This window comes from Pseudophryne corroboree, chromosome 3 (genome assembly GCF_028390025.1).
Source record: "Pseudophryne corroboree isolate aPseCor3 chromosome 3, aPseCor3.hap2, whole genome shotgun sequence".
Classification (NCBI taxonomy): domain Eukaryota; kingdom Metazoa; phylum Chordata; class Amphibia; order Anura; family Myobatrachidae; genus Pseudophryne; species Pseudophryne corroboree.
This window is the reverse complement of record NC_086446.1, coordinates 523,168,025-523,312,203: the sequence shown is the minus strand read 5'-3', so window position 1 is coordinate 523,312,203 and position 144,179 is coordinate 523,168,025. Positions and strand designations below refer to the sequence as shown.

At 47.4% G+C, this 144,179-nt stretch overlaps 1 protein-coding gene across 2 annotated transcripts; it reads left to right on the top strand.

The window, feature by feature from the left end:
* Positions 1-43,431: 43,431 nt before the first annotated feature.
* On the top strand, positions 43,432-137,331 carry FAAP100 (FA core complex associated protein 100). Of its 2 annotated transcripts, XM_063961122.1 has the most exons (11): positions 43,432-43,680; positions 80,940-81,160; positions 81,352-81,508; positions 82,215-82,333; positions 94,015-94,910; positions 98,413-98,569; positions 99,890-100,620; positions 115,680-115,804; positions 115,993-116,109; positions 116,756-116,845; positions 137,031-137,331. In XM_063961122.1, the coding sequence occupies exons 3-11, from the start codon at positions 81,356-81,358 to the stop codon at positions 137,163-137,165; spliced, it is 2,523 nt and encodes an 840-aa protein (XP_063817192.1). In that variant the 5' UTR covers positions 43,432-43,680; positions 80,940-81,160; positions 81,352-81,355; the 3' UTR covers positions 137,166-137,331. The 2 variants fall into 2 exon arrangements, with proteins under 2 accessions (XP_063817192.1, XP_063817193.1); XM_063961123.1 differs by lacking the exon at positions 82,215-82,333 and having other exon boundaries at positions 94,157-94,910.
* Positions 137,332-144,179: the final 6,848 nt, after the last annotated feature.

Below are 144,179 nucleotides of genomic sequence, written 5' to 3'. Positions count from 1 at the left end.
CTAGTAGAAATCTGAGAAATCATAGATTTGATAGAGAATAACCACTCAGGCTCCATTGCTGGTATCTGTGCTAAAACAGTGCAATCCTGATTACATGGAATGGGATCATCCTGAGAGGACATATTCTCTGCATCATATGACATAGAATCCCTGGACATAGCTTAATGGAGACCACAGACACTCCACACACACACAGGGGAGGGCAGAGTTTCACCCCCAAGAATGGCAAGAGAGACACAGAGATTGGAGCCAACCCACACACAGCACTTTTTAGGTAGAGGGAGACCCCCAACCAGCGCTGACTGTGCACCTTAATAGGTTACACAGCCTGTATACAGCCCCACCCCCACCCCTCTTCTACAACCCCCTGGTACCGTGAGAGATAGCTGGGGTTGTTCTGGAGGGACTTCACTGACAGCGTTGTGCAGGCAGGAAAATTGCGCTGAACGCTGCTGGGTCCGCTCTGAGAAGCTCCGCCCCCAAAATGGCATTGTCTTCCCTCTCTTCCTAGGATTATACTGGCCTGAGGAATTATGCTGGCTGAGATTCCAGAACCCCGACAGGCTGTGTGACCAGTGTAGGGTGTAGGTGCTGGCTCCGGCCGCCCCTCACAGCGCCGCACTATGTACCACTGAGCCCCGGAGCGCAGTTAGTACTGCGCTCCATACCCTGTTGCCGCCATCTTTACACCGCCCCCCCCCCCCTTGCTAGGGGGGTCGGTGACTCACTCGCCACCAATCTTCTGGCTCTGTAAGGGGGTGGCGGCATGCTGCTGTGGTGAGCGATCCCCTGTGGCGGGGAACGATCGATCCCCTCAGGAGCTCAGTGTCCTGTCAGCTGAGATAGTGGCTCAGACCCCGCAGGGCGGACACTACTCCCCCCCCTTACTCCCACGAAGCAGGGAGGCTGTTGTCAGCAGCCTCCCTGTAAAATAATAAACTAAAAAAAAAATAAGATTTTACTCACCGGTAAATCTATTTCTCGTAGTCCGTAGTGGATGCTGGGGACTCCGTAAGGACCATGGGGAATAGACGGGCTCCGCAGGAGACTGGGCACTCTATAAGAAAGATTTGGTACTATCTGGTGTGCACTGGCTCCTCCCTCTATGCCCCTCCTCCAGACCTCAGTTAGGATACTGTGCCCGGAAGAGCTGACACAATAAGGAAGGATTTTGAATCCCGGGTAAGACTCACACCAGCCACACCAATCACACCGTATAACTCGTGATACTATACCCAGTTAACAGTATGAAATATAATTGAGCCTCTCAACAGATGGCTCAACAATAACCCTTTAGTTAGGCAATAACTATATACAAGTATTGCAGACAATCCGCACTTGGGATGGGCGCCCAGCATCCACTACGGACTACGAGAAATAGATTTACCGGTGAGTAAAATCTTATTTTCTCTGACGTCCTAGTGGATGCTGGGGACTCCGTAAGGACCATGGGGATTATACCAAAGCTCCCAAACGGGCGGGAGAGTGCGGATGACTCTGCAGCACCGAATGAGAGAACTCAAGGTCCTCCTCAGCCAGGGTATCAAATTTGTAGAATTTAGCAAACGTGTTTGCCCCTGACCAAGTTGCAGCTCGGCAAAGTTGTAAAGCCGAGACCCCTCGGGCAGCCGCCCAAGATGAGCCCACTTTCCTCGTGGAATGGGCTTTCACTGATTTAGGATGCGGCAATCCAGCCGCAGAATGCGCCAGCTGAATTGTGCTACAAATCCAGCGAGCAATTGTCTGCTTAGAAGCAGGAGCACCTATCTTGTTGGGTGCATACAGGACAAAAAGCGAGTCAGTCTTCCTGACTCCAGCCATCCTGGAAACATAAAGTTTCAAGGCCCTGACTACATCCAGTAACTTGGAATCCTCCAAGTCCCTAGTAGCCGCAGGCACCACAATAGGTTGGTTCAAGTGAAAAGCAGATACCACCTTAGGGAGAAACTGGGGACGAGTCCTCAATTCTGCCCTATCCATATGAAAAATCAGATAAGGGCTTTTACAAGACAAAGCCGCCAATTCTGACACACGCCTGGCCGAAGCCAAGGCCAATAACATGACCACTTTCCACGTGAGATATTTCAGATCCACAGTTTTAAGTGGTTCAAACCAATGTGATTTTAGGAAACTCAACACCACATTGAGATCCCAAGGTGCCACGGGAGGCACAAAAGGGGGCTGAATATGAAGCACTCCCTTTACAAAAGTCTGAACTTCAGGCAGTGAAGCCAGTTCTTTCTGGAAGAAAATCGACAGGGCCGAAATCTGGACCTTAATGGAACCCAATTTTAGGCCCATAGTCACTCCCGACTGTAGGAAGTGTAGAAAGCGACCCAGCTGAAATTCCTCTGTTGGGGCCTTCCTGGCCTCACACCACGCAACATATTTTCGCCAAATACGGTGATAATGGTTCGCGGTTACTTCTTTCCTGGCTTTTATCAGCGTAGGAATGACTTCCTCCGGAATGCCCTTTTCCTTTAGGATCCGGAATTCAACCGCCATGCCGTCAAACGCAGCCGCGGTAAGTCTTGGAACAGACAGGGCCCCTGCTGTAGCAGATCCTGTCTGAGCGGTAGAGGCCATGGGTCCTCTGATATCATTTCTTGAAGTTCCGGGTACCAAGCCCGTCTCGGCCAATCCGGAACCACGAGTATCGTTCTTACTCCTCGCCTTCTTATTATTCTCAGTACCTTTGGTATGAGAGGCAGAGGAGGGAACACATAAACCGACTGGTACACCCACGGTGTCACTAGAGCGTCCACAGCTATCGCCTGAGGGTCCCTTGACCTGGCGCAATATCTCTTTAGCTTTTTGTTGAGGCGGGACGCCATCATGTCCACCTGTGGCCTTTCCCAACGGTTTACCAACAGTAGGAAGACTTCTGGATGAAGTCCCCACTCTCCCGGGTGTAGGTCGTGTCTGCTGAGGAAGTCTGCTTCCCAGTTGTCCACTCCCGGAATGAACACTGCTGACAGTGCTAGTACGTGATTTTCCGCCCATCGGAGAATCCTTGTGGCTTCTGCCATTGCCATCCTGCTTCTTGTGCCGCCCTGTCGGTTCACATGGGCGACTGCCGTGATGTTGTCTGACTGGATCAGTACCGGCTGGTTTTGAAGCAGGGGTTTTGCCTGACTTAGGGCATTGTAAATGGCCCTCAGTTCCAGAATATTTATGTGTAGGGAAGTCTCCTGACTTGACCATAGTCCTTGGAAGTTTCTTCCCTGTGTGACTGCTCCCCAGCCTCGAAGGCTGGCATCCGTGGTCACCAGGACCCAGTCCTGTATGCCGAATCTGCGGCCCTCTAGAAGATGAGCACTCTGCAGCCACCACAGTAGAGACACCCTGGTCCTTGGAGACAGGGTTATCAGTTGATGCATCTGAAGATGCGATCCCGACCACTTGTCCAAGAGGTCCCACTGGAAGGTCCTCGCATGGAACCTGCCGAATGGAATTGCTTCGTATGAAGCCACCATTTTTCCCAGGACTCGTGTGCAGTGATGCACCGATACCCGTTTCGGTTTTAGGAGGTCTCTGACTAGAGATGACAGCTCCTTGGCTTTCTCCTGCGGGAGAAACACTTTTTTCTGTTCTGTGTCCAGAATCATCCCCAGGAACAGTAAGCGTGTGGAAGGAACCAGTTGTGACTTTGGAATGTTTAGAATCCATCCATGCTGTTGTAGCACTTCCCGAGATAGTGCTACTCCGACCAGTAACTGCTCCCTGGACCTCGCCTTTATAAGGAGATCGTCCAAGTACGGGATAATTAAAACTCCCTTTTTTCGAAGGAGTATCATCATTTCTGCCATTACTTTGGTAAACACCCTCGGTGCCGTGGACAGTCCAAACGGTAGTGTCTGGAATTGGTAATGGCAATCCTGTACCACAAATCTGAGGTACTCCTGGTGAGGAAGGTAAATAGGGACATGCAGGTAAGCATCCTTGATGTCCAGGGATACCATGTAATCCCCCTCGTCCAGGCTTGCAATAACCGCCCTGAGCGATTCCATCTTGAACTTGAATTTTGTTATGTAAGTGTTCAAGGATTTCAAATTTAAAATGGGTCTCACCGAACCGTCTGGTTTCGGTACCACAAACAGTGTGGAATAGTAGCCCCGGCCTTGTTGAAGTAGGGGTACCTTGACTATCACCTGCTGGGAATACAGCTTGTGAATGGCCTCTAGCACAGCCTCCCTGCCCGATGGAGTCGTCAGTAAGGCTGATTTGAGGAAACGGCGGGGGGGAGGCGCCTCAAATTCCAGCTTGTACCCCTGAGATACTACTTGAAGGATCCAGGGATCCACCCGTGAGCGAGCCCACTGATCGCTGAAATTCTTGAGGCGGCCCCCTACCGTACCTGGCTCCGCCTGTGGAGCCCCACCGTCATGCGGCGGATTTGGAAGAAGCGGGGGAGGACTTTTGGTCCTGGGAACCTGCTGTGTGTTGCAGCTTTTTCCCCCTTCCTCTGCCTCTAGACAGAAAGGACCCGCCTTTTCCCCGCCTGTTTTTCTGGGGTCGAAAGGACTGTACTTGGTAATACGGTGCTTTCTTAGGCTGTGAGGGGACATGGGGCAAAAATGCAGACTTCCCAGCTGTTGCTGTGGAAACAAGGTCTGAGAGACCGTCCCCGAATAACTCCTCACCCTTATAAGGCAAAACTTCCATGTGCCTTTTAGAATCTGCATCTCCTGTCCACTGCCGAGTCCATAAGCCTCTCCTAGCAGAAATGGACAATGCACTTATTCTAGATGCCAGCCGGCAGATCTCCCTCTGTGCATCTCTCATGTATAAGACTGAGTCTTTTATATGCTCTATGGTTAGCAATATAGTGTCTCTGTCTAGGGTGTCAATATTTTCCGACAGGGAATCTGACCAAGCAGCAGCAGCACTGCACATCCAGGCTGAAGCAATAGCTGGTCTCAGTATAACACCAGTGTGTGTGTATATAGATTTTAGGATAGCTTTCTATCAGCAGGTTCCTTTAGGGCGGCCGTATCCGGAGACGGTAGTGCCACCTTTTTAGACAAACGTGTGAGCGCTTTATCCACCCTAGGGGGAGTTTCCCAACGTGACCTATCCTCTGGCGAGAAAGGGAACGCCATTAGTAATTTTTTTGAAATCACCAATTTTTTATCGGGGAAAGCCCACGCTTCTTTACTCACATCATTTTTTGAGGTACCTGGGTTTATATCAGAAAGGTGTAATACCTCTTTCATTGCCTCAATCATGCCACAAATGGCCCTAGTGGACATTAAATTTGACTCATCGTCGTCGACACTTGCATCAGTATCCGTGTCGACATCTGTGTCTGCCATCTGAGGTAGTGGTCGTTTCAGGGCCCCTGACGGCCTTTGAATCGTCTGGGCAGGCACGAGCTGAGAAGCCGGCTGTCCCGCATTTGGCATGTCATCAAATTTTTTATGTAAGGAGTCGACACTTGCACGTAATTCCTTCCATAAGTCCATCCACTCAGGTGTCTGCCCCGCAGGGGGTGACAACACATTTATAGGCATCTGCTCCGCCTCCACATAAGTCTCCTCATCAAACATGTAGACACAGCCGTACCGACACACCGCACACACACAGGGAATGCTCTTAAAGGAGACAGGACCCCACAAAAGCCCTTTGGGGAGACAGAGAGAGAGTATGCCAGCACACACCAGAGCGCTATAATAATACAGGGACTAACTGAATTATGACCCTTTACAGCTGCTTATTGTATTAAACTGTGCCCAAATTTAGTGCCCCCCTCTCTTTTTTACCCTTTCTGTAGTGTAGACTGCAGGGGAGAGTCAGGGAGCTTCCTTCCAGTGGAACTGTGAGGGAATAATGGCGCCAGTGTGCTGAGGGAGATGGCTCCGCCCCTTTTTCGGCGGCCTTTTCTCCCGCTTTTTTCTGTATTCTGGCAGGGGTAATTACCACATATATAGCCTCTGGGGGGTCTCACTGTAAAATAAAAAACCTAATTTAAACTTTCTTTCTAGAAGCTCAGGAGAGCCCCTAGTGTGCAACCAGCTCGGGCCGGGCACAGAAATCTAACTGAGGTCTGGAGGAGGGGCATAGAGGGAGGAGCCAGTGCACACCAGATAGTACCAAATCTTTCTTATAGAGTGCCCAGTCTCCTGCGGAGCCCGTCTATTCCCCATGGTCCTTACGGAGTCCCCAGCATCCACTAGGACGTCAGAGAAAACACTTTTACTAAAGAAGCTCTGTAGAGCTCCCCTAGCTGTGACCGGCTCCTCTCTGTAGAGCTCCCCTAGCTGTGACCGGCTCCTCCGGGCACATTTTCTAAACTGAGTCTGGTAGGAGGGGCATAGTGGGAGGAGCCATCCCACACTCTCAAACTCTTTATAGTGCCAATGGCTCCTGGTGGACACGTCTATACCCCATGGTACTAATGTGGACCCCAGCATCCTCTAGGACATAAGAGAAACCACCTTTTTAGATTACCTAGATACAGAACCGTCTACTATAGGTGAGTTTTCCCACTTCTTTCTGTCTTCTTCAGGAAAAGGGATAGCAATGAGAACTCTTTTTGGGATCTGGAATATTTTCTCTGGGTTTTCCCAGGATTTATCAAACAAGGAGTTTAACTACTTAGAAGCAGGGAAGGTAAGCAAGGATTTCTTTCTGTAAAATAAGATTCCTCCTCCTGCTCAGGTACCTTCTCAGTAATATGTAAAATGTCCCTAATGGCTTCAGTCATTAGTTGCACCCCTTTAGCAAGGGATGCATCCCCCCCCCCCCCCCCCCCCCCCCCGCATATCCCCATCACCGTTCCCTGTATCAGAGTCGGTATCAGTGTCAGCTTGCATTATCTGGGCAAGTGTACGTTTTTACGGGTATGTAGGTGGGGTTTTAGACGAAGCAGTGGGGGTTGAGTATGTCAAACCCTCCACAGATTTTCTCGAAAACTGCGTTTCTTTCTCAGTATGTGACATCCTTGTTGAGATCTGGGATATCATTCCCCTTAAAGAATCCACTCATGGGGGTTCTGATTCAGAATGCTGGGAAAGTACATTGCAGTCCTGAGTACATGGAATAGACTCCTCAAGAGAAGATAAACACTCTGCGGCACAGGACACAAAGGGGGTCATTCTGACCGATCGTTCACTGCAGTTTCTCGCAGCGCAGTGTTCGGATCAGAACTGCGCATGTGCCGGCAGCTGTCGTAGCCTAGCGATAGCCTCTGAGGCAGAGGCGGTCACTGGGCGGGAGGGGGCTGGACGGTGGTGTTAAGCCGCCGTTTAGGGGGCGCGGTCCGGCCAACGCAAGCGCGGCCAGACCGTTGGGGGGGCGTTCCGCGGCGGCTGCGTGACTTTACACGCAGCCACTGCGGGCCGGGGACACTAAAGCTGCGCTGGTCGGGAGCTACTCTTGAAGTGCAAAGGCATCGCCGCTGTGCAATGCCTTTGCACACTTTCTCACACACACACAGGAAAATGTCAGACAGTTTCCCTCAGAGCCTTCAGAGAGTCAGAGTAAAAGGAGCCAGCCACACTGCGCCTCTGTAAGCTGATATTATGATAAAAGCCCGGCGCTAACTAGCTAACCTCAATAGGCTGATTAGTACTATTATCACATTCCCCCCCCCCCCCCCCCCCCCCTCTCCGTCTATTAACACCCAGGTACTGCTGAGGTATGCTGGAGTTATGTGGAGGGCAGCGCTCCCTATCAGTGTCTCTTCTATGTATCTGCAGGGAGAAACAGCACTGGTGAGTGCTGGATCCGCTCTGAGAGGAAGCCCCGCCCCCTGTAATGGCACGCGGCTTCCCGCACTTATTCTTTATACTGGCTTGAGGAATTTGGTGTTAACAGCGGAATTAGCCCCTGTTAACGATGTGGCCAGTGTAGGGTTAACGCGCTGGCTCAGGACGCCCCTCCAGTGTCTACATATGTAATGTTGCTGAGCCTTCCAGGAGCGCAGCCTGTCAAAGCTGCGCTCCAGCCCTTGTGCCACCATACCCGCCGGCGATCCGCTAACTGGTCCGCCAGCGCTGTACTCACCACTCTTCTATCTTCTGGCTCTGTTAGGGGGTGGCGGCCGTGCTACGGGAGTGAGCGGTCGCCTCGTGGGCTTGCGATCAGCATCCTCAGGAGCTCAGTGTCTTGTCAGCGGAGTAGAGAACCATTAACTTTAAGGATGTTGGTTCCTACTCCCCCTTAAATCCCATGAAGCAGGGAGGCTGTTGCCAGCAACCTTCCTGTAACCTAACTAACTCAGAAAAAAATAAAACTAAGAAAACTCCTCGGAGCTCCCCTAGCTGTGACCTGCTCCTCCGGGCACATTTTCTAAACTGAGTCTGGTAGGAGGGGCATAGAGGGAGGAGCCAGCCCACACTACTAAACTCTTAAAGTGCCCATGGATCCTAGTGGACCCGTCTATACCCCATGGTACTAAATGGAACCCCAGCATCCTCTAGGACGTAAGAGAAAATAAATTTTTCTCTTACGTCCTAGTGGATACTGGGGTCTTGTACTTTAGTACCATGGGGAGTCCCAAAGCTCCCAAACGGGTGGGAGAGTGCTGAGACTCCTGTAAAACTGCCTGACCAAACTGAAGGTCATCCTTGTGCAAGGTATCGAACCTATAGAATTTCACAAAAGTGTTCAAACCAGACCAAGAAGCAGCTTGGCACAACTGTAGGGCCGACACCCCCCAGGCAGCCGCCCAGGAGGACCCCACCAGCCTTGTAGAGTGGGCCTGAATAGACGTCGGCAAGGGCAGAGCCGCCGACTATAGGCCTGTTGAATGGTCAACCTGAGCCAACAAGCAATAGATTGCTTAGAAGCAGGCCGACCAATTTTGGAGGCATCATAAAGGACAAACAGCGAGTCAGATTTCCGATGATGGGCTATCCTTTTGACATAAAGAGCCCTGACCACATCCAAGGTCTCAGAGCCAACGGTAGCATCAGATAACACTGGAACCACAATAGGCTGCTTCACATGTAAAGCTGACGGGTCCTCAGTTCCGCCCTGTCTTCATGAAAAATCAAATAAGGGCTCTTACAGGATAAGGTCCCTATTTCCGAGACCTGCCTGGCAGACGCCAAAGCCAATAACACCACTGTCTTCCAGGTGAGAAATTTCAACTCCACCCTATGTAAGGGTTCAAACGAGTCCGATTGGAGAAAAGACAGAACCACATTGAGGTCCCACAGAGCCGTGGACGGTACAAAGGGTGGTTGTATATGAAGAACTCCCTTTAGGAAAGTCTGTACTTCTGGCAACAGGGCATGTTGTTTTTGGAAGAAAATGGAGAGCGCCGAAATCTGGACTTTGATGGAGCCTACATGTAGGCCCAAATTCACTCCCGCTTGCAGGAAAAGTAGAAAACGACCAATTCTAAATTCCACGGGAGAAACCTTTCTACTTTTACACCAGGAAACATTTTTTTTCCAGATACGATGATAATGCTTTGACATCACCATCTTCCTGGCCTGGACTGTGGTGGAAATAACCCTGGAGGGAAGACCCTTTCTTGCTAGAATCTCCCTCTCAACTTCAAAGCCGTCAAACGTAGCCGCTGTAAGTCTGGATAGACGAACGTGCCTTGCTGAAGAAGATTGTCATGGAGCGGCAGAGGCCAGGGATCCTCCAGAGACATGGTCAGGAGGTCCGAGCACCACGCCCGTCGAGGCCAATCCAGGGCAATTCAGAATTGCTTGAACACTTTCCCTTCTTAGTCTTTTGAGAACCCTTGGGATTAGCGGTAGAGGAGGGAACAGGTACACAAACTGGTACATCCATGGTGTCGTCAGCGCGTCCACTGCTACAGCCTGCGGATCCCTCATTCTGGAACAGAAACGGCATAGCTTCTTGTTGAGACAAGAAGCCATCAGATCTATCTGTGGACAGCCCCACCGGTAAATTATCCGTTGAAACACCTGGGGATGTAGGCCCCATTTCCCCGGATGGAGGTCGTGTCTGCTGAGGAAGTCCGCTTCCCAGTTGTCCACGCCTGGAATGAATATGGCGGAAATGGCTATTGCATTGGCCTCCGCCCAGAGGAGGATTCTTGACACCTCTCGCATCGCTGCTCTGCTTCTTGTTCCCCTTTGTCAGTTTATGTACCATGGTGTTGTCAGACTGAACCTGGATCGCCCGATCCATCAGGAGACGAGAAGCCTGCAGAAGGGCATTGTAAATTGCCCTGAGTTCCAGGATGTTTATCGGCAGAGCTGATTCCTGTCTCGACCATATCCCCTGGAACTGCACCCCTTGGGTCACAGCCCCCAACCCTTGAGGCTGGCATCCGTTGTCAGTAAAATCCACAAGTGGATATTGAAACTCCTGCCCTCTACCAGGTGAGGCACTTGTAGCCACCATAATAGAGAAATCCGGGCTTTCGGAGACAAGGTCACTTCCCGATGCATGTGAAGGTGAGAACCCAACCATTTGTCCAGTAGATCCAGTTGAAATGGTTGTGCATGGAATCTGTCGTATTGGATTGCCTTGTAAGCAGCCACCATCTTGCCCAGTAAGCGGATGTAAAGATGTATGGACACCTTGTGAGGACTGAGGACCGCGCAGACCATAGCCTGGATAGCCAAGGCCTTGTCCATCGGAAAAAAAACTTTTTGAGACACTGTATTTAGTATCATTCCCAGGAACTGAAGACGCTGGTCGGTTCCAGGTGAGATTTCTGGAAATTTAGGATCCACCCATGGTCCGTGAGTAGGCGAGTAGTCAGATCGATGCTGTGTAGCAGACGTTCCCTGAATACAGCCTTTATTAGGAGATCGTCCAAGTAGGGAACTATGTTTACTCAGATCATGCGCAGTTGCAGCATCATCTCCGCCATGACCTTGGTGAAGACCCTCGGAGCTGTGGATAATCCGAAGGGTAAGGCCTGAAACTGGAAATGGTCGTCCAATATGGCGAACCTGAGGTAAGCCTGATGAGGAGGCTACATGGGAATGTGTGAAGGTACGCATCCTTGACATCCAAAGACACCAGGAAGTCCCCCTCCTCCAGAGCAGACAACACCGCCCTCAGGGACTCCATCTTAAATTTGAACACCCGCAGATACGGGATGAGAGACTTCAAGTTCAAGATGGGGCGCACCGAACCGTCTGGTTTGGGAACAAAAATACTGGCTTAAAAACCCCTGTTGCATAATGGAGGAGGCACATGAACTACTACCCTCGTCTGCAAAAGCTTTTGAATAGCCTCTTGCAAGGTAACTTTTGCTGCGGGCAAAGCTGGTAAGCCCGACTTGAAAAACCTGTGAGGAGGTAGTGTTTGGAATTCCAGCCAGTATCCGTGGGGAAATGAGATCCTTCACCCAAGGATCCCGGCAGGACTCAGCCCACACGTGGGCGAAGTGTTGAAGGTGAGCACCTACCTGAAAGTCGCCTTGTCGCTGGAGCCAATTGTCACGCGGAGGGTTTAGCGGCAGGGGATCCAGTGGTCTGGTCCAGGGAGACAGCAGGTGCAGGTTTACGAGACTTACCATGAGATCCTCTGTAGGTGGTGGAGACCCCTCGGCCCCTGCCTCTGAACCTTGCCACACGAAAGGACTGTAAGAACGTCTAGCAGGTGGCGCAGCCGAAGGCAGATAGGTAGACTTACCCGCCATTGCTTGGGAGATCCACTTATTCAATTCGTCCCTGTAAAGGGGATCTTCCTTTCTTACAGCCAGTTCCAAGGATCAAAAGTCCTCCCCGGCCTCTACTAAATCCACAGCATGACGCTGGGGCTCCGCGGGTGGAGTCCGCTCCGGTGGGGGCACGTCTTCGTCTTTTCAGCCAGGTCTGGATTAATTCTCAGGTGGACCCCTGGGCAATAGACATTGTTTCCCGGGGGTACCAGCTGGAATTCGAAGAAGTGCCCCCTCGCCGGTTTTTCAAATCAGCCCTGCCGACTTCTTCCCCAGAGAGGGAGGTAGTTTTAGCAGCAATTCAAAAATTGTGTCTCCAACAAGTGGTGGTCAAGGTTCCCCTGCTACAGCAGGGGATGGGCTATTACTCAACCCTGTTTGTGGTCCCAAAACCGGACGGTTCGGTCAGACCCATTCTAAATTTAAAATCCTTAAACCTATACTTAGAGGTTCAAGTTCAAGATGGAGTCGCTCAGGGCGGTCATTGCAAGTATGGAAGAGGGAGATTATATGGTGTCTCTAGACATAAAGGATGCATACCTTCATGTCCCCATTTATCAACCTCATCAGGCGTTCCTGAGATTTGTGGTGGAGGATTGTCACTACCAATGTCAGACGTTGCCGTTTGGACTGTCCACGGCCCCGAGAATTTTTACCAAATTGATGGCGGAGATGATGGTGCTCCTGCGCAAGCAGGGAGTCACAATTATCCTGTACTTGGACGATCTCCTGATAAAAGCGAGATCGAGAGAACAGTTGCTGGTCAAAGTATCACTCTCCCTGAGGGTGTTACAACAACACGGTTGGATTCTAAACCTGCCAAAGTCACAGTTAGTTCCAACAACCAGATTGCCTTTCTTAGGCATGATTCTGGACACGGAACAAAAGAGGGTCTTTCTCCCGACGGAAAGGGCCCAGGAACTGCAGGACTTGGTCAGGGACCTATTGAAGCCAGACAGGGTGTCGGTACATCACTGCACGCGAGTGCTGTGAAAAATGGTGGCGTCTTACGAGGCCATTCCATTCGGCAGGTTCCATGCCAGAACATTTCAGTGGGACCTTCTGGACAAGTGGTCCGGGTCACATCTACAGATTCATCAGTTGATCCGCCTGTCCCCCAGGGCCAGGGTATCTCTCCTGTGGTGGCTGCAGAGTGCTCACCTTTTAGAGGGTCGCAGGTTCGGAATCCAGGACTGGGTTCTGGTGACCACGGACGCGAGCCTCCGAGGATGGGGAGCAGTCACACAGGGAAGAAACTTCCAGGGTCTGTGGTCAAGCCAGGAGGCTTGTCTACACATCAACATTCTGGAATTAAGGGCCATATACAACGGCCTTCGTCAGGCGCAGACCTTACTTCAAGGTCTACCGGTTCTGATTCAGTCAGACAACATCACAGCAGTGGCTCATGTAAACCGCCAAGGTGGCACAAGGAGCCGAGTGGCAATGGCAGAAGCCTCAAAGATTCTTCGATGGGCGGAGAGTCATGTAAGCGCTCTGACAGCAGTCTTCATTCCGGGAGTAGACAACTGGGAAGCAGACTTCCTCAGCAGACACGATCTACATCCAGGAGAGTGGGGACTTCATCAGGAAGTCTTCGCAGAGATTGCAAGTCAGTGGGGTCTGCCTCAAATAGACATGATGGCTTCACGCCTCAACAAGAAACTTCCGAGATATTGCGCCAGGTCAAGGGACCCTCAGGCGATTGCAGTGGACGCACTGGTGACACCGTGGGTGTTTCAGTCGGTCTATGTGTTCCCTCCTCTTCCTCTCAAAGATACTGAGAATCATAAGACGAAGAGGGGTTCAGGCGATTCTCATAGTTCCAGATTGTTTCGTCGTTTCATATGAGCCAACCTATTGTGGTGCCTGTGGCTACAAGGGACGTGGAGGATTCCGAGTCCCTGGATGTGGTCAGGGCATTGAAAATTTATGTGGCCAGAACGGCTCGAGTTAGGAAAACAGAGGCTCTGTTTATCCTGTATGCTGCCAACAAGGTTTACCGTTAGGTTTAAAATCTTATTTTCTCTTACGTCCTAGAGGATGCTGGGGACTCCGTAAGGGCCATGGGGATTATACCAAAGCTCCAGGCCGAGCGGGAGAGTGCGGATGACAGCACCGATTGAGCAAACATGAGGTCCTCATTAGCCAGGGTATCAAACTTGTAGAACTTTGCAAAAGTGTTTGAACCCGACCAAGTAGCTGCTTGGCAAAGCTGTAATGCCGAGATGCCTCGGGCAGCCGCCCAAGAAGAGCCCACCTTCCTAGTGGAATGGGCCTTTACCGAATTAGGTAACGGCAATCCAGTTGTAGAATGAGCCTGCTGAATCGTGTTACAGATCCAGCGAGCAATAGTCTGCTTAGAAGCAGGAGCGCCAACCTTGTTGGCTGCATACAGGACAAACAGTGCCTCTGTTTTCCTAACCCAAGCCGTCCTGGCTACATAAATTTTGAATGCCCTGACCACATCAAGGGACATGGAATCCTCCAAGTCACCCGTAGCCACCGGCACCACAATAGGATGGCTCATATGAAACGACGAAACAACCTTAGGTAGAAATTGAGGACAAGTTCTCAACTCTGCCCGATCCACATGGAAAATCAGATAGGGGCTCTTGTGAGACAAAGCCGCCAATTCGGACACCCGCCTCGCAGATGCCAAAGCCAACAACATGACCACTTTCCAAGTGAGAATCTTTAATTCAACCGTTTGAAGAGGTTCAAACCAGTGTGATTTAAGGAACTGTAACACCACGTTAAGGTCCCACGGTGCAACTGGGGGCACAAAAGGAGGTTGGAAGTACAGCACTCCCTTTACAAAAGTCTGGACTTCTGGGAGAGAAGCCAATGCCTTCTGAAAGAATATTGACAAGGCCGAAATCTGCACTTTAATGGAGCCTAACTTTAGGCCCATATCCACTTCTGTCTGCAGAAAATGGAGAAAACGGCCCAGGTGAAAATCTTCTGTAGGAGCATTCTTGGCTTCACACCAAGATACATATTTTCTCCAGATACGGTGATAATGCTTCGCCGTCACCCCCTTCCTAGCTTTGATTAGAGTAAGGATGACTTTCCCCGGAAAACCTTTCCTAGCTAGGATTTGGTGTTCAACCGCCATGCCGTCAAACGTAACCGCGGTAAGTCTTGGAACACACAGGGCCCCTGTTGCAACAGGTCCTCCCTGGGAGGAAGAGGCCACGGATCTTCTGTGAGCATTTCCTGAAGATCTGAATACCAAGCTCTCCGAGGCCAATCTGGAACAATGAGTATTGTCTGCACTCTTGTTCATCTTATGATTCTCAATATTTTTGAGATGAGTGGGAGTGGAGGGAACACATAGACCGACTGAAACACCCACGGTGTCCCTAGGGCGTCCACCACCACTGCCTGAGGGTCCCTCAACCTGGAACAATACGTCCGAAGCTTTTTGTTGAGGCGTGACGCCATCATGTCTATTTGAGGAAGTCCCCACCGACTTGTTATCTCTGCAAAAACTTCTTGATGAAGTCCCCACTCTCCTGGATGGAGATCGTGTCTGCTGAGGAAGTCTGCTTCCCAGTTGTCCACTCCCGGAATGAAGACTGCTGACAGAGCGCTTACGTGATTTTCCGCCCAGCGAAGAATCCTGGTGGCTTCTGCCATTGCCGCTCTGCTACTTGTCCCGCCTTGGCTGACTGAATCAGAACGGGTAGGTTGCGAAGTAGATTCTCCGCTTGTCGTAGGCCGTTGTATATGGCCCTTAATTCCAGCACGTTGATGTGTAGACAAGTCTCTTGGCTTGACCATATTCCCTGAAAATTTCTTCCTTGTGTGACTGCTCCCCATCCTCGGAGGCTCGCGTCCGTGGTCACTAGAACCCAGTCTTGAATGCCGAACCTGCGACCCTCTAGAAGGTGAGCACTCTGAAGCCACCGCAGGAGAGAAACCCTGGCCCTGGGGGACAGGCTTATTTTCTGATGTATTTGTAGATGGGACTCTGACCACTTGTCCAGAAGGTCCCACTGAAAAGTCCTCGCATGGAACCTGCCGAACGGGATGGCCTCGTAGGCCGCCACCATCTTTCTCAGTACTCGAGTGCATTGATGAACTGACACTCTTTTTGGTTTTAGCAGGTCCCTGACCATGTTCTGGAGTTCCTGGGCTTTTTCCGTTGGGAGAAAAACCCTCTTCTTTTCCGTGTCCAGAACCATGCCCAAAAATGACAGTCGAGTCGTCGGAATCAACTGACTTTGGTAGATTCAGAATCCAGCCGTATTGCTGTAGCACTCTCATGGAGAGCGACACGCTTTTCAGTAACTGATCTCTCGATCTCGCTTTTATCAGGAGATCGTCCAAGTATGGGATAATTGTGACTCCTTGCCTGCGCAGGAGCACCATCATTTCCGCCATTACCTTGGTGAAAATCCTCGGGGCCGTGGAAAGCCCAAACGGCAACGTCTGAAACTGGTAATGACAATCCTGTACAGCGAATCTCAGGTACGCCTGATGAGGGGGATAAATGGGGACATGAAGGTATGCATCCTTTATGTCCAGCGACACCATAAAATCCCCCCCCTTCCAGGCTGGAGATCACCGCCCGGAGAGATTCCATCTTGAATTTGAACCTTTTCAAATATAGGCTCAGGGATTTTAGATTCAGAATGGGTCTGACCGAGCCATCCGGCTTCGGGACCACAAACAGGGTTGAATAATACCCTTTCCCCTGCTGTATTAGGGGAACCTTGATAATCACTTGCTGTTGACACAGCTTTTGTATGGCAGCTGAAACTATTTCCCTCTCTGGGGGAGAAGCTGGCAAAGCCGATTTGAAAAATCGGCGAAGAGGCACTTCTTCGAACTCTAGTTTGTAGCCTTGGGATACAATGTCGACCGCCCAAGAATCCACATCCGACTGAACCCAGTCCTGGCTGAAGAGTCGAAGACGTGCCCCCACCGGTGCGGACTCCCTCAGCGGAGCCCCAGCGTCATGCGGTGGATTTTGTAGAGGCCGGGGAGGACTTTTGTTCCTGGAAACTAGCCGTAGCAGGCGTTCTTTTCCCTCTACCTCTGGCGAGGAAGGAAGAGCCCCGACCCTTTTGAACTTATGCGACCGAAAGGACTGCATCTGGTATTGAGGTGTTTTCTTTTGCTCAGGGGGAACGTAAGGCAAAAAAGAAGATTCACCCGCGGTAGCTGTGGAAACCAGGTCGGCGAGTCACTCTCCAAATAAAACCTCAACCTTGTAAGGTAAAGTCTCCATATGTCTCTTTGAATCGGCATCACCTGTCCATTGGCGGGTCCACAGGGACCTTCTAGCCGAAACTGCCATGGCATTGGCTCTTGAACCCAACAGCCCAATATCTCTCGCAGCCTCTCTCATATACAATGCTGCGTCCTTAATGTGACCCAAGGTCAACAAAATACTATCTTTATCTAGGGTGTCTATGTCAGATGACAAGTTATCTGCCCACGCTGCAATCGCGCTACCCACCCATGCCGACGCTACTGCCGGTCTGAGCAGGGCACCCGTATGTGTATAAATTGATTTTAAGGTAGTTTCCTGTCTGCGATCAGCAGGATCCTTGAGGGCTGCCGTATCTGGAGACGGTAGCGCCACCTTTTTGGACAAGCGTGTCAAAGCCTTGTCCACCGTGGGCGAGGATTCCCATCGTAACCTGTCCTGTGAGGGGAAAGGATACGCCATAATAATTCTCTTGGGAATCTGCAGTCTCTTGTCTGGAGTTCCCAAGCTTTTTCAAATAAAGCGTTCAACTCATGAGACGGGGGAAACGTTACCTCAGGTTTCTTTTCCTTAAACATGCAGACCCTCGTGTCAGGTACAGAAGGGTCCTCTGTTATATGCAAAACATCTTTTATTCCAATAATCATAAAATGAATACTCTTGGCCACCCTTGGGTGTAACCTTGCATCATCATAGTCGACACTGGAGTTGGAATCCGTGTCGGTATCAGTGTCTGCTATCTGGGAAAGGGGACGTTTATGAGCCCCCAGAAGGGCCTTGTGACACAGTCAAAGCCATGGATTGACTCCCTGCTTTTTCCCTGGACTCTGCTTTGTCCAATCTTTTATGTAATAAAGTCACATTTGCATTTAAAACATTCCACATATCCAACCAATCAGGAGTCGGCGGTGCCGAAGGAGACATCACAATCATCTGCTCTGCCTCCTCCCTAGACGAGCCTTCTGCTTCAGACATGCCGACACACACGTACTGACACCCCCACACACACTGGGATATACCTATACGGGGACAGCCCTCCAATAAGGCCCTTTGGAGAAACAGAGAGAGAGTATGCCAGCACACACCCAGCGACACTGGAAACAAAGTCCCAGTCTGTGCAGCACTATATATATATATATATATATATATATATATATACATATACACACACTTTTTTGCGCCAAATCAATGTGCCCCCACCCCTCGTTTTTGCCCTCTGTTACTTGGTTCAGCAGGGGAGAGTCCGGGAGCAGCTTCTCTGCAGCTTGCTGTGGAGAAAATGGCGCTGGTTAATGCTGGAGGATCAAGCCCCGCCCCCTCGACGGCGGGCTTCGGTCCCGCTCAATTTTTTTATACTGGCGGGGGTTTTATAATATACTGCCTCTGCAGTATCTGATACCTGTGCCAGTGTTATCTGAGGTAATTATTGCTGCCCAGGGCGCCCCCCCTGCGCCCTGCACCCTTGCTGTGCCTTGTGTGTGTGTGTGGGAGCAATGGCGCATAGCGTGACCACTGTGCGGTACCTCACTGAAGATCAGAAGTCTTCTGCCGCCTGTGAAGTCTTCTTTCTTCTTATACTCACCCGGCTTCTATCTTCCAGCTCTGTGAGGAGGACGGCGGCGCGGCTCCGGGACGAACAGCGAGGACGACACCTGTGTCCCGACCCTCTGGAGCTAATGGTGTCCAGTAGCCTAAGAAGCAGAGCCTATCAGTTAAGTAGGTCTGCTTCTCTCCCCTCAGTCCCACGATGCAGGGAGCCTGTTGCCAGCAGTGCTCCCTGAAAATAAAAAATCTAACAAAAGTCTTTTCAGAGAAACTCAGTAGAGCTCCCCTGCAGTGCATCCAGTCTCCTCTGGGCACAGAATCTAACTGAGGTCTGGAGGAGGGGCATAGAGGGAGGAGCCAGTTCACACCCATCTAAAGTCTTAGAGTGCCCATGTCTCCTGCGGAGCCCATCTATACCCCATGGTCCTTACGGAGTCCCCAGCATCCTCTAGGACGTAATAGAAATTGAGAATGGTAACAGTCGCCAGGAGCCCGGCCGCCGCCATACCATACTACACCCCTGCAAACTGCAGAAGCACCATAGACAGCGATTGCCGAGTGTACAGTACTCACACCGCACCATGCTTACACACACGGAGATTGTAAGTGCAGCATTGACAAACCACTCTTTCTGTGAAACGGGCAGAGACCAAAGAAAGAACTGATCTGTGGGAGGGTTGTGGGGGTGTGAGTGGCTTCGCAATCATTGCTCCCTCTAAGGGCCTAATGGGCACTACACACTTGTTGACCCGCCGCAGAGCTGCCCGACGGCCGATACGGCCGGCGGGCGACCCGGCAGCGGGGGGAGTGAAGTTTCTTCACTCCCCCCGTCACCCGGCTCCATAGCGGTGCATGCTAATAAGGACGAGATTGTCCATATTGGCCTGCATGCATAAGCAATGGGGCACCAACAATGAACGAGCGCAGGGCCGCGCATCGTTCATCATTGGTGCTTCCACACTGAACGATATCGTTCAGTGTTATCTGCCAGTGTGTAGGGCCCATAATTCAGATCTGATCGCAACAGCAAACTTGTTAGCTACTGGGCAAAACCATGTGCATTACAGGGGGGGGGGGGGCAGATATAACATGTGCGGAGAGAGTTAGATTTAGGTGGGTTATTTTGTTTCTGTGCAGAGTAAATACTGGCTGCTTTATTTTTACACTGCAATTCAGATTTTAGTTTGAACACCCCACACCCAAATCTAACTCTGTGCATGGGATCCGGTCTGAAGATCGACACTGTGTAGGTCAACAATGTTTAGGTTGACCACTATAGGTCGACAGGGTTGGAATGTTGACAGGGTTTCTAGGTCGACAGGTCAAAAGGTCGACTTGAGTTTTTCACATTTGTTTTTTTTAAACTTTTTCATACTAAACGATCCACGTGGTCTACGATTTGAACGGTAATCTTGCCCGAAGCATGGCGAGCGAAGCGAACCATGCGAGGGGACATAGTGCACTAATTGAGATTCCCGGTCACTCTACGAAGAAAACGACACAAAAAACAAAAACAAAAAACCATGTCAACCTTTTGACCTGTCGAACTAGAATCCCTGTCGACCTAGACACTGTCGATCTAATGATCCACACCCACAGTGCATATGGGGCCTAATTCAGACTAGAGATGAGCGGGTTCGGTTCCTCTGAATCCGAACCCGCCCGAACTTCAGGTTTTTTACACGGGTCCGAGCAGGCTCGGATCTTCCCGCCTTGCTCGGCTAACCCGAGCGCGCCCGAACGTCATCATCACGCTGTCGGATTCTCGCGAGGCTCGGATTCTATATAAGGAGCCGCGCGTCGCCGCCATTTTCACACGTGCATTGAGAGTCATAGGGAGAGGACGTGGCTGGCGTCCTCTCCGTTTAGAGAAGAGAGAGACACAGTATTTTGGGGAGCATTATTAGGAGGAGTACTACTATACTGTATACTACTATACTACTTGCTGAAGTGATATTTATAGATTAGATAATAGATAGTGTGACTGTAAGTGTATTATCTGACTTGTGGGGGAGACACTGACAGTGGGGAGCAGTTAGAGTCTGAGAGCAGGACTCAGGAGTACATATAACGTACAGTGCACACTTTTGCTGCCAGAGTCAGTGCCACACTGCCATTGTTGTGACCACACTGACCACCAGTATAATAATATATTTTGTGATTGTCTGCTTAGGCCTCGGAGTACTAGTTGCAAGTTGCAACGTGACCTGAAGTGACCACCAGTTTAATAATCAATCACCACCAGTTTAATAATAAGATTTTACTTACCGATAAATCTATTTCTCGTAGTCCGTAGTGGATGCTGGGACTCCGTAAGGACCATGGGGAATAGCGGCTCCGCAGGAGACAGGGCACAAAATAAAAGCTTAAGGATCAGGTGGTGTGCACTGGCTCCTCCCCCTATGACCCTCCTCCAAGCCTCAGTTAGGATACTGTGCCCGGACGAGCGTACATAATAAGGAAGGATATTGAATCCCGGGTAAGACTCATACCAGCCACACCAATCACACCGTACAACTTGTGATCTGAACCCAGTTAACAGTATGATAAACGCAAGGGAGCCTCTGAAAAGATGGCTCACAACAATAATAACCCGAATTTTTGTAACAATAACTATATACAAGTATTGCAGACAATCCGCACTAGGGATGGGCGCCCAGCATCCACTACGGACTACGAGAAATAGATTTATCGGTAAGTAAAATCTTATTTTCTCTGACGTCCTAGTGGATGCTGGGACTCCGTAAGGACCATGGGGATTATACCAAAGCTCCCAAACGGGCGGGAGAGTGCGGATGACTCTGCAGCACCGAATGAGAGAACTCCAGGTCCTCCTCAGCCAGGGTATCAAATTTGTAGAATTTAGCAAACGTGTTTGCCCCTGACCAAGTAGCTGCTCGGCAAAGTTGTAAAGCCGAGACCCCTCGGGCAGCCGCCCAAGATGAGCCCACTTTCCTTGTGGAATGGGCTTTTACTGATTTTGGCTGTGGCAATCCTGCCACAGAATGTGCAAGCTGAATTGTACTACAAATCCAACGAGCAATCGTCTGCTTAGAAGCAGGAGCACCCAGCTTGTTGGGTGCATACAGGATAAACAGCGAGTCAGATTTTCTGACTCCAGCCGTCCTGGAAACATATATTTTCAAGGCCCTGACAACGTCAAGCAACTTAGAGTCCTCTAAGTCCCTGGTAGCCGCAGGTACTACAATAGGTTGGTTCATGTGAAATGCAGAAACCACCTTAGGTAGAAATTGAGGACGAGTCCTCAATTCCGCCCTGTCAGAATGAAAAATTAAGTAAGGGCTTTTATATGATAAAGCCGCCAATTCTGACACACGCCTGGCTGAAGCCAAGGCTAACAGCATCGACACCTTCCATGTGAGATATTTTAAGTCCACAGTGGAAAGTGGTTCAAACCAATGCGACTTTAGAAAATTCAACACCACATTGAGATCCCAAGGTGCCACTGGAGGCACAAAAGGAGGCTGTATGTGCAGCACCCCTTTTACAAATGTCTGAACTTCAGGTACTGAAGCCAGTTCTTTCTGGAAGAAAATCGACAGGGCCGAAATTTGAACCTTAATGGACCCTAATTTTAGGCCCATAGACAGTCCTGTTTGCAGGAAATGAAGGAAACGACCCAGTTGAAATTCCTCTGTAGGGGCCCTCTTGGCCTCACACCACGCAACATATTTACGCCAAATGCGGTGATAATGTTTTGCGGTTACGTCCTTCCTGGCTTTGACCAGAGTAGGAATGACTTCTTCTGGAATGCCTTTTTCCCTCAGGATCCGGCGTTCAACCGCCATGCCGTCAAACGCAGCCGCGGTAAGTCTTGGAACAGACAAGGCCCCTGCAGTAGCAGGTCCTTTCTTAGAGGTAGAGGCCACGGTTCGTCCGTGAGCATCTCTTGAAGTTCCGGGTACCAAGTCCTTCTTGGCCAATCCGGGACCACGAGTATAGTTCTTACTCCTCTCCTTCTTATGATTCTCAGTACTTTTGGTATGAGAGGCAGAGGAGGGAACACATACACTGACTGGTACACCCACGGCGTTACCAGAGCGTCCACTGCTATTGCCTGAGGGTCCCTTGACCTGGCGCAATATCTGTCCAGTTTTTTGTTTAGACGTGACGCCATCATGTCCACCTTTGGTTTTTCCCAACGGTTTACAATCAGGTGGAAGACTTCTGGGTGAAGTCCCCACTCTCCCGGGTGAAGGTCGTGTCTGCTGAGGAAGTCTGCTTCCCAGTTGTCCACTCCCGGAATGAACACTGCTGACAGTGCTATCACATGATTTTCCGCCCAGCGAAAAATCCTTGCAGCTTCTGCCATTGCCCTCCTGCTTCTCGTGCCGCCCTGTCTGTTTACGTGGGCGACTGACGTGATGTTGTCCGATTGGATCAACACCGCCTGACCCTGAAGCAGAGGTTTTGCTTGACTTAGGGCATTGTAAATGGCCCTTAGTTCCAGAATGTTTATATGAAGAGATGTTTCCATGCTTGACCACAAGCCCTGGAAATTCCTTCCCTGTGTGACTGCTCCCCAGCCTCTCAGGCTGGCATCCGTGGTTACCAGGATCCAATCCTGAATGCCAAATCTGCGGCCCTCTAGTAGATGAGCACTCTGCAGCCACCACAGGAGAGACACCCTTGTCCTTGGCGACAGGGTTATCCGCTGATGCATCTGCAGATGCGATCCGGACCATTTGTCCAGTAGATCCCACTGAAATGTTCTTGCATGGAATCTTCCGAATGGAATCGCTTCGTAAGAAGCCACCATTTTTCCCAGGACCCTCGAGCACTGATGCACTGAGACCTGGCCTGGTTTTAGGAGGTTCCTGACTAGCTCGGATAACTCCCTGGCCTTCTCCTCCGGGAGAAACACCTTCTTCTGGACTGTGTCCAGAATCATTCCTAGGAACAGTAGACGTGTCGTTGGAATCAGCTGCGATTTTGGAATATTTAGAATCCACCCGTGCTGACGTAACACTACCTGAGATAGTGCTACTCCGACTTCTAACTGTTCCCTGGATCTTGCCCTTATCAGGAGATCGTCCAAGTAAGGGATAATTAAAATGCCTTTTCTTCGTAGAAGAATCATCATTTCGGCCATTACCTTGGTAAAGACCCGAGGTGCCGTGGACAATCCAAACGGCAGCGTCTGAAACTGATAATGACAGTTTTGTACTACAAACCTGAGGTACCCTTGGTGAGAAGGGTATATTGGGACGTGGAGATAAGCATCTTTGATGTCCAGAGACACCATATAGTCCCCTTCTTCCAGGTTCGCTATCACTGCTCTGAGTGACTCCATCTTGAATTTGAACCTTTTTATGTAAGTGTTCAAGGATTTCAGATTTAAAATTGGTCTCACCGAGCCGTCCGGCTTCGGTACCACAAACAGCGCGGAATAATACCCCTTTCCTTGTTGCAGGAGGGGTACCTTGATTATCACCTGCTGGGAATACAGCTTGTGAATGGCTTCCAAAACTGCCTCCCTGTCGGAGGGAGATTTTGGTAAAGCAGACTTCAGGAACCGACGAGGGGGAAACGCCTCGAATTCCAGTTTGTACCCCTGCGATACTACCTGTAGAATCCAGGGATCCACTTGCGAGTGAGCCCACTGCGCGTTGAAATTCTTGAGACGGGCCCCCACCATATCTGAGTCTGCTTGTAAAGCCCCAGCGTCATGCTGAAGACTTGGCAGAAGCAGGGGAGGGCTTCTGCTCCTGGGAAGCGGCTGCATGGTGCAGTCTTTTTCCTCTTCCTCTGCCCCGGGGCAGAAAAGAGTGGCCTTTTGCTCGCTTGTACTTATGGGAACGAAAGGACTGAGTTTGAAAAGACGGCGTCTTTTTCTGCTGATGTGGAGTGACCTGGGGTAAAAAGGTGGATTTTCCAGCCGTTGCCGTGGCCACCAGGTCCGATAGACCAGCCCCAAATAACTCCTCCCCTTTATACGGCAATACTTCCATGTGCCGTTTGGAATCCGCATCCCCTGACCACTGTCGCGTCCATAACGCTCTTCTGGCAGAGATGGACATAGCACTTACTCTTGATGCCAGGGTGCAAATATCCCTCTGTGCATCACGCATATATAGTAATGCATCCTTTAAATGTTCTATAGTTAACAAAATATTGTCCCTATCCAGGGTATCAATATTCTCAGTCAGGGAATCCGACCATGCGACTCCAGCACTGCACATCCAGGCTGAGGCGATTGCTGGTCGCAGTATAACACCAGTATGTGTGTATATACTTTTTAGGATATTTTCCAGCCTTCTATCAGCTGGTTCTTTGAGGGTGGCCGTATCAGGAGACGGTAACGCTACTTGTTTAGATAAACGTGTGAGCGCCTTATCTACCCTAGGGGGTGTTTCCCAACGCGCCCTAACCTCTGGCGGGAAAGGATATAATGCTAATAATTTTTTAGAAATTAGCTGTTTTTTATCGGGGGAAACCCACGCTTTTTCACACACCTCATTTATTTCCTCTGACTCAGGAAAAACTATTGGTAGTTTTTTCTCACCCCACATAATACCCTTCTTTGTGGTACTTGTAGTGTCAGAAAGGTTCAATGCCTCTTTCATTGCCGTGATCATGTAACGTGTGGCCCTACTGGACATTACGTTTGTCTCGTCACCGTCGACACTAGACTCAGTATCTGTGTCAGGGTCTGTGTCGACCCACTGAGGTAACGGGCGTTTTAGCGCCCCTGACGGTGTCTGAGACGCCTGGACAGGCACTAATTGATTTGCCGGCTGTCTCATGTCGTCAACAGTTTTTTGCAAATTGCTGACATTATCACTTAATTGTTTAAATACAATCATCCAGTCAGGTGTCGACTCCCTAGGGGGTGACATCACCAACACAGGCAACTGCTCCGCCTCCACATCATTTTCCTCCTCATACATGTCGACACACGCGTACCGACACACAGCACACACACCGGGAATGCTCTGATAGAGGACAGGACCCCACTTAGCCCTTTGGAGAGACAGAGGGAGAGTCTGCCAGCACACACCCAGCGCTATATATATATACAGGGATAACCTTATATAAGTGTTAGTCCCTTATAGCTGCTGTTATTATCGTTATTTGCTGCCAAAAATGCCCCCCCTTCTCTTTTTTACCCTGATTCTGAAGCAGGGGAGAGTCAGGGAGCCGTCCTTCCAGCGGAGCTGTGAGGGAAAATGGCGCTTGTGTGCTGAGGAGATAGGCTCCGCCCCTTCACGACGTCCTTATCTCCCGCTTTTTTGTGTAAAAATGGCAGGGGATTAAAATACATCCATATAGCCCAGGAGCTATATGTGATGTATTCTTTTTGCCACCTAAGGTATATACTGTTATATTGCGTCTCAGGGCGCTCCCCCCAGCGCCCTGCACCCTCAGTGACCGGAGTGTGAAGTGTGCTGAGAGCAATGGCGCACAGCTGCGGTGCTGTGCGCTACCTTAGACTGAAGACAGGATGTCTTCTGCCGCCGATTTCACCGGACCTCTTCGTCTCTTCTGGCTCTGTAAGGGGGACGGCGGCGCGGCTCCGGTGACCCATCCAGGCTGAACCTGTGATCGTCCCTCTGGAGCTAATGTCCAGTAGCCTAAGAAACCCGATCCACTCTGCACTCAGGTGAGTCCGTTTCTTCTCCCCTTAGTCCCACGATGCAGTGAGCCTGTTGCCAGCAGGACTCACTGAAAATAAAAAACCTAAACTAAACTTTTATTCTAAGCAGCTCAGGAGAGCCACCTAGATTGCACCCTTCTCGGCCGGGCACAAAAATCTAACTGGGGCTTGGAGGAGGGTCATAGGGGGAGGAGCCAGTGCACACCACCTGATCCTTAAGCTTTTATTTTGTGCCCTGTCTCCTGCGGAGCCGCTATTCCCCATGGTCCTTACGGAGTCCCAGCATCCACTAGGACGTCAGAGAATATATATATATATATATATATATAATTGTATATAATATATATATATATATATATAATATTGTATACCACCTACCCGTGGTTTTTTTTTTTTCATTCTTCTTTATACATACTACTATAGTAGCTTACTGTAGCAGTCTGCGGTGCTGTGCTGACCTGACAGTGTCCAGCAGGTCCGTCATCAGTCATTACATAATAAATATATATAGTACCTGTCCGGATGCAGTACTAGTGATATTATATTGATTTCATCTCATTATCAATAATTTATCATCCAGTCTAGACTCTATATTAGCAGCAGACACAGTACGTTAGTCCACGGCTGTAGCTACCTCTGTGTCGGCACTCGGCAGTCCATCCATAATTGTATACCACCTACCCGTGGTTTTTTTTTTTTCTTTCTTCTTTGTACATACTACTATAGAGTATAGTAGCTTACTGTAGCAGTCTGCGGTGCTGCTGAGCTGACAGTGTCCAGCAGGTCCGTCATCAGTCATCATTACCTAATAAATATATTATCTACCTGTCCGGCTGCAGTACTAGTGATATTATATATACATACATATATATATTGATTTCATCTCATTATCAATCATCCAGTCTATATTAGCAGCATACACAGTACGTTAGTCCACGGCTGTAGCTACCTCTGTGTCGGCACTCGGCAGTCCATCCATAATTGTATACCACCTACCCGTGGTTTTTTTTTTTTCTTTCTTCTTTGTACATACTACTATAGTATAGTAGCTTACTGTAGCAGTCTGCGGTGCTGCTGAGCTGACAGTGTCCAGCAGGTCCGTCATCAGTCATCATTACCTAATAAATATATTATCTACCTGTCCGGCTGCAGTACTAGTGATATTATATATACATACATATATATATTGATTTTATCTCATTATCAATCATCCAGTCTATATTAGCAGCAGACACAGTACGTTAGTCCACGGCTGTAGCTACCTCTGTGTCGGCACTCGGCAGTCCATCCATAATTGTATACCACCTACCCGTGGTTTTTTTTTTTCTTTCTTCTTTGTACATACTACTATAGAGTATAGTAGCTTACTGTAGCAGTCTGCGGTGCTGCTGAGCTGACAGTGTCCAGCAGGTCCGTCATCAGTCATCATTACCTAATAAATATATTATCTACCTGTCCGGCTGCAGTACTAGTGATATTATATATACATACATATATATATTGATTTCATCTCATTATCAATCATCCAGTCTATATTAGCAGCAGACACAGTACGTTAGTCCACGGCTGTAGCTACCTCTGTGTCGGCACTCGGCAGTCCATCCATAATTGTATACCACCTACCCGTGGTTTTTTTTTTCCTTTCTTCTTTGTACATACTACTATAGTATAGTAGCTTACTGTAGCAGTCTGCGGTGCTGCTGAGCTGACAGTGTCCAGCAGGTCCGTCATCAGTCATCATTACCTAATAAATATATTATCTACCTGTCCGGCTGCAGTACTAGTGATATTATATATACATACATATATATATTGATTTCATCTCATTATCAATCATCCAGTCTATATTAGCAGCAGACACAGTACGTTAGTCCACGGCTGTAGCTACCTCTGTGTCGGCACTCGGCAGTCCATCCATAATTGTATACCACCTACCCGTGGTTTTTTTTTTCTTTCTTCTTTGTACATACTACTATAGAGTATAGTAGCTTACTGTAGCAGTCTGCGGTGCTGCTGAGCTGACAGTGTCCAGCAGGTCCGTCATCAGTCATCATTACCTAATAAATATATTATCTACCTGTCCGGCTGCAGTACTAGTGATATTATATATACATACATATATATATTGATTTCATCTCATTATCAATCATCCAGTCTATATTAGCAGCATACACAGTACGTTAGTCCACGGCTGTAGCTACCTCTGTGTCGGCACTCGGCAGTCCATCCATAATTGTATACCACCTACCCGTGGTTTTTTTTTTCTTTGTACATACTACTATAGAGTATAGTAGCTTACTGTAGCAGTCTGCGGTGCTGCTGAGCTGACAGTGTCCAGCAGGTCCGTCATCAGTCATCATTACCTAATAAATATATTATCTACCTGTCCGGCTGCAGTACTGGTGATATTATATATACATACATATATATATTGATTTCATCTCATTATCAATCATCCAGTCTATATTAGCAGCAGACACAGTACGTTAGTCCACGGCTGTAGCTACCTCTGTGTCGGCACTCGGCAGTCCATCCATAATTGTATACCACCTACCCGTGGTTTTTTTTTTCTTTCTTCTTTGTACATACTACTATAGAGTATAGTAGCTTACTGTAGCAGTCTGCGGTGCTGCTGAGCTGACAGTGTCCAGCAGGTCCGTCATCAGTCATCATTACCTAATAAATATATTATCTACCTGTCCGGCTGCAGTACTAGTGATATTATATATACATACATATATATATTGATTTCATCTCATTATCAATCATCCAGTCTATATTAGCAGCATACACAGTACGTTAGTCCACGGCTGTAGCTACCTCTGTGTCGGCACTCGGCAGTCCATCCATAATTGTATACCACCTACCCGTGGGTTTTTTTTTTCTTTCTTCTTTGTACATACTACTATAGTATAGTAGCTTACTGTAGCAGTCTGCGGTGCTGCTGAGCTGACAGTGTCCAGCAGGTCCGTCACCAGTCATCATTACCTAATAAATATATTATCTACCTGTCCGGCTGCAGTACTAGTGATATTATATATACATACATATATATATTGATTTCATCTCATTATCAATCATCCAGTCTATATTAGCAGCAGACACAGTACGTTAGTCCACGGCTGTAGCTACCTCTGTGTCGGCACTCGGCAGTCCATCCATAATTGTATACCACCTACCCGTGGTTTTTTTTTTTCTTTCTTCTTTGTACATACTACTATAGAGTATAGTAGCTTACTGTAGCAGTCTGCGGTGCTACTGAGCTGACAGTGTCCAGCAGGTCCGTCATCAGTCATCATTACCTAATAAATATATTATCTACCTGTCCGGCTGCAGTACTAGTGATATTATATATACATACATATATATATTGATTTCATCTCATTATCAATCATCCAGTCTATATTAGCAGCAGACACAGTACGTTAGTCCACGGCTGTAGCTACCTCTGTGTCGGCACTCGGCAGTCCATCCATAATTGTATACCACCTACCCGTGGTTTTTTTTTTTCTTTCTTCTTTGTACATACTACTATAGAGTATAGTAGCTTACTGTAGCAGTCTGCGGTGCTGCTGAGCTGACAGTGTCCAGCAGGTCCGTCATCAGTCATCATTACCTAATAAATATATTATCTACCTGTCCGGCTGCAGTACTAGTGATATTATATATACATACATATATATATTGATTTCATCTCATTATCAATCATCCAGTCTATATTAGCAGCATACACAGTACGTTAGTCCACGGCTGTAGCTACCTCTGTGTCGGCACTCGGCAGTCCATCCATAATTGTATACCACCTTCCCGTGGTTTTTTTTTTCTTTCTTCTTTGTACATACTACTATAGTATAGTAGCTTACTGTAGCAGTCTGCGGTGCTGCTGAGCTGACAGTGTCCAGCAGGTCCGTCACCAGTCATCATTACCTAATAAATATATTATCTACCTGTCCGGCTGCAGTACTAGTGATATTATATATACATACATATATATATTGATTTCATCTCATTATCAATCATCCAGTCTATATTAGCAGCAGACACAGTACGTTAGTCCACGGCTGTAGCTACCTCTGTGTCGGCACTCGGCAGTCCATCCATTATTGTATACCACCTACCCGTGGTTTTTTTTTTCTTTGTTCTTTGTACATACTACTATAGAGTATAGTAGCTTACTGTAGCAGTCTGCGGTGCTGCTGAGCTGACAGTGTCCAGCAGGTCCGTCATCAGTCATCATTACCTAATAAATATATTATCTACCTGTCCGGCTGCAGTACTAGTGATATTATATATACATACATATATATATTGATTTCATCTCATTATCAATCATCCAGTCTATATTAGCAGCAGACACAGTACGGTAGTCCACGGCTGTAGCTACCTCTGTGTCGGCACTCGGCAGTCCATCCATAATTGTATACCACCTACCCGTGGTTTTTTTTTTTCTTTCTTCTTTGTACATACTACTATAGAGTATAGTAGCTTACTGTAGCAGTCTGCGGTGCTGCTGAGCTGACAGTGTCCAGCAGGTCCGTCATCAGTCATCATTACCTAATAAATATATTATCTACCTGTCCGGCTGCAGTACTAGTGATATTATATATACATACATATATATATTGATTTCATCTCATTATCAATCATCCAGTCTATATTAGCAGCAGACACAGTACGGTAGTCCACGGCTGTAGCTACCTCTGTGTCGGCACTCGGCAGTCCATCCATAAGTATACTAGTATCCATCCATCTCCATTGTTTACCTGAGGTGCCTTTTAGTTGTGCCTATTAAAATATGGAGAACAAAAATGTTGAGGTTCCAAAATTAGGGAAAGATCAAGATCCACTTCCACCTCGTGCTGAAGCTGCTGCCACTAGTCATGGCCGAGACGATGAAATGCCAGCAACGTCGTCTGCCAAGGCCGATGCCCAATGTCATAGTACAGAGCATGTCAAATCCAAAACACCAAATATCAGTAAAAAAAGGACTCCAAAACCTAAAATAAAATTGTCGGAGGAGAAGCGTAAACTTGCCAATATGCCATTTACCACACGGAGTGGCAAGGAACGGCTGAGGCCCTGGCCTATGTTCATGGCTAGTGGTTCAGCTTCACATGAGGATGGAAGCACTCAGCCTCTCGCTAGAAAACTGAAAAGACTCAAGCTGGCAAAAGCACCGCAAAGAACTGTGCGTTCTTCGAAATCCCAAATCCACAAGGAGAGTCCAATTGTGTCGGTTGCGATGCCTGACCTTCCCAACACTGGACATGAAGAGCATGCGCCTTCCACCATTTGCACGCCCCCTGCAAGTGCTGGAAGGAGCACCCGCAGTCCAGTTCCTGATAGTCAGATTGAAGATGTCAGTGTTGAAGTACACCAGGATGAGGAGGATATGGGTGTTGCTGGCGCTGGGGAGGAAATTGACAAGGAGGATTCTGATGGTGAGGTGGTTTGTTTAAGTCAGGCACCCGGGGAGACACCTGTTGACCGTGGGAGGAATATGGCCGTTGACATGCCTGGTGAAAATACCAAAAAAATTAGCTCTTCAGTGTGGAGGTATTTCAACAGAAAAGCGGACAACAGGTGTCAAGCCGTGTGTTGCCTTTGTCAAGCTGTAATAAGTAGGGGTAAGGACGTTAACCACCTCGGAACATCCTCCCTTATACGTCACCTGCAGCGCATTCATAATAAGTCAGTGACAAGTTCAAAAACTTTGGGTGACAGCGGAAGCAGTCCACTGACCAGTAAATCCCTTCCTCTTGTAACCAAGCTCACGCAAACCACCCCACCAACTCCCTCAGTGTCAATTTCCTCCTTCCCCAGGAATGCCAATAGTCCTGCAGGCCATGTCACTGGCAATTCTGACGATTCCTCTCCTGCCTGGGATTCCTCCGATGCATCCTTGCGTGTAACGCCTACTGCTGCTGGCGCTGCTGTTGTTGCTGCTGGGAGTCGATGGTCATCCCAGAGGGGAAGTCGGAAGACCACTTGTACTACTTCCAGTAAGCAATTGACTGTCCAACAGTCCTTTGCGAGGAAGATGAAATATCACAGCAGTCATCCTGCTGCAAAGCGGATAACTGAGGCCTTGACAACTATGTTGGTGTTAGACGTGCGTCCGGTATCCGCCGTTAGTTCACAGGGAACTACACAATTTCTTGAGGTAGTGTGCCCCCGTTACCAAATACCATCTAGGTTCCACTTCTCTAGGCAGGCGATACCGAAAATGTACACAGACCTCAGAAAAAGACTCACCAGTGTCCTAAAAAATGCAGCTGTACCCAATGTCCACTTAACCACGGACATGTGGACAAGTGGAGCAGGGCAGGGTCAGGACTATATGACTGTGACAGCCCACTGGGTAGATGTATGGACTCCCGCCGCAAGAACAGCAGCGGCGGCACCAGTAGCAGCATCTCGCAAACGCCAACTCTTTCCTAGGCAGGCTACGCTTTGTATCACCGCTTTCCAGAATACGCACACAGCTGAAAACCTCTTACGGCAACTGAGGAAGATCATCGCGGAATGGCTTACCCCAATTGGACTCTCCTGTGGATTTGTGGCATCGGACAACGCCAGCAATATTGTGTGTGCATTAAATATGGGCAAATTCCAGCACGTCCCATGTTTTGCACATACCTTGAATTTGGTGGTGCAGAATTTTTTTAAAAACGACAGGGGCGTGCAAGAGATGCTGTCGGTGGCCAGAAGAATTGCGGGACACTTTCGGCGTACAGGCACCACGTACAGAAGACTGGAGCACCACCAAAAACTACTGAACCTGCCCTGCCATCATCTGAAGCAAGAAGTGGTAACGAGGTGGAATTCAACCCTCTATATGCTTCAGAGGTTGGAGGAGCAGCAAAAGGCCATTCAAGCCTATACAATTGAGCACGATATAGGAGGTGGAATGCACCTGTCTCAAGCGCAGTGGAGAATGATTTCAACATTGTGCAAGGTTCTGATGCCCTTTGAACATGCCACACGTGAAGTCAGTTCAGACACTGCCAGCCTGAGTCAGGTCATTCCCCTCATCAGGCTTTTGCAGAAGAAGCTGGAGACATTGAAGGAGGAGCTAACACGGAGCGATTCCGCTAGGCATGTGGGACTTGTGGATGGAGCCCTTAATTCGCTTAACAAGGATTCACGGGTGGTCAATCTGTTGAAATCAGAGCACTACATTTTGGCCACCGTGCTCGATCCTAGATTTAAAGCCTACCTTGGATCTCTCTTTCCGGCAGACACAAGTCTGCTGGGGTTGAAAGACCTGCTGGTGAGAAAATTGTCAAGTCAAGCGGAACGCGACCTGTCAACATCTCCTCCTTCACATTCTCCCGCAACTGGGGGTGCGAGGAAAAGGCTCAGAATTCCGAGCCCACCCGCTGGCGGTGATGCAGGGCAGTCTGGAGCGACTGCTGATGCTGACATCTGGTCCGGACTGAAGGACCTGACAACGATTACGGACATGTCGTCTACTGTCACTGCATATGATTCTCTCACCATTGAAAGAATGGTGGAGGATTATATGAGTGACCGCATCCAAGTAGGCACGTCACACAGTCCGTACTTATACTGGCAGGAAAAAGAGGCAATTTGGAGGCCCTTGCACAAACTGGCTTTATTCTACCTAAGTTGCCCTCCCACAAGTGTGTAATCCGAAAGAGTGTTTAGTGCCGCCGCTCACCTTGTCAGCAATCGGCGTACGAGGTTACATCCAGAAAATGTGGAGAAGATGATGTTCATTAAAATGAATTATAATCAATTCCTCCGTGGAGACATTGACCAGCAGCAATTGCCTCCACAAAGTACACAGGGAGCTGAGATGGTGGATTCCAGTGGGGACGAATTGATAATCTGTGAGGAGGGGGATGTACACGGTGATATATCGGAGGATGATGATGAGGTGGACATCTTGCCTCTGTAGAGCCAGTTTGTGCAAGGAGAGATTAATTGCTTCTTTTTTGGTGGGGGTCCAAACCAACCCGTCATTTCAGTCACAGTCGTGTGGCAGACCCTGTCACTGAAATGATGGGTTGGTTAAAGTGTGCATGTCCTGTTTATACAACATAAGGGTGGGTGGGAGGGCCCAAGGACAATTCCATCTTGCACCTCTTTTTTCTTTAATTTTTCTTTGCGTCATGTGCTGTTTGTGGAATGTTTTTTGGAAGGGCCATCCTGCGTGACACTGCAGTGCCACTCCTAGATGGGCCCGGTGTTTGTGTCGGCCACTAGGGTCGCTTATCTTACTCACACAGCTACCTCATTGCGCCTCTTTTTTTCTTTGCGTCATGTGCTGTTTGGGGAGGGTTTTTTGGAAGGGCCATCCTGCGTGACACTGCAGTGCCACTCCTAGATGGGCCCGGTGTTTGTGTCGGCCACTAGGGTCGCTTATCTTACTCACACAGCTACCTCATTGCGCCTCTTTTTTTCTTTGCGTCATGTGCTGTTTGGGGAGGGTTTTTTGGAAGGGCCATCCTGCGTGACACTGCAGTGCCACTCCTAGATGGGCCCGGTGTTTGTGTCGGCCACTAGGGTCGCTTATCTTACTCACACAGCTACCTCATTGTGCCTCTTTTTTTCTTTGCGTCATGTGCTGTTTGGGGAGTGTTTTTTGGAAGGGCCATCCTGCGTGACACTGCAGTGCCACTCCTAGATGGGCCCGGTGTTTGTGTCGGCCACTAGGGTCGCTTATCTTACTCACACAGCTACCTCATTGCGCCTCTTTTTTTCTTTGCGTCATGTGCTGTTTGGGGAGGGTTTTTTGGAAGGGCCATCCTGCGTGACACTGCAGTGCCACTCCTAGATGGGCCCGGTGTTTGTGTCGGCCACTAGGGTCGCTTATCTTACTCACACAGCTACCTCATTGCGCCTCTTTTTTTCTTTGCGTCATGTGCTGTTTGGGGAGGGTTTTTTGGAAGGGCCATCCTGCGTGACACTGCAGTGCCACTCCTAGATGGGCCCGGTGTTTGTGTCGGCCACTAGGGTCGCTTATCTTACTCACACAGCTACCTCATTGCGCCTCTTTTTTTCTTTGCGTCATGTGCTGTTTGGGGAGGGTTTTTTGGAAGGGCCATCCTGCGTGACACTGCAGTGCCACTCCTAGATGGGCCCGGTGTTTGTGTCGGCCACTAGGGTCGCTTATCTTACTCACACAGCTACCTCATTGCGCCTCTTTTTTTCTTTGCGTCATGTGCTGTTTGGGGAGGGTTTTTTGGAAGGGCCATCCTGCGTGACACTGCAGTGCCACTCCTAGATGGGCACGGTGTTTGTGTCGGCCACTAGGGTCGCTTATCTTACTCACACAGCTACCTCATTGCGCCTCTTTTTTTCTTTGCGTCATGTGCTGTTTGGGGAGGGTTTTTTGGAAGGGCCATCCTGCGTGACACTGCAGTGCCACTCCTAGATAGGCACGGTGTTTGTGTCGGCCACTAGGGTCGCTTAGCTTAGTCATCCAGTGACCTAGGTGCAAATTTTAGGACTAAAAATAATATTGTGAGGTGTGAGGTATTCAGAATAGACTGAAAATGAGTGGAAATTATGGTTTTTGAGGTTAATAATACTTTGGGATCAAAATGACCCCCAAATTCTATGATTTAAGCTGTTTTTTAGTGTTTTTAAAAAAAAACACCCGAATCTAAAACACACCCGAATCCGACAAAAAAAATTCGGTGAGGTTTTGCCAAAACGCGGTCGAACCCAAAACACGGCCGCGGAACCGAACCCAAAACCAAAACACAAAACCCGAAAAATTTCAAGTGCACATCTCTAATTCAGACCTGATCGTAGCAGCAAATTTGTTAGCAGATAGGCAAAACCATGTGCACTGCAGGGGGGCAGATACAACATGTGCAGAGAGAGTTAGATTTGGGTGGGTTATATTGTTTCTGTGTAGGGTAAATACTGGCTGCTTAATTTGTACACTGCAATTTAGATTTCAGTTTTAACACACCCCACCCAAATCTAACTCCCTCTGCACGTTATATCTGCCCCCCCCCCCCCCCCCCTTCCTGCAGTGCATATGGTTTTGCCCATTGGCTAACAAATTTGCTGCTGCGATCAGATCTTAATTAAGGGGTTGATCGCAAATTTGCTAGCAGTTTGGCAGAACCATGGGGGTCATTCTGAGTTGATCGCTCGCTAGCTACTTTTTGCAGCCGTGCAAACGCATAGTAGCCGCCCACTGGGGAGTGTATTTTTGCAAGTGTGCGAACGCCTGTGCAGCCGAGCAGTACAAAAATAAGATTTTACTCACCGGTAAATCTATTTCACGTAGTCCGTAGTGGATGCTGGGACTCCGTAAGGACCATGGGGATTAGCGGCTCCGCAGGAGACTGGGCACAACTAAAGAAAGCTTTAGGACTACCTGGTGTGCACTGGCTCCTCCCACTAAGACCCTCCTCCAGACCTCAGTTAGGATACTGTGCCCGGAAGAGCTGACACAATAAGGAAGGATTTTGAATCCCGGGTAAGACTCATACCAGCCACACCAATCACACCGTATAACTTGTGATACTATACCCAGTTAACAGTATGAAATATAACTGAGCCTCTCAACAGATGGTTCAACAATAACCCTTTAGTTAGGCAATAACTATAAACAAGTATTGCAGACAATCCGCACTTGGGATGGGCGCCCAGCATCCACTACGGACTACGAGAAATAGATTTACCGGTGAGTAAAATCTTGTTTTCTCTGACGTCCTAAGTGGATGCTGGGACTCCGTAAGGACCATGGGGATTATACCAAAGCTCCCAAACGGGCGGGAGAGTGCGGATGACTCTGCAGCACCGAATGAGCAAACTCTAGGTCCTCCTCAGCCAGGGTATCAAACTTGTAGACTCTTACAAAAATGTTTTAACCCGACCAAGTAACAGCTCGGCAAAGTTGTAAAGCCGAGACCCCTCGGGCAGCCGCCCAGGAAGAGCCCACTTTCCTCGTGGAATGGGCTTTTACAGATTTAGGGTGCGGCAGTCCAGCCGCAGAATGTGCAAGTTGAATCGTGCTACAGATCCAGCGAGCAATCGTCTGCTTAGAAGCAGGAGCACCCAGCTTGTTGGGTGCATACAGGAGAAATAGCGAGTCAGTTTTCCTGACTCCAGCTGTCCTGGAAACATATACTTTTCAGGGCCCTGACTACGTCCAGTAACTTGGAATCCTCCAAGTCCCAAGTAGCCGCAGGCACCACAATAGGTTGGTTCACATGAAAAACTGATACCACCTTAGGAAGGAATTGGGAACGAGTCCTCAATTCCGCCTTATCCATATAAAATACAGATAAGGGCTTTTGTATGACAAAGCCGCCAATTCTGATACACGCCTGGCCGACGCCAAGGCCCACAGAATGACCACTTTCCAGTGAGGTATTATAGCTCCACGGATTTAAGTGGCTCCACCCAATGCGACTTCAGGAAATCCAACACCACGTTGAGATCCCAAGGTGCCACTGGAGGCACAAACGGGGGCTGACTATGCAGCACTCCCTTAACAAAAGTCTGAACTTCAGGCAGTGAAGCCAGTTCAATTTTGGAAGAAAATCGATAGAGCCGAAATCTGGACCTTAATGGAACTCAATTTTAGGCCCATAGTCACCTCTGACTGTAGGAAGCGCAGAAATCGACCTAGCTGAAATTTCTCCTTTGGGGCCTTCCTGGCCTCACAGTACGCAACATATTTCCGCCATATGCGGTTATAATGGTTTGCGTTCACTTCTTTTCTAGCTTTAAATAGCGTAGGGATAACTTCCTCCGGAATTCCCTTTTCCTTCAGGACCCGGCGTTCAACCGCCATGCCGTCAAACGCAGCTGCGGTACGTCTTGGAACAGACAGGCCCCCTGCTGCAGCAGGTCCTGTCTGAGCGGCAGAGGCCATGGGTCCTCTGAGATCATTTCTTGGAGTTCTGGTTACCAAGCTCTTCTTGGCCAACCCGGAACAATGAGTATAGTTCTTACTCCTCTCCTTCTTATTATTCTCATTACCCTGGGTAAGAGAGGCAGAGAAGGGAACACATACACCGACTGGTACACCCACGGTGTTACCAGAGCGTCCACAGCTATCGCCTGAGGGTCCTTGACCTGGCGCAATATCTTTGTAACTTTTAGTTGAGGCGGGACGCCATCATGTCCACCTGTGGCCTTTCCCAACGGTGTACAATCATTTGGAAGACTTCTGGATGAAGTCCCCACTCTCCCGGGTGGAGGTCGTGTCTTCTGAGAAAGTCTGCTTCTCAGTTGTCCACTCCGGGAATGAACACTGCTGACAGTGCTAACACATGATTTTCCGCCCATCGGAGAATCCTTATGGCTTCTGCCATCGCCATCCCGCTTCTTGTGCCGCCCTGTCGGTTTACATGAGCGACCGCCGTGATGTTGTCTGACTGGATCAGCACCGGCCGGTGTTGAAGCAGGGTCTAGCCTGACTTAGGGCTTTGTAAATGGCCCTTAGTTCCAGAATATTTAAGTGTAGGGAAGTCTCCTGACTTTTCCATAGCCTTGGAAGTTTCTTCCCTGTGTGACTGCCCCCCAGCCTCGAAGGCTGGCATCCATGGTCACCAGGACCCAGTCCTGTATGCCGAATCTGCGGCCCCCTAGAAGATGAGCACTCTGCAGCCACCACAACAGCGACACCCTGGCCCTTGGAGACAGGGTTATCCGCCGATGCATCTGAAGATGCGACCCGGACCACTTGTCCAACAGATCCCACTGGAAAATCCTTGCATGGGACCTGGCGAATGGAATTTCTTCGTAAGAAGCTACCATCTTTCCCAGGGCTCGCGTGCATTGATGCACCGACACCTGTATACGTATCAGGAGGTCTCTGTCTAGAGACGACAACTCCTTGGACTTCTCCTCCGGGAGAAACCCTTTTTATCCTGTTCTGTGTCCAGAACCATACCCAGGAACAGTAGACGCGTCGTAGGAACCAGCTGCGACTTTGGAATATTCAGAATCCAGCCGTGCTGTTGTAGCACTTCCCGAGATAGTGCTACTCCGACGAACAACTGCTCCCTGGACCTCGCCTTTATAAGGAGATCGTCCAAGTACGGGACAATTATTTCGGCCATTACCTTGGTAAATACCTCGGTGCCGGGGACAGACCAACGGCAACGTCTGGAATTGGTAATGACAATCCTGTACCACAATTTTGAGGTACTCCTGGTGAAGAGGGTAAATAGGGACATGCAGGTAAGCATCCTTGATGTCCAGTGATACCATGAAGTTCTCCAGGCTTGCAATAATCGCCCTGAGCGATTCCATTTTGAACTTGAACCTTCGTAAATAAGTGTTCAAGGCTTTCAATTTTAGAATGGGTCTCACCGAACCGTCTGGTTTCGGTACCACAACATTTTGGAATAGTAACCCCGGCCTTGTTGAAGGAGGGGTACCTTGATTTCACCTGCTGGAAGTACAGCTTGTGGATTGCCGCCAGTACTACCTTTCTCCGAGGGCAGCAGGCAAGGCTGATGTGAGGTAACGGCGAGGGGGAGTCGCCTCGAACTCCAGCCTGTATCCCTGTGATACTATTTGCAGAACCTAGGGATCCACCTGTGGGCAAGCCCACTGGTCCCTGAAGTTCCCGAGACGCGCCCCTACCGCACCTGTCTCCACCTGTGGAGCCCCAGCGTCATGCGGTGGACTCAGAGGAAGCGGGGGAAGATTTTTGAACCTGGGAACTGGCTGCTGGTGCAGCTTTTTCCTTCTTCCCTTGTCTCTGTGCAGAAAGGAAGCGCCTTTGACCCGCTTGCTTTTCTGAAGCCGAAAGGACTGTACCTGAAAATACGGTGCTTTCTTAGGCTGTGAGGAAACCTGAGGTAAAAAAATTTCTTCCCAGCTGTTGCTGTGGATACGAGGTCCCAGAGACCATCCCCAAACAATTCCTCACCCTTATAAGGCAGAATCTCCATGTGCCTTTTACAGGCAGCATCACCTGTCCACTGCCGGGTTTCTAATACCCTCCTGGCAGAATGGACATTGCATTAATTCTGGATGTCAGCCGGCAAATATCCCTCTGTGCATCCTTTATATATAAGACGACGTCTTTAATATGCTCTATGTTAGCAAAATATTATCCCTGTCTTAGAGTATTAATATTATCTGACAGGGTATCAGACCACGCTGCAGCGGCACTATTTATGCTGAGGCAATTGTAGGTCTCAGTATATAACCTGAGTGTGTATATACAGACTTCAGGATAGCCTCCTGCTTTTTATCAGCAGGCTCCTTCAAGGTGGCCGTATCCTAAGACGGCAGTGCCACCTTTTTTGACAAACGTGTGAGCGCCTTATCCACCCTAAGGGATATCTCCCAACGTGACCTATCCTCTGGCGGGAAAGGGTACGCCATCAGTAACTTTTTAGAAATTACCAGTTTCTTATCGGGGGAACCCACGCTTCTTTACACACTTCATTCATTCATCTGATGGGGGAACAAAACACTGGCTGCTTTTTTCTCCCCAAAAATAAAACCCCTTTTATGTGGTACTTGGGTTCATGTCAGAAATGCGTAACACATTTTTCATTGCCGAGATCATGTAACGGATGTTCCTAGTGGATTGTGTATATGTCTCAACCTCGTCGACACTGGAGTCAAACTCCGTGTCGACATCTGTGTCTGCCATCTGAGGTAACGGGCGTTTTTTGAGCCCCTGATGGCCTTTGAGACGCCTGGGCAGGTGCGGGCTGAGAAGCCGGCTGTCCCACAGCTGTTACATCATCCAGCCTTTTATGTAAGGAGTTGACATTGTCGGTTAATACCTTCCACCTATCCATCCACTCTGGTGTCGGCCCCACAGGGGGCGACATCCCATTTATCGGCCTCTGCTCCGCCTCCACGTAACCTTCCTCATCCAACATGTCGACACAGCCGTACCGACACACCACACACACACAGGGAATGCTCTGACTGAGGACAGGACCCCACAAAGTCCTTTGGGGAGACAGAGAGAGAGTATGCCAGCACACACCAGAGCGCTATATAATGCAGGGATTAACACTATAACTGAGTGATTTTTCCCCCAATAGCTGCTTGTATACATATATTGCGCCTAAATTTAGTGCCCCCCCCTCTCTTTTTAACCCTTTGAGCCTGAAAACTACAGGGGAGAGCCTGGGGAGCTGTCTTCCAGCTGCACTGTGAAGAAAAAATGGCGCAAGTGTGCTGAGGGAGAAGCCCCGCCCCTTTTTCGGCTGACTTTTCTCCCGCTTTTTTATGGATTCTGGCAGGGGTAATTTATCACATATATAGCCCTGGGACTATATATTGTGATGATTTGCCAGCCAAGGTGTCTTATATTGCCCTCAGGGTGCCTTCCCCCCAGCGCCCTGCACCCATCAGTGACCGGAGTGTGAGGTGTACATGAGGAGCAATGGTGCACAGCTGCAGTGCTGTGCGCTACCTTGGTGAAGACCGAAGTCTTCTGCCGCCGATTTTCCGGACTCTTCATGCTTCTGGCTCTGTAAGGGGGACGGCGGCGCGGCTCCGGGAACGAACACCAAGGTCGGGTCCTGCGGTCGATCCCTCTGGAGCTAATGGTGTCCAGTAGCCTAAGAAGCCCAAACTACCACCTGTTAGGTAGGTTCGCTTCTTCTCCCCTTAGTCCCTCGCTGCAGTGAGTCTGTTGCCAGCAGATCTCACTATAAAATAAAAAACCTAAATATACTTTCTTTCTAGGAGCTCAGGAGAGCCCCTAGTGTGCATCCAGCTCAGCCGGGCACAAGAATCTAACTGAGGTCTGGAGGAGGGTCTTAGTGGGAGGAGCCAGTGCACACCAGGTAGTCCTAAAGCTTTCTTTAGTTGTGCCCAGTCTCCTGCGGAGCCGCTAATCCCCATGGTCCTTACGGAGTCCCAGCATCCACTTAGGACGTCAGAGAAAACAGTTTGTGCAGTTTCTGAGTAGGTCTGAACTTACTCAGCCGCTGCGATCACTTCAGCCTGTCCCGTCCCGGAATTGACATTAGACACCCGCCCTGCTAACGCTTGGACACGCCTGCGTTTCCAACCACTCTCTGAAAACGGTCAGTTGACACCCATAAACGCCTTCTTCCTGTCAATCTCCTTGCGTTCGGCTGTGCGAATGGAATCTTCGCCACATCCAGTGCACAGAAGCGATGCTCTTTGTGCCCGTATGACACGCGTGCGCATTGCAGCGCATACGCAGTTTTGCCATTTTTTTTTATACCGATCGCTGCGCTGTGAAAATCTGACATTGACGGATTGAGCTGCATGTCAGCTCAATATTGATCGCTGAACGACATGCAGCGGTGCGGGAGCTCGCATCGTTCTTCATTCACCAATAATACCCCCATTATATCGTCCATACACACTGGACGATATAAGCCTAAAAATAAACCATAACTGTTATCGTTTATTTTTTAGACTTAAAATAGCCTAGTGTGTACCCCCCTTAAGAAAAGATGGGATCTCCAAATGAGCAAAATGGAACTGAAGCATTAGGGAAAACTCGTAACACAAGATTGCACTGAACATGGTGGAAGAACTAGTATAGATTAACATACCTAGGGGCAAAATACACTAGGATCTTGATTCTGATGTGGTTGAAGGGAGCATCACTGTGTCCTATTTGGCAGCAATGCTCAGATATGGTAATACAGCAGGAGCTGCCTAGTATAAGTAGATGCTTTCTGCATGCATTTGTGATCCAGCGCTGCGTCCGAGGACGCCCCATCGGAACACTTGCGACATAATCAACCAGCTGAGTGGCCCGAAGAGGTCACACAAGCCAGCCACTGCGGCTCTGTGCAAGTCGCCAGGAAATCTCTCAAAGGAGACCCTGTCCACAGTGCTCCCACAAAGCTAAGGCGACACACCTCTGGTTTGTAAACGGCTGCCGTAGCTGCCCACTCTCCACCTCAAAACAGCTGCGGATTTATCAATTGTCTGCAGCTGTAGTGCGGCTGAAGATGCAGGACCCATACTGTATGGGTCTTGCACGTGCGCAAAGTACCGAATATCTGTACTTTGCGCCTGAAGCAGCAAAAATCAGGCCCTAGCTGCATGCATAAGTGCGATTACTGTAGCTGAGAACAGAGTTAGAGGAAACTGTTTAGCTGGCTGCTGGCAGCTTATTCTGTTGACCCACAGCTGTTATATCTCCATAGACCCCATATTTTGAGGGATAACAATACCCGGGGGCGGGGGGAATTCACATGCACATGCAGCTATTAAAAACTTTGGAGGCTAGATAATAAGGTGGCATTAGAAAAATGAAGAGCTGGTATATATAGGTATTTCACATAAGTGGGAAGTCTGTTCAAGTTCCTCCCCACTCACCCCTTTTGGCCTGGACGGCAGTAAATCAACATATTTTGTTGATTGAGACTGCTTTCTTCTCCCGGGCATCTAAACAGTGCTGATAAGACGAGGTCAGGAAGTGGCTGTGTGCTGGGGGCGTGGCTACAGTAACATGACAGGCCTGTGGGCTAATAGAAACAGTATAGTGTTGGGAGGGTGGAACCTGTTCTGTGTACACTGTACACAGGAAGAGGAAGCATAATGGAACTGTGCGTTCCACTTTACTTTGCTGCACAGAGTGAGAGCACACTGCATTCCTGCACCCAGAGACCAGCCAGAGGGACTATCCTTACCTGCCAGTCAGCCACAGGGACCAGCGTGTTGAAGAGGGACCATCCTGCCAGTCAACCACAGGGACCAGCCTGTTGCAGAGGGGCCATACAACTGGTAAGAGATCTTATTGTTAAATTCCCTAGGCAGGGTATTACAGGTTTAGTCTCCCATATGTACAATACAATAAAGGGTGTCTGTAATACTGTAGGTGCCCTTATACAGTAGGTTTTAAAACATACCTTGTATTTCATAATGTTAAAAATGACATATCACGTCCTATACTAAAACTATAGAGACGAGCGTAAACGTACAGAAAGTATGTATAAAAATACTATACAAAAAAACCTGTCTGCTAATTTGTCCTCTATTTGGTTAGTTTCTCATAAATAACACCGTACACAAGCGGCGATGCTTTTGTACTTCAGGAGTAGCTCCCGGCCAGCGCAGCTTTTGCGTGCTGGCCGGGAGCTACTCGTGGCTGCCCGGGTCACAGCGGCTGTGTGTGACGTCACACAGCCGCTGCGGACCGCCCCCCCCCCCCCCCCCCCCCACGGTCCAGCCACACCTGCGTTGGACGGACCGCACCTACAAAACAGCCAAATGCCGCCGTGCCGCCTCCTCCCGGCCAGCGAACGCCTCTGCCTGTCAATCAGGCAGAGTCGATCGCTAGGCAACGACAGCCGTCGCCTGTCAGCCATGCGCCCGCGCACTGCAGCGCATGCGCACTTCTGACCTGATCGCTACGCTGTGATGAACGGCAGCGTGCGATCAGGTCAGAATTACCCCCATAGTGAAGTACTGTTTAATAATTTTCAAATTTCACATGACAAAAACAAAAAAACATATAAACTCCACACAGATCACATGTATTTCCAGTCCCACCCCCCATAGCAAGACGACCCACCAAATTGCTGTGTTGGGAAAGGCAGCCTCTAAGGTCCAATGCCGAATCCCACCCGGGAAGGACCCGTTTCCAATTCCCGGGTGGGATCCGGCATTGGAGATGTGTAAGGGGTGGGTGTAGTATGTTTTGCCGGCGGTCGGGTTACCGGCGCCCAGCATACAGGCGCCGGGATCCCGACCGCCGGCATGCCGACAGCTGGGCGAGCGCAAATTAGCCCCTTGCGGGCTCGCAACGCTTGCCACTCTGTGGGCACGGTGGCGCGCGTCCAGGGGAGTCGTGAACCCCCAAGAGGGAGAATAGTTGTCGGTATGCCGGGTGTCGGGATTCCGGCGCCAGTATACTGAACAGCCGGCACACTGAATACCACCCGAAAGGGGTAATAATATGTCACTTGTTACCATTTGTATCAATAAATGTTTGTAGTATCCCAAAGATCTCTGATTGATACAATTATTCTAAGTAATTATAGTTATTATCACATTTATACTATTTATCATCTTAATATAAGGTGCTTATATAGAGTCAGTCAATCATCAAGGTTTATAATACTGTATTTCATAACAATGTCAACATATCATAAACCTTGATTGACTGACTCTATTTCAGCACCTCATATTAAGATGAGAAATAGATGAGAATAATTACTCCAGACATTTGTTTTCATTTAATATATATTTTTTGCTATACCCTAATATTAGGGGATTACAACCTTTTATACTGTAGGTATCACAACTGTACATGACGTGTCATAAATTATGATGAACATAGCTTTGGATAGATGTAATATTGGGGAACTTTGATTTGATGTGTTGTAGAAGTGATTATTATACCAAACACCCACTAACAAATCCTTTGCCTGCTTGCCTGGCAATATATCCAAACCAGCTATTAGGGTGTCATTTATAATCAAGGGATCTCTCCCACTGGTATATAGACTGTTTGATACACATTATAGGACCAATATTATGTAGAAACTTGAAGACAGTGGTAACTACTACTTATTTGTGAGACTACAGCGGGGCCACCTTGTACAGTAGGTGGTTAATTGGGAAGCAGTCACTTTCCCGGCAAATAGGATCCCGGCGATCAGGATACAGACGCCGGAATCCCGACAGCCAAGGAAATGCCAGCAGACGGAATCCCGAATGGGGCCCCTAGTTCCTACTCGGGGGGGGGGGGGGGGGGGGGGGGGTTGTCCACACCACCCCCCAAGGGGGAATATAATAGTGTGGCGAGCAAAGCTCACCACCAGGCCTGGAACGTGGTGAGTGCAACGAGCCCGCAAGGGGACACGCTGCTGTCGTCACTGGGACTCTGGCGTCGGTTTCCTGATCGTCAGGATCCCATACTGAACCCGGTTAATATATAATTGTAAATACAATTCCAAGTTGATACCTCATAGAATGTGTACGTTGTTATTTATGAGAAACTAACCAAATAGAGGACAAATAAACACAGGTTTTTTGGTATAGTATTTTTATACACACTTTCTTTCTGTACTTTTACACGCATCTCTCTATAATTTTAATATTTCACTGACAAGGACGTGATATGTCATTTTTAATATTATTAAATAAAAGGTATGTTTTAAAACTTATAAGTACACCTATTACAGACAGCTTTTGTTCTTTTGTGTTGTACATTACCTAAACCAGTGTCTGAGGTAGCACCCCATTTTGATACACATATGTTGTTAACAATTATGAATATAGGGGTACATATATGGTTATACTGTAAGGACTAATTGAAGTCCACTCTATCCATAAGAATAGTCTGGAATTATACCTGTGCGATAGGACTCTCTCACATTTCTGAGTCTCCTATATCCAAAATGCTTTGGACCAGTAGTAGATATTTTGGATATCGGATTTTTATATATTTCGGAATACTTGCATACCGTAATGACAGATCTTTGGGATGGGACACAAGTCTAAACACTGAATGCATTTGTTTCATATGAACCTTATAAACATGGGGGGAAGGTGAGTATCCAAATAGCCCCAAAAATATTGCGCTGGCAAAAACAGCGGGTTTTAGTAATTTTTTAAAAATCTTTCACTGTTTTTTTTTCGCACCTATCCTATTGTGATGTGCAAAAACCTCCCGTTTTTATGTAAAAATACATAGGGTCCATGAAAAGCCACAGACCTATGTATTTTTGCATCCGCGATCGCTGGAAAAAAGCCCACTTTCCAGGGATTTGGCTTCACCTTCCTGAGGCAGGTGAAACCAAACCCCTGATAAGCGCTGGCATCAGGGCTCATTGGATAGCACCTGGTGATATAATTACTGCCAGTAAATTACTACAGGTAATTGGATACCCCCCCCCTCCCGATCCACAGACCCCCCCAAAGATTGAAGGTGATTTTATACAATAGTTTTAGTAATTTTGTGCATGAAACAAAGTTTGTGTACATGCATGAAATTCATTTGTTTCATATATACTTTATACACAGTCTGAAGATAATTTTATACAGTATTTTTTTATAATTTTGTGTGTTACACAAAGTTTGTGCACATTGAACAATCACAAATGTGCCACTATCTTAGTCTTGCTCAAAAAATTCCTTATTTCGGAATATTCTGTATTTCACAATTCTGGATATGGGAGACTTGCCCTGTAGTAGTATTAGAATCTGCTGTTCTATTCTTGGGATGTCAATAAGGGACAATGGCTGTTAAGTAGTACAGTGTCTGTTCACTACAGCAAGAGTCTAATGAATTGGTGTTCAGACACATTGGTCCATCTCTCTGTCCAGACACGTGTGTATTTTCAGACACGTTTGTTCGCCAAGACACGTGTGTATTTTCAGACACGTTTGTTCGCCAAGACACGTGTATATTTTCAGACACGTTTGTTCGCCAAGATATGTGTGTATTTTCAGACACGTTTGTTCGCCAAGACACGTCTGTATTTTCAGACACGTTTGTTCGCCAAGACACGTCTGTATTTTCAGACACGTTTGATCACGAAGACACGTCTGTATTTCCAGACACGTTTGTTCGCAAAGACACGTCTGTATTTTCAGACAAGTTTGTTCGCCAAGACACGTCTGTATTTTCAGACAATCCCGTCCACCTTGCCGTATGTCCATTGTAGTAATCCACTTGTCCATTTTTTATTTTTTTCTGTGCCATAAGATTACAAGCTAGGAAATGAAGCGCAGACAGCAAACTATGGATTTATTCACAGTAAAGAAGAGAAGAGTGGAAGATGAAGACTGCAGTAAAGTGGAAAAAAACTAATGAATACTAGGTAACAACTAGTAACATTATAGAATGGGAACCAATGAGAAACAAGAAAAAAAAGAGAGTGAACCTGTAACACAGAAACCTGGCTAAAAATAGACAAATGAAGTGAGCTGCATCATCAAAGGGCTTCCCATCTCAGTAGAGGGGAAGCGGTCTAAAGCCTCAGAGGGCCAAAGAACAATTGGAAGAACCCAGCATAACAATCACATAGCTCAGGTATTAGACCAGTCGTGACGAACAGCAGTAGCACGAGGCGGAGCAGCCGGCTTCTGAACGGTAATGTCCCAGTCCGACAACAGTTTAACTCCCGCATCCAGGGAGGATACAATGTAGGTAGAATCTTCGTAGGTAATGATCAATTTAACAGGGAATCCCCAGCGGTGATGAGGGCGAGAGTGATGGGTGCAAAGGCACGCCTCTTTGCAATGGTGGCAGCAGAGAAGTCTTGAAAAATTTGGAGACCCCCTAAGGTATCTGAATTTTTGGATTCTCTAGCGGCTCTCATAATACGTTCCTTAACGGGAAAGTAATGGACACGGAGGAGGGTATTTCTAGGGAGGTCAGAAGAAACGGTGCATGGTCTGGGAAGGCGGTGGATGCGGTCTATCAGGAGCTCTGCAGACTCCGCAGCGGGGAGGAGTTTTTTGAATAGAGCTGTGACATAGGGTTCTAGCTCAGAGTTGGTGACCGAGTCCGGTATGCCCCTGATCTTAATGTTATTTCTCTGACGTCCTAAGTGGATGCTGGGACTCCGTAAGGACCATGGGGATTAGCGGCTCCGCAGGAGACTGGGCACAACTAAAGAAAGCTTTAGGACTACCTGGTGTGCACTGGCTCCTCCCACTAAGACCCTCCTCCAGACCTCAGTTAGATTCTTGTGCCCGGCTGAGCTGGATGCACACTAGGGGCTCTCCTGAGCTCCTAGAAAGAAAGTATATTTAGGTTTTTTATTTTACAGTGAGATCTGCTGGCAACAGACTCACTGCAGCGAGGGACCTTAGGGGAGAAGAAGCGAACCTACCTAACTGGTGGTAGCTTGGGCTTCTTAGGCTACTGGACACCATTAGCTCCAGAGGGATCGACCGCATGGAACCGGCCATTGATGTTCGGTCCCGGAGCCGCGCCGCCGGCCCCCTTACAGAGCCAGAAGCAAGAAGTGTTCCGGAAAATCAGCGGCAGAAGACTTCAGTCTTCACCAAGGCAGCGCACAGCACTGCAGCTGTGCGCCATTGCTCCTCATGCACACCTCGCACTCCGGTCACTGATGGGTGCAGGGCGCTGGGGGGGGGGGGGCGCCCTGAGCAGCAATATAAACACCTTGCCTGGCAAAATCATCACAATATATAGCCCCAGGGGCTATATATGTGATAAATACCCCTGCCAGAATCCATAAAAAAGCGGGAGAAAAATCTGCGAAAAAGGGGCGGAGCTATCTCCCTCAGCACACTGGCGCCATTTTCTCTTCACAGTGCAGCTGGAAGACAGCTCCCCAGGCTCTCCCCTGTAGTTTTCAGGCTCAAAGGGTTAAAAAGAGAGGGGGGGCACTAAATTTAGGCGCAATATTGTTTATACAAGCAGCTATTGGGGAAAATTCACTCAGTTATAGTGTTAATCCCTGCATTATATAGCGCTCTGGTGTGTGCTGGCATACTCTCTCTCTGTCTCCCCAAAGGACTTTGTTGGGTCCTGTCCTCAGTCAGAGCATTCCCTGTGTGTGTGCGGTGTGTCGGTACGGCTGTGTCGACATGTTGGATGAGGAAGGTTACGTGGAGGCGGAGCAGAGGCCGATAAATGGGATGTCGCCCCCTGTGGGGCCGACACCAGAGTGGATGGATAGCTGGAAGGTATTAACCGACAATGTCAACTCCTTACATAAAAGGCTGGATGACGTAACAGCTGTGGGACAGACGGCTTCTCAGCCCGCGCCTGCCCAGGCGTCTCAAAGGCCATCAGGGGCTCAAAAAAACGCCCGTTACCTCAGATGGCAGACACAGATGTCGACACGGAGTCTGACTCCAGTGTCGACGAGGTTGAGACATATACACAATCCACTAGGAACATCCGTTACATGATCTCGGCAATGAAAAATGTGTTACGCATTTCTGACATGAACCCAAGTACCACATAAAAGGGGTTTTATTTTTGGGGAGAAAAAGCAGACAGTGTTTTGTTCCCCCATCAGATAAATGAATGAAGTGTGTAAAGAAGCGTGGGTTCCCCCGATAAGAAACTGGTAATTTCTAAAAAGTTACTGATGGCGTACCCTTTCCCGCCAGAGGATAGGTCACGTTGGGAGATATCCCTGAGGGTGGATAAGGCGCTCACACGTTTGTCAAAAAAGGTGGCACTGCCGTCTTAGGATACGGTCACCTTGAAGGAGCCTGCTGATAAAAAGCAGGAGGCTATCCTGAAGTCTGTATATACACACTCAGGTTATATACTGAGACCTGCAATTGCCTCAGCATAAATAGTGCTGCTGCAGCGTGGTCTGATACCCTGTCAGATAATATTAATACTCTAAGACAGGGATAATATTTTGCTAACATAGAGCATATTAAAGACGTCGTCTTATATATAAAGGATGCACAGAGGGATATTTGCCGGCTGGCATCCAGAATTAATGCAATGTCCATTCTGTCAGGAGGGTATTAGAAACCCGGCAGTGGACAGGTGATGCTGCCTGTAAAAGGCACATGGAGATTCTGCCTTATAAGGGTGAGGAATTGTTTGGGGATGGTCTCTGGGACCTCGTATCCACAACAACAGCTGGGAAGAAATTTTTTTTACCTCAGGTTTCCTCACAGCCTAAGAAAGCACCGCATTTTCAGGTACAGTCCTTTCGGCTTCAGAAAAGCAAGCGGGTCAAGGGCGCTTCCTTTCTGCACAGAGACAAGGGAAGAAGGAAAAAGCTGCACCAGCAGCCAGTTCCCAGGATCAAAAATATTCCCCCGCTTCCTCTGAGTCCACCGCATGACGCTGGGGCTCTACAGGTGGAGACAGGTGCGGTAGGGGCGCGTCTCGGGAACTTCAGGGACCAGTGGGCTTGCTCACAGGTGGATCCCTAGGTTCTGCAAATAGTATCACAGGGATACAGGCTGGAGTTCGAGGCGACTCCCCCTCGACGTTACCTCACATCAGCCTTGCCTGCTGCCCTCGGAGAAAGGTAGTACTGGCGGCAATTCACAAGCTGTACTTCCAGCAGGTGAAATCAAGGTACCCCTCCTTCAACAAGGCCGGGGTTACTATTCCAAAATGTTGTGGTACCGAAACCAGACGGTTCGGTGAGACCCATTCTAAAATTGAAAGCCTTGAACACTTATATACGAAGGTTCAAGTTCAAAATGGAATCGCTCAGGGCGATTATTGCAAGCCTGGAGAATTTCATGGTATCACTGGACATCAAGGATGCTTACCTGCATGTCCCTATTTACCCTCTTCACCAGGAGTACCTCAAAATTGTGGTACAGGATTGTCATTACCAATTCCAGACGTTGCCGTTGGTCTGTCCCCGGCAGCGAGGTATTTACCAAGGTAATGGCCGAAATAATTATCCCGTACTTGGACGATCTCCTTATAAAGGCGAGGTCCAGGGAGCAGTTGTTCGTCGGAGTAGCACTATCTCGGGAAGTGCTACAACAGCACGGCTGGATTCTGAATATTCCAAAGTCGCAGCTGGTTCCTACGACGCGTCTACTGTTCCTGGGTATGGTTCTGGACACAGAACAGGATAAAAAGGGTTTCTCCCGGAGGAGAAGTCCAAGGAGTTGTCGTCTCTAGACAGAGACCTCCTAATACGTATACAGGTGTCGGTGCATCAATGCACGCGAGCCCTGGGAAAGATGGTAGCTTCTTACGAAGAAATTCCATTCGCCAGGTCCCATGCAAGGATTTTCCAGTTGGATCTGTTGGACAAGTGGTCCGGGTCGCATCTTCAGATGCATCGGCGGATAACCCTGTCTCCAAGGGCCAGGGTGTCGCTGTTGTGGTGGCTGCAGAGTGCTCATCTTCTAGGGGGCCGCAGATTCGGCATGCAGGACTGGGTCCTGGTGACCACTGATGCCAGCCTTCAAGGCTGGGGGGCAGTCACACAGGGAAGAAACTTCCAAGGCTATGGAAAAGTCAGGAGACTTCCCTACACATAAATATTCTGGAACTAAGGGCCATTTACAATGCCCTAAGTCAGGCTAGACCCCTGCTTCAACACCGACCGGTGCTGATCCAGTCAGGCAACATCAGGGCGGTCGCTCATGTAAACCGACAGGGCGGCACAAGAAGCAGGATGGCGATGGCAGAAGCCACAAGGATTCTCCGATGGGCGGAAAATCATGTGTTAGCACTGTCAGCAGTGTTCATTCCCGGAGTGGACAACTGAGAAGCAGACTTTCTCAGAAGACACGACCTCCACCCGGGAGAGTGGGGACTTCATCCAGAAGTCTTCCAAATGATTGTACACCGTTGGGAAAGGCCACAGGTGGACATGATGGCGTCCCGCCTCAACTAACAGTTACAAAGATATTGCGCCAGGTCAAGAACCCTCAGGCGATAGCTGTGGACGCTCTGGTAACACCGTGGGTGTACCAGTCGGTGTATGTGTTCTCTTCTCTGCCTCTCTTACCCAGGGTAATGAGAATAATAAGAAGGAGAGGAGTAAGAACTATACTCATTGTTCCGGGTTGGCCAAGAAGAGCTTGGTAACCAGAACTCCAAGAAATGATCTCAGAGGACCCATGGCCTCTGCCGCTCAGACAGGACCTGCTGCAGCAGGGGGCCTGTCTGTTCCAAAACGTACCATGGCTGCGTTTGACGGCATGGCAGTTGAACGCCGGATCCTGAAGGAAATTCCGGAGGAAGTTATCCCTACGCTATTTAAAGCTAGGAAAGAAGTGAACGCAAACCATTATCACCGCATATGGCGGAAATATGTTGCGTGGTGTGAGGCCAGGAAGGCCCCAAAGGAGAAATTTCAGCTAGGTCGATTTCTGCACTTCCTACAGTCAGAGGTGACTATGGGCCTAAAATTGGGTTCCATTAAGGTCCAGATTTCGGCTCTATCGATTTTCTTCCAAAATTGAACTGGCTTCACTGCCTGAAGTTCAGACTTTTGTTAAGGGAGTGCTGCATAGTCAGCCCCCGTTTGTGCCTCCAGTGGCACCGTGGGATCTCAACGTGGTGTTGGATTTGCTGAAGTCGCATTGGGTTGAGCTACTTAAATCCGTGGAGCTATAATACCTCACGTGGAAAGTGGTCATTCTGTGGGCATTGGCGTCGGCCAGGCGTGTATCAGAATTGGCGGCTTTGTCATACAAAAGCCCTTATCTGTATTTTATATGGATAAGGCGGAATTGAGGACTCGTTCCCAATTCCTTCCTAAGGTGGTATCAGTTTTTCATGTGAACCAACCTATTGTGGTGCCTGCGGCTACTTGGGACTTGGAGGATTCCAAGTTACTGGAAGTAGTCAGGGCCCTGAAAAGTATATGTTTCCAGGACAGCTGGAGTCAGGAAAACTGACTCGCTATTTCTCCTGTATGCACCCAACAAGCTGGGTGCTCCTGCTTCTAAGCAGACGATTGCTCGCTGGATCTGTAGCACGATTCAACTTGCACATTCTGCGGCTGGACTGCCGCACCCTAAATCTGTAAAAGCCCATTCCACGAGGAAAGTGGGCTCTTCTTGGGCGGCTGCCCGAGGGGTCTCGGCTTTACAACTTTGCCGAGCTGTTACTTGGTCGGGTTAATACATTTTTGTAAGAGTCTACAAGTTTGATACCCTGGCTGAGGAGGACCTAGAGTTGCTCATTCGGTGCTGCAGAGTCATCCGCACTCTCCCGCCCGTTTGGGAGCTTTGGTATAATCCCCATGGTCCTTACGGAGTCCCAGCATCCACTTAGGACGTCAGAGAAAATAAGATTTTACTCACCGGTAAATCTATTTCTCGTAGTCCGTAGTGGATGCTGGGCGCCCATCCCAAGTGCGGATTGTCTGCAATACTTGTTTATAGTTATTGCCTAACTAAAGGGTTATTGTTGAGCCATCTGTTGAGAGGCTCAGTTATATTTCATACTGTTAACTGGGTATAGTATCACGAGTTATACGGTGTGATTGGTGTGGCTGGTATGAGTCTTACCCGGGATTCAAAATCCTTCCTTATTGTGTCAGCTCTTCCGGGCACAGTATCCTAACTGAGGTCTGGAGGAGGGTCTTAGTGGGAGGAGCCAGTGCACACCAGGTAATCCTAAAGCTTTCTTTAGTTGTGCCCAGTCTCCTGCGGAGCCGCTAATCCCCATGGTACTTACGGAGTCCCAGCATCCACTACGGACTACGAGAAATAGATTTACCGGTGAGTAAAATCTTATTTTCGTCGCGATCTATCCTCCATATCCACCAGCTTTGATTTAAACTGGTCCAGCTCCCGTTGCTGGAGATCATGGGAGGAGATTAGCTCGTTATGGGATGTGACAAGTTCTTCAACCTTGCGTTCCAGGTGGTCGGTTCTCTTCCCTATTGCTACCAGCTCGGTTTTCACCTCACGGACAGCAGAGGCCAAGTCTTTAGAGAGTTCCGACTTGAAAGCAGCTAAAATTTGGCAGAGTGATTTCACTGTCAAGGGTGCATCAGATTCGCAGTCAACTCCTGAAACTGTGAGATTAGAAAGCAGGAGATTCGACATCCCAGGGTCCGGTATGGTAGACAGAGAGAGGGAGCTTTGTAAATTGGAAATTTGGAGAGGTTCTGGGGTGGGGGGTTCTTTGGGGGAGAGGAGATTTTGGGAGGCACCTGATCCTTGTTCTTTTTTGGAGGCATTCCTCAGCGTCGGGGAAGTATCCAGATATTGAAAAGAGGCGTATCAACAGAGCTGGGACCGAACAGAAGATATATGTGAAACGGGAGCACTCAGTCACATTGCCAGGTAATACATGTTAATTAAGTAATCAGAAGTGGCAGTGGAGGGAGTGTGCCGCACTCACATTATGGAGTTTTCCCCTTCAGGAGCCCACAAGGTCGCAGGGCGGTTAGCTTGAAAATGTGGTCAGAGACGTAGGTGATTGAAATCAGTATACCAGACAACACCTCAATAGGGGTGAGAGTAACCACCTCTGGGATGGGGGGTGTAGAGCGAAGAAGACACGTCGTCTTTCGTGCTTACTCTGACACTGTGGCAATGAAATCGATATGAGCGGCCACTTTCCCGTACTTTTTCCGTATCTGAGAGGCGGCAGATAATATACAAACTCCGGCTTCCAGTAGAAAGAAGGGCCGTAAGAGCTGGAGGGAAATATATGGAGATCCTGCGGGAGGCAGAAGTGCAGGCTCCTGCAGAGCTGTGGTGGGCTGTGAAATTCAGCGGGCCTTCTTCCCACCAAGTGCAAGCAGGTAGAGGCAGAGAGTCCCCAATCCCCCGCGCCGGCTATAGGTCTCTGGCAGGTAGGAGCTATAACCGGAGGACGCAGCACCGGAGCTCTGGGAGGCCGCAGGTCTGATTCACAACTGTGCAGGGCCTCAGGGGGGTGGGTATGCAGGCACACTGGAGGAGTGAGGCAAGGCAATTGAGGGAGTTGGGGGACTCGGGCCGTGGATCAGGGTCTGGCACAGAGAAGATCTCCTATACTCACAGTCCAGGGTGTACCAAGATGGCCGTCGCCAGGAGCACAGGTAGGGGATTTCTCTAAGTAACTGCGGCCATAGCAAACAGAGGGCGCTTCCCCACTTCCAATGGTACCTGAGGGTCTTATGCAGGCAGGAGACTCCGTGTTGGTGAGTTCAGGCGGGAGGGGGAGCAGCCGCGGGTCCCGTTTCGGCCGCGATCCGGTCCTGGAGCTCGTTTCCGGGTAGACTCTAAACTCGAGGCCCCGGCATCACAGCAAGAAGTAGGCCTAAGGTGTAGAGCAGCTGAAAAAAACACCCGGCGGCAACCCCGAGCACAGGGCAACGTCCACAGCAGTGGGTAAAGCTGGGCTGGTGTCACGAACCGGTCTCTCACCTCTACGGGTTCTGGGGTCCGTCCGTTGCCAGTGCGGTTGCTCGCGGTTCTGTGCGCCCGTGTGGGGACGCGGCGTGATCAGTGGCACAGGTAATGCAGAGTCTGGGAACTGGGAGTGCGGGGACCAATTGGCCTAAGGCACTGCGGTGTGTCTGCTGTATAGGAGTTGGCCATGTTGGAGACCAAATGGGTAATACAGAGCACTTGTGAAAACACCTGTGGGCAGGTGTAAGCCAATCCCGTGCTTGTGCTGCCTTTAAGTAGGCTGGGATTATGTTACTCTGGGCCAGTGCTTTGTTGTATCAACGCTGTGCTCTAGCTCTGAGCTCTCTCCGTGCATTCCTGTGTGATTCCCGTGGTCCAGATATCGCCTCCGTTCCCAGAGGTCCGTCTGCAGCTTTCGCTGCTAAAGATCCACCGGCTCTCCGCTGTGTTGTCAGTAAATTGCACACCTACTGGAAACAGTTGGATTCCCAGAGTCTTGCATGAGGTTACCTTGTCTGCCTGCTTTCAACCATACAAAGTTTGGAGGATTCCACTACCCTCAGCTGTTCGTTTGTTCTACTCTGCATTTAACCCGTTCATCACCTTGTCATCTGCTACAGTTTTCACAGTGATCTCCGGAACTCGCAAGTAACCCAATTCAGTACTTTTATTTTCTATGTTACCATAACAAGGATAATTCTTCACAGCCTCTCAGTTAACCCTCAAAACTTCATTGCAAATCCTTACAGTTATTTCTTCATGTCTGCATTACCCAGTTAAACACATTCTGCAGTTCAGCATCAAAGCTTGTTTATATTTGGACAATTCAACATTTATTCATCAGCTTGTTTTATATACAGTTCCATGAATATTTCTTTTATTTGTCTTTGAGATTTATCCTGCATATTATTTCTGCCATTCCTGCAATACTTCAGTATAATATGATGATTAACAACTTGTCATTTAACTCTTTACTGAATTGTTATTTTTAATAAATATATGAAACTGAACTTTCTTCGTCCTCCCTTCTTTCTTCATACCCCAGCACCTACACCTGTGGTTGGTCCCGGGTTAACGGATTCACAAAAACACCCGGACCTGACAGTAAGCACTGGCCACATGGATTCGTCAAGTGACCAATTCGCAGGAGGCGGTACTACGTCAGATATCCTTTCCCGTCTGGAAAACCAGGAGTCTATACAGACACAAATAGTTCAGTTTATGCAAACTATGGCAGACCGTTTAGAGACTCTTCATACGGCTATTAAAACGTCTCAAGTCCAGATTCCAACTCCGGTTGTCCCAGTTAACACTACAGCTTCTCCTGTGACGCTGCCTACGTCCCGCTTGCAGTTACCCTCTCCGAGTAAGTTTGACGGAACTCCAAAACTTTGCAGAGGATTCCTGAATCAATGCGAGATCCAGTTCGAACTGTTGTACGCCAGTTTCCCATCAGCTCGTTTTAAGGTTGCATATATTATTGCCCTCCTCTCCGGTCAGGCTCTGGAGTGGGCATCACCATTATGGGAAAGAGGTGATCCTATCCTCTCTAATTACAAAGAGTTCGTATCATCCTTCCGGAGAATCTTTGACGAACCAGGCAGGACCACCTCAGCATCTTTGGAGATTCTCCGTCTACGTCAAGGTTTACGTCCTGTCAGTCAATATATTATTCAGTTTCGCACGTTGTCTTCAGAGTTAAACTGGAATGAGGAGGCCCTGATCGCTGCGTTTTGGAATGGACTTTCAGAGAGAATCAAGGATGATTTAACTATCCGAGATGTGCCAACTAAACTGGATGAATTGATTTCTCTCTGTAACAAACTTGACCTACGCTACAGGGAGCGATGTTTAGAGAAATCCAGGGCAGAGCGATCCAGTCCACGTTATCATCCTAGGCCTCGACAAGATTCTTCATCACAGTCTCCGGTAACGACAGAAGAACCTATGCAGATTGGGCGCTCTCGCCTCACAGAGGAGGAACGACTTTGTCGTCGACAGGGTAACCTCTGCATGTACTGTGGGTCCTCCGAACACTTAGTTAAATTTTGCAAACTCCGACCGGGAAACTCTCGCTCCTAGCTTATTCAAGAGAGGTTAAGCTAGGAGTTACTTTAGAATCACGTTCTGGGAAAGAGCCGACCTTGTCTATTCAATTAGAAGTTCCAAGTTCTACAGTGAAAGTTTCAGCTCTCCTAGATTCCGGGGCAGCCGAGAACTTCATCTCCTCAGCCTTTGTCTTACGGTCTAAAGTTCAAACCATGCCTCTGGAAGCAGCAGTTGCTGTTACAGCAGTGGATGGAAGTCGAATTCCAGATGGTATAATTACTCATCGAACCGTATGTCTCAAGATGAAAGTTGGTGTGCTCCATTCCGAATACATCTCCTTCTACGTGATTCCCAAAGCCTCTCAAGATGTGATACCTGGTTTACCTTGGCTGCAGAAACATAATCCTCAACTTAATTGGCAAACCATGGAAGTCCTTTCGTGGGGTAAATCTTGTACCAAGGACAGTTTAGCCTCAATTGTACCTCTCCGGTCAATTAGCCTTCCCGACCTACCTCCGGTGTATCAATCCTTTGCGGATGTTTTCAGTAAACAAGCAGCAGACTCTCTACCTCCTCATCGTGAATGGGACTGCCCAATCGTCCTGGTTCCGGGCAAAATCCCTCCTAGGGGACGAATTTATCCGCTATCCATCCCAGAGACGCAACCTATGTCTGATTATATACAGGAAAATCTAACCAAAGGATTTATCAGACCATCTTCTTCACCTGCAGGAGCCGGATTCTTTTTCGTTAAGAAGAAGTACGGTGGGTTACGACCATGCATAGATTACCGTGGACTCAATGAGATCACTGTGAAAAACAAGTACCCATTACCCTTAATTCCAGAATTATTTGATCGGGTAAAGGGAGCTACTGTGTTTACAAAATTGGATCTCCGAGGGGCCTACAATTTAATCCGCATCCGGGCAGGGGACGAGTGGAAGACTGCTTTTAATACCCGGGATGGGCATTACGAATACCTTGTAATGCCTTTTGGTCTTTGTAATGCACCTGCAGTTTTTCAAAGCTATGTGAATGAACTTTTTCGTGATCTTCTCTACAAGTGCCTAGTAGTGTACCTGGATGATATCCTAATATTCTCTAAGGATCTAAAGTCTCACCGTCACCAAGTTAAAGAGGTACTGACACGTCTGAGGAAAAATCAACTTTATTGTACGTTAGAGAAGTGCACTTTTGAAGTATCTTCCATACCGTTCCTTGGTTACATCATTTCTGGATCAGAGCTATGTATGGATCCCGGTAAGGTACAAGCTATCCGAGATTGGTCCACTCCTACAACTCTCAAGGGGATTCAGCGATTTCTTGGCTTTGCTAATTTCTATAGGAGATTCATTAAGAATTATTCTACGTTAGCTGCTCCCATTACAGCCCTAACTCGCAAGGGAGCAAATCCTACGAACTGGTCTTCTGAAGCAATCAAAGCCTTCTCTGATTTAAAGCAAGCCTTTGTGTCAGCCCCCATTCTTCGACAGCCTGATTTGAATCGTCCCTTTCTACTAGAGGTGGATGCATCTACAGAAGCAATAGGAGCTGTGTTGTCACAAGTCTTTGAAGATAAAAAGGTCCATCCCTGCGGATATTTCTCCCGTAAGTTCCTCCCGGCCGAACGTAATTATGCAATCGGTGAGCAAGAATTACTTGCCATCAAGTTGGCATTTGAGGAGTGGAGATACCTTCTAGAAGGAGCACAACATCGCATTACAGTTTATACTGATCATAAGAATCTTCTAGATCTGCAGTCAGCTCAGTGCTTGAATCCACGACAAGCTAGATGGGCGCTTTTCTTCACACGTTTCAATTTCAAGCTCACCTATCGTCCAGGGTCTCAGAACAAAAAGGCAGATGCCCTTTCTCAGTCCTTTGCTTCTTCTGAATTAAATGATGCTACCACGAATCAAGCCATTGTGAATCCTACGTCCTTTTTAATGACTCGAACCTCTCCAGTTCCTCCGCCTGGCAAGACCTTTGTCGCCACAAATCTTTGAAAACGGCTGCTTACCTGGGCTCACTCCTCTTCCTTCATGGGTCATCCTGGGGTTCTAAAGACTTACAAATTTATTCAACAGTCTTATTGGTGGCCACGTCTCAAAGCCGATGTCCAAGAGTTTATAGCAGCATGTCCTAAATGTGCCCAACATAAGAGTCCAAGAAGTTCTCCACCAGGTTTATTACATCCATTATCCATACCCAAACAACCATGGACTCATATCTCAATGGATTTCGTGACCGATCTACCTCCATCAAAAGGGCAAAATACCATTTGGGTGATAGTGGATCGATTTTCGAAAATGGCACATTTCATTCCATTAACTGGATTACCATCAGCCCCTTTACTAGCCAGATTGTTCATTTCTGAAATCTTCAAGTTGCATGGCCTTCCTCGAGAGATCATCTCTGATCGGGGAACACAGTTTGTGGCCAAGTTCTGGAGGTCCAAAACAAGATATACCAATGGGTATTGGATCGGGCGCTTTAGGTTGCCGCAACTCTAATGCTGCTGCTAATTAAATTGGGGTAGTCACACCCAGAATAGGCAAAACACAAACAAACTATAGCAGCGCTAATAATTAATCAACACATGGGATTGAGTGAAAAATATATATAGCAATTTAATATAATGGCAATTTCTGCCTAATAAAACAAAGGTGCACAGTTATTATACTGCAGTAGTTAAAAAGCTTGGGTCTCATTTAGAAATGCCTTTGATAAGCAGTCCGTTCCTATTACATGAACTGGATAAGCAGATAAACAATTATGAAATAGAGACTGACTGCGCAGTCTAACCTTCCAACTTTACCCGTACCGCTAGAGGTGAAGTCCTTTGGGAATAATTGTGGTATTTGTACATCCAAACGGGTTTCCTCAGTATGATGCGGTGTCCTCTTAATAAAGGCAATAAGTAGCGGGATGTTGGAGAGTTATTTCTTCCGTGTATCTGCAACAGTGAGTGTCCAGTTCTGGTCCGGATATAGGCAATGAAATGGCAGATGATGACCCAATAGAGTGATTCCTGACGCGTTTCACTGTACAACCTACAGCTTTTTCAAAGGATAACTTTGAAAAAGCTGTAGGTTGTACAGTGAAACGCGTCAGGAATCACTCTATTGGGTCATCATCTGCCATTTCATTGCCTATATCCGGACCAGAACTGGACACTCACTGTTGCAGATACACGGAAGAAATAACTCTCCAACATCCCGCTACTTATTGCCTTTATTAAGAGGACACCGCATCATACTGAGGAAACCCGTTTGGATGTACAAATACCACAATTATTCCCAAAGGACTTCACCTCTAGCGGTACGGGTAAAGTTGGAAGGTTAGACTGCGCAGTCAGTCTCTATTTCATAATTGTTTATCTGCTTATCCAGTTCATGTAATAGGAACGGACTGCTTATCAAAGGCATTTCTAAATGAGACCCAAGCTTTTTAACTACTGCAGTATAATAACTGTGCACCTTTGTTTTATTAGGCAGAAATTGCCATTATATTAAATTGCTATATATATTTTTCACTCAATCCCATGTGTTGATTAATTATTAGCGCTGCTATAGTTTGTTTAAGTTCTGGAGGTCGCTTTGTTCATCTTTAAATGTCAAGTTGAATTTTTCTTCTGCATATCATCCTCAGACAGATGGACAAACTGAGAGAGTAAACCAAGATCTTGAAACATTTCTCCGGCTATATATATCGTCCTCACAGGATGACTGGGTTGACTACCTTCCATTGGCAGAATTTGCTCATAATAATCTCTTCCATTCGTCTTCAGAATCTACGCCCTTTTATATTAACTTCGGCTTTCATCCTCGTGTGCCAGAGTTCCATCCATTGCCAGCCCTAGAGGTTCCAGCAGCAGATCAAGAGCTTCAACGTCTATCTAGAATCTGGAGTTGTGTGCGCAAGTCGTTGGTCAAAACTTCCGCTCGTTATAAATCTTTTGCAGATAGAAAACGTAAAGCTGTACTGAATTACAAGGTGGGAGACCAAGTTTGGATTTCTACGCGCAATCTCAGGTTCAAAGTTCCTTCTAAGAAATTTGCTCCCAAGTTTATTGGTCCATTTCCCATTGTAAAGGTACTCAATCCTGTGTCATACAAAGTCAAGTTGCCACCGTCTTTGAGAATTCCTAACGCCTTTCATACATCTTTATTGAAACCTTTGATTCTCAATAATTTCTGTACTACCCAGTCCAAATCTCCTAAAGTTCACTCTTTCCAGGATGAGGAATTTGAAGTTAAAGAGATTGTGGACTCACGTTCCCGATATGGACGTTTACAGTTTTTGGTCGACTGGAAGGGTTACGGTCCGGAGGAGAGATCCTGGGCTTTTTCTGAAGATGTTCATGCTCCAAGACTGGTACAGAAATACTTCTCCAAAAATCCTGATAAGGTTCAAAGGTGTTCGGAGACCACCCTTAGAAGAGGGGGTACTGTCACGAACCGGTCTCTCACCTCTGCGGGTTCTGGGGTTCGTCCGTTGCCAGTGCGGTTGCTCGCGGTGCTGTGCGCCCGTGTGGGGACGCGGCGTGATCAGTGGCACAGGTAATGCAGAGTCTGGGAACTGGGAGTGCGGGGACCAAATGGCCTAAGGCACTGCGGTGTGTCTGCTGTATAGGAGTTGGCCATGTTGGAGACCAAATAGGTAATACAGAGCACTTGTGAAAACACCTGTGGGCAGGTGTAAGCCAATCCCGTGCTTGTGCTGCCTTTAAGTAGGCTGGGATTATGTTACTCTGGGCCAGTGCTTTGTTGTATCAACGCTGTGCTCTAGCTCTGAGCTCTCTCCGTGCATTCCTGTGTGATTGCCGTGGTCCAGATATCGCCTCCGTTCCCAGAGGTCCATCTGCAGCCTTCACTGCTAAAGATCCACCGGCTCTCCGCTGTGTTGTCAGTAAATTGCACACCTACTGGAAACAGTTGGATTCCCAGAGTCTTGCATGAGGTTACCTTGTCTGACTGCTTTCAACCATACAAAGTTTGGAGGATTCCACTACCCTCAGCTGTTCGTTTGTTCTACTCTGCATTTAACCCGTTCATCACCTTGTCATCTGCTACAGTTTTCACAGTGATCTCCGGAACTCGCAAGTAACCCAATTCAGTACTTTTATTTTCTATGTTACCATAACAAGGATAATTCTTCACAGCCTCTCATTAACTCTCAAAACTTAATTGCAAATCCTTACAGTTATTTCTTCATGTCTGCATTACCCAGTTAAACACATTCTGCAGTTCAGCATCAAAGCTTGTTTATATTTGGACAATTCAACATTTATTCATCAGCTTGTTTTATATACAGTTCCATGAACATTTCTTTTATTTGTCTTTGAGATTTATCCTGCATATTATTTCTGCCATTCCTGCAATACTTCAGTATAATATGATGATTAACAACTTGTCATTTAACTCTTTACTGAATTGTTATTTTTAATAAATATATGAAACGGAACTTTCTTCGTCCTCCCTGCTTTCTTCATACCCCAGCACCTACACCTGTGGTTGGTCCCGGGTTAACGGATTCACAAAAACACCCGGACCTGACAGCTGGTAGATATAGCCACAGGGACAGGCAGCAATTGGTGATATTAACCCCGTAGTAGATGTGTCAGCACATCCACTCAGAGCAGCGTGCAGGCCACGCCCCCCCCCCCCCCCCCCCCTGGCTGCTTTATTTTTACACTGCAATTTAGATTTCAGTTTAAACACACCCCACCCAAATCTAACTCTCTCTGCACATGTTATATCTGCCTCCCCTGCAGTGCACATGGTGTTGCCCAACTTCTAACAAATTTGCTGCTGCGATCAACTCTGAATTACCCCCCAGTGTTCATTCCGGGAGTCCTAATCTGGGAAGCGGATTTTCTCAGTAGACACGCCATTCAGGCATGAATGGGCTTTACACCCCAAGGTCTTACAAACTCTGGTAGACAAGTCGGGGTTACCGGAGATGGATCTCATGGCATCCCGTCAGAACAACAAAGTTTCCGCATATGGGTCAAGAACAAAGGATCCCAAAGCGACCTTTGTGGATGCTCTGTCAGTGAGATAGGCCAGACGAAAAACCCATGTGTTTCCACCAATCGCCCTGTTACCCAGGGTGATGCGAAAGGTAAGACAAGGTAAGGGTGCCATAATACTAATAGCTCCGTCTTGGTCCAGAAGACAATGTTGCACAGATCTGTAAAGTATGTTGATGGATGCTCCATTCCTACTCCCTCAACATCCAGATCTACTGGCTTGGGGTCCTTGCTATAACAAGCATCGGGATCAACTGTCTTTGACGGCGTGGCTCTTGAGACTTTCATCCTGAGAGCAAGAGGATTCTCACAACAGGTAATTCAAACAATGCTCAGAGCAAGGAAACCTTCCTCAGCTTGGATCGCAAGCCTATATTCAATGGTGCAGTGGCTGGAAATTTGACCTTAGGTTTTCAGAATTCCAGAGTCTTAGCATTCCTTTAGGCAGGAATGGACAACGGTCTACAGGTGGCTTACTTGAGAGTACAAGCGTCAGCATTGACTGTATGGTTCCAATAGAAAATTGCTAACCTACAGGATGTGCGCACTTTTTTCCAGGGAATACTGCACGTTCAACCTCTTTTTCTCTAACGTCCTTGAGGATGCTGGGACTCCGCAGGAGATCGGGCACTTTAAGAAAGCTTTGGACTCTGGGTGTGCACTGGCTCCTCCCTCTATGCACCTCCTCCAGACCTCAGTTTTACACTGTGCCCAGAGCAGGATGGGTGCACTGCAGAGAGCTCTCAAGAGTTCTCTGCCTAGAAGCATTTTTGTTTGGATTTTTTTCTACCTTTTACTAGTTTTTCACAGGGAGCACTGCTGGCAACAGGCTCCCTGCATCGAGGGACTGAGGAGAGAGGAGCAGACCTTCTTGTCAAAGATAGGCTCTGCTTCCTCGGCTACTGGACACCATTAGCTCCAGAGGGGGTGAACGCAGGTTCTTACTGGGCGTCCACTCCCGGAGCCGCGCCGCCGTTCTCCTCACAGAGCTAGAAGTACAGAAGACAAAAGTCGTCGGGCGGCAGAAGCCTCCAGCTTCACTGAGGTAACGCACAGCACTGCAGCTGTGCTTCATTTCTCCCATACACCTCACATACTCCGGTCACTGTAAGGGCGCAGGGGGAGGGGGAGGGGGGGGCAGCAATATAAACCTCTGCATGGCAAAAAGACTATATACATGTACAGGTGGGCTCTGTACATGTATATGAAAGAGCCCCCGCCATATTTTACTAAGTTTGAGCCGGACAGAAGCCCGCCGCCGAGGGGGCGGGGCTTCTCCCTCAGCACTCACCAACGCCATTTTCTCTCCACAGCACTGCTAAGAGGAAGCTCCCCGGACTCTCCCCTGCTTACACACGGTGAATGGGTGCTTAAAAGAGAGGGGGGGGGGACATAATTGGCGGTTTACATATTATACAGCGCTGCTGGGGAAAAACATTTTGTGTTGGTCTCCAGGGTCATTGCGCTGGGGTGTGTGCTGGCATACTCTCTCTCGGTCTCTCCAAAGGGCCTTGACAGGGATACTGTCTTCAGGAAAGGGGTTCCCTGTGTGTGTGTGTGAAGTGTGTCGGTACGCGTGTGTCGACATGTTTGACGAGGAAGGCTCGCTTAATGTGGAGGGGGAGTGCTTGAATGTGATGTCGCCGTCGGCAACGCCGACACCGGAATGGGTGGATATGCTGAATGTCTTGAATGCAAATGTAACTCTATTGCATAAAAGGTTAGACAAGGCAGAAGCTAGGGATCAGTCAGGTAGCCAGTCCATGACTGTCCCTGGGGCGCCAGGTCCTTCGGGGTCTCAGAAGCGCACCATATCCCAGATCGATGACACAGATACTGACTCTAGTGTCGACTATGAAGATGCAAAATTACAGCCGAAGGTGGCAAAGGGTATACGGTACATGATTATTGCCATTAAAGAGGTTTTGCATATTACTGAGGAACCCCCTGTCCCTGACACGAGGGTACACATGTATAAAGGGAAAAAGCCTGAAGTTACTTTTCCATCCTCATTTGAATTAAGTGACTTGTGCGAAAAGGCTTGGGAATCTCCGGCTAGGAGACCACAAGTTCCCAAAAGGATTCTTATGGCGTATCCTTTTCCACAAACTGATAGGATACACTGGGAATCTTCGCCAAAAGTTGACAAGGCGCTGACACGTTTGTCCAAAAAGGTGGCACTGCCTTCTCAGGATACGGCTTCCCTCAAGGAACCTGCTGATCGCAGGCAGGAAATTACCTTAAAGCACATTTACAATCATTCCGGTACTATTGCTCGACCGGCTATGGCGTCGGCCTGGGTTTGTAGTGCGGTTGTGGCATAGGCAGATTCCTTATCTACGGAAATTGACACCTTAGATAGGGATGCCATTCAAATGACCATAGAGCATATCAGAGATGCTGCCTTGTATATGAGGGATGCTCAGAGAGACATTTGTTTATTAAGCTCCAGAATAAATGCTATGTCTATTTCTGCTAGGTGGCTCTTGTGGACCCGACAGTGGACAGGAGATGCCGTTTCAAAGCGGCATATGGAGTCCTTGCCTTACAAAGGGGTGGAGTTGTTTGGAGACGGCCTCTCGGATCTTGTCGCTACGGCTGGTAAGTCAAATTTCTTACCTTATGTCCCCCCGCAGCATATAAAAAAGGCACCTCATTATCAAATGCAGTCCTTTCGTTCCAATAAAAACAAGAAGGTACGTGGATCATCCTTTGTTGTCAGAGGGAAAGGCAGGGGAAAAAAGCTGCACACAGCTAGTTCCCAAGAGCAGAAGTCCTCCCCTGCGTCTGCAAAGTCCACCGCATGACGCGGGGGCTTCCCGAGGGGAGGCAGATCTGGTGGGGGCTCGTCTTCGGTTTTTCAGCCACGTCTGGGTTCACTCGCAGTTGGATCCCTGGGCATTAGAGATTGTTTCTCAGGGATACAGGCTGGAATTCGAACTCTTGCCTCCTCGACGATTTTTCAAATCGGCTCTGCCGGCTTCCCCGTCAGAGAGGGAGCTAGTGTTGGCAGCAATCCAAAAATTGTATATTCAACAGGTGATTGTCACAGTTCCTCATCTCCAGCAAGGAGAGGGATATTACTCAACCCTGTTTGTGGTCCCGAAACCGGACGGTTCGGTCAGACCCATTTTAAACCTGAAATCTCTGAACCTGTACTTGAAGAGGTTCAAGTTCAAAATGGAATCACTCAGGGCGGTCATCGCCAGCCTGGAGGGGGGGTATTGGATGGTGTCCCTGGACATAAAGGATGCTTACCTTCATGTTCCGATATTTCCCCGGCATCAGGCGTTCCTGAGATTTGCAGTGCAGGACTGTCACTACCAATTTCATACGTTGCCGTTTGGGCTTTCCATGGCCCAGAGAATTTTCACCAAGGTAATGGCGGAAATGATGGTGCTCCTGCGCAGGCAGGGGGTCACAATTATCCCATACTTGGACGATCTCCTCATAAAGGCGAGATCTCGGGAGAGGTTGCTGGACAGCGTGTCTCTGTCCATGAAGACGTTGCAGATACACGGCTGGATTCTCAATATACTGAAGTCTCAGCTAGTTCCTACAACGCGTCTGACCTTTTTGGGGCTGATTCTAGACACAGACCAGAAAAAGGTTTTTCTTCCGATCGAAAAGGTTCAGGAACTCATAGCCATGGTCAGGAACCTATTAAAACCCAAAAAGGTTTCAGTGCATCATTGCACGCGGGTCCTGGGGAAGATGGTGGCTTGCTACGAGGCCATCCCTTTCGGCAGGTTCCATGCGAGGACTTTTCAATGGGACCTCTTGGGCAAGTGGTCCGGGTTCCATTTACAAATGCATCAAAGGATCACCCTGTCTCCCAGGACCAGGGTATCTCTCCTGTGGTGGCTGAACAGTGCTCACCTACTAAAAGGTCGCAGGTTCGGCATTCAGGACTGGGTCCTGGTGACCACGGACGCAAGCCTCCGAGGCTGGGGAGCAGTGACACTGGGAAGAAATTTCCAAGGTCTCTGGTCAAGCCTAGAGTCTTGTCTCCACATCAACGTCCTGGAGTTGAGGGCCATATACAACGCCCTGCGTCAAGCGGAGGAATTGTTTCGGAGAAAACCGGTTCTGATTCAGTCAGACAATGTCACGGCAGTGGCTCATATAAACCGCCAAGGCGGAACAAGGAGCAGAATGGCCATGGCAGAAGCGACCAGGATTCTACGCTGGGCGGAAGGCCATGTAAGCGCGCTATCAGCGGTGTTCATCCCCGGGGGTGGACAACTGGGAGGCGGACTTCCTCAGCAGGCACGACCTGCATCCGGGAGAGTGGGGACTTCATCAAGAAGTCTTCGCACAGATCACGGATCGTTGGGGACTGCCTCAAATCGACATGATGGCATACCGTCTCAACAAAAAGCTAAAGCGGTATTGCGCCAGGTCAAGAGACCCTCAGGCGGTAGCGGTAGACGCTCTAGTGACACCTTGGGTGTTCAGATCGGTCTATGTGTTTCCTCCTCTTCCTCTCATACCCAAGGTGTTGAGAATAATACGAAGAAGCAGGGTCAGAACAATCCTCATTGTTCCGGATTGGCCACAGAGGACTTGGTATCCGAAGCTGCAAGAGTTGCTCGCAGGGGATCCGTGGCCTCTTCCTCTAAGGCAGGACCTGCTGCGGCAGGGGCCCTGTCTGTTCCAAGACTTACCGCGGCTGCGTTTGACGGCATGGCGGTTGAACGCCGGATCCTAGCGGAAAAAGGGATTCCGGAGGAAGTCATTCCTACCCTGATCAAGGCTAGGAAAGACGTGACGTTAAAACATTATCACCGTATATGGCGGAAATATGTTTCTTGGTGTGAGGCCAGAGCTGCTCATACGGAGGAGTTCCATTTGGGCCGTCTACTTCACTTCCTTCAAACAGGAGTGACTTTGGGCCTAAAATTAGGGTCCATAAAGGTCCAGATTTCGGCCTTGTCCATTTTCTTTCAAAGAGAATTGGCCTCTATTCCTGAAGTACAGACCTTTGTGAAGGGGGTGCTGCATATTCAGCCTCCCTTTGTGCCTCCGGTGGCGCCTTGGGATCTTAACGTGGTGTTACGTTTCCTCAAGTCACCTTGGTTTGAACCACTCAAAACTGTGGAGTTGAAATACCTCACGTGGAAAGTGGTCATGTTGTTGACGTTAGCTTCAGCAGGACGTGTTTCCGAATTCGCGGCTTTATCACATAAAAGCCCATACTTGGTTTTTCACGTGGATAGGGCAGAGTTGAGAACTCGCCCTCACTTTCTGCCAAAAGTGGTCTCATCTTTTCATGTAAACCAACCTATTGTCGTGCCTGTGGCTACACGGGACTTGGAGGATTCCGAGTCCCTGGATGTAGTCAGGGCTTTGAAGATTTATGTGACCAGAACGGCTAGAATCAGGAAGACTGAAGCTTTGTTCGTTCTGTATGCGGCCAACAAGGCTGGCGCTCTTGCTTCATACCAGACTATTGCTCGCTGGATCTGTAACTTGATTCAGCAGGCGCATTCTACGGCAGGATTGCCGTTACCGAAATCGGTTAAGGCCCACTCCACTAGGAAAGTGGGCTCTTCTTGGGCGGCTGCCCGAGGGGTCTCGGCATTACAGTTGTGCCGAGCAGCTACTTGGTCGGGGACAAACACCTTTGCAAAGTTCTATAAGTTTGATACCCTGGCTGAGGAGGACCTCATGTTTGCTCAATCGGTGCTGCAGAGTCATCCGCACTCTCCCGCCCGTTTGGCAGCTTTGGTATAATCCCCATAGTCCTTACGGAGTCCCAGCATCCTCAAGGACGTTAGAGAAAATTAGATTTTACTTACCGGTAAATCTATTTCTCGTAGTCCGTAGAGGATGCTGGGCGCCCATCCCAAGTGCGGACTTCTTCTGCAAGACTTGTATATAGTTATTGCTTACATAAGGGTTATGTTATAGTTTTTCGGTTGAACCGTGGCTATGTTGTTGTTCATACTGTTAACTGGGTAGTTTATCACAAGTTATACGGTGTGATTGGTGTGACTGGTATGGATCTCGCCCTTAGATATACAAAAGTCCTTCCTCGTACTGTCCATCTCCTCTGGGCACAGTTTCCCTAACTGAGGTCTGGAGGAGGGGCAAAGAGGGAGGAGCCAGTGCACACCCAGAGTCCAAAGCTTTCTTAAAGTGCCCTATCTCCTGCGGAGCCCGTCTATTCCCCATGGTCCTTACGGATTCCCAGCATCCTCTACGGACTACGAGAAATAGATTTACCGGTAAGTAAAATCTTATTTTTTGTTCGGTCTTGGGACTTAAGTTTAGTCCTGAATGCCCTTTAAGTTGCCACACTGGAACCACTAAAACGAGTGGATCGTAAATGGTTGACAGCTAAAGTTCTTTCTACTGGCTATTGCTTTAGCTAGAAGAGTTTCAGATTAGGGGCGTTGTTTTGTCGCACTTTTTTTCTGTTCTCAAAACCAAATCTGAGTATCTTCCTAAGGTGGTGTCTAGATTTCACCTTAATGAAGAAATTATAGGCCTGGCCTTCCAAGGGCCGGACCTTTCTCCGGGAGATGCATTGTGGGACGTAGTCCGTGCTTTAAGGATCTACGTGTATCGTACCAGTGCCATCAGAAAAAAAGACACCCTCTTCGTTCTCTACGGATTTCGCAAGAGAGGATGACCTGCTGATAAGCAGACACTGGCGGGGTGGCTTCGGATGACTATTTCAGAAGCATATTCTCAAGCTGATCTCCATATTACAGCTAATGTTTCTACTCACTCTACTCGTAAGGTAGGTTCATCATGGGCAGCACAACGTGGTGCTTCAGCAGAAAAGAACTGTAAGGCAGCCACAGGGTCTCCATTAACTCATTCATTAGACATTATGCCTTTGGATACCTTTGCCTCTCAGGACGCTGAATTCGGGCGAAGGATTCTCCTGTCCAATCAGGAGCATCCCCACCACTAAATTGCTTTGGGACATCCCAATGTTATCCTGTGGATAACCTGTGGACCCTACCGGAGAAATAGTCCACAGGAATCCCACCCGGACGCACCTGATTTTAGGATCCTTTTCACTCACTAACCTCTTCCTTCTTGTACGTAAGGGTGTGCATGTGTGTTCTTCTCACCTGATTAGGGCTCTCTATGATGCCCCTACCTTGAGCTTTGGAAAAACAACTGATTTGCCTGAGCCAGGAGGCGGGGATATATGGACGGGCCCATTGAATTCTGGGAGGCCAAAAGCTTTGATAGTTTGGTGCCAATCCGTTGTCGCTACCTCATATCCCAATGTTATCCTGTGGACTTAGGCGAAATAGCGTTATCAACGGTAAGTCTAACATAACGATTATTTTTTGGTTTGCTTATTAGTTTGTCTTACTGGCCTTCCTTTCTAATTACCCGAGCCTTTTCTCAGGCTATAAAACAATTCTAGAGAAACCTAAGGTGAGTACACACTAAACGATGGTGTACGCACTGCATGATATATATAGTAATTTTAGCACATTAATATCGGTACATCCTGCATCTAACTGCATGCCGCTGTTTGCGGGGTTGGCCCTTTCAGTGTGCAGAATATCAGATGTGACGATGGTCATGAATGCGCAATCGCAGGTGCACACTATCCGATGTGGACTACATATTTCTTTCCAATCTGCTTTGGAATGGTACATTGTCTAATATTTCGCTTAGTGTGTACCCAGCTATAGACTCTTTCATGTTTGGTTATAGCCTACCATGGCTGTCCATACGGTGTGATACTCGCCTACTCTCTTGGAAAAGTGTGCAAGTCTCTCAGAGGCTTTTCGGCACCACCCACTTCCCCTGTCAATTACAGCATCTCCACTGCTTTATATTGCTGGTAATTGCGGCATTGTATAGCGGGGTAAAGGGGCCATGTGTCGTGATAATGATGACCTCCCCTGGACCGACCACATAGCTGCACACCACCAAACCCAATTAGTGTTCATTTTTGTTTAGAAAGTAACAGGGTCTCACAGTCAAAATTTGTCAGGGAGCTGCCCATAATTTTTAAGGGTGTCACTGCTGAAAACCTCTTGTGTAACTGCCACTCCGTCCCAATTACATACGAGGACTTGTAGTTCTCCACAACAGCTGGGGAAGGTTAACTTTCTGCAAAAGGTCTGTATTCGAGCTAACATCCCAGCCAAAACCGTTTATTGGGCAGGAAAGTAAATCTTATACCTCTTTAACACATAAACCCCAGCTCGGACCCAGGACACTGAGCACGGGTAGAAGCCAGGGTTTCAGTACTTACCCCCTTTCACACATGGGTAATGAACCTGAGTTTACCTGTGTTGTCGCTATTCACACTGAACCCAGGTCTTCCGGCTTGCAGTGGACACTTGGAAATGGTGTCGCCTCAATGCGCTATTGTGACTGCCAATAAGGCCCTTTTAGGTGTGACCCGGGTAATGACGTTTACACTACAGGCAACCTGGGTCAGTCCTGGGAATAACCCTGGTACTGAGCAGGGTTGTGGACCTGGGACATCTGACCCAGGTCAGCTCTGTTCTTACATAGCCACAAGACCCGACAAAACCTGGGTCCAAAGGCTATGTGTGAAAGGGGGTATAACAGGACATTCTTGACCCAGGGCATTAAAATGTCTAGTTACAGCTCTACATGTTACTAGCAGTGTTTGCTGTACGAGACTCCATTTATCACCTTCATCGGATTACCGATCACATAAATTAATTTGAGCATTAAATGAGATTTTGAGCAATACCAACTTTACCTTCAGTTTTATGTTGTTTAGTATTTTTACCAAAGTACATAAGGGACATTCTACTAATTGCCAGTGTGACTGTATCTCCCTAGCTCTCCGTACATACAGCATAACTCAACCCAGTCTGATGACATCATCATCACGGAGGCTGTAGACTAATAGAGTAAAGATGAAGGTGGTGATGATGATTATTATACTTTATAAAGTGCCAACATATTGCACAGAGCTGTACTTTGAGGGGGATCTTTCGTACAAATAAATTACACATAATGGGGCAGATGTATTATCCTGGGAAGGGATAAATAAGTGATAAAGCAGTGATAAGCGCAAGGTGATAACTCACCAGCCAGTCTTTACGGATTAGAAAAATTACAGTTAGTTAAGAGCTGACTGGCTGGTGCGCTATCATCTTGCACTTATCACTGCTTTATCACTTCTTTGTACCTTCTCCAGGCTTAGTACATCTACCCCAGTGATGAGAGAGAGCTAGCCCTGCCCAAATGAGTATTCCCTGAGTAAGTCTACGTAGCGCATAATTACGTACGGAAACTAGATGCTGTCGCCATGTTTTGTGCGTACAGGATCGCTGTTGTAGGCTGAGACACACCCATAAACAGGCACAAAACGTTATTTCAGTAGCAGTCCTATTTAACAACCCATGGAACATAAAATAGACACATAAATTGACGGCAGATAACCATATGGCCCATCCAGTCTGTCATTTAGGGTTAGAGTATTAGGGATAGGCTATTAGGGTTAGGGTAGGGGGATACGGTCATTAGGTTGACATGGTCACTAGGTCGACATGGAAAAAGGTCGACATGAGTTTTCACATTTTAAAAAAAGTTTTTTGAACTTTTTCATACTTTTTACGATCCACGTGGACTACGATTGGGAATAGTAACCTTGCCCAAAGCTCACTCGCCATGCGAGGGGACACGGTGCACTGATTGGGGTTCCCCGTCACTTTACGAAGAAAACAACACCAAAAAAAGTTTAAAAAACAACAACCTCCTGTCGACCTAGTGACCATGTCGACCAATAGTGGTCGACCTAAGTGTGGTCGACCTAATGACCCATACCCGGTTTAGGGGATTGGGTATTTTGGATAGTTCTTTAGGGTTGGGTTAGTGGTTTGGGTTATTTATTATTATTATTATCCTTTATTTATATGGCGTCACATGGGATCTGCAGCGCCCAATTACAGAGTAAACAAATAAGCAAAACATGAAGACAGTGACTTACAGTTCAATACAATATAGGACAAGTGCAAGGTATATAAACATAGCTGCGTCAGTAAACAGCACTGAAATAAGTATCAGGGAGGCAGTAACCGAGGGATTTGGTGCCGTCAAAGGGAGTATTGAAAAGAAGATAGGTTAAGTAAGAGACGTAAAAGCACATGAGGGAAGAGGACCCTGCTCGTGAGAGCTTGGGTTAGTATATATGTAGCCCAGTATCCGATGATAAGTCTATAGTCAATAGGGCGACACCAAATGGTTGACATATATATGGTAGACTTGGTCAAAAGGTCGACACAGTATATGGCTGACATGAGTTTTCTGAAGTTTTCTTTATTTTTTTTCAACTTATTCATACTTTGCCATCCACGTGGATTACAATTGGGAAAGGTAACCTGTGCTGAGTGCAGCATGGCGAGCAAAGCGGTGTACTAAAACAAAATAAAAAACATTTATGTCAACCCTTTCATGTGTGGACCATTCCCATGTCGACCTTGTGCATGTCAACCATTTTTTTTATTTGCTGACCTAGACACGGTTGACCTATTATACCATAACCATATAGCCCTGTGTCACTGCAAGTGATGTTAGTGTAGAACACATTTTCTAAACTGTAGGAGCCAGGATGAAAGTGTTAGAGCCAGACCACCGCCCCCACCCCCCCCCCCCCCCAAAAAAAAACAAAAAAAAAAAACGGATAACTCCCCTCCCCCACAGCCACATTACTGAGCAGCTTCCTCCTCAGAAAAACCAACCCCTAAGGGGTGACCCCAGGTTAGCCCTCCGTGGCCACACTTCTGTGCAGCATCCCCCCAGGCAAACAATGACCCCTACCTCCCGCGACTACATTAATGAGTAGATAAACCCACCGGGCAACCAAGCCCCCTGGTCACACAACTAAGGGGGTGCCCCCAGGCAAACTACATCTCCACAGCCACACCCCAGATTAACAATACCCCACTCTGTGGCCACATCACTACCCCCTCCGAAGCCGCAATAACCAGCCACATGTAGACCATCTTAACGGAGAGTGCTATGCAGCTGGAATTTGGAGTCAGCAAATGGACATGCACAACAGTCAGCACAGGCTAGGAAGGACACTCAGCACATGCACTCCTGTGCATAAAGTGTCCACCACAATACAGGCATGTTGAGGCTGCTAAGGCTAAATGAGGAGCTGCTTCTTCCCTCCAACCATTGATAGAGTCCGTTATCTACCTTTTAACATTAGCTATATACTAATACCGTGTAGCCGTAATGGCCGCTAAACCACGTGCACGTGCTACGCCCTCCGTACGCTATTTGCGTATGAAGGCCTCGCACGTGGTACGCAAATTACGTACACACGCTACGCTGGGTGTATGGAATACACACAGCGAGAGTACACACAGACAGTACTTTTATAAACTTTAAACACAGAGCCTGATTATACTGTAAGTCTTAGTATTGAGATACTGCAATGATATACCACTGGTTAACCTGGATATTTAAGCAAGCTGTTTGAGTGATTGAGATACATTGAAACCCTTTGTACTAGCTAGAGAAACACAGACACCTTGCTGAGGTTCCAACACCTTTACTAACGAGATTTAGTCATGTAAAAAGGGAAAAATACAGTTAACATCTTATACACTACAGACTAACATCAATACTTAAAAATGATAACTACACATATACAATATACAACAGTTTAACAATAACAGAGAGAGAGAGTATGGCAAATACAAACAGAGAACAAGTTGGTTACAGAGAAAAACTTACACACTGGGGAATGATCCCTGCGCAGTCCTGATCACCAGCTCCATAGTTAGTCAGTGATGAAAACCTTTTGTGGAGAGTAGACTGAGCTGGCCCAAACTGGCTGCCTTATATACACTGCATACAGTACACTACAAAGGGACCTATATCTCATTGTTCATTGGACACAGGAATCTGTCTTCACATTACAACAAAAGGTCATAGGTTTGTTTGAACAGGTGGGCTGTGACTATTCCAGACTGCTCAGGTGGGAGGGAATCTCAGGATTCCCACCACATGGACAATGAACCGCAAATACAGTAAATGTCCAGAAACTATTTATAGACCTAACTATACGCAGGAGCAATTAATCTCTACCTAACCAGCATCGGATTGTTTCTAATAAAGTACTCTTCGGTTAGGTACCAAACACCATCGCTCAGACCCTATCTGACCCTTCGTATCATGCAAAGAGGAATTCCTTTGTTCATGAACCAGTTATACTAAACAAACTTACAGTTATTATTAAGGGGACCATTACCTATAAAACATACTATTCGGATTAACTATGTAACGATCGAGTCGCCCACCAGACGCACACAAACTCTACCGTAAATGCACATACCACACGCCTGAGCGCACGACCGCGGAGGCGCCGTCACGCAACTGCGAATATGCGCACGCACGGGAGAGAATGTGCACGTGCAGCGGGCAAGCGCATGGGGTTAATATATGGCAACGTGCAGCATGATATTTTTCGACTTTGACACCATATTCTGGTAGCCAGGCAGCAAAATATAGGGGCCATGGAGACCTGGCCCCTGGGATTTGTTGAGCCCTGGTGTAGAATGACCGCAATTGTGTGAGGGAAAGTTCCATGACCAAGTGTGGGTGATCAAGTGACTATCATCACGGGTGAGGGGCCAGTGTCTGAAAAGTGGACGAGCTTGACAGCTGTGCACATCACCAGAAAGTAACTGGACACTTTATCTGTGAGTGCGCCATTGTGGGACATATTCTCTGCTCATTTTACAACTTTTGTACTGTGCAAAAGTTTAGGGCAGGTGTGGAAAAAATGCTTAAAAGTAAGAATGCTTAAAAAATAAAAGTGTCAATAGTTTATTTTTATCCATTTCCAAAATGTAAAGTGAATGAACAGAAGAGAAATCAAATCAATATTTGGTGTGACCACCCTTTGCCCTTCAAAACAGCATCAATTTTTGTAGGTACACTTGCATACAGTTTCTTAAGGAACTCTGAAGGGAGGTTGTTACAAACGTCTTGGAGAACTAACCACAAATCTGTGGATGTAGGCTTGCTTAAATCCTTCTGTCTCTTCATGTAATCCCAGACAGACTTAATGATGTTGTGATCAGGGCTCTGTGGGGACGATATAATCACTTCCAGGACTCCTTGTTCTTCTTTATGCTGAAGATAGTTATTAATGACATTGGCTGTATGTTTGGGGTCGTTGCCATGCTGCAGAATAAATTTAGATCCAATCAGACGCCTCCTTGATGGTATTGCATGATGGATAACTACCTGCCTGTATATCTAATGTCTGCTGCCAGCGGGCGAGGGTTCCTGCTGTGCTTACCAATCAACAGTAATCTGCAACATTGCAGACACTGGGGGAGGGTGCAGGGAAGCAGCGGGACAGAGCAGCAGTTGCTGGAAGATTCTTTTCCTGCAGCCACCCACACACAGTGTATCTGACTGGTTTCCGTGTTTGCGACCAGATCAGATAACGCACTGCTTGGTTTGGTTGCAAATGATGTGACTATGCCAGGCAAGTGGTTACAAAAGGTAAGATAATGTTAGCAGGAACTGCAGTTCCTGCATATCTGCCTTCACACACTTTAAAGAGTTAATCAGTAGTTAAAATCCCGTTAGTTAATTAACTGACAGATTATTTTAGCTGAAGCTTAATTTAGAGAAGCAGACACCGTTTTATCACAGTGTGTAAGGAAGACTGGTTTCCACAATCTAGTAGCTTTTCGTATTCTAAATACTATGGGTTTGCACTATGGGCCTAATTCAGACCTGATCGGAGATGTGCATTTTCGCACAGCAGCGATCAGGTCTGAACTGCGTATGCGCCGAGGCCGCAGTGCGCCGGCGTATGCCAGACAGCCGACGGCTGTCTCAGCCCTGCGATCACCTCTGACTGATTGACAGGCAGAGGCGGTCGCTGGGCGGGCCAGTGGCGTTTAGGGGGCGCTGTCTGGGCAATGCAGGCATGTCTGGACTGCTGGGGCGTGGGCCACGGTGAACCGGGCAGCGACCAGTAGCTCCCTGACAGCACGCAGGAGCTGCGCTGGTGAGGAGCTACTCTTCCAGTACAAAAGCATCGCCTTTGTGCGATGCTTTTGTACTTGTGCGGCAGGGCCTGACATGCGGGGTGGACTAGCCCTGTGCTGGGCGTCTCCCCGCATTACAGGGAAGCTGATCGTAGATGTGCTAAATTTAGCACATCTACGATCGGTCTGAATTAGCCCCTATGTTAGCAGCTGGCAGGGTGTGTAAATATATACAAAATGCACCCTGTGGTTATTTCAGCTTGGAAACTGATAAAATAGAAATCATTAGTCTCTCTGATAAATGCAGTGTCACTATAAGCTAACATTTATCTGAATACTTGATGCACCAAAGTGAAGTGCTCATAGTGTGTCATACTTTCACAAGACATTCTTACACACGTTGTTTATTAAGCCATTTATATAACAATCCCACCGATCAGTTTATTTTGATAAGAAAATGTATCTTTCTGAATTGATGTATTTTATTTGCAAAATTGTTCTGTTGAGAAATTGATGTCGCCGTCATTGCAAGAGCGTGTCTCTGGTCATTTGGTTTCAGACTCCTAGCCCATTCATGTAATTGGAGTCAGAGGCAACCAGTCAGTGTCAGGCCTGAGGTATTTTGTGTTCCTGATAGTGACACTGGTGGACCAGTGGTGGAAGTCTGATGGGGGAAACTGGGAGGCCTGAGGTAATTCTTGCACATGGACAGAATGGAATGATTAGCAAGTGCCAGTCAGTTGGCTAATGCCCAAACCAGAGGTGCAGAATCTTACACACCAGCGGTCTTCACTAGGGACCCCACAAGGAGGTATATACTCAGCTGCGTCCGACGTGTAGGTTGCGGCTCTCTAGCTGGGTCTTCTGGTACTACGCTAGAATGGAAGAACTGGTGGGAATAATATGAGCTTGGAAATAGGACTGGAACTGATGGCGTATATGTTAGACTAGAACCTGGTGTAGACTGTCAGCTGGAACTGATAACATAAGTCTCTCTGAGTGGCACTGATGTAACTAGTATCAGCTGAAACTTGTGCTTGTATCGGGCTGGGACCGATGGTGCTTGTATCATGCTGGGACCGATGGTGCTTGTATCATGCTGGGACCGATGGTGCTGCTATCGGGCTGGGGCTGATGGTGCTGCTTTCGGGCGGGGACCGCTGGTGCTACTATCGGGCTGGGACCAATGATGTGATACTGAGCCTGTATCAGATGAAGAACTTAACCAGGTAAGGATCAAAGATGCACTGTGCTGAGCTGGTATTCACAGGTACACTTGAATCTGACTTGATTTGAAGAATGCTCCGTGTTTGGGCTGAATGCTGCAGGTGTAATGATTTAAGCTGAACGCAGAAGATCTTAATTTAGTCAGTCTGGAACTGACAATACTTGCAGGAATATGCAGACACAGCAAGTGTTCAGTAGTCAGTCTGGAAATGACGAGCACTCACAGAGAGTGTAACAGGAGTCCGGCTTGAACCTGGCAGGAAAGACAGACAGCGGGCAACTATGGGAAAAGAAGTCAGAGGCTGGAAGCCCAGAAAGTTGCTTTAGGAAGTGACGGTTTGTTCAAGGCACTGGTAGCTAGCCAGTGTCTTCCTTATATCCCTTTTGGCTTGCGATATTGGTAGGCAGAATCACCTGACCACAGTGGATGCAAGGATTGGAGGATCCAAAATCAGCTGACTGCGGGTGTCATGGTGGCGCCCAGGGCACGGAATGGCAGCCAAACAACAGGGTTTATGGAGTGGGGTACACTGAGCACAGCAGCAGCGCAGGGGAGATGGATAGTCATAAACAAAACAAATTTTGAAGCGCCTGTGTCCTAAGGATTACAATTTCAATCCACACCTTCAATAAAAACAAACACATTTTTAGATTGTAGATTATGAGATAGTGAGCCCACGTTCGCCTCTATGTAGGGGCTGTGTTTACCCCTGATTAGATTAGAACAGACAAGGATTAAAAAATAGTGGCGCTCATGGGGTCAGAACTCACAAGGAATATATAAAGAGAGATGATGATAGATGATCATCGGCTCTCTGTATATATTCCTTGTGAGATGGATAGTCAGTATGAGAACCTGACTCCCACAAGTTAGTGCACCTGATAAAGATCTAAAATCTGTTGTGCCAGATACAGATTCTCTTTTAGGGTCACATGATGGTAGAGGAAGTAGAGTATCATGGGTCTGTATGAACATGCATGTTGTGCAGAGGGCTGTTCTATAGTCTTTCTGCTTTTCATGTTTTTATAAACAAATGTTATTTTATTGTTGCATGCTAACCCCCCCCCCCCCCCTCCCCCAACAAAAAAAGAAAAGAAAACGTAGTTATTCATTAGTAGGGCATACCCATATAGGTCAAACAATTGATGCAGTAGTATACGGAAATTTAAAAACAGCAGAAGTAATTGGATGTGAAACACAGGTTATATATTTACTCCAAACAAAAGAGGATAAATAGCCATGACCGCACAGGACTGTCTCCGAGTGTATTCAGTAGACAGACAAACATGGGGTATGAAGATCTTGCATATTTCAGCGTGTATTTGTAACAATTCCTGAGGCAGGTGCTCCCGAAACAATGGGGAGGCATATTAATGAAGCTCTTGCAGGTCTTGAAAAATGACTGGTATCTCCTTCTGTAACGAGGCTACCAGCCAATCCATCTTAAATGGCTTCTCCAGTAAAAGCAAAAATTGTGTTATTGTGGCCTGTTTTCACAAATGTAACACACACTGCTTTGCTGCAGCTTAAACGGTGTATACATTTTTTTTCACCCTCTTAACCCACATGCCCACTAGCAAAATGACAAAAGTGGGCCATTGAAGTGTATGGGGTAAGTAAATAGCCAGGTGATGGTCAGAAAATTGCTAAAGCTGGATTCAAAACTGCTTAAATAGGTGAAAATCCCAAAGACAATGCACAAATCTTCTGTATTTTGAGCAGGTTTGACATTTCGCTAACCCAATCGGATACACCCTATGGAAACGTTCTAGAATAATTCCACTTACGTTGCTGATGGGAGCCATGTAATAGATTCAGGTAGTGTCCACAGTAGCAATTCATCAGTCAATTAGAGCAAGGTCTGTGTATAGGTTATTAAATTAAATTTGATCATGTAAGAGAATAATGAACGTATATCACTTTATATAAAGGGTTTTTCCGATGTTCAACTCCACAGACTTCCCAGTCACTCAATTGGCTGACAAAGTAAGGATATGTACTATTACAGACATCTGAGGACCTGCTAGAATCTGGCGGGACATGGAGTGCCAGTTAACGATACTCGTATTATTGTATAACTTACTGAATTAAAGCAACAGTCAAATCAATCTTGAATGCACACAGACCACATACAAGATACCAGGAGACATTTTATGAAAACTGGTCCAAGGAAATAGGGTGAGTATTGCTGATGTTACATTTTTCTAATGCAGTTTAGAAAGTGAGAGCAGGCTCCTAATTAGATGCTGTCTAATTTTTCCTTTGTGCTTGTTTTCAGAATATCCTCCATATATTTCAAACATATTTCTGAATACATCCATCTGAACATATAATTTAGGTCCTGACTGGATTTATGTCTCTTTCCATAGAACAATGGCTCACGTTGAGCACCTGCTTCAGTTTCAGTGTCCAAGTGGTGGTCTGTCCAGATGTAAAGCCCAGATCATATCCTGGAACAAACATATATATGTCTGCAATGGTAGTAGATTTGTGTATGTCTTCAGCATGGAGAAGAAGCAAATTACGGTGAGATATTTTGTATTCTACAGTATATACTTTTTATAACCGTGTTTTCGTGGTTGTATATAGTGAGGCGGCCTCATCACCAGACTGAAACTGTTAACCAGCTGCTGCTAACACACACACACACACACACACACACACACACACACACACACACACACACACACACACACACACACACACACACACACACACACACACACTGTTTCTGACAGTTCATTTCACTGTGGCCTACAGTATTCAAAAGCAGTTTTGCTCCGTACAATATAATGGAGTTCTGCGGATGCCCTTAGTAAACACATTAGTACACTATAGGACTGATTCAGTGGTGGACGCCATAGCACAGCCACTGTATCCTTGTGCTCAGCAGCTGTACAGAATGATGCTAAAGCCACAGGAGGCATCTTAAATATACAGACATGTGCAGTACGGCTCCTGCGCGTGCACAGATCCAGCAGCCATTGGCCAGCTACTATGGGAAGAGCATCCACCTGTGAATCAGCCCTTATGTTACAGGGAAGCTAGAAGAACACGTTTGAAACACTCCAAGTTGAAAAAAATATCAGGGTGTCACTTCTTTCTGTCCATCGCTGCTGAGAAGCTTCTGCTATTAATTTAGCATGGAGGCATTTCTGTAATAAAATATGCGCTTTTTTTTTTAAATCTTGGTCACACTTTAATATCTTAAAAAAAAAAAAAAATTTTTCAGGCTGCGTATTTGTTTCCTTCCAAAATTCTTCATATGGAACTTGTTACACGCACAAATCAGCTGTACGTCCTGTGTGCCCAGTGTGGATTATTCCTTTTGGAGCGCGATGACCAAGGGAGGTGAGAGACATAAGTTCATCCATACAGACCAATTTCCATTCAGAATGTTATGTAATGCCTTCACACAGCCTTTGGTCTGACATTGAGACTGCTTTGATTTAAGTGGAACTGCGCCTGAAAGAAATATTTTGATGTGTTGTAGAAGCGGGGTAACTGTACTATTTTTTTTGCCTTTTGCTTAAATATCAGAACATCTTATAAACATCATTTATGTAGAAATTCTGGACAGGTGATAAATGTTGTGAAGTGAAGGTCACTCAGATGATGCAATGAGGGACCACATTTAAATGTCATTTTGGCTTATATTTTACATATCTGGCTAAACTGAAGCACTGTTTCCACGTTACCATCTTAAGCCTTTATACATGATGAGAAGGTGTTTGCCTGTCTGGTAATTTTCAGTGTAATTGACTAGACATTACATTATGGGGGGAATTCAAATGTTTGAAAAGTCGGTTGGATGTCGTCTGCATTTTCCTATCTAATAGACAGAAAAAAAACAGACACCCAACTGACTTTTCAAACATTTGAATTCCCCCCTATGTTTTTTCAAATAATAGTTGCACATTTTCCAAATATCATGAGATAAAACTGAAAATCAGGTTCTCAATGCAGTGTGATTGTGGGTCACGCCTGAATGATTGAATATGAAATGAAATGAAATGTGATGCTACAAGTGTAAAGCAGTATTGCTCATGGATCTGATTGTTCATTAACTGGGTTAAATGACCAAATTGCGCAGTTTATGGACAGGTTTAAAGCAGCAGCAACCTAAAAAAAAAAAAATCCTAAAAAAGTTATACTATTTCTCTAACGTCCTAGTGGATGCTGGGGACTCCGTAAGGACCATGGGGAATAGACGGGCTCCGCAGGAGACATGGGCACTTTAAGAAAGAATTTGTATTCTGGTGTGCTCTGGCTCCTCCCTCTATGTCCCTCCTCCAGACCTCAGTTTGAATCTGTGCCCGGACGAGCTGGGTGCTGTTCAGTGAGCTCTCCTGAGCTTGCTGTAAGAAAGTATTTTGTTAGGTTTTTTATTTTCAGGGAGCTCTGCTGGCAACAGACTCCCTGCTTCGTGGGACTGAGGGGAAAGAAGCAGCCCTACTCACTGAAGATAGGTCCTGCTTCTTAGGCTACTGGACACCATTAGCTCCAGAGGGATCGTACACAGGATCTCACCCTCGTCGTCCGATCCCGGAGCCGCGCCGCCGTCCCCCTCGCAGAGCCGGAAGACAGAAGCCGGGTGAGCATAAGAAGCAAAGAAGACTTCAAAATCGGCGGCAGAAGACTCCAGTCTTCACTGAGGTAGCGCACAGCACCTCAGCTGTGCGCCATTGCTCCCACATACACCCACATACTCCGGTCACTGTAAGGGCGCAGGGGGGGGGGGGGGGGCGCCCTGGGCAGCAATTAGGACCTCTTGGCAAAAGTTAGACATATATGCAGTTGGGCACTGTATATATGTATGAGCCCCCGCCATAATAGTGTACATAAACGCGGGACAGAAGCCCGCCGCTGAGGGGGTGGTGCTTCTACCTCAGCACTCACCAGCGCCATTTTTTCTCCACAGCTCCGCTGAGAGGAAGCTCCCCAGGCTCTCCCCTGCAGATACACGGTACCAGAGGGTGAAAAAGAGAGGGGGGGGGCACATAATTAGACGCAAAAACATTATAAAACAGCAGCTACTGGGTTAACATTAAGTTACTGTGTTATTCCTGGGTTGTATAGCGCTGGGGTGTGTGCTGGCATACTCTCTCTCTGGGGTATATGCAATTGTGGTCGAATTCCCGAAATTGTCGAATTTCGGGTCATTTTCGACCCAAAAAAAAAATCGCCTATGCAATTCAGTGCTTTCCGACCAAAATACGGACTTTCAAAATTCGACTTTTTGAAATTCGAATTTTTGCAAATTCGACTTTTCTGCAATGATATAAGTGCTGCAATTCGACCAAAGCATATTCAATTCAAGTTTGGAAATTCGACAGCAGTGCTTTTAGACAGCAAATTCGTCATTTTCAATCCGCCACACTTTGGAGGGTGAAAACAAATAAAAAAAATTTAAACATGTTTTTTTTTGTGTTTTTTTTGGGGGGAATAGCAGATCTATTTATATTAGAAGGGATTAGGTACTTTTTTTTTTTTTTTGGGAGGCACAAATATTATTTATATATTTTTTAAAATATTATTTTTTTTTTATTTTTTTTTTATGCTGGAACGGTGAAATCATAAAAAAAAATGGCGTGGGGTCCCCCCTCCAAAGCATAACCAGCCTCGGGCTCTTCGAGCTGGTCCTGGTTCTAAAAATGCGGGGAAAAAATTGACAGGGGTTCCCCCGTATTTTTAAAACCAGCACCGGGCTCTGCGCCTGGTGCTGGTGCCAAAAATACGGGGGACAAAAAGAGTGGGGGTCCCCCGTATTTTTAACACCAGCATCGGGCTCCACTAGCTGGACAGATAATGCCACAGCCGGGGGTCACTTTTATGCCGTGCCCTGCGGCCGTGGCATCAAATATCCAACTAGTCACCCCTGGCCGGGGTACCCTGGGGGAGTGGGGACCCCTTCAATCAAGGGGTCCCCCCCCCCAGCCACCCAAGGGCCAGGGGTGAAGCCCGAGGCTGTCCCCCCCCCCCCCCATCCAATGGGCTGCGGATGGGGGGGCTGATAGCCTTTTGTGATAATAAAAAGATATTGTTTTTTCCAGTAGTACTACAAGTCCCAGCAAGCCTCCCCCGCAAGCTGGTACTTGGAGAACCACAAGTACCAGCATGCGGGAGAAAAACGGGCCCGCTGGTACCTGTAGTACTACTGGGAAAAAAATACCCAAATAAAAACAGGACACACACACCGTCGACAGTAAAACTTTATTACACACTACCGACACACACATACTTACCTATGTTCACACGCCGACATCGGTCCTCTTCTCCATGTAGAATCCACGGATACCTGAAAAAAAAGATCAATATACTCACCTCAGCCATGGTCCAGAGATAAATCCACGTACTTGTTAAAAATAAAAAAAACGCAAATACCCGCTCCATAACGGACTGAAAGGGGTCCCATGCTGACACATGGGACACCTTTCCACGAATGAGACCTGTCAGTGACAGCTGTCACAGAAAGGTCTCTAAGCCAATCAGGAAGCGCAACTTCGTTGCGCTCACCTGATTGGCTGAGCGCTGTCTGTACTGTGACAGCGCATCGCACAGCTCCCTCCATTATATTCAATGGTGGGAACTTAGCGGCTAGCGGTGAGGTCACCCGCCGGTCAGCGGCTGACCGGCGGGTGACCCCACCGCTACCCGCAAAGTTCCCACCATTGAAAGTAATGGAGCGGCTTTGCGATGCGCTGTCACAGTACAGACAGCGCACAGCCAATCAGGTGAGCGCCACGGAAGTAGCGCTTCCTGATTGGCTGAAGGGACGTCAGTGACAGGAGTCACGTGATGTCCCGGCATTCGGGAGAAAGGGGTCTGATGTGAAAGCATTGGACCCCTTTCTAGTCCGGTATGGAGCGGGTTTTTGCGTTTTTTTTTTTTTTAACAAGTACGTGGATTTTACTCTCTGGACGTGGATTTATCTCTGGACGCTGGAAGGTGAGTATAATTTTTTCACAGGTACCCTCGGATCGTCGGAGACCGTGGCAGTCGGCGTGTCAACATAGGTAAGTATGTGTGTGTCGGTAGTGTGTAATAAAGTTTTACTATCAAGGTGTGTGTGTCCTGTTTTTATTTGGGTATTTTTTTCCCAGTAGTACTACAGGTACCAGCGGACCCGTTTTTCTCCCGCATGCTGGTACTTGTGGTTCTCCAAGTACCAGCTTGCGGGGGAGGCTTGCTGGGACTTGTAGTACTGCTGGAAAAAACAATATCTTTTTATTATCACAAAAGGCTATCAGCCCCCCCATCCGCAGCCCATTGGATGGGGGGGGACAGCCTCGGGCTTCACCCCTGGCCCTTGGGTGGCTGGGGGGGGGGGACCCCTTGATTGAAGGGGTCCCCACTCCCCCAGGGTACCCCGGCCAGGGGTGACTAGTTGGATATTTAATGCCACGGCCGCAGGGCACGGCATAAAAGTGACCCCCGGCTGTGGCATTATCTGTCCAGCTAGTGGAGCCCGATGCTGGTGTTAAAAATACGGGGGACCCCTACTCTTTTTGTCCCCCGTATTTTTGGCACCAGCACCAGGCGCAGAGCCCGGTGCTGGTTTTAAAAATACGGGGGATCCCTGGCCAATTTTTCCCCTGCATTTTTAGAACCAGGACCAGCTCGATGAGCCCGAGGCTGGTTATGCTTTGGAGGGGGGACCCCACGCCATTTTTTTTCCGGGTTTTTCACGTTTTTTTACCGTTTTTTAAAATCGCGGCAAAATCCGCCAAATCGGCCGATTTTCGCCCGCGACTCTGGCGAATCCGTTTTTCATTGAATATGGTGAATTCCGGAAGCCACCTTCCGGGATTCACCTGTCGAATTGAGTCGAATTAAAAAACGGCGAAAATTGCCGCGAATTCGACCGCAATTGCATATACCCCTCTGTCTCTCCAAAGGGCCTTGTGGGGGAACTGTCTTCGAAAAGAGCATTCCCTGTGTGTGTGGTGTGTCGGTACACTTGTGTCGACATGTTTGAGGAAGGCTATGTGGAAACAGAGCTGGAGCAAATGAATGTGGTGTCTCCGCCGACGGCGCCGACACCTGATTGGATGGATATGTGGAAGGTTTTAAATGATAATGTAAATTCCTTGCATAAAAGGTTGGATAAAGCCTCAACCCATGCCTGATCCTATGTCGCAGGGGCCGTCAGGGTCTCAGAAACGCCCACTATCCGAAATTGTTGACACATATACCGACGTGGATTTTGACTCCAGTGTCGATTACGATGATGCTAAAATACAGCCAAAATTGGCTGAAGCCATCCGTTATATGATTATAGCAATTAAGGATGTGTTGCACATCACAGAGGAAACCCCAGTCCCTGACAAGAGGGTTCATATGAACTAAATGAGTTATGTGAAAAGGCTTGGGAATCTCCAGATAAAAAACTGCAGATTTCCAAAAGGATGCTTATGGCGTACCCTTTCCCGCCAACGGACAGGTTTCGCTGGGAATCCTCCCCTAGGGTGGACAAAGCTTTGACACGCTTATCCAAGAGGGTAGCCCTGCCGTCACAGGATACGGCCACCCTAAAAGATGCTGCGGATAGAAAGCAAGAGGGTACTCTGAAGTCCATTTCTACGCATTCAGGTACCTTACTGAGGCCAGCGATCGCGTCGGCCTGGGTGTGTAGCGCTGTAGCAGCATGGACAGATACCCTGTCTGAGGAACTGGATACCTTGGACAAGGATACTATATTAATGACCCTGGGGCATATAAAAGACGCTGTCCTATATATGAGAGATGCTCAAAGAGACATTAGTATACTGAGTTCTAGAATAAATGCAATGTCGATTTCTGCCAGAAGGGTCCTGTGGACTCGGCAATGGACAGGTGATGCCGACTCAAAAAGGCACATGGAGGTTTTGCCTTACAAGGGTGAGGAATTGTTTGGGGAGGGTCTCTCGGACCTAGTCTCCACAGCTACGGCTGGAAAGTCAAATTTTTTGCCATTTGTTTCCTCACAACCCAAGAAAGCACCGTATTACCAAATGCAGTCCTTTCGATCACAAAGAGGCAAGAAAGTCTGAGGTGCGTCCTTTCTTGCCAGGGGCAGGGGCAGAGGAAAGAAGCTGCACAACACAGCTAGTTCCCAGGAACAGAAGTCCTCCCCTGCTTCCACTAAATCCACCGCATGACGCTGGGGCTCGCGAGGCGGAGCTAGGCCCGGTGGGGGCGTGTCTCCGAAATTTCAGCCACATGTGGGTTCACTCCCATTTAGATCCCTGGGCGATAGATATTGTGTCGCAGAGATACAAGCTGGAATTCGAAGAGATGACCCCTCACCGATACCTCAAATCGGCCCTGCCAGCTTCCCCCCTCGAGAGGGAGATAGTGCTAGCTGCAATTCACAAATTGTACCTTCAACAGGTGGTGGTCCAGGTTCCCCTCCTTCAACAAGGAAAGGGTTATTATTCGACCATGTTTGTAGTACCGAAACCGGACGGTTCGGTCAGACCCGTATTGAATTTAAAATCCCTGAACATATACCTGAAAAGGTTCAAGTTCAAGATGGATTCGCTCAGAGCGGTCATCGCAAGCCTGGAAGGGGGGGATTTTATGGTGTCTCTGGACATAAAGGATGCATACCTTCATGTCCCCATTTATCCACCTCATCAGGCGTACCTCAGATTTGTGGTACAGGATTGCCATTACCAATTTCAGACGTTGCCGTTTGGTCTCTCCACGGCACCGAGAATATTTACCAAGGTAATGGCGGAAATGATGGTACTCCTGCGGAAGCAAGGTGTCACAATTATCCCGTACGTGGACGATCTCCTCATAAAAGTGAGATCAAGAGAGCAGTTGCTGAACAGCGTATCACTTTCTCTGGAAGTGATAAGACAACACGGCTGGATTCTAAATATTCCAAAGTCGCAGTTGGTTCCTACGACTCGTCTGCCTTTCCTGGGCATGATTCTGGACACAGGCCAGAAAAGGGTTTATCTCCCGATAGAGAAAGCTCAGGAACTCATGACCCTGGTCAAGAACCTATTAAAACCAAAACAGGTGTAAGTGCATCACTGCACTTGAGTCCTGGGAAAGATGGTGGCATCATACGAGGCCATTCCCTTCGGCAGGTTCCATGCGAGGACCTTTCAATGGGACTTACTGGACAAATGGTCCGGATCACATCTTCAGATGCATCGGTTAATCACCCTATCCCCCAGGGCCAGGGTGTCTCTCCTGTGGTGGCTGCAGAGTGCTCACCTTCTCGAGGGCCGCAGATTCAGCATTCAGGACTGGGTCCTGGTGACCACGGATGCAAGCCTCCGAGGGAGGGGGGCAGTCACACAGGGAAGAAATTTCCAAGGTCTGTGGTCAAGTCAGGAGACTTGCCTTCACATCAACATCCTGGAACTAAGGGCCATATACAACGCCCTACGTCAAGCGGAGACCCTGCTTCGCGACCAATCGGTTCTGATTCAGTCAGACAACATCACCGCAGTGGCTCATGTAAACAGCCAAGGCGGCACAAGGAGCAGGGTGGCGATGGCGGAAGCCACCAGAATTCTTCGCTGGGCGGAGAATCACGTAAGCGCACTGTCAGCAGTGTTCATTCCGGGAGTGGACAACTGGGAAGCAGACTTCCTCAGCAGGCACGACCTCCACCCGGGAGAGTGGGGGCTTCATCAAGAAGTCTTCACGCAGATTGCAAGTCGGTGGGAACTGCCACAGGTGGACATGATGGCATCCCGCCTCAACAAAAAGCTACAGAGATATTGCGCCAGGTCAAGAGACTCTCAGGCGATAGCTGTAGACGCACTAGTGACACCGTGGGTGTTCCAGTCGGTTTATGTATTTCCTCCTCTTCCTCTCATACCCAAAGTGCTGAGAATCATAAGAAAAAGAGGACTGAGAACAATACTCATTGTTCCGGATTGGCCAAGAAGGACTTGGTATCCAGATCTGCAAGAAATGCTCACAGAGGACCCGTGGCCTCTGCCTCTAAGACAGGACTTGTTGCAACAGGGGCCCTGTCTGTTCCAAGACTTACCGCGGCTGCGTTTGACGGCATGGCGGTTGAACGCCGGATCCTAGCAGAAAAAGGCATTCCGTATGAGGTTATTCCTACGCTGATAAAGGCTAGGAAGGACGCGACGACTAAACATTATCTCCGTATATGGCGAAAATGTGTTGCTTGGTGTGAGGCCAGGAATGCCCCCACGGAGGAATTCCAGCTGGGCCGTTTCCTTCACTTCCTACAGTCGGGAGTGACTTTGGGCCTAAAATTGGGTTCCATTAAGGTCCAGATTTCGGCCCTATTTTCTTTCAAAAAGAACTGGCTTCTCTGCCTGAAGTTCAGACGTTTGTAAAGGGAGTGCTGCATATTCAGCCCCCTTTTGTGCCTCCAGTGGCACCTTGGGATCTTAACGTGGTGTTGAGTTTCCTGAAGTCACACTGGTTTGAACCACTTAAAACCGTGGAGTTAAAATATCTCACGTGGAAGGTGGTCATGCTATTAGCCTTGGCTTCGGCTAGGCGGGTGTCAGAATTAGCGGCTTTGTCACATAAAAGCCCCTATCTGGTTTTCCATATGGACAGAGCAGAATTGCGGACCCGTCCACAATTTCTGCCAAAAGTGGCGTCATCTTTTCATATGAACCAACCTATTGTGGTGCCTGTGGCTACTCGTGACTTGGAGGATTCCGAGTTACTAGATGTGGTCAGGTCTTTGAAGGTTTATGTAGCCAGAACGGCTAGAGTCAGGAAAACTGAGTCGCTGTTTATCCTGTATGCATCCAACAAGCTGGGTGCTCCTGCTTCAAAGCAAACTATTGCTCGCTGGATCTGTAACACGATTCAGCAGGCTCATTCTGCGGCTGGATTGCCGCTCCAAAATCAGTAAAAGCCCATTCCACAAGGAAGGTGGGCTCTTCTTGGGCGGCTGCCCGAGGGGTCTCGGCATTACAGCTTTGCCGAGCAGCTACTTGGTCAGGTTCAAACACTTTTGCAAAGTTCTACAAGTTTGATACCCTGGCTGAGGAGGACCTTGTGTTTGCCCATTCGGTGCTGCAGAGTCATCCGCACTCTCCCTCCCGTTTGGGAGCTTTGGTGTAATCCCCATGGTCCTTACGGAGTCCCCAGCATCCACTAGGACGTTAGAGAAAATAAGATTTTACTTACCGGTAAATCTATTTCTCGTAGTCTGTAGTGGATGCTGGGCGCCCGTCCCAAGTGCGGACTTCTTCTGCAATACTTGTATATAGTTATTGCTTAAATAAGGGTTATGTTATAGTTGCATCAGGGTTGATCTGATGCTCTGTTGTTGTTCATACTGTTAACTGGGTAAGTTTATCACAAGTTATACGGTGTGATTGGTGTGGCTGGTATGAGTCTTGCCCAGGATTCCAAAATCCTTTTCTTGTACTGTCAGCTCTTCCGGGCACAGTTTCTCTAACTGAGGTCTGGAGGAGGGACATAGAGGGAGGAGCCAGAGCACACCAGAATACAAATTCTTTCTTAAAGTGCCCATGTCTCCTGCGGAGCCCGTCTATTCCCCATGGTCTTTACGGAGTCCCCAGCATCCACTACGGACTACGAGAAATAGATTTACCGGTAAGTAAAATCTTATTTTTTGATACGTTTTCTGTCTTTTATTGTGTATTAGAAATGTGCTTAGTTGTTTTCTGCCGATCACTGTATGATTATTAATGTATAGTGCTGTGAAGAATCTGACTATTTGTTTTGCTCTGGTAGAAGGGTTTCTTTGGTGACAAAGTGGTCTAGATTACATCAGAGTGATGTGCCAGACCATTTTGTGATCAGGAAGACAAAACATATTATTTTCTGCATAGACCTTCAAGGAAAAAAAGACAATGTACCGTATATACTCGAGTATAAGTCGACCCGAATATAAGCCGAGGCACCTAATGTTACCACAAAAACCTGGGAAAACTTATTGACTCGAGTATAAGCCTAGGGTGGGAAATGCAGCTCTAGCCGTACACAGCCCTCAGTGCCAGATATGCCCCCACAGTGCCAGATATGCCCTCATACTGCCAGATATGCCCCACAGTGCCTGATGTGTCAGATATACCCTCATGCTGCCAGGTATGCCCCCACAGTGCCAGATATGCCCCACAGTGCCTGATGTGCCAGATATGCCCTCATACTGCCAGGTATGCCCCCACAGTCCCAGATATGCCCTCATGCTGCCAGATATGCCCCACAGTGCCAGATGTACCAGATATGCCCTCATGCTGCCAGATATGCCCCACAGTGCCAGATATGTCCCACAGTGCCAGATATGCCCTCATGCTGCCAGATATGCCCCACAGTGCCAGATATGCCCCCACAGTGCCAGATATGCCCCCACAGTGCCTGATGTTCCAGATATGCCCCCACAGTGCCTGATGTTCCAGATATGCCCTCATGCTGCCAGATATGCCCCCACAGTGCCAGATATGCCCCACAGTGACTGATGTGCCAGATATGCCCTCATACTACCAGATATGCCCTCATGCTGCCAGATATACCCCACAGTGCCAGATATGCCCTCATGCTGCCAGATATGCCTCACAGTGCCAGATATGCACCCACAGTGCCAGATATGCCCCCACAGTGCCTGATGTGCCAGATATGCCCCCACAGTGCCAGATATACCCTCATACTGCCAGATATGCCCCACAGTGCCAGATATGCCCCCACAGTGCCAGATGTGCCAGATATGCCCCCACAGTGCCAGATGTGCCAGATATGCCCCCACAGTGCCAGATGTGCCAGATATGCCCCCACAGTGCCAGATGTGCCAGATATGCCCCCACAGTGCCAGATGTGCCAGATATGCCCCCACAGTGCTAGATATGCCCCACAGTGCCTGATGTGCCAGATATGCCCTCATGCTGCCAGATATGCCCCCTCATGCTGCCAGATATGCCCCCTCATGCTGCCAGATATGCCCCCTCATGCTGCCAGATATTCCCCCTCATGCTGCCAGATATGCCCCCTCATGCTGCCAGATATGCCCCCTCATGCTGCCAGATATGCCCCCTCATAGTGCCAGATATGCCCCCTCATAGTGCCAGATATGCCCCCTCATAGTGCCAGATATGCCCCCTCATAGTGCCAGAGATACCCCCTCATAGTGCCAGATATGCCCCCTCATAGTGCCAGATAAGTCCCCTCAGTGCCACATATGTCGTCCCCCCCCCGTCCCCCCCAAAGTGCCAAATATGCTCCCCCAGTGCCTGTTACTTACTTACCCTCCGTCGCTCCCGCGCTGTCTTCTGAAGGAGGGTCACGGAGCGAACAGCGCGCGCCTCTCCTGTGTCCCTCCTGCATCTCCGGCGGCCGCGGCGGGTCTATTAAAGAAAGTGCCGGTTCGTCAGCCAATCAAAACTCACGAACGGGTACTTCCTTTAATAGACCCGCCGCTGCCGCCGGAGATGCAGGAGGGACACAGGAGAGGCGCGTGCTGTGCGCTCCGTGTCCCTCCTTCACACTGCTCTCCCTGTCACACTGCTCACCCTCTGCACTGACTCGAGTATAAGCCGAGGGGGCTTTTTCAGCACAAAAAAAAGTGCTGAAAAAGTCGGCTTAAACTCGAGTATATACGGTAGTTTACCCTCTACTTCCAACATAGCATTAACATAGTTTAGATTTAGGTTTTTACTCTGGATGTATGTGCATCATATCCTTCCCTTTTGTAAAGTGGAACTACATTATTGTTTACCTTTGCAAAGCTTAGACAGACAAGTTCCCACTTAGGCTTCAGTAGATACATTATAAAGACTGAATGAAACCGATCCAAAGAGCACAACACTCCGTTGTGTCTTTGCATACCGTCCAACTCTACTTTTTTGGCTGGTACAGTATCGTTTTTTTATGGTGTGTACCGGCCATAAAAGGTTTTTTTCCGGGTTTTGCCGTCTCCCAATCCTATTGATTCCTATGGGAGCATTGCGGAGCCACTCCCCCTTTACTCATGGTCACGCTTCTTCCCTAATTTGTACCGGTTTTCGGCACATAGCCGTGTTGTAAGGTATGCAGGCAATGTAAAATTACTGACGGGTTCTTTTTCTATTAAGGTTGTTGGTGGAAGTAAACACTGTCATCAGTAAAGGAGATATGACCATATACCACATAGACTCCAATTTTGGCTATTTGTTGGATCCCTCTATCTGTTCCTTCACAGTGGCTTATGACTTTCTCGTCATTGTATTACTGCAGCTGGACAAATGGAAGGTCAAGCTCTTTCACAGGAAATCTCTCCGTTATGAAGACCCTAGCACATCCCCATCTAGAGACGTGACCTTTGGAAAGGGAACTAGTGATTTAGAACCTGTCCTGTGTTGTGTTTCTCTGTGGAAAGAAAACACAATGGGTGATGTTCCGTGTAACTTTTCAATGGATGCTGCTTTGTTTACCCGTCTGTTTGGAGTTGATCTCGCTATACTGGAAACCCCCATGATTCTTTGTGGTTTCCCAGATGGTCAGGTGATATGCTTTCCATTAAAGAGTACTGGTTCTTCTTACATGCACACTTCTGAAACTAACTGCTTGCGCCAAAGCTCATTAAAGGTTCTTTACCACCTAGAGCAACCCGTGCTTTCTATTGGGGCCACAAGGACAGAACCGTGTGACCTTAGTGCTGAGCAGCCAATCACAAGTTCTGAAACTGTTTCCTGTGACTGTCTACTGTTTATTGGTAAGAAAGGCCTCATAGTACCAGTGACAGCCGGTGATATATCAGAAGGCATAGTTTGCGATTTTAAGGAATACCATCTGCCAGGTCCTGTGTGCTGTACTTTGTATACTATGTGTGGAGTCTACTGCAGCACTTCCTCTGACCTCATCTTTATTACCATTCCACGTGTCGCTAAAGTAGCAGCCTCTACCACTCCAAGCGGTTCTGCTGTGTCATCCTTCCGACACAATATTCCAATGGTTTTGGCGGTATCGCAGAATACCTTCTCATCTGATGGTAGGTTTATGAAAGCCTTAGTTCATATGTCCTACTTAAATACCTGATCAAACGCTAGAAATGTTCTATAAAGCTGACAGCCGTATAAAACAAACTTTTTGCAGTATCACTGTGGTGGATATGATAAGATGCTGAATTTTTAAAGTGCTTTAAAACTGGGTTTCTCACTCACTGCCTAACACTCCAAGATCAAGTGTAACCTTGGTCTTCTAACACCTACCCATGTCAGGTGGTAATTGACCTACAACACATAGATTGTAGTCATGCTGATATAGGTCTATACATCAGTCTCTTGAATAGCATAGTTCTCCTGGTTAGAAAAAAGTGACACAAATCTTTGCTGCATGACACAAGATTAATGTGTTTGTCTCTTGATCCCAAACCGAAATACTAGTTTTTGCACATCCTTTTTTTTTTTCAACAATAATTTTTATTAAGTTCTTTTCAAACAAAAAGTAAGGGAGTGGGGGTACAGAAGAGAAAAAAGGGACGGTAAGGGGAAAAAAGGGGGGTACACATATTGTTTGACAAAGAAACAAGGACTTGTACATAAAGGCTATTATTCCAACGGTGTGTCGAAAGGACAGTAAAAAGCGTGTCGCAACGACCCAACGGTGAGAGGAGAGCCGTGCATCTCAATTATATAATTTATCCAAGATTACTAACAGAGTCTGGAGATCGTCTAAACCAGTAATCGCTCCATGGAAGCCAGCGGATAAGCGGACACAAGGGGGAGGGAAAATATGCAACCCCCGCGGTTTCAAATTCGTAGTGAGAATGCACAGCTTTTTTCTATTGTGGCTATAGTCGGGACCGCAGTGGAGCGCCAGTGACGGGCTATCAGTAGTTTAGTAGAAATGAGTATATGACCCAATACATATTGATCACTAGGTTACAAGCCGCCGCAATAAAGATGGAGGATAACCAGTCTTGGATGTGGGGTTATACGAAGGCCTATGACAGATGCAATCAATTGAAATACTGAATTCCAGAGGGGAGCGAGTACCGGACATTCCCAGAAAACATGCAATAGTGTTCCCACCTTACCGCAGTTGCGCCAGCAAAGGTCAGAGGAGGAGGGTTGCATTATATGTAAGCGTGAGGGTGTGAAGTATAAACGATGCAGCATTTTATAAAACAATTCAAAATGTGAAACGCATTTAGACACTTTTAAACAGGTGTGAAAAACCATCTCCCATTCCTCTGCGGAAATGGGGCATTTGAGGTCAGTCTCCCATTTTGTTTGGAATGGGGCTTTCTGCCGGGAAGGGGGGCTGATAATATAATTGTACCACTTAGAAATGCCTCCTCTAACCTCCCCCGTGTTAAAGAAGCTCTGGATTAATTTGGGCATTGGAAACACTTGATAAGGAGGATTGGAAGAGCCCTGGTGCCAGTGCCTGAGTTGCAAGTATTTGTAAAATTCTCTATGGGGTAAGACATATTTCGTCTGGATTTGAGTAAACGAGATCAGTGAGTTGCCTGCCAGGATATCGTTGAGGGATAAGATCCCTGCAGATATCCAGGTGTCAAGGCATAGATCGGGGATTAGGGTGGCCAAACCTTTCAATGTAAGGTTGGGGGAAGGAAGGGAGACACCATGTCCTCCCTTCAGCACTTCCAGCCAAGCCTTCCGGGAAGAGTGAGCCGTGACTGATTTAGCTATCAGCGTCTTGCCTTCATCGCCTGGTAATAGCAATATGTGAGACAAAGGAAGTGCGGATACTAGACCTTGTTCTATTTGAATACATAATTTAAGGTCGGCTTTACAATGCCAAGCTCCTGATTGTGTGAGTAAACATGCTAACTGGTAGGAGGTTTTTACACATCTTTTAATGAAAACAGTTATTTAATTGACTATTATCCAAATTAAACTTTGCTTCCTGAATTTGGACAGAGTAGTTCATGCCTGATGTGCCATCTCTGATGGCATCAAAAGTGTAAAAACGTCTTGTTAGAGGATTGCCAATATTCATTTTGTGAGACAGACATCCAAGGAGTTATTTATTTTAGTTTATTTGTGTATCCCCAACATATTAAATAGTGCTGTTAAGAGAATTACTGTTTATTAACATTTATTTATATAGCACCACCATACTCCACTGTGCTTTGCAAATGAAAACCAGACTGGGATATAACAGGCAGACAAAGAAGTAAGAAAGATGCCTGTGCTCACAAGCTTACAATCTATAGGAAAATAGATGTTTATACACAAGGATAAGCAGTGCATGTTGCATATTGGCCCAGCCAGATTGCAGAGTTTCTTGGTTTGCTACAGGATCCAATCACATGGTAGTGTTGGCCTGGGGTTGGTGGGATGGGTGAATGTAGAAAGTGATATGTAAAGTTATGCGTGGACTGTGTATAGGGTAGGTTATTGCTCACAAAATGTTCTGGAGGTAATGTGGTTTCTTCACAAATGTGAGCTTTCCTGAAGTGAGTTTTCGGGGAACGCTTGGAGGTTTGGAGACAAGTAGAAAGTCTTGTGCAAGAGAGAGGACAGTCTACAGAGTGGGTGCAGCCTGAGAGAAACCCTGTAACTGTGAATAGGAGCAGGTAATGAGTGTGGATGAGAGACGCAGATCTTGTGCAGAGTTGAGGGGTCGGGAAGGGAGATATTTTGAGAGTAAGCAAAGAGATGTACTGTATGTTAGTGCAGTTTTGGAGTAAGCAGATGTATTTTATATTGAATTTGGTGAAATACAGAAAACCAGTGCAGGGACTGACAGAGTGTAGCAGCAGAAGAATGTTTTGCGAAGAAGAATAGATTGTAGGGATGAAAGTCAGGGACACACAGGTAGGGCCATCCTAAATACTAAGGGGCTGTTTCTGAGTTTGACAGATCCCTGTGCACGGATGCATACAGCACATGCGCAGATGTGAATGTCCGTCCTATTCATACAGAACCCAGTTGAATGTCTTTATGTGAAATTGGGCATATTGGAGCTGCAACAATGTGAGCACACAGAACCGCCCTGTCTTGTGGGAGAGTCCTAGGGGTGGTGTGTATCATGCATAAGAGAAGGGAAGCCTGTTTCTGATGTATCTCTTACACCTAGCATGGAACTGGTGCAAGTGCAGTTACTAGTAATAACCATTGTGGTGGCTAGCGTAAGATCAATGGCCGGCTTGGGTTTATACATTAGCCATATGGATTCTTGCATTAGAATAAGGTAGTACATCTGTCTTCCGCAGCGGCTGTTATTGTGAGTTCGGTATGGTAAAAAGGAATCATAGGGTTACTGGAACCAGACAAAAGGTCAGCTTTATGAGCAGGAACCTGGAAGACAAGACTTGCCTGAAATGTTAATTCTGGGCTGAAGTCTTCCAGGTATGTAGCCTTCCAGCATTCCATATACAGGAAACATTGCAGGCAATATGAATATAGTAGTGTGACTGCTACCAGTGAAGGCATGAAGTGGAGAACACCTTAAACTGGCACACAATATTTTGTCTTCCTTTTTTTTATTTTATTATTATAGTGTATTTTATCTTTGTATAGAAGTTGCAGAGCTAGTAGTCCTGTCTAGCCGAGGATGGCTGATGCTTTACAAGGTAAATCGGAGAGGAAGCAGAGATCCACTACATGGATTGGGTGGTGCAGATGCAGGAATGAGAATAAAGAAGCTGCTGTCTGGGATTGGTTCAGTATCCGAGAGGTGGGGACATCGCCATTGTACAGAAAAATACTCCAAAAATATCGTCAATGTTTAGCAAAACATTCTACATTTTATGCATTCCTGTAATCCTTTGTATGATAATGCAAGTACAGTCTTATTTTCTTCATTAATGGTTTATCATCATTTTTTAATATAATGTAAGATACGGTTATGATTCTATGTAATGTATGAATTAATAAATTCCCAGTGTCTGTCAGCTGCTACCTGAACTCTCCATGCAAATGTTTCCTGCTATGGAGATGCAGAACTGGCTAGCTTTAAATTTATGAGACACTGGCGTTGCAGAGTCAAAGAAAACTTTGCACCAACTGTGTTTTTGTTTTTATAAATGTGCTGAGAGCACATAGGCTGTTCTAGTCTGCCCAGGCTGCTGTTTTTGCAATTTCACATTATATAGTAGTGAGATGCTATTAAACTAGGGAACTTTAGTTTATTATGAGAAAGAAGCATCACCTTTGCACATGGTACTTCATGTCCTTGTTGCATCATCAGGCCAGCATTTTTGGAAGATGACCATATGCATGTTTGGCACTTTATTTTGTAGTGATGAACAATCCCTATTTCATTAGTACCACCTCTCTCGTGTGTTTACCAGTGGAAAAACAGAACACAGCACAGGTAGATTAAAACCACCTGGGTGTACTTACCTATAATGTTAAAAGTTTAGCTGTAGTTTCAACTCCCAATAGCTCTCTCCCTTACTTGTGTACTAAATGTGTAGGAAGACAGAAAAAGGTGTGTATTGATTTATTATTGGACTTTTTTTGCCTTTTTTTACAATAAATGTTAATCCTGCACCAGACTGATATTATAATATACAAATTTAACAGAAAACCAGCCTTGTTATTATTGGGCATATATGTAAATGTGGTCACACTGTTTGAGGCTATCAAACTAGCCCTAGTGAAGTCAGAATACATCCAGCTGCTCAATCTTGTGTCAATCTGTTAGATCTCAATCATTTTCTGTTAATTGGAGACTGAGTCTGCCGGGCAGTAGAAGTGGCATTGTGTTCAGCCCAAACCTTTAAATCATGGTTCCATTTGTGCATATGCAGCATACTGTCACAGCTCATAGTACTTACAATAAATACATTCTCTGTGATTACATGTCATCTTTTTATATAGCACTAGTGTATTCCATATATCAGTAGAAATATTGATTGTGTGAAATGACACAGACCAATACAAAAGATATATAGGGTATCTGCTCTCCCTTGCTTACTCTCTACTGTAGATACAATTTATAAAGCTTATTTGTCTCTTTTGTAATAATTATCCTTCTTTTTCCACTCTCCAGAGTCTCTCAGTTGAAGTCTGTAGTTGATGACAAGAGCAGGTCCTTAACTAAGCTTAATCAAGTGATATCACTGAGCCGTGAGGTGCTGTCCAGCCAGCGGACAGAGTGTCCAGTGCATTGTGTAATAAGAGTGTCATGGACACACGTGCTGCAGAAAGACTGCCTGATGGCACACTGCATTGTGGAGAACAAGACTGAATGTGTTTTGGAGAGGGGATGGACCTTGTGCATCCTGATAAGTACTGTCCCAAACACATCCTACTCTTTTCCAATTGCACTAAAACCGGAGGAGAAGACCGAATTAACTTTCCCCTTAGCTACAAATGGGTGTGACAGCCTGGATTTCCCTATTACAATATCTTGCACACTGTTTTACAGCTTAAAGGGACTAGTCGCAGATTGCGGTGACTCTGCAGACTCGTCCATGTCTTATTCACACAAGCAGGATGTCAGCATACCTATACAGGAGCACATCATTGATGTACTCCAATGCCTGCGTTTTAGCTCACAGACCGATTTTCCCTCCTGCTCTGGCCCATCTTGGACATTACCTGAGCATATAGTGCAAGTGTTTTTGAAGACCTGTTCTGGATGTGAAAGCAGTGATGACACATCAGTGACAGTTCCTAAGGTTATTTGTAACCAGGAAGTTAATCATACAATACCACTGAAGGCCATAGTGCGAGTGTCTGCTCTCCAGTTGACTCAGGCCTTGCACAATGAACAGTCAGGTAAATAACCGATATTATCAACATCTTGTTCTTTCCATTATGTAAGTCCACTCACTTTTATACATGATATATATCGCTGCTCCCATGTTTTACCTCCCTTGACGCCACAGATCTTTTTGCATTTTCTTTAATTTTTCCTTCACAGAAGCAAACTATAGTATGCTCACAGCACACCGGTAATGGATTGGGATTACTTAATTTATTTGAAACGGTTATTGTTTCAGAGTTCAGCACTAAATATTTTGGTAATTTGTATGGTCAGTAAAACATATAGAATATGATATCCCTCCTGCGTCTAGAATTTTAATAAGAGGCAATGACATCACTAGGGATGTTAGTAATAACGTGAACAACTGAAATCATTTGAATATTGGTTCATTCCATAAAACTGTGCTCTGTCAAGACTTTTTGTTTAGCCCAGCAAATAGCTACCACCTCTACACTGTGTGAGGGTGATCCATTTATAATAATAATAATAATTTTATTTATATAGCGCTCTTTCTCCAAACAGGACTCAAGGCGCGAGTTAGGAGCGAGTTGGGTCCTGCGAGATGCTTTCACTGCAAACTCGCATTGCGAATTTCATGTGCAGTTCAATACCAAGCTCACATTCCTTGGAATTCAAAATTTCTGCAGCAGGGTACATTGTGTTCCACAGGGAAACATCGGGGTGTAGAGTGCATCTTGATCCAGAGGCACCAACAGGCTAAAGCTTTAGGCTGTCCCAGGATGCATTGGGGCCTCCTCTATAACCCCGCCTCCAGGCACTGAGAGCTCAGTTTCGAGTTGGTGCTTAATGCAACAGGTCACTTAACGGGGGCTGCACTGGGCAGACTTGAAAAGCGTTTCAACTAAGAAGATTTCTTCTCTGGGCTGTCAGCGCTGTATGTCAGGGTTACACTAGAGCGCTGCAGCTCCATCACCTCCCAAGCGGCGTCGCATACTCCCGCGGCTCAGATCCCAGGTACTTGCAGCAGAGGCATCACGGCTTAGCCACACAGTCGCAGTCTGTTCTCCTAAATCGCGTGGCTGCTACGGGGAGGAGGTAAGAGAGTCCCCCAGACGGGACCTGCTATTAAATTGCATTCCGTCTGCGACCTAGGGAGACGCGGCGCTGGCGTGGCCACTGTCACCGAGCAGGGACCCCACTAGACCACCGGGGCGTCTGAGTACAGGTTGGGTGTACTAACATCCCATTTAATAAGTCTCGCTGTACCCGAGTTGGAAGTCCAGCATAGGGAGGTGGTGCTTGACCTGTAGCCCCGGCCCAGGGCGCCATCTCCTTGCAGATTTCCCACCCTGGAGCTGCCTCAAACTCTCCCTCACTCCCTGACTGAAACGCTGTGGGCGCCATCTTCTAAGCATAACTGCGGCTGGTCTCCAGGACTGCAGGGCAAGGTATCCCTTGTAAAGCCGCCTGTATACAGCGCTGAGCCTTTACAATCACTTAAGTATCCTACATGTCTTATTACAGATAGCGTTAGTTGAGAAAGAGTGTACCTATTACAGGATATATTGTACGAGTATTCTGATATATCCTCCGGTCACTGACAGTGTGTGCCTGAAATTGGTGTGTGGTGCCTAAATCTGCTGTGTGGTTTCACTCTGTGTTTCCCAGATATAACTGTCACTATGTTCTGTACCCTAAGGGACTAGGTGCGCTAATATAGTGCGTCACAGTATTTATCCAATACGCATAACCTACTGTGTATTCAGTCACGTAATACCGGATTTATTTGCAGGTATTGTACTTTGTCTGGTTTTATCGTACTAAGTCGCTCTGTTGTTGCATTCATACATAATGTCTGACAGAAAGGGCAGTAAATCAGTGGAGTCTCCTGCAGCATGCAAAGTATGCTCCACGGATTTACCAGAGGGGGAAATTTTGTATGATGGCCTGTGTACCTCTTGTCATACACCTCCTAGTTAGTCTGCAGCTCCTGTGTCTACTCAGGAGCCACCCTGGGCTGCTTTCACCACCTGCTGGGTACTCTGGTGGAACACCTTACGCCCCCTATGGGACCGCCTGTGCCACTAGAGCCACATATTGTCTCTTTAGTTAATCCGCGTTGGGCTGAAAATGTATCTAACCAGTTGCAGCAATTAAATCAGTCTTTGGTTAGACAAATACACCCCAGGCCGCTCCTGTGTCTCTGGGTTCTCTAAGTGGGCTGCTTCCTCCTCACAATCCACATACCTGTCTGATGTTCCATCTGAAGAAGAGGGGGAGCATACTGTCCTGTCAGACACTGAATCAGGTGTTTCTGATGAGGATTCTGCCTTGCAGATTGATGTCTCTTGCCTGGTGGTTGCTATTAAGCAAATCCTACAAATCTCTGATGATTAGGATTCCACTACTGTGGCAAAAGGTGGTTAAAAATCTGTTACCCCATTCTGACCATTTAGTGGACATTAGATGGGAACCCTGGTCTACTCCAGGGAAGAAATTCCCTCTATCTAAACGGTCCTTGGCTCGCTATCCTCTCCCTGCAGAGTTATGTAAAATTCACCACTGGTGGATTCTCGCGTCACCCGCCTCGTGGTGTCGTCCACTCTGCCTGTCACCAGGGCCGTCTCCGGGGCTTGTGGCGCCCCGGGCGGCTTTAGGGGGCGTGGCTTTGTACAGGGGGCGTGGTCATTTACGCCCCCTGTACAGCTGAATTGATGTGCGGTGCGCGATGACGTCATCGCGCACCGCACAGCAAAGGTCCTCTCCACGAAGGGAAACTAGACGCGTAGCGTCTAGTTCCCTTCGTGGAGAGGACCTTTGCTGTGCGTTGCGCGATGACGTCATCGCGCACCGCACAGTAAAGGACCTCTCCAGGAAGGGAAACTAGACGCGTACGCGTCTAGTTTCCCTTCCCAGCGGTAGCGGCCGGGGGCAGCGGGCAGCAGGGGGCACACACCAGTAGCGGATCTTGCCCTGGTGCGGCGCCCTCCGGAGGGCGCCCTGCGCCCTCCGGAAGGCGGCACCCCGGGCAAAAGTACTGCTTGCCCGTGGCAAGATCCGCTACTGCCTGTCACCACTGTCACTTCACTGAAGGAACCGACAGATAAGCGTGTGGAGGGATGCTTGACATTTTTTTACTCCCTTACAGGAGCTGTGTATCAGCCGTAACTAGGCATGAGCAGATGGTGCTTTGCCCACAGTGCATTTGCCCTGTGGGCGCACCATCTGCATCCACCCTGATTAGCCTGCTGTATTTGTATCTTGAGTTCAGACACCTGGCGCTGCGTCGGCTGCTGTGTACATTACAGCAGGCAGCGCTGTACAGGCAGTCTATCGCCCGTGTGCTCCACCCCCATCCCTCCTGCTCTGCGATGTGAACAGGTACTTCCGGGTTTTGAAGGAGCCGTGCTGCCGGCCTGAAGAGTGCCCTGCATGTCTTCTCTGCTTGCGGCAGCTATCTTTGTTCCCACAGCCTGCACACTGGGGAACATCTGAATAGGTGAACCGCGGAAGTTCGGTGCCCTTTCTCCCAGCATTCTCAGCCATAGACTCCTGTAGTTACTCCACACATCACCAACCACCCTCCTGCAGCCCCACGGTCGCTGGCTGAACCGTGACTGTATAAAAGCTGTAGCTCCTACATAGAGTCCCTAGAACCCTCTGGATCCTCAGGTGGTGAGTTTATATGCCGTGACTCTGTCCCCTCTGCTGCATCTTTGTGACTACAACCCCCTTCCTTTAGCTATTGGAGGGTTTTCTGTTTACGGGAGTCAGTGTTTTGTTTTTTTTTTACTTACTCTCTGGACGTAATGAGCTGCTTGTACTGAAATTCGGGGGGCGTGTGGGCAAAGGGTGCAACACACAAAGCGCATTTGCGCTGTCAGCACACTACCCACTTCCACCCCGATTGGCCAGCACCAGCTGCAGCGCAGCCCGCTATAATAGTAGCGTTGTGCCTGGCTCCTCTACCCTGTACATTATAGCCTGAAGTGCAGCTCGGTCTCATAGGCATCGGGGTGTGTGTGTTTCTCTCTCCCCCTCCCACCCCCTCTCTCTGTCTCCTAACCAACACTCTGTCTCTGTACCTGCCACCTTTCTTTCTCTCTCAATCAATTCCTCTCTCTCTCTTTCGTGACTCTACCTGGTAGAATGTGTAAAAGGGGACTCTACCTTGCGTAATGTGTAAAAGGTGGCTCTACCTGCCGTACTGTGTAAAAGAGGACTCCACCTGGCGTAATGTGTAAAAGTGGGCTCTGCCTGGCATAATGTGTAAAAGGGGGCTCTAGCTGCTGTACTGTGTAAAAGGGGACTCTACCTGGTGTAATGTGTGATAGAAGTTTACCTGGAGTATTGTATAAAATGGGGCTCTACCTGGTGTAATGTGTGATAGAAGTTTACCTGGAGTATTGTATAAAATGGGGCTCTACCTGGCGTAATGTGTAAAAGAAGGCTCTACCTGGAGTAATGTGTGTAAGTGGCTCTACTGTGCTGCGTAATTTGAATAATGGAGACTACTGTGCAGCATAATATGAATTGGTATTTTGTGGCCATGCCCCTATATTTTGTACGCGCGCCTATGGTGCGCACTGGCCCTATTTTAAATATTGGGAGGGGGTGCGCATAGTGCTAAAATGTCTTGTTACGGCACTGCTGTGTATAGGCCCACTATTGCTGCCTCTTGGGCTGCAAAAGGTATTGAAGAGTGGGTTCAGGCATTAGAGGAGGAGCTGCCCGAGGATATATCTGACAATGACAGACCATACCCGTCTCACATTACCACCGCGGCCTATTACATTTCAGGAAGCGTCCTCTGAGGCGGGTGTGTTGGCAGCCAAGACGTCGGCTACGTCTGTCCTGGCTCGCCATATTCTGTGGTTGAAGGCATGGAGGGTGGACCTAGACTCCAAAAACACCTTCACTGGGGATATTTTGTTTGGGGGGAAGACCTGAATAAAATTGTGTCTGAATTAGCAGCTTCTAAGATTGCTTTCTCCCAAACACTAATCCTTCAACACGGAAGGCAAAAGGTACCACTTTTCGTTCCTTTGATGCTTCAGGACAGGATAAGACGCTTCCTTTGTCGACCCAGAGTGTCAATACACTCGGGGATGCAAGTACTTGGCCTGATGGTGTTGGCATTCGACATGGTTGAGTACGTTCAATTTCATTCCCGCCCTCTACAGAGGTTACTTTTCCAAGTGGGATGGCCTACCTCAGCATATCAGATCTCAGATGATCACTTTGACTCTGGTGGTTCGTCTGTCGCAGACCTGGTCGCTACAGGACCAGCAATTGAGCAGGGGCCGTCCATTCTGGATCCCCGGCTGAGTCCTACTGACAACAGACGCCAGTCTGAGGGGATGGTGTGCGGTGTTTCAGTGTCGCTGGACCAAGGAGGAATCACTCCTCCCAATAAACATTCTGAAGCTGAGGGCGGTGTTCAATGCGCTATTTCTTGCCGTTCCTCTGATAAAGAACAGGCCTGTTCAAGTACAGTCAGACAACGTCCCCACGGTGGCATACATAAACCTTCAAGGCGCCATTTAAAGCCGCATGGCAATGTTGGAAATGTGAAAAATCCTTTGTTGGGCGGAACGCAATCCGCAAGCAATATCGTCCGTGTTCATTCCGGGTGTCCTGAACTGGGAAGAGGACTTCCTCAGTCGCCAGGACGTGCACGCCGGAGAGTGGAGTCTTCATCCAGAAATCTTTTAACTCCTAGTGGACAAATTGGGCCTACCAGATGTAGACCTGATGGTGTCTCAACACAATTACAAGGTTCCAGTCTTTGGATCTCGGACCAGGGATCCTCAGGCAGCGTTCATGGACACTCTAGCAATTCCATGGAACTTTCGGCTGCCCTACGTGTTTCCTCCAGTGTCGCTTCTGCCCAGGGTCCTACGGAAGTTCAAGCAAGAAGGAGGATTGTTACTTCTAATCGCTCCAGCGTGGCCCATACGACATTGGTTCTCAGACTTGCAGGGCCTGTTGACAGGGTGTCCCCTTCTATTTCCTCAGTGGCCAGACATCCTCGTACAGGGCCCTTGTGTATACCCAGACCTGGCCAGACTGGCTTTAACGGCATGGCTCTTGAAGCATCACTTCTGAGGGCCAAAGGATTCTCAGAGGCGGTTATCCAAACTATGTTGAAGGCCCGCAAACTGGCATCTGCCCAGATATATTACAGGATCTGGTTTCTTACTTCACCTGCACCCCTTTCACATCGCAAAAATAACCCGCTATCGACCCAGCATATTGCCAGGTCGACGCGGGTCAGTGTGCAATGTGAAAGGGTCCTTGGAGAATTCCTGGGTCGCCTGACCCGGTAATTCAACCCGGGTAATAAGAAGGGTTATTCCCAGGTTGAATACCGGCTCAGTGGCAGCGTAAACGGATTCCTGATGCGACCTGGGACCCGTTTACTACATAGGGAGAGGCTGTGCGGAGATGAGCTCATCTCCCAGCGCCGCCTCCGCCCCCGCTGCCGGTTCCGCCCCCCGCCGCTATGTGAAGCCAGTAGAGAGGCTCCAATGCCGGATCCCACCCGAGAAGGACCCGTTTCCAATTTCCGGGTGGGGTCCAGCATTGGAGATGTGAAAGGGGTCCTGGTGTGCTGATAATTATGACACACACATACAGATTCAGAACTTCCAGAATTCTGGCTTTTCTGCAACGAGGGTTAGACTTAGGCCTTTGTCTTTGTCAAGGTTCACATATCTGCCTTGTAGGTATGGTTTGAGAGAAAAATTGTGTCTGTACCTGATGTTCATACCTTCACTCATGTCCTTCGGATTCAGCCTCCCTATGTCCCTTCTGTGGCTCCATGGGATCTGACTGTTGTGCTGAATGCCCTGCAAGAGTCTCCATTCGAACCTCTTCAGTCGGCTTGGCTTACGGCCAAGGTCCCGTTCTTGCTGGCTATTGCCTGTGCAAGACGGGTGTCGGACTTGGGCGCTTTGTCCTGTCGTCCCCACTTTCTGACATTTCACCATGACCGGGCAGTTCTACGAACTCGACCAGGTTATTTGCCTAAAGTGGTGTCCTCTTTTCACCTTAACCAAGAGATTGTGGTTCCGGCCTTCATCTCTTTTTACTTGTCTTCCAAAGAACGTTCTTTGGATGTGGTTAGGGCTCTCTGTATTTATGTGGAGAGGACTGCCTGTATAAGGAGGACAGATACCCTTTTTGTCCTGTTTGGTTTCCACAAACATGGCTGGCCTGCGAATAAGCAAACCTTGGCCAGATGGATTAGAATGGTGATTGCACAAGCTTATGCGCAGGCTGGACTCCCAGCTCCTGCTGCTATTAATGCCCATTCTACTTAGTCTGCTGGACCTTCTTGGTGTGGCCCGCTGTGGCGAGTCCGCAGAACAATTGTGCAAGGTGGCTACGTGGTCCTCGGTGAACACATTTCTTAGGTTTTATGCCTTTGATGCTTTCGCCTCTCAGGATGCTTCCTTTGGATGCCGGATTCTCATATCCGCTAAGGCGCGTCCCCTTCCTTGAGGAACTGCTTTAGGACATCCCCGATGTTTCCCTGTGGAACACAATGTACCCTGCTGCAGAAAAGTAGTGTTATGGTAGACTTACCATGGGTAACACTCTTTCTGCGAGGTACATTGGGTTCCACAGGGCGCCCACCCTGACGCACCTAGCTTCTTTGGGTTGTTTGGAATCAGCCGCTGGTCCCTTCTCCTGTCGTGAGAATGTGGTTGTATGTGACTAACATCTGCCTTCTCTCTTGCCTGCCCCTGCATTGGACTGGTTAACGAAACTGAGCTCTCAGTGCCTGGAAACGGGGTTATAGAGGAGGCCCCAATGCATCCTGTGACAGCCTAAAGCGTGCTCGCCATGCGAGGGGACGCGGTACACTTATATGGTGTCCATGTCGACATACAAAAAAGAAAACCGCATGTCGGTATTTTGACCTGTCGGCATTTTACATGTTGGTATTTTGACCTTGTCTGTATTTTCAATGTCGGTATTTTGTCCATGTCGGGATTTGATCTTGTCGGGAATTTGACCGTCGGTCAATTGCTGTCGGGATTGTGACCGTCGGGATTTTGATTGGAGGTATTTCATACCGATCCCGATCAGAGATATGTGGAAAAGATAGGCACTGCCTCACCTGCCATAGACTTTTTACTTCAGTGTTTTGACTTTCAAAATTATTTGAATAATACAAAGAAGATATTTCTAACATATTCTTTGTTTCTCTGACGTCCTAGTGGATGCTGGGAACTCCGTAAGGACCATGGGGAATAGCGGCTCCGCAGGAGACTGGGCACAAAAGTAAAAGCTTTAGGACTACCTGGTGTGCACTGGCTCCTCCCCCTATGACCCTCCTCCAAGCCTCAGTTAGATTTTTGTGCCTGGCCGAGAAGGGTGCACACTAGGGGCTCTCCTGAGCTTCTTAGTGAAAAGTTTAGTTTTAGGTTTTTATTTTCAGTGAGACCTGCTGGCAACAGGCTCACTGCATCGAGGGACTAAGGGGAGAAGAAACGAACTCACCTGCGTGCAGAGTGGATTGGGCTTCTTAGGCTACTGGACACCATTAGCTCCAGAGGGACCGAACAGAGGCCCAGCCTCGGAGCTCGGTCCCGGAGCCGCGCCACCGGCCCCCTTACAGAGCCAGAAGCAAGAAAAGGTCCGGAAAAATCGGCGGCAGAAGACATCAGTCTTCAACAAGGTAGCGCACAGCACTGCAGCTGTGCGCCATTGTTACTCAGCACACTTCACACTCCGGTAACTGAGGGTGCAGGGCGCTAGGGGGGGGCGCCCTGAGCAGCAATGTAAAACACCTTGGCTGGCATAAATACACCACATATAACCCCCAGGGCTATATGGGTGTATTTTAACCCCTGCCAGAACTCGCCTAAAAAGCGGGAGAAAAGGCCGCCGAGAAGGGGGCGGAGCCTATCTCCTCAGCACACGGGCGCCATTTTCCATCACAGCTCCGCTGGAAGGACGTCTCCCTGACTCTCCCCTGCAGTCCTGCACTACAGAAAAGGGTAAAAAAGAGAGGGGGGCACTAATTTGGCGCAGTAGTTTATACTAACAGCAGCTATAAAGGGAAAAACACATTTTATAGTGGTATTCCTGTATATATATAGCGCTCTGGTGTGTGCTGGCATACTCTCCCTCTGTCTCCCCAAAGGGCTAGTGGGGTCCTGTCCTCTATCAGAGCATTCCCTGTGTGTGTGCGGTGTGTCGGTACGATTGTGTCGACATGTTTGAGGAGGAAAATGAGATGGAGGCGGAGCAATTGCCTATTATACAGTTGTCACCCCCTGGGGAGTCGACACCTGAGTGGATGAGCTTGTGGAAGGAATTGCGTGACAGTGTCAGCTCCTTACGACAGACAGTTGACGACATGAGACAGCCGGCTACTCAGCTTGTGCCTGTCCAGGGGTCTCAAACGCCATCAGGGGCTTTAAAACGCCCGTTACCTCAAGTGGCAGACACAGACACGGATACTGACTCCAGTGTCGATGATGAGACAAACGTGACTTACACTAGGGCCACACGTTACATGATTGAAGCAATGAAAAATGTATTGCATATATCTGATAATACAAGTACCACTAAAAAGGGTATTATGTTTGGTGAGAAAAAACTGCCTGTAGTTTTTCCTGTATCCGAGGAATTAAATAAAGTGTGTGATGGGGCGTGGGTTTCCCCCGATAAAAAACTGATAATTCCTAAAAGGTTATTGGCATCGTACCCTTTCCCGCCAGAGGATAGGGCACGTTGGGAAACACCCCCTATAAACAGGTAGCACTACCCTCTCCTGATACGGCCGCCCTAAAGGAACCTGCCGATAGAAAGCTGGAGAATATCCTAAAATGTATATACTCTCACACGGGTGTTATACTGCGACCAGCAATCGCCTCAGCCTGGATGTGCAGTGCTGGCCTGGCGTGGTCGGATTCCCTGACTGAAAATATTGATACCCTAGATAGGGACAGTATATTATTGACTATAGAGCATTTGAAGGATGCATTTCTATATATGCGTGATGCACAGAGGGATGTTTGCCGACTGGCATCAAGAGTTAGCGCGCTGTCCATTTCTGCAAGAAGAGGTTTATGGACGCGGCAGTGGTCAGGTGATGCGGATTCTAAAAGGCACATGGAAGTATTGCCTTATAAGGGGGAGGAGTTATTTGGGGTAGGTCTATCAGACCTGGTAGCCACGGCAACGGCTGGAAAATCCACATTTTTACCCCAGGTAGCTTCTCAACCTAAGAAGACGCCATATTATCAGGCGCAGTCCTTTCGGCCCCATAAGGGCAAGCGGGCAAAAGGCGCCTCATTTCTGCCCCGTGGCAGAGGGAGAGGAAAAAGGCTGCAATAAACAGCCAGTTCCCAGGAACAAAAGCCCTCTCCCGCCTCCGCAAAGTCCTCAGCATGACGCTGGGGCTTTACTAGCGGACTCAGGCACGGTGGGGGCCCGTCTCCAGAAGTTCAGTGCGCAGTGGGCCCACTCGCAAGTGGACCCCTGGATCCTTCAGGTGGTATCCCAGGGGTACAAATTGGAATTCGAGACTTCTCCCCCTCGCCGTTTTCTAAAGTCTGCTTTACCGACGTCTCCCTCAGACAGGGAAGCAGTATTGGAAGCCATTCACAAGCTGTATTCCCAGCTGGTGATAAGCAAGGTACCTCTCCTACAACAGGGAAAGGGGTACTATTCCACGCTATTTGTGGTACCGAAGCCGGACGGCTCGGTGAGACCAATTTTAAACCTAAAATCCTTGAACACTTACATACAAAGGTTCAAATTCAAGATGAAGTCACTCAGAGCAGTGATTGCAAACCTGGAAGAAGGGGACTATATGGTGTCTCTGGACATCAAAGATGCTTACCTACATGTCCCAATTTACCCTTCTCACCAAGGGTACCTCAGGTTTGTGGTACAGAACTGTCACTATCAGTTTCAGACGCTGCTGTCTTGGATTGTCCACGGCACCCCGGGTTTTTACCAAGGTAATGGCCGAAATGATGATACTCCTTCGAAGGAAGGGAGTTTTAGTTATCCCTTACTTGGACGATCTCCTGATAAGGGCAAGATCCAGGGAACAGTTGGAAGTCGGAGTAGCACTATCTCAGATAGTGCTGCGCCAGCACGGTTGGATTCTCAATATTCCAAAATCGCAGCTGATCCCGACGACACGACTTCTATTCCTAGGGATGATCCTGGACACAGTCCAGAAAAAGGTGTTTCTCCCGGAGGAGAAAGCCAGGGAGTTATCCGAACTAGTCAGAAATCTCCTAAAACCAGGCCAAGTCTCAGTGCATCAATGCACAAGGGTCCTGGGAAAGATGGTGGCTTCTTACGAAGCAATCCCATTCGGCAGATTCCACGCAAGAACCTTCCAGTGGGATCTGCTAGACAAATGGTCCGGGTCGCATCTTCAGATGCATCAGCGGATAATCTTGGCACCAAGGACAAGGGTGTCTCTCCTGTGGTGGTTGCAGAGTGCTCATCTTCTAGAGGGCCGCAGATTCGGCATTCAGGACTGGGTCCTGGTGACCACGGATGCCAGCCTGAAAGGCTGGGGAGCAGTCACACAGGGAAGAAATTTCCAGGGCTTGTGGTCAAGCCTGGAGACATCACTTCACATAAATATCCTGGACCTAAGGGCCATCTACAATGCTCTAAGCCTAGCAAGACCTCTGCTTCAAGGTCAGCCGGTGCTGATCCAGTCGGACAACATCACGGCAGTCGCCCACGTAAACAGACAGGGCGGCACAAGAAGCAGGAGGGCAATGACAGAAGTTGCAAGGATTCTTCGCTGGGCGGAAAATCATGGGATAGCACTGTCAGCAGTGTTCATTCCGGGAGTGGACAACTGGGAAGCAGACTTCCTCAGCAGACACGACCTCCACCCGGGGGAGTGGGGACTTCACCCAGAAGTCTTCCACATGATTGTGAACCGTTGGGAAAAACCAAAGGTGGACATGATGGCGTCCCGCCTCAACAAAAAACTAGACAGATATTGCACCAGGTCAAGGGACCCTCAGGCAATAGCTGTGGACGCTCTGGTAACACCGTGGGTGTACCAGTCAGTGTATGTGTTCCCTCCTCTGCCTCTCATACCCAAGGTACTGAGAATCATAAGAAGGAGAGGAGTAAGGACTATACTCGTGGCTCCGGATTGGCCAAGAAGGACTTGGTACCCGGAACTTCAAGAGATGCTCACGGAGGACCCGTGGCCTCTACCTCTAAGAAAGGACCTGCTCCAGCAGGGACCCTGTCTGTTCCAAGACTTACCGCGGCTGCGTTTGACGGCATGGCGGTTGAACGCCGGATCCTGAAGGAAAAAGGCATTCCGGATGAAGTCATCCCTACCCTGATCAAAGCCAGGAAGGATGTAACCGTACAACATTATCACCGTATTTGGCGTAAATATGTTGCGTGGTGTGAGGCCAGGAAGGCCCCTACAGAGGAATTTCAACTGGGTCGTTTCCTGCATTTCCTGCAAACAGGACTGTCTATGGGCCTAAAATTAGGGTCCATTAAGGTTCAAATTTCGGCCCTGTCGATTTTCTTCCAGAAAGAACTGGCTTCAGTTCCTGAAGTTCAGACGTTTGTCAAGGGAGTACTGCATATACAGCCTCCTTTTGTGCCTCCAGTGGCACCTTGGGATCTCAATGTAGTTTTGGGGTTCCTAAAATCACATTGGTTTGAACCACTCTCCACTGTGGACTTAAAATATCTCACATGGAAAGTGGTAATGCTGTTAGCCCTGGCTTCAGCCAGGCGTGTCTCAGAATTGGCGGCTTTATCCTATAAAAGCCCTTACCTAATTTTTCATACGGACAGGGCAGAATTGAGGACTCGTCCTCAATTTCTCCCTAAGGTGGTTTCAGCGTTTCACTTGAACCAGCCTATTGTGGTACCTGCGGCTACTAGGGACTTGGAGGACTCCAAGTTGCTGGACGTAGTCAGGGCCCTGAAAATATATGTTTCCAGGACGGCTGGAGTCAGAAAATCTGACTCGCTGTTTATCCTGTATGCACCCAACAAGCTGGGTGCTCCTGCTTCTAAGCAGACTATTGCTCGTTGGATTTGTAGTACAATTCAGCTTGCACATTCTGTGGCAGGCCTGCCACAGCCAAAATCTGTAAAAGCCCATTCCACAAGGAAGGTGGGCTCATCTTGGGCGGCTGCCCGCGGGGTCTCGGCTTTACAACTTTGCCGAGCAGCTACTTGGTCAGGGGCAAACACGTTTGCTAAATTCTACAAATTTGATACCCTGGCTGAGGAGGACCTGGAGTTCTCTCATTCGGTGCTGCAGAGTCATCCGCACTCTCCCGCCCGTTTGGGAGCTTTGGTATAATCCCCATGGTCCTTACGGAGTTCCCAGCATCCATTAGGACGTCAGAGAAAATAAGAATTTACTTACCGATAATTCTATTTCTCGTAGTCCGTAGTGGATGCTGGGCGCCCATCCCAAGTGCGGATTGTCTGCAATACTTGTACATAGTTATTGTTACAAAAATCGGGTTATTATTGTTGTGAGCCATCTTTTCAGAGGCTCCTCTGTTATCATGCTGTTAACTGGGTTCAGATCACAGGTTGTACGGTGTGATTGGTGTGGCTGGTATGAGTCTTACCCGGGATTCAAAATCCTTCCTTATTGTGTACGCTCGTCCGGGCACAGTATCCTAACTGAGGCTTGGAGGAGGGTCATAGGGGGAGGAGCCAGTGCACACCAGGTAGTCCTAAAGCTTTTACTTTTGTGCCCAGTCTCCTGCGGAGCCGCTATTCCCCATGGTCCTTACGGAGTTCCCAGCATCCACAACGGACTACGAGAAATAGAATTATCGGTAAGTAAATTCTTATTATTTTTCGTATACTTTATACAGTCAAAACTCTGGTCTAAACATTAGTATGACAGGAAAGGCGCAGCCTCACCTGACCGCACGTCACTGCCTACCCTATATCCTTACACTCTGTTTCTGGCTTATTGTTTTAATTTGTCATTTTGTTCCTGCTATTGCTGTAACACAAGACCTTTCCAGATACTTTATTTATGGTATTATGCCTTGTACCCTTTCTTTAATATTGTGTAATAATCTTCAATAACACAAAACTGTATGAAAAAAAAAAAATGTCAGTGAGAGGGCATCGCTGACTCAGTTAGGCAAATATAATCCAGGAGAACATTGGGCCTAATTCAGACCTGATCGCAAAAGCAAACTTTTTCTCTAATGGGCAAAACCATATGCAGTGCAGGGGGGACAGATATAACATGTGCAGAGAGAGTTAGATTTGGGTGGGGTGTGTTCAAACTGAAATCTAAATTGCAGTGTAAAAATAAAGCAGCAAGTATTTACCCTGCACAGAAACAAAATAACCCACCCAAATCTAACTCTCTCTGCAAATGTTACATCTGCCTCCCCTGCAGTGCACATGGCTTTGCCCATTAGAGAAAGATTTTGCTGCTGCGATCAGGTCTGAATCAGGCCCTTTGCCTCCACCAGGTCGCCTGCTCAGTGGCTAGTGAAAGATGACAAATGCAGGCACTTGATTGGCAGTGTCTCTCTCCTTTGACACAGGGGGGCGCAGATATGTTTGAATTGGCAGTAGTGTAAAAGTACAGCCCTGGCATCAGCAGTCATAATGTGAAACAAAAATTCTTCACCCCAAAAACAACCACAGGCGAGAACTGTTTATTTTTTAGTGTGCACTGCCTCACAGTGGACACAGCATCATTAAATGTTCATTTGTAGAGTGAAGGAATCAAATAGATGCATTGAAATATTTATTTTATTTATTTATTAGCAGTTTCTTATATAGCGCAGCATATTCCATTGCGCTTTACAATTAGAAAAATAGCTATAGAACAAAACTGGGCAAAGACAGACAGACAGACAGACAGACAGACACAGAGGTAGGAAGGCCCTGCTCGCAAGCTTACAATCTATAGATATATTTTATTTTATTTTTGTAAAAATGTGCTGTAAATATTCCACAAAAGGGAAATAAAAATATTATACATGTACTAAGGTCTGCTATATTATATATGTTCTTTATATTGTGGTATGTTATCTTTTATTCCATTACATCTATGACATAGCAGTATCTATGTTGTTTCACGCAGGGAGACCCCTCTGTTCTGCTGCATTGCATTGGCTGCTGTCCGCAGAGTTGACAAAGGTGCAGAATCTGGTAGAGGTGCAGGGTGTAAACCCAGATGGAAGGAAGTTTTGTCTGCGAGTTCAAGAGGTTAGTCTACGTCATACAAAACACTGAGATCTATTATTAGTTACTGTGTAATGGCCGTGACTTATGATATATAAAGTGACCCATTGACCATGATATTTATGGCTGTTAAATAAAAATTATTGCATACTGCATATACAAAGGGAATTTTACAAAACAACATTATATATGTGCTTTTTAACTTTGTTTAGGTATCTGTGCCAGACTTGTCATCAGATGGAAATATTCCAGCCATTGAAGTGCAAATATTAAGCTCTCATTTACATGCTGTAGCATCTCTTCACCTGGCAATCATCAACCGTTTCAAGGTAATATTACATGTTACAACCCAGCACTGGTATATGCAACATTTACCAATTGAAGATGTAACTGTTATAGGCCCTACACACTGGGCGATATCACTCAAAGATATGAACGATCTCGTTCATTAATGAACGAGATACCGTATATATCTTTGAGTGTGGAGGTTCCAGCGATGAATGATGCGCTGCCCCGCGCTCGTTCATCACTGGTGCCCCGTTGGCTGTGCATGCAGGCCAATATGGATGATCTCGTCCACATTTGCCTGCACTTCTATGGAGCCGAGTGATGGGGGGAGTGAAGTAACTTCACTCCCCCCGTCACTGACCCCCCCCCGTCCATCCCCCCCCCACCCCCACCCTGGGTTGGCCGTATCCGCCGTCGGGCAGCTCGGCGGCAGATCTTTAAATGTGTAGGGCCCTTTAGACTACTGATTGGCTATACCTGTTTACCAATCTCAGGACTCAGGTGACTCCATGATTTACGTCCTCATACACAAGATACCAGAGCTAATTATAATGTTCCTTCTGTTTTTTCCTTCTTTGGTATTTGTGTAAAACTGTTAGCGGGAGGTGATGCCATGCATAGTAATATATATTGATGTATATCAGTACTGGAAATGTTACTGGTAACTTGCCAAATTCTGTATCCTAGATCTTACTTCAACAAAATAAGACAAATAATGACTCCCGTTTTCCTGACTTGAATTTGGGGAACATTCAGCAGCAGTATAGTGTTCATGAGGTGAGTTGTTTTAAAAAAAATATTTATATCATGCGGGGGTGTACAAATGCAAGTCGTGTGATAGAATATAGTTTTCGATTAAATGCTCTTTAAAATTGAGTATGAGCATGAAGGCCAAAAAATGTAATGTGGCAGTTGTTGATAAAGGTGTTTAGATATTGTCATGGCTGCCGGGCTGTGAATGAGGGGATTATGAATGTGGAAGTCATCCCCTATATACTGTATATGGCCCATGAGATGTATTGTAAAAAACAACGTCCCTGGCACTACTGTACGTGATGCGCAGCTTGGAAGTCTGCTGTCTGACCAGGTCGCATCACATACATCAGGCAAGTCCTGCTGTGTCTCCTCTCTGTAGGGAGGAAATCTGTTCTGCACAAGTGTAGAACAGACTTCCTCCTGCTGCAGTGGCCTCCTGGAAGAGATGTTGTGGTCCGTGATCGCCGACATCTCTTCCGAAATTACTCCCCAAAATTCCTTGCTAGCGGCATTCGAGAGCCTCCATGGTGCTGCAGCAGGGGGGGGACAGATTATCAGTTCCCCCTGCCCCAAGCTCCAATGCACTGTCTCTGCAATATGGTGAGACCAGAAGTATTTTGGATGTTGGGTTTTTCCGTATTTTGGAATAATTGCATACCATAATGATATATCATGGCGATGGGACCCAACTCTAAGCACAGAATGCATTTATGTTTCATATACACCTTATACACACAGCCTGAATGTCATTTGATACAATATTTTTAATAACTTTGTGTATTAAACAAAGTTTGTGCACATTGTGCCATCAGAAAACAAAGGTTTCACTATCTCACTCTCATTCAAAAAATTTCCGTATTTTGGAATATTCCGTATTTCAGAATATTTGGATATGGGATACTCAACCTGTAATAATATACATATAAAAGAAAAACATAGTGACACAAGAGGAGCGGGGTACTTATCTGCGGCCTATTGGCACTGGGGGGGTGAGGGTGGGGATTCTGTGAGGGGTTCTGTTACCACCAGGGCGTGTGAATGCTCTTATGCCACTAAGGTGAATATTTGTGATGATGGATGGAAGTAAAATTACAATGGGGGCCGATGTGGGATGCAAAACACCCGGTAGGTATATTTTTGTAAATAAAATATTTAAATATATCTTTAAGAATACTTTTCTAAACCTTATTAAATAAAAAAGTCACTTTCTGAGCGGTTTTCGAGGGAAAAAAAATCATCGGGTATGTGGTTAATCTGCTGGACTTTAAAATGGCTATTTCTGTGTGATTTTTCTACTGCTTTTATTAAATGGACTAAGATTTGCTTTGCATATTATTGGTGTGCTGGTCTACTTCTTTTATTGTGCCCCTGGTGTAGTCATGAATGCTGAACTTTTATGATGTAACATTATTATGGGCAGCACCCTGTGCATTGTTGCTTGGATGTTACAGTGTATGTGTCTTTTTCTATATATATATATATATATATATATATATATATATATATATATATATATATATATATATATATATATATATAGAGAGAGAGAGAGAGAGAGATCTTTGAGCTATCTTAAAAAGCATAATTTGGGCCCAAAATATGCGCACACTCTGTTCTGTCTGTTGGCAGTACTGCAAGGAGACGGACCAAAGTTGTACTTCAGATACTCAGTTTGGCCACACCTATAATCTTGCTGGCAGAAGGGTGGAGCCACATTCCTCCTTGTGACAGGCCTGCAGTATCCCACCCACTCCTGTAACCTCCAATAGAAGTGCTTTGTAACTGATCTGTCTTGTTTCTCACAATGAGGTTTATTTTGTCACATTACTTGTTACTTGTAAATCTGGTATATAACATTTACTATTCACACAAGCACTAAAATAATAATTATTAATTTTTGCTTGTCTTTTATTTTATTTTATTGTTATTCTGTGATTAATCACTCTTTCATATTGTTTTGCACCTTCTTGATCTACAGAAAAAGATTCTCTCTAGAATAAAATACTGTAGTATCTAGGAATAAGAGATTTTCTTGATCAAGAAGATAATAATAGGATTTTAATTACCTACCGGTAAATCCTTTTCTCGTAGTCCATAAGGGATATTGGGGAGACTCCTTTGGACCCCGTCTATACCCCATGGTACTAAATCTCCCCAATATCCCTTATGGATGCTAGAGAAGCAGGGTTTGGTCTGTGTGCTTCCATCTCCCTTCACTGTTGTACGCTTTTTGTTGCACATGAAGCTGGGAGATTTGATATATTCTTGAGGAGTGGAGACACTTGAACAGCTACCCAGGAGACTGGTTGTGAAAGAAAGGGATAGTTCATAACGTGATGCAGAAAATCTTGTTTAAGACTACAATAGGAGCCAAAGGGAAAAGGCTAACGTTTTATATATAACAATTGCTAAACTTCTGTATCACATAAGTGCAATGCCATGCAGGGACTGAGATCCAATCTAGTTCAGAGATTTTATAAAGCCGTTCCATATTTAGTAACTTTTGTTTCCATACCTCCTATATAAATAGGATTCTGTACAATCAGACACACCAAGCGTCCTTTTTGACAATACCTATGTTTTCTGCTTTGTTTTTATTTAAGGATAGATGGTACCCTTATATTTTTAATAGGCTGCTGGTGCATTTAAATTGTCAGGGCAAACATGTTCTTTTACCTTGCAATTAAAATGTTGAAGGGTCTGCCTCAATTGAAATGGCCTCCTTCAACTTCCAAATGAGTGACTGATATACTTTTGGGGACAGACTCTGTACCTGACCTGAGCTGGAACAATTACCACTGAACAGAGTAAGAACCAACTAGCTGATATGGAATTAAAGGTAATTCCCACCTTGCCATATCCTCACAGAGCAGAGAATAAATGTATAAAAATTGGAATTTACTGTCTATTCTACCAACTACTGCACAGACAATACTTGATTCCTAGGCCGGCATAAAAGCTAGCAGCATCTGATTGTCCTCCTGTCAGTTTGGAGCAGGTAACTCCCTTAAGAAGAGTACTCCTTCCATCCTTTTGGTCTTTTGTCTGAAGTGAAAGACGAAAAAGTAGCAAACTGCAATAGGTAAATAGCAGAACACACAAAAAAAATGACAATATAAATTAAACCTGCAAGATCACCCACATAACCTAGTAAATCTGGGGGTATTAACTACTCAACAAAAGGAGGAGAGAAAAAAAAACCCACTGCAAAACCTAATATCTCAATGCACACAGGGGTAAAGGAAGTACTGCACAGTGCACACAGAGGTAAAGGAAGGAGTAGTGCTTGAATGCTGCAGCTTTAAGTTTGCTAATTGTGAGAGCCTATCGCATAGGGGGTGCAAGTGGAACACAACACCTCTCCCCCAAGGGTACAGTACTAAGGTGGCAGCTGTGCCTAAGGATGGCCCTTCAGCTACCTGAGGGGGATATTTACTAAACATAATTATCTAAAAAAATAAAAAAGAGAGAAGTATCTCTTTTCCAGGGGCAGTTGCTGCACAGTCCAAAATTAAGATAGGGGAGCCAGAGCAACTGTCACCCTATACACTGCCAAACATCGCTGACCAGGACTTGATGGCAGTTGCTGTGGCTCCCCTATTTGATTTTTGGACTGTGCAACAACTGCCACTGGAAAAAAGATACTTTTTATTTATTTATTTTTTTTAGATAATTATGTTTATTAAATATCTCCCTGAGTATCTAGTGGTGGAGATACCTTCCACTTGAGTTGGCCCCTAGACCACGCTGGGGTCTGTACCCCTTGTGGATACAATGAAATCTCATAGAATGTGGTATAGATTTTATGTATTTGCTGCCTTCTTCTGGTAGGTGGTGGTGCAGGGCTGCCAGCAGTGTCTTTAGTGGTAGTGGCTGCTCCCCTAAAGGTCTCCAACGTAATGGCGGGCATCTGTCATAGGAGGATACGGCTGTGGCACATTTGGCCCCACTCCTAACCTTGCACGGGATACGGTCATTAGGTCGACACAGCTTAGGTTGACAGTCATTAGGTCGACCACTGAAGGTCAACATGCATTAGGTCGACATGGTCAGTAGGTCGATATGGTCATTAGGTCGACATGTACTAGGTCGACAGGTCAAAAGGTCGACATGAGTTTTTCACATTTTCTCTTACGTCCTAGAGGATGCTGGGGACTCCGTAAGGACCATGGGGATAGACTGGCTCCGCAGGAGACATAGGCACTAAAAAGAACTTTAGATATGGGTGTGCACTGGCTCCTCCCTCTATGCCCCTCCTCCAGACCCCAGTTTGATACTGTGCCCAGAGGAGACTGGGTGCATTACAGGGAGCTCTCCTGAGTTTCCTGAAAGAAAGTATTTTAGTTAGGTTTTTTATTTTCAGGGAGCCTGGTGGCAACAGGCTCCCTGCATCGTGGGACTGAGGGGAGAGAAGCAGCCCTACTTAAATGCTAGGCTCTGCTTCTTAGGCTACTGGACACCATTAGCTCCAAAGGGAGTCGGAAAGCAGGTCTCACCCTCGCCGTTCGTCCCGGAGCCGCGCCGCCGTCCTCCTCACAGAGCCGGAAGATAGAAGCCGGGTGAGTATGTGAAGATAGAAGACTTCAGAGGCAGCAGAAGACTTCGGATCTTCACTGAGGTAACGCGCAGCGGTAACGCTGCGCGCCATTGCTCCCACACAACACACACACGGCAGGCACTGTAAGGGTGCAGGGCGCAGGGGGGGCGCCCTGGGCAGCAATTAAACCTCCGATCTGGCTGAAATATATATATATATATATATATATAGGCTCTAAGCAATATATAAGAGATCCCCCGCCAATTTTTAAAAGATTTTAAGCGGGACCGAAGCCCGCCGCTGAGGGGGCGGAGCTTGATCCTCAGCACTCACCAGCGCCATTTTCTCCACAGCACACCGCTGAGAGGAAGCTCCCCAGACTCTCCCCTGCTGAACACGGTGACAGAGGGTTTGAAAGAAGGGGGGGGACACATAATTTGGCACAGTGTAATAATAATAATAGCGCTATCTGGGTAAAGATATTTGTTTTTCCCTGGGTCATTGGTGCTGGGTGTGTGCTGGCATACTCTCTCTCTGTCTCTCCAAAGGGCCTTGTGGGGGAACTGTCTTCAGATAAGAGAATTCCCTGAGTGTGTGGTGTGTCGGTACGCGTGTGTCGGCATGTCTGAGGTAGAAGGCTCTCCTAGGGAGGAGGTGGAGCAAATGAGTGTGGTATCTCCGTCGGCAACACCGACACCTGACTGGTTGGATATGTGGAATGTTTTAAGTGCTAATGTGAATTTATTGCACAAAAGGTTGGACAAAGCGGAGTCCAGGGAGTGTACAGGGAGTCAAGCCCTGCCTGCCACTATGTCGCAGGGACCTTCTGGGTCTCAAAAGCGCCCACTATCCTAAATGGTAGACACTGATACCAACACGGATTCTGACTCCAGTGTCGACTACGATGATGTAAAGTTACAGCCAAAATTGGCTAAAAGTATTCAATATATGATTATTGCAATAAAGGATGTGTTGCATATCACAGATGACCCCTCTGTCCCTGACACGAGGGTGCACATGTATAAGGAAAAGAAACCTGAGGTAACCTTTCCCCCATCTCATGAGCTGAACAAGTTATTTGAAAAGGCTTGGGAATCTCCAGACAAGAAACTGCAGATTCCCAAAAGGATTCTTATGGCGTATCCTTTCCCAATTAAGGACAGGATACGGTGGGAATCCTCCCCAAGGGTGGACAAAGCGTTGACATGTTTATCCAAAAAGGTAGCGTTGCCATCTCAGGATACGGCAACCCTCAGGGATCCTGCTGATCGCAAGCAGGAGACTACCTTGAAGTCCATTTATACACATTCTGGTACCTTACTCAGACCGGCGATAGCATCGGCTTGGGTTTGTAGCGCTGTAGCAGCATGGACAGATACCTTATCGGCGGAAATTGATACCCTGGATAAGGATACAGTTTTATTGACCCCGGGTCATATTAAAGATGCTGTTTTATATATGAGAGATGCTCAAAGAGACATTGGCCTACTGGGTTCTAGAGTCAACGCTATGGCGATTTCTGCTAGACGAGTCCTATGGACCCGCCAATGGACGGGTGATGCCGACTCGAAGAGGCATATGGAGGTTTTACCTTACAAGGGTGAGGAATTGTTTGGGGACCTAGTTTCCACGGCCACGACAGGTAAATCAACTTTTTTGCCTTATGTTTCCTCACAGCCTAAGAAAGTGCCACATTATCAGATGCAGTCCTTTCGGTCGCATAAAAACAGGAGAGTACGGGGATCGTCCTTTCTTGCCAGAGGTAAGGGCAGGGGGAAAAAGCTGCCAACCACAGCTAGTTCCCAGGAGCAGAAGTCCTCCCCGGCCTCTACAAAATCCACCGCATGACGCTGGCGCTCCGCTGAGGGAGTCCGCCCCAGTGGGGGCACTTCTTCGACTTTTCAGCCACATCTGGGTTCACTCACAGGTGGATCCCTGGGCAATAGAAATTGTTTCCCAAGGTTACAAGCTGGAATTCGAAGAGGTGCCTCCGCGCTGCTTTTTCAAATCTGCCCTACCAGCTTCTCCCCCAGAGAGGGAGATAGTTTTAAATGCAATTCAAAAATTGTGTCTTCAACAAGTGGTGGTCAAAGTTCCCCTGCTTCAACAAGGGATGGGGTATTACTCAACCCTGTTTGTAGTCCCGAAACCGGACGGTTCGGTCAGACCCATTTTAAATTTAAAATCCTTAAACCTATACTTAAAAGGTTCAAGTTCAAGATGGAATCGCTCAGAGCGGTCATCGCCAGTCAGGAAGGGGGGGATTATATGGTGTCCCTGGACATAAAGGATGCATACCTTCATGTTCCCATATATCCACCTCATCAGGCATACCTGAGATTTGCGGTACAGGATTGTCATTACCAATTTCAGACGTTGCCGTTTGGGCTTTCCACGGCCCCGAGGATTTTCACCAAGGTAATGGCGGAAATGATGTTGCTTCTGCGCAAGCAGGGGGGTCACAATTATCCCATACTTGGACGATCTCCTGATAAAAGCGAGATCACGAGAGCAGTTGCTGAACAGCGTATCACTCACGCTGAAGGTGTTACAACAACACGGTTGGATTCTCGATATCCTGAAGTCACAGTTGGTTCCTACGACTCGTTTGCCCTTCTTAGGCATGATTCTGGATACGGACCAGAAAAGGGTTTATCTTCCGATAGAAAAGGCCCAGGAACTCATGACTCTGGTCAGGGACCTATTAAAGCCAACAAGAGTGTCAGTGCATCACTGCACTCGAGTCCTGGGAATGATGGTGGCGTCTTACGAGGCCATTCCCTTCGGTAGGTTCCATGCGAGGACTTTCCAATGGGACCTACTGGACAAGTGGTCCGGGTCACATCTACAGATTCATCAGATGATCACACTGTCTCTCCTGTGGTGGCTGCAGAGTGCTCACCTTCTAGAGGGTCGCAGGTTCGGCATTCAGGACTGGATTCTGGTAACCATGGATGCGAGCCTCCGAGGTTGGGGAGCAGTCACACAGGGAAGAAATTTCCAAGGTCTCTAGTCAAGCCAGGAGGCTTGTCTTCACATCAACGTCCTGGAATTGAGGGCCATATACAACGCCCTTCGTGACCTACCAGTTCTGATTCAGTCAGACAACATCACCGCAGTGGCTCATGTAAACCGTCAAGGCGGAACAAAGAGCAGAGTGGCAATGGCGGAAGCCACCAGGATTCTTCGCTGGACGGAAAATCATGTAAGCGCACTGACAGCAGTGTTCATTCCGGGAGTGGACAACTGGGAAGCAGACTTCCTCCGCAGACACGATCTACATCCAGGAGAGTGGGGACTTCAGGAAGTCTTCGCACAGATTGCAAGTCAGTGGGGACTGCCCCAGATAGACATGATGGCGTCCCGCCTCAACAAGAAACTACAGAGGTATTGCACCAGGTCAAGAGACCCTCAGGTGGTGGCAGTGGACGCCCTGGTGACACCGTGGGTGTTCCAGTCGGTCTATGTGTTTCCTCCTCTTCCTCTCATCCCCAAGGTATTGAGAATCATAAGAAGAAGAGGAGTACAGACAATTCTCATTGTTCCAGATTGGCCGCGAAGGGCCTGGTATCCGGATCTATAGGAAATGCTCACAGAAGAGCCGTGGCCTCTTCCTCTAAGACAGGACCTGTTACAACAGGGGCCCTGTCTGTTCCAAGACTTACCGCGGCTGCGTTTGACGGCATGGCGGTTGAACGCCGGATCCTAGCGGAGAAGGGCATTCCGGATGAGGTCATCCCTACTCTGATAAAGGCTAGGAAGGACGTGACAGCTAAACATTATCACCGTATATGGCGGAAGTATGTTTCTTGGTGTGAGTCCAGGAATGCTCCTTCGGAAGAATTCCGTCTGGGCCGTTTCCTTCACTTCCTACAGACTGGAGTGAATTTGGGCCTAAATTTAGGCTCCATTAAGGTTCAGATTTCGGCCCTGTCCATTTTCTTTCAGAAGGAATTGGCTTCTCTCCCAGATGTACAGACTTTTGTGAAGGGAGTGCTGCATATCCAGACTCCGTTTGTACCTCCAGTGGCACCCTGGGACCTTAACGTGGTGTTACAGTTCCTTCAGTCTCACTGGTTTAAACCACTTAAAACGGTGGAATTAAAATATCTCACTTGGAAAGTGGTCATGTTGTTAGCCTTGGCATCGGCTAGGAGGGGGTCGGAGTTGGCGGCTTTATCTTACAAAAGCCCCTATCTGGTTTTCCATGTGGATAGAGCGGAATTGCGGACTCGTCCTCCATTCTTGCCCAAGGTGGTTTCATCTTTTCATATGAACCAACCTATTGTGGTGCCTGTGACTACGCGAGACTTGGAGGATTCCGAGTCCCTTGATGTGGCCAGAACGGCTCGGGTTAGAAAAACAGAGGCACTGTTTGTCCTGTATGCAGCCGACAAGGTTGGCGCTCCTGCTTCGAAGCAGACTATTGCTCGCTGGATCTGTAACACGATTCAGCAGGCTCATTCTACGGCTGGTTTGCTGTTACCAAAATCGATAAAGGCCCACTCCACTAGGAAGGTGGGCCCTTCTTGGGCGGCTTTCCGAGGTGTCTCGGCATTACAGCTGTGCCGAGCTGCTACTTGGTCGAGTTCAAACACCTTTGCAAAGTTCTACAGGTTTGATACCCTGGCTGAGGAGGACCTCATGTTTGCTCAATCGGTGCTGCAGAGTCATCCGCACTCTCCCGCGCGTTTGGGAGCTTTGGTATAATCCCCATGGTCCTTACGGAGTCCCCAGCATCCTCTAGGACGTTAGAGAAAATAAGATTTTAAACCTACCGGTAAATCTTTTTCTCCTAGTCCGTAGAGGATGCTGGGCGCCCGTCCCAGTGCGGACTACATCTGCAAGACTTGTATATAGTTTTTGCTTACATAAGGGTTATGTTACAGTTTTGATCAGTCTCGGGCTGATGCTGTTTTGTTTCATACTGCTACCTAGTTCGTATATTCCAAGTTATACGGTGTGGATGGTGTGGGCTGGTATGAATCTTGCCCTTAGATTAACAAAAATCCTTTCCTCGTACTGTCCGTCTCCTCTGGGCACAGTTTCTCTAACTGAGGTCTGGAGGAGGGGCATAGAGGGAGGAGCCAGTGCACACCCATATCTAAAGTTCTTTTTAGTGCCCATGTCTCCTGCGGAGCCCGTCTATCCCCATGGTCCTTACGGAGTCCCCAGCATCCTCTACGAACTAGGAGAAAAAGATTTACCGGTAGGTTTAAAATCTTTTTTTTTTTTCTTTACATTTTCGGATTTTCCCTACTTGACAATCCACGTGGAGTACGATTGGAACAGTAACCTGTGCAGAGTGAAGCGAGGGGACACGGTGCACTAATTGGGGTTCCCCGTCACTTTACAAAGAAAACGACACCAAAAACAGTCCAAAAACTCATGTCGACCTTTTCACCTGTCGATCTAATTCCCATGTCGACCTTCAGTGGTGCCAGCCGCAGAATCTTTTCTGACCACCGCACCATTCTTGTCGGCAGCAATATAAAAGCTCTTGGCTATAGCACAACTAAAACACATGACTCTGCTTTGCAGGAGTACAGCTGGATATATCCGACATTCTATCAATTCAAACCTGTGCAAAAAGTCGTTTTTGGAGACTGTTATCCTAAAACTAGCTTTTTATTTCTAACAGTGAGAAAACTGCCTTCTCCTTATATTGATAGCAACATTTGAAAGGCAAGAAAAGGTCTTATCACTGGTTTTGGGCATTATTATTATTATTTATTGTTATTGTTTATACCGCACCAAATGTAATATGCAGTGCTGTAAAGAGAATATATATTTATTTTTGCATACATTCTAAATCCTGCATGAAGGTGCACATACCAGCTCTACAGACATGCTGATTGGTATCAAATTCAGAACCACAGTAATCATTTTTATCTCTTGTTGAGAGGGTAGAGCTTTTTTGTAAATTTATGATGGCGCCTACCACATTGCTGATCCTTTGTTCCAGCTCAACATTGTGTTTTGTGTTTGATGACCATGTTAATTGATGCTTTTATTGTGTACATTTATTTTAAGCAGCATAATAACAAGGGAGGTTTCTTTTGTGTTCTCAGCAGCTGTTGAGGATAATCCCTGGTTAGATTGTAGAAGATTGGGACTCTCACCAAATGAGTATTGTGTTGTTCTGGTGAGGGTGGGGCACTGCAGTGAGGGGGAGTTATGAGTGCACATAATTCAGGTTTGCCCACTTTACACATTTTTTTGTAAAGAATTTTGTTACAAGTCCAGTATACAATTTAATTAGTCATAAATGAATTAATTACCTTTAGGACCAACTTGTAGGGAAAAATAGGTGAGTGACATCTGTCTACCGAAAACACCAATTTCTGAAATGCGGTTTAGGCTGCATGGGCTGATATTCCTAAGTAATTGCTGTATAGGTGGAAAAATTCAAAAACATGTAGTCAGATTTGCAGCTACTGTTGGCACTATGCTGATATCAGCAATATGTGCAAGTTCTGATCTTAGGCTGAACAAACAAATTGTAGTTACAGATAAAACATGGTTCTATATAACCTGTCAATGTTTTTTGTTTTAGTTTTAAGGGTTCCACAGGTTCCTGTGTACAATAGTACCTGGTGCAAAGAGTGTTATTGTTGGTTAGCCTTGCTTGTATTGTGTGTACAATTTTGGCTAGGCTTCATTTACGAATGCTATACCTTGGTCCAACCTGGTAACTCTGGTGTCCTCAGTCTGAAACAGAGAAAAGTTGTTCAAAATTTACCTGTATTGGTATCTGGTTCCATAGCGCTTACAGGGAATCCTCCCAACCTTCCCTGATTTGTGATGAAGGGACGGCAGCCAGAAGGGCACTCTGCTCCACATGTTTTGGACCTGTCCAAAACTGACACCCGTGTGGACTAGTGTATAGTGTCATTGCTTAGGTGACTAGCATAGGATCCCCACCTCAACAACTCACTCCCTGTTAACTAGATCTCAAATGTCTTATAACATAATCAAAAACTCATGTAGCACATAATTAATGCAGCAAAAATATTGGATTGTTCTTAGTCGATAGTCTGTACCTAGGTGATATATCACAAGCCCTACCTCCCTTGTTTCTTGCTTTATGATATGTGGCGCTTCTTATCCCAACTTGCTTTTCTCAGGTTCTGTGCTGTATAAATGTTGGTTTCTCACCTTAATTGTTTGTTCTACTCAAACCTACCATTTTATCCTTGTTGTAATAATGAATAATTAACATTACTAGTATTGGGTGTGTTCATTTCTGCTGCGGGGTACACTGGGCTCCACAAGGATTAACATCGGGGTGTAGAGTAGGAACTTGATCCTAGGCACCAACAGGCTCAAAGCTTTGACTGTTCCCAAGATGCACAGCGCTGCCTCCTCTATAACCCCGCCTCCGTGCACAGGAGCTCAGTTTGTAAAGTTGGTGCCATGCAATAAGCAGGCATATCAACAGGGGGGCTGCTCCTGCAGCCCTAAGAAAAGCTAATTTCAGAAGAAAGAATATCTGAAGACTTCAAGGGCTGCAGCAGTGTTAGATGTCAGTCAGACATCCCCTGCTGCAGCTCCATCACTCCCCCAGCGGCGATGTATACTCCTGCGCCCTGGTTGCCGGGTCACTGCAGCGGAGGCTCCGGTGTTCTTCATACGTTAGTCACACACTCGCTACTGTCTCCCGGATCGCGTGGCCGCATTAGAAGGGGTGGTAAGGGGTCTCTTTGGCACGCTGTAATTGCGATCCAGCGCAGCCGTGGGAGGTGGGCTGCGTGCGTGCTGGCGTGGACACTGTAAATGGCAGCCGCTCCACTAGCCTCCGGGACACAGGGCACAGGTATGGTTTTTGTCTCTGTGAAAAACCTTTTCATTACAGCCCGCAGCGCCCGGTGGGGAAGCCAGCAGGGGGATAAGGCCTGACCTGTAGCCCCTCCCCCAGCCCCAGGGCGCCATTTGGGTAAATGTTCCTGCCCTGGAGCTGCATGTATATCTCCCTCACTCCCTGTCAGCCGCCATTACACAGAGCTGCGCTGTTCCTGGGACTGCTGGGGCAAATCCTCCTCTGTAAAGCCGCCTGCTCGTCAGCGCTGTGCATTTTACAGGACACTTAAGTATTCTACCTGTCAGTGGACAGTGTTAGTTAAGAAAGAGTGCATACTGTCAGGGTTGTGTGGTACAAACACCCTGTGATATACATCCAGTACTTACTGTGTTTTGTTGTATCTACTTTACATATATATATATATATATATATATGTATGTATGTATGTTATATATATATATATATAGCTATACTGAGTATCACTTTGTATTGCTGGTCCAGTGCAGTCTTATTGTTTGGAATAACTTCTGCATTGTACATTTGTGACTATATGTGTGTGTGCATGTAGCTGCTGCGTGGCTTCCATCTCGTGTATTTCACTCAGCTTGCTACTCCTATATCCTGTAACCTGAGGGGGCTAAGTGCGTCAGGTTTATTAACTGGTATAGGTAGTTCACAAGATATACTTATTGTGTATTTTTCTTTGTGATTTATAGTCACCATATATCTCTTGGATTCCCGGTTTGTGCTGACACACTGCACTGGGAGTTCTTGCTAGGTATATCGCTGCTACTATTGTACTTGGTTGCCTGAGCTTATCGTTATGTCAGCTACACGGGGCAACAGATCTGGGGCTTCTCCCACATTGCGTGGTGGTGATGCTGCAGACACTTTTGGGGACAACATGGCAGCAGAGAGTTCAGGTTCAGGGGGGGGTTCCTTACCTCCCAGTGGGTCTGTAGCAACGGGGGCCACTAATGACTCACCTTGGGCTACCTTCTCCATGTTATTAAATACGCTGTGGGACCTCCTATGCCAGTGCAGCAGTTTATGGTCCCTGCAGTCAATCCGCCATGGGCAGATCAAATCTCATCTGAGTTACAGCACTTGAACCGATCACTGACTAAAAATAAGTCTCACTCTCGCCCGCCTAGGACTAAGAAGTCTTCTAAACAGGCCGCTACATCCTCACAATCCACCGCTGTTCCGGACACATCCTCTGAGGATGATGGTGCATATACTGACCCCACAGACACTGACTCAGATGCTTCTGATGGGGAAGGTAAGTCACTGGTGGATGTCCCTGATTTGATTGAGGCTATCAGGCTCATTCTTCAGGTCTCTGATGAGCCTGAGCCTGAGGCTGTCTCTAAAAATCCGGACAGATTTAAACGTAAGAAGGTGGTTAAACAAGTTTTACCTCATTCTAATCACCTGGCTGACAAACGGCAGGAATCCTGGGAAAATTCGGGAACAAAATTTACACCGCATAAGAGACTGTTGGCTCGCTATCCTCTTTGCGGAGCTATGTAAGAATTTGGAAACTCCTCCGCCTGTAGGTTCTCATGTTGCACGCATGGTAGTTTCCTCAGCTCTGCCAGTGACTACCATCACCTCTCTGAAGGAACCGACGGATACACGTGTGGAGGGTTGTTTGAAAGCGATTTACACCCTAACGTGGGGCTTTGCATAGACCAGCCATTGCAGTGACATGTGCTGCTGAAGCTGTTGAAGCATGGGCTCAGGAGCTGGAGGCGGAGCTACCTTCCAACGCTTCTGATCATGCCAGACAATGTCTCTCATATATTGCCACAACTTCTCTTTACCTTAAGGAGGCGGCTTCCGATGCCGGGGTGCTGGCGGCCAAGGCTGCCACTATGTCTATCTTGGCTCGACGTATCCTTTGGTTGAGATCCTGGTCGGTGGATATGGATTCTAAGAAAACCCTGGAGGTGCTTCCTTTTAAGGGAGACATTCTTTTTGGAGAAGACCTCAATAAGATTGTGGCTGACCTGGCTTCTGCTAAAACAGCTTGTCTACCAAGTACGGCTCCTTCTGCACAGAAGGCTAAAAGTACTTTCTCTCTGCCCTTTCATCCTCCAGGTAAAGCAAAAGGTCGGGCGTACCCGAAACAAGCTCGTACTTCCAAACCTGCCAAGCCCAGACCAAAGCGGGCCTGGGTTGCCCGTCAGCCTGCTTCCAAAATTGACAAGCCTGCCGCATGACTGGGCGGGCCTCCCCCTGGGGATCCCAGGGTGGGGGGCTGGCTTCTAGGTTTTGCCCAGGAATGGTTGAAGACCATTTCAGATGCCTGGGTAAGGGAAGTCGTCACTCAAGGTTACGCCGTATCCTTCAAGAAACGTCCCCCTCATTGATTTTGCCTGACAGACGTCCCTTTGGACCTGGTGAAGGCAAACACTCTTCATTCGGTGGTACAATCCCTCCTGACCACAGGAGTGGTAGTACAGATGCCTCTGGCTCAGAGAGACAAGGGTTACTATTCACCGCTGTTTCTAGTCCCGAAACCGAATGGGTCCTTGCGGTCCATTCTCAATCTCAAGTCCTTGAACAAGTATGTGAGGGTCTACGCTCTATTGTTCTGGCCTTGGAGCCTGGGGACTATATGGTCTCCCTGGACATACAGGATGCCTACCTGCATATTCCTATTGCAATGTCACATCAGCAGTACCTGAGGTTTGCGGTGGGCAACCTTCATTACCAATTTCAGGCGTTACCTTTTGGTTTGACAACGGCTCCGCGAGTTTTCACCAAAGTAATGGCGGTAATGACGGCTGTACTCTGCCGTCAAGGGGTCAGGATCCTGCCGTACCTGGACGATTTGTTGATCCTGGCAAATTCCCCAGAAATTCTCCTGCCTCATCTAGATCTGACTGTCCAGTTCATGAAAGCCCACGGGTGGCTAGTCAACTGGAAGAAATCTTCCCTGGTTCCTGCTCGGAGCATGGGGCACCTGGGAGCGTTATTGGACACTCACAACCAGCGGTTGTTCTTGTCTCAGGAGAAAGTCCTGAAGCTTCAGGACAGGATTCAATGCTTCCTATCTCCTCCGCAAGTGTTGATACATTCGGCAATGCAAGTGCTAGGTCTCATGGTTTCGGCTTTTGACATGGTGGAGTATGCTCAATTCAATTCTCGCCCTTTGCAGAAGTTAATTCTTGCCAAGTGGGACGGCCTGCCTCACCGGATCAGATCTCAAATGATCTCCTTGTCTCCGGAGGTCCGCCTGTCACCGAGCTGGTGGCTTCAGGACCATCGATTGAGCAGGGGTCGTCCCTTCTGGATATCCAACTGGGTCCTGCTGACGACGGATGCCAGTCTGAGAGGTTGGGCGCGATGTTGGAACAACACTCCCTTCAGGGTCGGTGAACCGAGGAGGAGTCTCTACTCCCAATAAACATTCTGGAACTGCGGGCGGTGTTCAATGCACTGAACCTGGCCCAGCATTTGATACAGAACAGACCTGTTCAAGTACAATCGGACAACGCCACCATGGCGTACATCATTCATCAAGGCGGCACTCAAAGCCGCATGGCAATGAGGGAAGTATCACGGATTCTTCAGTGGGCAGAACGCCATCTGCCAGCCATATCCATGTTCGTTCCGGGGGTCCTAAACTGGGAAGCGGACTTTCTCAGTCGTCAGGACGTACACGCCGGAGAGTGGAGCCTCCATCCGGAGGTCTTTCAACTTCTCGTGGACAAGTGGGGCCTTCCAGATGTGGACCTGATGATGTCTCGACACAATCACAAGGTTCCGGTCTTCGGGGCAAGGACAAGGGATCCTCAAGCAGCGTTCGTGGATGCTCTGGCAATTCCATGGAACTTTCAGCTGCCGTACGTGTTCCCTCCGGTGTCACTCCTGCCCAGAGTAATTAGGAAGTTCAAGCAAGAAGGAGGAATCCTACTTCTGATCGCTCCAGCGTTGCCCAGACGGCACTGGTTCTCCGATCTAAAGGGCCTCTCGCTAGATCGTCCCCTTCTACTTCCACAATGACCAGACCTCCTCGTTCAGGGCCCTTGTGTGTACTAGGACTTGGCCCGTCTGGCTTTGACGGCGTGGCTCTTGAAGCTTCCGTCTTGAGGGCCAACGGTTTTTCTGAGGCGGTCATTCATACTATGTTGAAGGCCCGTAAGCCGGCTTCTGCTCGGATTTACCATAGGGTCTGGAATTCTTACTTTACTTGGTGCGTTTCTCATAATCATGACGTTTTCAAGTTTAGTACTGTCAAACTGTTGGCCTTCCTACAACAGGGCCTGGACTTAGGCCTTCGTCTGGCCTCCCTCAAGGTTCACATTTCTGCCTTGTCGGTTTGGTTTCAGAGAAAGATTGCTGCTCTACCTGATGTTCATACCTTCACTCAGGGCGTGTTGCGGATTCAGCCTCCTTATGTACCACCTGTGGCCCCTTGGGATCTGTCGGTGGTTCTGGAGGCCTTGCAAGAGTCTCCATTTGAACCTCTTGTGTCTGCAGACCTTAAGTGGCTTTCCCTTAAGGTTTTGTTTTTGCTGGCTATCGCTTCAGCTAGAAGGGTCTCGGACTTGGGTGCCTTATCCTGTAAGTCCCCCTATCTGATTTTTCACCGTGATCGGGCGGTTCTTAGAACGCGTCCGGGTTATTTACTCAAGGTGGTGTCTTCCTTCCACATTAACCAGGAGTTTGTGGTTCCGGCCTTTAATTCTCCTGAGTTGTCATCTAAAGAGCGGTCTTTGGATGTGGTAAGGGCTTTCCGTATCTATGTGAAGAGAACCTCTTCCATTCGGAAATCTGATTCTCTTTTTGTACTGTTTGGTTTTCACAAATGTGGCTGGCATGCTAACAAGCAGACCTTGGCCAGATGGATTAGAATGGTGATTGCACATGCTTATGTACAGGCTGGCCTTCCAGCTCCTGCTACCATTAAAGCCCATTCTACTCAGTTGGTCGGACCTTCTTGGGCGGCCCGCCGTGGTGCGACCCTTGAACAATTGTGCAAGGCGGCTACGTGGTCCTCAGTGACAACGTTCAGTAGGTTCTATGCCTTCGATACTTCTGCCTCCCTGGATGCTTCCTTTGGACGCCGGGTTCTTGTGCCCGCTACAGTGCGTCCCCTCCCATAAGGAACTACTTTAGGACATCCAAGATGTTAATCCTTGTGGAGCCCAGTGTACCCCGCAGCAGAAAACGAGATTTATGGTAAGAACTTACCGTTGTTAAATCTTTCTGCGAGGTACACTGGGCTTCACAAGGCGCCCACCCTGACGCACTTGGCTTCTTTGGGTTGGTATGGCATTAGCCGCTGACACCCTCTCCTGTAGTGAGTGTGTGGTGTATGTGGCTACTCGCGATTGTCGTCTCTGGTACCTGCTACTGCATTGGATTGGTTAACGAAACTGAGCTCCTGTGCACGGAGGCGGGTTTATAGAGGAGGCGGCGCTGTGCATCTTGGGAACACTCAAAGCTTTGAGCCTGTTGGTGCCTCGGATCAAGATCCTACTCTACACCCCGATGTTAATCCTTGTGGTGCCCAGTGTACCTCGCAGAAAGAGATTTAACAATGGTAAGTTCTTACCATAAATCTCGTTTTTTCACTACATCTCTTTCCCTGATCCCATTTTCGCATTATCTGTCTGTCCACCTCCGCTTAACATTTTTAAATAAAAATATTGTTTAATAAATAAATAAATAATTTTATGTCTTGTCCATAATGTTTGTGTGTCAAGTCATCTATAGCAGCGTTTTATCTTCTATAGGGTCTCCACATAATGCCTCCACACGCTGCCACGTTGTGTGGGAAGCTGTGTGGATTCAGAGGTGGAGGGGTGAATAAGTGTAGTTCAGTCCTGTTGCTCTTTGTGTTTGTTGCCATTGGTGCAGCTGTTTGTCCATTGGCTGTGGGATATTTGCGTTACGTGTTGGATTAAATCATAGTTGCCTACCCTCCCTCATTCTGCAGGAGACTCCCTGAAATAGCAGTAATCTCCCTCACTCCCTGAATAGACCAGCAATCTCCCTGATTGCACCTTACCCCCATGATGCAGCTGTTACATTCTTGAGGAACAAAAAGAAAGATACGTACATTCAAATGGATCATCAGTGCCATTTCCCTGCATAAGTTATAAGGCACATAATGATCCCTATGGCTACATGCATTTTAAATAAGGTTTCTCATGGCCACTTACAGTATATGGAACCCCTTGTAAAACACAATATACTGTACAAACAAATCCTGAAAAATGTCAGTGTCTTTTTTTTAAACAAATAGATCTTATTAACTTTAGGGCTCATTTACAATTGGATTTAAGTAATTTTCATGACACGCCTCTCAGATGTAGCAGTACACGTCCGCGCTGATAGGTGTTACTTTCACAGTCTCAGTGAAATGCTTTTTCAAAAGTAGGCAAGTATGGCTTAAATTCTTCATCATACTTTAATTGTACAAGGCTGTGGCGGAAAATAGGGGATAGGCCTGAGGGGTGGACCTTTAATCAGGTTGTAGGGATTTTTTTTACAGGGGTTTTCCACCTTACAGTGGCTTCATTTTGTCATGTACTCACTGTGGAGCAGCATTTCCTATCTGCATGCATTGTTTTTCCTTTCTGTTCTATTAGCCATCTCTTCATATTATCGTATAGAGTTGTTTATACTGTATGTATTGCCCTGGAAAGCCACACAAACCTGATTTTATTATAGAATCATATTCAAGACAGGCAACTCTGCATTATTTGGCCATATGGAAATGTGAATAAATAACTTACACAATAGTGATGCACTGCTTAATGCCATATGACAGTAAAGCACTGTACTTATGTTAGATGTCAGGAAGGTGTATACAAGCTGACAACTTACGCTCATCTAAAAGTGTAAAGCATATTTAAAAAAAAAAAGACTAATATTTACTTCTGGAGTTAGAAACTCTGTGCTTTCAAAAATTATTATTTTTGAATAGGGTGGGAATAATTGTCTCATAATGTACAGAAGAATAATCTTATACTTGGGTAGCTGTGCACAGTGTATTTTATCTCCATGTTTCCATTAATTAGCAGATATTGTACCATACTCACCTATTCTCCAGGAACCTCTATGAGAAACTATGTGCTATTCACTGCATTTTGCTGCGAGGGGGAGGGGCCTAATGAAGCAAATATTTAGACCCTGTCCCTATCAGTTGTCACCTGCATCTCCTCTCCAGGCTTCTTACGAAGAGGAGATACGAGGTCGAGTCACATTATTATGACCACCAGCTAATAACCAGAGTAACCGCCGTGTGCAGCGTGTACAGCAGCTCAACGTTTACTGAACTGTCATTTTAGCCCCCAGGTTAATTTTGACGGTAAGCTGCTCTACTGTAGCGTGTCGCTCGGCACCTTTGTAGCCGACCGTCATCTCTTACATCAATAGCACGTGGTGCACCTCAGTTTCCACATCTGTTATTCGCAGTGGTGCCATTTGTCCAGTCACGATACACCTTCACCACAGGAGCCCGCAAACAGTTCACAAACTGCGCTGTTTCAGAAGTACTGCCACCCTTGACCTGAAAGCCGATAATCATCCTTTTTTTGCAACTCTGATAAATCACCCCTTTTGCCCATGACCGCAACGAGTGATATGCGTGCTGACAGCCTATTACACACCTTATATACCTACCAAGCCAGCGCCCAACACGTGACGTACTTCATGGCTACGCGCTGCCGACGTGAAATGTAGGAGGTGGTCATCATAATGTGACTCAACTGTGTAACAGTTGGTTAGTATGTATCATACAAATAGTAATCAATAGCATTATCTGGACTGTGCAGTGATACTAAAAAGGGACGCTAACTGCCATGTCTTAGTGAGCTTCTGATAATGATGTTCTACTTTATATTCAGTTGTTGCTAAAAGAAGTGAAGACCCTGAAAGAGCGTCTGTGTGTGGATGAAGACATCATCTCCAGTACTGCTGCTCAGAGACTACTCCATATCTACAGAGAATTACGAGAGAGTCCCAGCCTGCTCTTCATTTGACTTAAACCACAATCCTTTTCTTTACTGTGGATAACAGCAACTCTCAACAATTTTCAGGATGGGACTTTGCGGAGGTTAGAATAGAAATTCAATCAGACAGTATGGAGAGGTTTCTGTTTAAATTACCTAAATATGGGAGTGATATTAAAAGATGATTTGCTGAGAACTTGTCATTGGATGAACATACTTGTGCATGGGCCAGCACCTATAAAACATGTGATATTACTAGGTTAAAGATGATTGCAACCCAAAACTACTGTAAGTGTTGTTTTGGGTGGATAATTTTGAATAGGCAACAGATAGCGGGAAACTGGCAATAATTCTTCCCATAAAACCCCCATATTTAATAAACATGTTTTTACATTTAGAGATATCAAATATATAAATGTATTTTTCCAACGTTTCCTTTTACTACCTATGGAGACTTTCTGTCGCCACTCAAGACGCATTTTAGGTAGAGATGAGCGGGTTCGGATTTACTTGGTTCTTTACTCCAGAATTATCGCCATTTCTTATTTTCTGGATTTTTCTTATTGGCTAACCAAAACGTGATGTCCGATGGCCAATAACGAGATTCTGGTAAATCCGAGTAAAACCGAACCCGCTCATCTCTAGTTTTAGGACTCACAGCACTAGAGGTGGGGCAGTCCAATATTCAAATAAGGGAGCCACACCGACTGCAGATGGTATGGAGCCCCTATTTGAATTTTGGACTGTCTGCGACTCCTCATCTGAAACTGTGACATATGCAAACCACATTATATTGTGATAGCACATTTTAGGATATTGTGCAGTCACAATATAGCATATTAAATTATAGGGGTATTCAATTAGGGTCTAGTGAAAAAACATCACTTTTCGTTATGTTTTTGCACCTGCACTGGCAAAAACGTGGGTCAGTTTAGCTGATTTTGAGGCATTTTCCACCAATGCCTTTTTCACACAAAAAAAAGTGAAACGGCTCGCAGTTGAATATGCAAGGGGGATGAATTTGATAGCTACGAAAATTGTCTGAGCTGATTGAATACCCCCCATAGTGAAACAAGAGATATTGTGGAGTAAAACGGAGACTTAAACCTGTCACTCCATCAACTACAGATAGAAATTGGGATTTATGTAGCACACAAAACCTGTAGAAGAGAGGGTATTGTCTCACTGCACTGGTCTATATCCTGTAGAACTACAGATGGAGCCACGGTTATTGTGGTACAGTCTGTGCTTTGGCGCGTCCGTCTAGGCGCACCCATTGCAGCGTATGGACCGCACGCGTGTCCGTGACGTGCACGCGCCCCATTCACTACAATGGGAGCATCGCTGTGCACTCCCGTAGCGGGGCTAGGCGCCGGATCGCATAGTCCCACTGGGTGTGCATGTTTGCGATGGAGTCACACTAGATGAGCGTGGCCCCATCTGTATATGTAAAAAACACTATTGAAGAACTTTACCAGAAAAAGGTGCTAAAGTTAAAAATAGAGTGGTGGTGCTCCCGCTGAGTAAGCAGAATATGCAAAAAAGGGGACAGGCACTCATAGAGTGCTAGTAAGACTCAGACTGTGGTTGAGCACTCTTATAGAGGTATCGGGTTCAGTGATAATAAAACTAACTTTTAATACTGCATTTAATAAGGCCTATACAAGGCCTATAAGAGTCTAAACACGTAAGATACAGGTGAAATATGAAAGACAACAATACAACACATGAGAATAAAACACATATATTTAATAAGCACACAGGAACACGTCTGAAGGTATTTGACAATCATAATATTCAATGTATAGAATTAAATAGCCCAGGGGTAAAAAACCTGAGCTGGTCAGTGCTGGATCTCTACATCAGGTAATTATTACAGGCATATAATGGGGCATGGAAATATTGAGGTAGCTAAGTCTGACTGACACGATTTCTGGTTTGTAAGGAACATAAAATTGCACAGACTGATGGATTCTCGCACAGGGAAATGGTAAGTTATGTTGCATTCTATGATTTACATAATGTAAACATTTTGGCGTATAACAGGAAACTTTGTAGCCACTTGCAGCAGGCTGTGTCCTTTGTCAGGGTTTGTATCGATATCCCGGCGCAGAGGAGCCCAACAGAATGGCAACAGAGGCATCCCGATGTTCAAACTACAGACCTCCCGCAGCCTAACCCTAACCGTCCCCTCCCACAAAGTGACCCAAACCACCCCCCCCCCCCCTCCCTGCGACCTAACCCTTCCCATAGTAGTTAACCCTAACGCCAGTACTTATTGACGGGATGCCGCTGTCTGCATTTTGCCCATCAGGGTCCTGAGCATCAGGATATTAACTACATTCCATTGTTCAAAATAGGTGGATAAAGAAATTCTCAAAGACACTTTACTTTTAAAATAGCTGTAGTTGAAAATCAGATCAAAACAGACACATTGACTTTGCATGTAAAACATGTTCTACATCTCTCACTGTTCTGTTATATCTCTGCAGTTATCTGCATCCCTATAACTTCCGTTACATGACTACATATCACAGTACTGCTCTAGTGATCTGATCAAGGTAATCACACTAAATTCATTCTGCTTCTTATCAAATACTTCTCTGTTTCTTCTCTGGTGTGAAAAAGAGAACAAATGAGAAGTTACCTAATGCAAGCAGTCAGCTTATAGATTGTACTTGTTAAATGCTGTATAGAAGTGGGTTAGTTGCTGTGGGCAAATTGCCATTTCTCTAACGTCCTGGTGGATGCTGGGGACTCCGTAAGGACCATGGGGAATAGACGGGCTCCGCAGGAGACTGGGCACTCTAAGAAAGAATTAGGACTACTGGTGTGCACTGGCTCCTCCCTCTATGTCCCTCCTCCAGACCTCAGTAAGAATCTGTGCCCGGACAGAGCTGGGTGCATTTTAGTGAGCTCTCCTGAGCTTGCTAATAAGAAAGTATTTTAGTTAGGTTTTTTATTTTCAGAAAGCTTCTGCTGGCAACAGACTCTCTGCTACGTGGGACTGAGGGGAGAGAAGCAAACCTACTAACTGCGGCTAGGTTGAGCTTCTTAGGCTACTGGACACCATTAGCTCCAGAGGGATCGAACACAGGAACTTAACCTTGGTCGTCCGTTCCCGGAGCCGCGCCGCCGTCCCCCTCGCAGAGCCAGAAGACAGAAGCCGGCGGGTGAAGCAAGAAGACGTCAAAATCGGCGGCAGAAGACTCCTGTCTTCATATGAGGTAGCGCACAGCACTGCAGCTGTGCGCCATTGCTCCCACACTAACCCACACACTCCGGTCACTGTAGGGTGCAGGGCGCAGGGGGGGGGGCGCCCTGGGCAGCAATTGAGTACCTCCTGGCGAAATAGGGCATATATACAGCTGGGCACTGTAATATGCATGAGCCCCCGCCATTATTTTTACACAAAATCGTGGGACAGAAGCCCGCCGCTGAGGGGGCGGGGCTTCTTCCTCAGCACTCACCAGCGCCATTTTCTCTCCATAGCTCCGCTGAGAGGAAGCTCCCCAGGCTCTCCCCTGCAGAAGCATGATTGAAGAGGGTGAAAAAGAGAGGGGGTGCACATAAATTTGGCGTAAAAACAATATATACAGCAGAACACTAAGTTACTGTGTGATTCCTGGGTCATATAGCGCTGGGGTGTGTGCTGGCATACTCTCTCTCTGTCTCTCCAAAGGGCCTTGTGGGGGAACTGTCTTCAAATAGAGCATCCCCTGTGTGTGTGGTGTGTCGGTACGTGTGTGTCGACATGTCTGAGGTAAAAGGCTCCCCTAAGGAGGAGATGGAGCTAATATGTGTGTGAGAGGGTGTCTCCGTCGACAACGCCGACACCTGTTTGGATATGTGTAAGTGCTAACGTGAATTTATTGCACAAAGGATTAGAGAACAGACCGGAAATCTACCCATGTCTGTCCCTATGGCGCAGAGACCTTCAGAGTCTCACAATGCTCACTATCCAAGATAATAAACACTGATATCGACACGGAGTTTGACTCCAGTGTCGACTACGATAATGCAAAGTCACAGCCAAAATGGCAGAAAAGTATTCAATATATGATTATTGTAATAAAAGATGACTTGCATATTACTGATGACTCATTTGTCACTGACACAAGGGTACACATGTTTAAGGGGAAGAAAGCTGAGGTAAATTTCCCTCCTCTCATGAGAAAAAAGAGCGGGAATCTCCAGACAATAGACTGCAGCTTTCCACAAAGAATTCTCAGGCAGTATCCTTTCCCCACTAGGACCAGGATGTGATGGGAATGTTCCCCTAGGGTGTCACGTTTGCCCAGAAGGTAGCCCTAGCTATTCTCAGGGATCCTGCAGATAGCGTGCACATTCTGGTACACTACTCAGATCGGCGATTGTGTCGGCATGTGTTTATAGTGCTGGGGCGGCGTGGACAGGTACCTTATCAGCAGAAATTGAGACCCTAATATGTATATATATATATATATATATATATATATATATATATGTATATAGAGAGATATGTGTATATATATATATTAAAGATGCTGTCTTAAGAGATATATATAATCAAACATGCCCAAAGAGACATGAGTATACTGGGTCCTAGAGTCAAAGCTATGTCGATTTCTGCTTGACGTGTCCTGTAGAATATGCAATGGACAGATGATGCCAACTTAAGTGGCATATGGAAGGCTGAGGATTGTGTGGAGAAGGGTTCTCGGACCTGGTCTCCACGGCTATAGCTGGTAATTCTGATATTTTGCCTTATATGCCTGCACAGCCTAGGAAAGCACGTCATTACCAAATGCAGCTTTTCGAACAAAGAAACAAGAAAGTCCGAGGTGCGTCCTTTCTTGGCAGGGGCAGAGGAAAGAAGCTGCACAACACAGCTAGTTCCCAGGAACAGAAGACCTCCCCGGCCTCTATGAAAATCCACCGCATGTCACTGGGGCTCCACAGACGGAGCTAGGCCCGGTGGGGGCACGCTTTCGTAAGTTCTGCAAAAAGTGGGTTCACTCCCTGTTAGATCCCTGGGCAATTGATATTGTGTCTCAGGGATACAAGCTGGACTTTAAGATGCCTCCTCACTGACGGCCCTGCCGGCTTTTCCCCCCACGAGAGGGAAACAGGGTTAACTGCAATTCACAAATTGCATCTTCAACAGGTGGTGGTCAAGGGTCCCCTCCTTCGACAAGGAGGGGGTTATTATTCGACCATGTGTTAGTCCCGAAACCAGACGGTTCGGTCAGACCCATATTGAATTTAAAATCCCTGAACATATACCTGAAAAGGTTCAAGTTCAAGATGGAATCGCTAAGAGCGGTCGTTACAAGCCTGAAAGGGGGAGATTTTATCGTGACTCGGGACATAAAGGAGGCAAACCTTCATGTCCCTATTTATCCACCTCATCATGCGTACCTCAGAATTGCGGTACGGGATTGTCATTACCAATTTCAGCGTTGCCGTTTGGTCTCTCCACCGCCCTGAGAATATTCACCAAGGTAATGGCGGAAATGATGGTGCTCCTGCGGAAGCAAGGTGTCACTATTATCACGTACTTGGACGATCTCCTCATAAAAGCGAGATCAAGAGAGCAGTGGCTGAACAGCGTATCACTTTCTCTGGAAGTGTAACGGCAACACGGCTGGATTCTATATATTCCAAAGTTGCAGTTGGTTCCTACAGCTCATCTGCCTCTCCTAGGCATGATCCTAGACACAGACCAGGAAAGGGTTTATCTCCCGATAGAGAGAGCTCAGGAGCTCGTGACACTGGTCAGGAATCTATTAAAACCAAAAAAGGTGTCAGTGCATCACTGCACTCGAGTCCTGGGAAGGATGGTGGCATCATACGAGGCCATTCCCTTCGGCAGGTTCCATGAGAGGACCTTCTAATGGGACTTACTGGACAAGTGGTCCGGATCACATCTTCAGATGCATCGGTTAATCACCCTATCCCCCTGGGCCAGGGTGTCTCTCCTGTGGTGGCTGCAGAGTGCTCACCTTCTCGAAGGTCGCAGATTCGGCATTCAGGACTGGGTCCTGGTGACCACGGATGCAAGCCTCCGAGGGTGGGTGGCAGTCACATAGGGAAGAAATTTTCAAGGGCTGTGGTCAAGTCAGGAGACTTGCCTTCACGTCCATATCCTGAAATTAAGTAAACCGCCAAAGGCGGCACAAGGAGCAGGGTGACGATGGCGGAAGCCACCAGAATTCTTCGATGGGCGGAGAATCACGTACGAGCACTGTCAGCAGTGTTCATTCCGGGAGTGGACAACTGGAAAGCAGACTTCCTCAGCAGACACGACCTCCACCCGGGAGAATGAGGACTTCATCAAGAAGTCTTCGCGCAGATGGTAGGTCGGTGGGAACTGCCACAGGTGGACATGATGGCATCCCGCCTCAACAAAATATTGCGCCAGGTCAAGAGACCCTCAGGCGATAGCTGTAGACGCACTGGTGACACCGTGGATGTTCCAGTCGGTTTATGTGTTTCCTCCTCTTCCTCTCTTACCCAAGGTGATGAGAATCATAGGAAAAGGAGGAGTTAGAACAATACTCATTGTTCCGGATTGGCCAAGAAGGACTTGGTATCCAGATCTGCAAGAAATGCTCACAGAAGACCCATAGCCTCTGCCTCTCAGACAGGACTTGTTGCAGCAGGGGCCCTGTCTGTTCCAAGACTTACCGCGGCTGCGTTTGTTGGCATGGCGGTTGAACGCCAGATCCTGGCAGAAAAAGGCATTCCGGATGAGGTTATTCCTACACTGAAGGCTAGGAAGGACGTGACGGCTAAACATTATCACGTATATGGCGAAAATATGTTGCTTGGTGTGAGGCCAGGAAGGCCCCTACAGAGGAATTCCAGCTGGGCCGTTTCCTTCACTTCCTACAGTCGGGAGTGACTATGGGCTTAAAATTAGGGTCCATTAAGGTCCAGATTTCGGCCTTATCCATTTTCTTTCAAAAGGAACTGGCTTCTCTTCCTGAAGTTAAGACGTTTGTAAAGGGAGTGCTGCATATTCAGCCCCCTTTTGTGCCACCAGTGGCACCTTGGGATCTT

Coding starts and splice junctions, on each gene's coding strand:
- FAAP100 (XM_063961122.1), top strand. CDS start 81,356: ATGGCTCACGTTGAGCACCTGCTTCAGTTTCAGTGTCCAAGTGGTGGT. Junction 82,334..94,014: donor GAGCGCGATGACCAAGGGAG/GTGAGAGACATA, acceptor TTTTCTATTAAG/GTTGTTGGTGGAAGTAAACA. Junction 116,110..116,755: donor CAATCATCAACCGTTTCAAG/GTAATATTACAT, acceptor TCTGTATCCTAG/ATCTTACTTCAACAAAATAA.